We start from the raw sequence: 137656 nt of genomic DNA, 5'->3' as shown, positions 1-137656 counted from the left end.
CCCCTCCCTAGGTTCAAGTCATTTTGGACTACATTTCCCAAGCAGTGCGCCGAGTACAAACGAGCTTCACGGAGCGAATCCCGGACAAACGCATTTGGGTGAGGGTGTCGTTAGGAGTTGTAGTTTTTTTGTTCAAAGCAGCACCCACCGACACGGGCGGGGCCGGACCAGAGACTACAAGTCCCAGGGGGCACTCGCGGGGCGTTCGCTAGGCGGCCGGTACGAAAGAGGAACCCGCCTGATGTGTGGTGAGGGCCCCGCGTTGACGGAGGTGGCTTCTGCAGCTAAGCTGTAAGGCTCCAAGTAGACTCCAGGACCGGCCTAATGCCTAGCGGGGCATTGCCCGCCTTGTCTGGCTGTCATTTTGTCAGCGATGTGGCGGTACGGGTGGAGCCGGGAGCGGAGCATGGTGGTTGCGCGAATGGACAGATGGAGGGAGGGGAGTTTGAAAGGGAAAAATGGACTGCCAGCTGAGGTGCGTTGGAGCAGAGCAGGACGTGGGAGCTGCTGGACTTCCGTTGGTCTGTTGGTATCATGAAGTGGTCGAGGTTCGGCCACAGCATATGGTCTTGAGGTCTTTGCTGTGCGAACCGTTTTATCAGCGTGTAACATTTCCTACCGTATTTCGGCTTTTGGCCTTTGCAGTTTCTTCCCACAACTCTGTTCTTACTGAATTCTCTTCTCAGTCGGCCTATTAAATTTAAAGGTATCGAAGTTGGCGTAGTGGTTTGTTTTTGTTGTTTTGAGACAGGGTGTGGCCTTGTAGCCCTGCCAGCTTCAAACTTGCTAACATCCTGATTCTATTGGCTTATAATTTTGTTGGGTTTTCTTAGTATTTTTATAGTGTACAGAGGAGGCAGAACTGAAGTCTTTTTATCTCTGTGTGTTTTTTGTTTGGTTGTTTTTTGTTTTTGCTTTTGTTTTACATTTTTATTTATTTGTTGTTGGTGTGTGTGGGGTCGGAGTGAGGGGGATCAGAGTCGGGGGGAGGGGTTGAATCTGGACCATCTCATATTTTGGGCTCTGGCTGTGCAGCCCCTGCTTCTCCTTTACCATTAATCCTGCAAGAAGGCCATGCCAGCTCACATAGTTTGATGATAGGTGCACTTGATAATTATGTTAAGAGCTACACAATAATATGAGTCCTTTTTAAGTTGAGAAGCTTGTAGAAGAAACTACAGATCTGGATTGTGTAGATAGTTCCCCCTTCCTCCCCTTTCTGTCTCTCTCTCTTTCCTTCCTTCCTTCCTTCCTCTTCCTTTCCTTTTCCCTCCCTTTCCCCTCTTCTCTCCCCACTCCCCTCCAGTTTTTTGAGACAGGGTTTCTCTGTAGTCCTGGCTGGTCTGGAATTCACTCTTTAGACTAGGCTAGGATCAAAAGCACCCCCCCCCCCATAGTTTCTTTTCATTTGTTCTCCATGTTAATTTGGATCTATAAGGTCATTAAGGTCTATAACTCATTTAAAAAACATTACTACCAAGTACTGATGACACACACTTTTAATCCCAGCACTGCGGAAGCAGAAGCTGGCAGATCTCTATGAGTCTCAGAGCCCAGGACAGCAGGGCAACACAGAAAACATTGTCTTGGAAAAAAACAAAAATAATAAATAATAATGAATGAACATTTCCTAGAGGCTGGAGAAATGGCTTAGTGGTTAAGAGCAAGTAAGCATTCAACAAAACCTGAGTTCCAGTCCCAGTACCCACGTCTAGGCACTCACAACCACCTGTAACTCCAACTTCAGGTTCGAACTCCCTCTTCTGGCCTCCACTGGCATTTATAAATATACACACATAGAATTACCTAATTAAAAATCTTAGAAAAGCAGCTGTATGGTAGAGAGATGACTCAGCAATTAAGAGCACTTGCTGCTCTTGAGTTTAAGTTCTGTAGGTGCTTACAACCATCTGGAACTCGAATTCCAGGGGATCTGGCACCTAGGCTGGTCTCAAACCCAAGAATCCACCTACCTCCATCTCTGGAGTGGGATTAAAGACCTGGATCACCTCTTGGTGCTTTTTTATTTTTTATTGTAACCCATTGAGTTCTATTAATGCTGTGTGTTGGAATGTTAACTGTTCTTGTTTGCTTGATCTTGCACAATAGCTATGGCTTCAGTGAGTTCATGTGTGCCCAGCAGTACACATTAGTCTCCATCCTCTGGCTTTGTTTGTTTGTTTTTGTTTTTCCAGACAAGGTTTCTCTATGTAGCCTTGGATGACCTGGACTATGTAGACCAGGCTGGCCATGAACTCACAGTGATCTGCCTGCCTCTGTCTCCCTGATTACAGGAGTGCTGGGATTACAGGATTACACTGCACTGGGCCTTTAAATTCTTTCTTTCCCCTTTTCCACAATCTTCCCTGAGCCTTGGGGACGATAGGGTTGAAATAGATGTCCTGTTTAGGACTGAGCACACATTTTTAGTTCTTCAACCACCAGATAAATTACTTTATTTACTTTTTTATCTATTTATTTGTTGAGGCAGGATCTCACTATGTAACCAGACTGGCCTTGAATTCACAGAGATCATCCTGCCTCTGCCTCCAGAGTGCTGGGATTAAAGGTGTATGCTACTATCCCTGGCCTATATTATGTCTTAAGGGAGAATACTGTAGTATGTAACACTTTATTCTTTGGCACATGTCAGTATGTTATATCATTACCCAAGACCAGATGTATTCCATTCTTTTGACCTGGATTCCTGAAAGGGGACAGTTAGGATATTTTCCAGTTTAGTGTTACCAGAGAAATGGGAGGCCCAACCAACCGTGAGGGAGAGATCTGTTTTCAGTGACCTCCAAGGCTACTAGTCCTTTTTAAACTACCTAATGATGAGAATCTATCTCAAAAGAAAATGCATTTGAAAGTCATCATCTGCTACATAAAGAGTTTGAGGCCAGCCTAAAATAGATAAGACCACACACATATATACACACAGTTCTAAGTGTGATCTGTAAGCACATGCTTGTAATTCTAGCACTTGGGAGACAGAGGCAGGAGTTGATGTTGAAGGACAGCCTGGTCTACATAGTGACATAGTGCGTTCCAGGCAAGCTTGAACTTCATAATAAGATCCTAATTCAAAAAATAAAAAGGTTCTGGGGAGATAGTTCAGTTAAAAGTGCCTGCAGAGGGTCTGGAGAGATGGCTCAGAGGTTAAGGACACTTGCTGTTCTTTCTAAAGGTTCTGAGTTTGATTCCCAGTAACCAAATGGTGGCTTATAACCATCTATAGTGAGATCTGGTGTGCAGGCAGAATGCTATGTAAATAATAAATAAATTTTTTTAAGTGCCTTCAGAGCAAGCAGGAAGATCTGTACCCACATAAATACGAGGAATGGAGGCAGGTGAATGTTTGAGCTCATTGAATAGTCAGCTTAGCTGAGTCAGTGAACTCCAGGTTCAATCAAAGAACCTGTCTCAAAAAAATAACAATGGATGGGGACTGGGTAGATGATTTAGAGGGTAAAATGCATGTGTAAGCTTGAGAACTTGAGTTCAGATTCCCAGCCCCTATGTAAAAACCAGGTGTTGGGAGGTACATCTTTATATCCCAGTTTGAGTAGATAGAGGGGGAAACTGGCAGATTCCTGGGGCATGTTGGCTATCCAGCAAAAGTGATGAGGTCCAGGTTCAGTGAAAATTCCTGTCTCAAACAATACCATGGAAAGCTGAGCATGGTGATGCGCCTTTAATTCAAGCATCTGAGAAATAGGAAGAAGGATCTCTGTGAGTTTAAGGCCAGCTGATCTACATAGCTAGCTCCAGGACAGCCAGTGCATACAAAGAGAGACCCTGTCTACAAAACAAATGGTGGAGAGTGATAGAGGAGGACACCTACCATCTGTCTCTGAGCACCACATGTATCTATGAGAGAGTGAAACTATATATACAGGTACCACACAAAACACCAAAATAAGGTGGAAAGTGATTAAAGACAATGTTGACTTCTGGCCTACACACACTTCTAAATATGTGGGAATGCCACATACAACAGAAAAGAATATATAGGCTATCAGTGAGATGGTTCAGCAGCTTAAGGCACAAAACTGAGTTTAGGGGCTGGAGAGATGGCTCAGAGGTTAAGAGCACTGGCTGTTCTTCCAGAGGTCCTGAGTTCAATTCCCAGCAACCACATGGTGGCTCATAACCATCTATAATGAGATCTGGTGTGCAGGCAGAATGCCATATAAATAATAAATAAATCTTTAAAAAAAAAAAAAAGCTGAGTTTAGTTCCCAGGACCCACATAGTGAAAGAAAAGAACCGAATCACATATTCTCTTCTGACCTCATGTATGCCATAGCAGGTATGCACATATACACATAAACAAATAATCAGATTTTTAAAAATTATACACAGAACTGTTGAACCCATGAAATGGCTTAGTGGAAAAGGGTTTTACAGCCAAGTCTGACAACCTGAGTTTGATCTCTGAACACACATGGTGAAAGAACTATTCTCTGACCTCCACATATATGCTGTAGCATGTGTTTCATGGCATGTGTGTGCATACTTATGTGCACATAAACAGACACGAATAAGTACATGTTAACTGCTATGTCTAACTAGTTGGGAGACAATCCAATTAAAACACTTAAAAGATGTGAAAAGGCACTTCAATAAGACATACATATGATCCAGGTATGGTGATGCACTCTTATGGTCCCAGCACAGGAGTGGGCAGGCAGATCTCCATGGGTTCAAGGCCAGCCTGGTTTACAAAGCAAGTCCAGGACAGCCAAGGATACACAGAGAAAACTTGTCTTGAAAAAGCTAACAACAAAACAAAACAGACATACATGTGACTAATGACACGAAAAGATGCCAACCATTACTAGTCAGGGAAATGCTGATGACAAGATACCACTATGCACCCACCAGATATTGGTGAGGTTGCAAAGCCTTTGAACCCTTCTACTCTGCTGGTGGGAAAGTGAAAAGGTACACTATATGAAAAAAATGTTTGACAAGTTAAACATTCCTCTCTGATTCAGTACAAATTTACCAATGAGAAATAGAAATACAAGTTCACATAGTGTGTGCTCAAGGACCTATGATTTCCAAAATAGTAGAATCAATTCAGGAAACTGTCAGCAGGTGATAGGTAAAGGAAATGAGGTACAGCCACATAACAATGACATAATAATGAACAAAATACACAACACCACATCTAAAGATTCTTGGTGCTGAATGACAGGAACCATTTATGTTATATTTTCTAATTATATGAAAATAGATTGCTTTGCAGTAGGCAAGGTCAGCTTGGTTTCCTGGGGCTGTAGGTTGAGGAAGGGACCCATAGAAGGCTCCAATACTGCTATCTTTTTTTTGGTGCAGTAGTGGTGGCCTCAAAGGTATGCAGTTTTCCAGAACTCCCTGACTTAACGTATTTTGAGTGGATATGGTTTATTGTGTGGAAATTATGCTTCAGTAAATTTGGCAAGTAACATAAGACAGTGTTGATTGAAATGTTGGACTTTTTTAACTTGACCTAGGCCTAAGGATTGCTCTTCTTAGAGTGAGCAGAAGGGTCTGTTTAACATCTGGGAGTTTTCTTACAGGGTAGAGAATTATGTTCTTTGGTGAGCAGAAAATTCACAGAAAAGTTGAAATTTGATTACATTCTATAGTTGAGGAATGACCACACTATGATATGACTATATTTCTAAGAAGATTTCACACCTTAGATAGAAGAGTTAAATCAAGGACAGAATGTGTTTTGAAATTCTGCATGCGTTACTGAAACAAAGAAAAAAAAGCATGTATTAACGAGTGCTAGAAAGGCTGTGGATAAGGCTTTCCAGGTAACTCCTGCAGGCCTGTGCACCACCTCTTTCCCTTGCAGTGTGGTTATTTTCCTGACATCCCGGCTTAAACCAGTATAAAGTGAATTACAGTAGATTCCTGTTTCCCCTGCTGATAGAACTGGAGCTATGTCATCCTGAACCCCCATGGATCATGTGGAGCCACATATCCTTCCCCTTGGTCCTCAACTGGGGCTTCCCACTGCTCTAAGTCAGAGAGTATATAGTTCCTTATTTTTAGCCTCAAACTGAAACTTCTCTGTGTTCTCTCAGAGTTCTTCTACCAAAGCTCAGACTACTATTGTTCCAGAACTGGAGATGCCCAGCTTCTCTGCTACTTCAATGCTGCAATGGCCTCTGCTAAGTAAAAAATCTTAATAGAGGTAACATATTATTATTGTTGTTTTAACATGTTTATTATCATTATTATTATTATTATTATTATTATTATTTGCGACAGGATCTCATGGTGTCTCGGGTTGGTCTTGAATTTACTATGTAGCCATACTACTTTTGATCCTCTTGCCTTCAGTTCCCAAGTGTTTGGATTACAGGATTACAGGTGTGCACCACCACACCAAGTTTTATTATAATGGAGATAAAACTTGGGCCTTTGTTCATGCTGCACAAGTACTTTATCAACTGAGCTACATCCTTAGTCTCTTAAGAGGTAACTTTATTTGTGTGTTTGGGTCTTTTGCCTTCCTGTATGTCTGTGTACCACATTTATGCAGTGCCCTCAGAGGCCTTACCCCCATGGAATTGGAGTTATAGACAGCTGTTATGTCAGTGATAAGAATTGAACTCAGATCCCCTGGAAATGCAGCCAGTGTTTTTAACCACTCAGCCATCCCTCCAGGCCTGGTTTTGTTCTTTAAGATAGGGTTTCACTATGGCTTGGAACTCACTAGGTAGACCAAACTGTCTTTAAATTCACAGAGATCTCCCCACCAAATTAATTCTTTATTGTTGTTTGTTTTTCAAGACGTGGTTTCTGTGTAGCCTTGGCTGTCCTGGAGCTTGCTCTGTAGACCAGGATGGCCTCAAACTCACAGAGATCTGCCTGTCTCTGTCTCCCCAGTGCTGGGATTAAAGGTGTGTGCCACCACTTCCGGCCAACTTTTTTGTGTTTTAAGAGATAACCTTTATGGTAAAAAATATTCCTCAAATCTTATCTTGGACTGATTGATTTATAAGTACCATCTTGTGAGTTAACGTAAGTTTGTTGTAAAAGGGAGAGAGAGACTATAGAGATGACTTAGTGGTTAAGAACACTTATTTTTGCAAAGGACCCAAGCTGGGTCTCTAGCAACCACATGCCAGCTCATAATTATCTACAACTCCAATTCCATGGATCTGATGCCCTCTTCTAGCCTCTGTAGGCACCAAGCAAGCACACGTGTGATAAAGTTAAAACATTCATGTAAAATAAAATAATCTTTGAAAAAAATTAAAAGGGATGTGGACATAGTTCATTTGTTTACCTAGGATGCACAAAGCCTTGGGTTCGGTCCCTAGCCATGCATAAATCACAACATGAGCGAGATGGAGAGATGGCTCAGCAGTTAAGAGCATTGGCTGCTCTTTGAGAGGACCATGTTCTATTCACATGGCAGCTTGCTTCTGTAATTGTTACAGTCTATAACTCTAGTTCCAGTAGATCTGATCCTTTTCTGGTCTCTGCAGGTGCCAGGCATGCTCATGGTACACAGACATATATGAGGACAAACACCATGTATGTTAAAAAATATTTTTCTTTGTTTTGTTTTCAAGACAAGGTTTTTCTGTGTAGCTCTAGATGGCTTAGAACTAACTCACTCTGTAGACTAGACTGAGTCTGCCCTGGAACCCAGAGATTCAACTGCCTCTTTCTCCTAAATGCTTGGATTAAAGGTGTGTGCCACCGTGATTGTTACTATACGTTTATAAGCTTGGATATTACTGTGGACCATGGTTTTACATGCTCTTGTTTTCCCAAGTTCATAAACACTGTATCACTGAGAATTCCCAGTGAACCCATGTCCACCCCTACCTTCTAGCTACCCACAAGGAAACCAAATCTTTTTTTTTTTTTTTAAGATTTATTTATTATTTATACAACATTCTGCCTGCACACCAGATCTTACTATAGATGGTTATGAGCCACCATGTAGTTGCTGGGAATTGAACTCAGTACCTTTGAAAGAACAGCTAGTGTTCTTAACCACTGAGCCATCTCTCCAGCCCCTGTCAAATCTTGTTAGTGCTTAAGATGTGATTAGGGGCCTTACTAGGACAAGTGTGTGTGTGCATCCTGGAAAATTAGAGGTACAGTGGTCTTGCTTTCAGAATCCTGACAACATGATGTTTTTGGCAGGAGCACAAGGTCATCCCTCTCAATCAAGGCTTTGCCCACTTGTCTTGATTCCTGAGTTTTGAGCCCTAAAACTAAGGTGTGTAGTGGTCAGGTCTCTGAGGTCCCCACAGTCCTGTCTCTTCTGACAACTGATCCCCTGGTGAGGAGCCTATATCTGTAGCTCTCATCCTGGAGGGATAGGTAAGGGTGCTTTGACTACATCGTTGCTTCCCTGAAACATTGCCCCACCCTTTCCATTAAAGCCCTACCCTCCCTCCCTTGGTCCTGCCCTCCCAGTTATGCCTCTCTCAGCCCCACCACCCTTACCAGTACCTTCTCCTTGCACATTTTTCTGTCTTGCAGATCTCCCTGTCAGCTCCCCAGCATGGCAATGCAGTATCTCATGCTTTTGGCTGGCCTTCTGATGGGAGGTCTGAGCAAGTCCACAGAAAGCAAGGTGGGTAATCCTGTGCCCCCTCAAAGACAATGGATCTTTACCCCATAAAAATCTCAGTCTTTGAACTTAAGGTCCACTGATGTTAGCCTAACCCTGATAGAATCCCGTTGGGGTCTACTGCTAGGATTGGAGGTGCCTGAACTGTACCTATCACCTGCTTTGTTCTGCTTTCTCGAAGTTTCTTTGCCAGACCTACTTTTTGCTATAGCTGACCTAGAATCCCTGCAGAACCACTCTCCAGTGCTGCCTGCTCAGTTGTTGCTTACTTTGGAGAGCTAATGACTGGTAGGCACACATGGTCAAGCATACTAGTTCCCACCAGAAGTTCCCATACTAGTTGAACATAGCCCATGACACTCCAGTAGGCTGAGCTTTGGTATATCAAATGGAAGTGCCATTACTCTGCTCTCCAAGCCAGGCAGGATGGGGCCTCACTATTTGGGGGTAATGGTATAGAGAATCCCTTACTGACTTGGCCAAGGGTAATGAGAAGGATGGCTTGTGCGTGGGGCCTTGATTCTTCCCATGGTGCTGTGAATACTTCCCTGTGTCCCTGTAACCCTTTAGACACTCCTTACTATTAACCAAGCTTAGATCATAAAAAAACAGAATTACCAGGCATGGTCACAAACATGTAGCCTTTTCCCTGGGGAGGCTGAGACAGTAGGACTGAGTTATACAATGGATCCTTGTCTTTTTTTTTTTTTTTTTTTTTTTTTTGAGATAGGGTTTTTCTGTCTGACCTGGAGTGGAGGTTGCTCTATAGATCAGGCTAGCCTCAAACTATAATAAACCAGGTTAGCCTCAAACTCAGAGTTTCAGAGTACTGGGATTTAAAGGTATGTACAACCACCTGGCTGGAGCCATGTTTTTGTTTTTTGTTTGTTTTTCGTTTTTTATATTAATCACAGGTTATTTACTTTGTATCCCAGCCGTAGAGCCATGTCTTAAAAACAAAAATAAACAGGGTCAACAAGATAGCTCAGCAGGTGAAGAACACATACTGCCAAGCTTGATGGCCCCGTGTTTGGTCCCTGGAACCCACAGTTGAAGGACTCCCAAAAGTTGTCCTCTGAAGCTGGACGTGGTGGCGAAAGCCTGTAATTCCAGCATTCAGGGAGGCAGAGGCAGGCAGATGTCTGTGAGTTTGAGGCCAGCCTGGTCTACAAAGTGAGTCCAAGACAGCCAAGGCTACACAGAGAAACCTGTCTCGGAAAAAAAAAAAGTTGTTCTCTGACTTCTATGTACATACCCATACTCATAAACACACAATAATAATAAATAAAAAAATCTGAGTATCATGGCACATGCCTTTGATCCTAGGACTTGGTAGGCAGAGACAGGTGGCAGCCTACACAGTGAGTTTCAGGCCAGCCAAAGCTACATAATGAAACTATGCCTCACAATAAAACAAAATAATAATAATAAATAAAATTTAGAAATTAAGAATAGGGAAAAGACAAACTTAATATAAGTTTTACATTTCTTGAGAGCTTCTATAAAGAAATAGGGACACATGTATATTTATGTTGGGTTTAGGGAAAAGGGGTGTTTCTAAAAAAGTGTGATTGGACAGAGGGTATAATCTGATGGTCATTAATTAGAGACCTAATCAGGCTGCTGTTCAGATTCTTGTCCCTGTAACTTCAGAGACAAAGACTTGCCCTTTCAATCACTGCTCCATGAGGGCCTTAGCCTGTCCCTGTCCTCGCAGGTAACAGGCAAGAGATAGTCAAAGACTCCTTTTGGGCTCTCCCCAGAGTCTAAGTATTCAATTTTAGGGCAGTTTGTTCTGTGCCACACCATGCCATACTGTCCAAGGCCCAGGCCCCAGGCCAGTTCATGTAAGTTCATTAGTTCTTACCCTTCCTGGCATTTGAGGGACTAGGTAGCTAGTGTTGAACACACCTGGTCAGATTCTAGCCTTGTAACTTGGTGGCTTATTCAGTCATCAAATGTTTACTGGCCACAGACTTTGTAGCTTAGACCCGGAACCAGTGGGGGAAGGACCTGTTGGGTAGTGATTCAGGTGATGTGACAGGAATATAATCCAGATGGATAGGTAGATAGCTCTACCTGTTTGTATCAGTAACTCCCAGTTTTGATCTCTCTGTCTAGGACTAGAGTTTTCCCAGTGCTCTGCCAACATGGGCTGCAGTAGGAGTGGAGTGGGAATACTCACTTGTTGAAGGGATATCACTTGACCTTAGAGAATTTGAAAGTTGTGGGTGATGAGAAAGATAAGGCCCTATTATGACCAATGCTGTGCTTCATGAGCTAGGCACTTCCCACCTATCTCACTGATGTCTCTCCTCTAGGCCCAGCAACTTGAGTGTTGTATGGATGTGGTAGACTTCAATACTACCTGCCCAAGCACAGGTCTGTGTGGCCCAGGTAAGCGTCACTGTTAGAAGTACATAGCAGACCAGTCACCCCACCAGCCTCCCTAGATGTCTTTTACTCCTCAGTGGCAAGATAGTTGAGAGAATGGTGGAACTTGGGATAGCACAGACTGTGCCATTGTGCAAAGGAGGCCTACCTGGGCTTCCTTTCTAAGCAGCCTATCCATACCCTTGTCTAGTTCATGCATGGACGCTTTGGAGGACATATTCTGTAAAGAGCTGAGGCACAGGAAGGAGAAGGTTCAGAGGAGGAGGGGGCATGGGGCTCAGAAGGAGACTAAGCCAGGATAGTACTTCCAGGAACTCAGCAGCTTTTGAAAGTATCTTTTAAAAGATTTATTTTTATTTTATGTGTGAGTGTTTGCCTGTATATATATATATATGGTGCATATATGTATGTGTGTATGTATGTATGTGTACCACATGCATACCTGGTACCCTCAGAATGCAGAAGAGGGTACAAGATTCTCTAGAATTAGAGTTATGGATGACTGTGAGCCTACATGTGGGTGCTGGGAACCAAACCCAGGTCTTCCTTAAGAATAGTAAATGTGGAGGCTGGAGAGATGGTTTGGTGGTTAAGAGGACTGCCTGTTCTTCTGAAGGACCTGGTTCAATTCCCAGCACCCACATGGCAGCTCACAACTGTCTGTAATGCCAATTCCAAGGAATCTGACACCTTCACACTAATACATTAAAAAAACAAACAGACAAAAAAACAAACAAACAAAAAAAAAGAATAGCAGGTGTGCTTAACTATTGAGTCATCTCTTCAGAACCTCTTGCGGTATCTTGACCTTGGAATATCCAGCAATGTCTGGAAGCATTTTTGGTCATCACAACTGGTGCTAAATTATTTGAGAAGGTCTAGCTAGCATCTGGAGGTGGAGGCCAGGGTGCTGTTGACTAACCTCAATACACTAGATGACTCTACCACAGAGGACAATCCAGCCTCAGTGTCGGCATACCAAAGGTGAGGTCCCTGATCCACAAAAGGTTCTAGGAGGCTATGAAGATAGGACTTTCTGAAAGCAGCTGACAGAGGTCAGGGCTGGTGAGAAGTCCAGCTGGTGAGGGGCATCCAGGAGAGGAAGACCAAAGTGAAATATCAGGACCATCCACTATTTTGGCCTGTCCTGAGGCAAGAAGTCTTTGTGGGAAAGAGATGACACGAACCCAGAGGGATTGTTAAGAGAAGCAAGTGGCCCAAAACATCGGTCAGGTGCTATGGAAAGAGGACATGGACAAGATGTTGAGGCTGGAAGTGGGGCAGGGGTCAAGGTTGAGTGTGGTGACAAAGGGAAAAGGACATTTTTCTTTGGTGAGCAGAGAAAATCTGATGATGCCAGAGGGCTGTCATCTAATCTAAAGTTCTGGCAGCTGACCTTTCCTAGGTTTCTTCATATTAATGGAAATACCTGGGACCTTGCATCCCTTGGGTCTACAAACTGCCTTTGTCTCCCAAGGGCTGGATGAAGGCAAGCACTACCTGTTCAGAATCTAACTCTTTGTGTTAGGTTTTGTACTGAGGACTCCATGTTCCTTGGTCTTGCTTTTCGTAGACCTCCAATGAGATCTACTCATGCCTTGAACTGATAAAAGGGGAGAAATTGGGCCACTGTAGGAGTCATTTCTCATTTTATGATTCCTATTTGAGCAGTATTCTTCCACCGAAGTATAACTGCGAAGTTGGACTTCGTTCCTGTGTGGTCGTTTGCCCACAGCATTGGCAGAGCTAGAATGCTGGCCCTCTTAGACCATTTATCCATTGCTGTTGGTACTATCTCTGCCACCACAGAAAAGCTTCCGTCTTACTCAACCCACCTGTTCAAATCAGACGTTAAAAACCATTGATTATTAAGGTTCAGTGACCCATGGTTTAGCTCTACATACTGCCCAATATTTGGCGTCTAGTACCCAGTCAACATATATATAACATGTCTACTTTTCTTCTGTGTTGGGGATGTTAGAAGTACAGGTATGCCCTGACCAGAGGGGAAACTATTCACTGACAGTACAGGCTGGGTTACCCCAAGTATGTAGGTATGGCTTTGGTCAGTACCAATCTGGGATAGAAATTTGCCTTGATCCTGCAATAGAAACCCTAGGAAATGGCACAGGGACAACAAACAAACCTATGAGTACCTGCCCCCATGTAGAGGCCCAAGTGAGAGTACACTGCTATACTTATGACCTTGTATCCTAGAGGAAGTGATTCTGGTACATAGTCTAGACCTTCACATAGTACCTATTAATTTTAGGTTTGAATAGTCTCCTGAGGCATCCAGTAAAATGACTGCCTTAGTGACAGGCATCCACGGGAACTTGGTTGAGAGTGCTATGCTTCCTGTTGAGTTTACTTCTTTTTCTGGAATTGGAGCCTATGCCCTACAGACTTCCACAGGATGTTAGGGTTCTTGAGTTGAAAATTACCAATTCACAATACAGAAAAGCTTGCAGAAGATAGAGCACCTTGACTTACTTTGGCTGAAAAACCCTGTCTTCTGGTACAGGTTGCTACAGGCACTGGAATGCAGATGGGAGTGCTAGCTGTGTCCGATGCTGGAATGGGACCCTCCCGACATACAATGGCTCTGAGTGCAGAATTCGTATGTTTTTTCAAGTTCTCTTCCCCAGTTCCCTTATACTTCACAGGGGTCCTTATGTCCAATTTGGGGAGAAATCAAGGGAACCACTGTACTTGTCCACTCCAACGGCAAGGACAGCACTCACCTTGCCCAGCTGTATTGTCTGTCAGTGAGCAGTCCCTTGGATTCCTCTCTGCGTGTCTGTTCACTGAGGACAGCTGTGGGTGAGAACTGCTCCTTGCTTTCTCATCTCTAACTAAGCTGTCCCTTTAGGACATATGTGGAGGCCTCAGTAGGGTCTCAGGCATGGCCCAGGTCTACCCTCAGTTCTGCTCTCCCACAGTCACTGGCCGGGGCATGCAGTTTCCCATGAACAGAAGCACAGGGACACCTGGACAGCCACATTTTGGTAAGTCTCTTAGCTCGTAAGGCCAGAACTGTGCCTGTGCCTGAGACCTGGGGCTGGGGCACATCATTAGAGTTGGTACTGGTACCAGTGTCTGTCCTGAAGTTAAATATTTTCTTCTAGGAACTCTGGTTAAGGAAAAGGTTTGTAGAGAGTCCAGCATCCCCTGTGGCTGGGGTCATTTGGCTTGGGTATGGGCATGTGTGGGGATGGCATGTGAGTAAGATACTTCATGGTCTCCAAAGAGCCTTAGTTAATAACAGCCCTCATGGCTACCTATGTATGCTTAGCCTTTGCCTCACTCCATGTCCACTCTGGCCCTCATTGCCCCATCCCAACTGGCTGTTATAAGATATAGGCCTCTGATGAGACTGCACACACACAGGCCATATGTCCTGATCTGTTTTCAAGGAAGGGACAGGCCCTATCATCTGATGTTTGTATCTCCAGAACCTTTAAGCCCACCTTAAATGAAGGCCTGGGGAGTAAAGGGTGGAGGAATATGTCTGTGGTAGCAGTGTGGCAGGCAAACAGGAGAGGGGACTGGGCCTGGTGCTACCAGAGCGAGTATGTCCAAGGCAGAGGAACCCCATAGGTCATGGAGCTGGGCTGAGCTCCAGTACAGACTGCCTTTTCTAAGGTAACTGAGTCACTTTGGGGACACAATGTCCTGAGATGAACACAACCTTCAACAGTGAAGGAGTCTGGTTTTTTGTTTTTGTTTTGTTTTGTTTTGTTTTTCTTCTTTCTGTTTTTTCAAAACAGGGTTTCTCTGTGTAGCTTTGGCTGACCTGGAACAAGTTCTGTAGACCAGGCTGGCCTGGAACTTAAAGATCTGCCTCTGCCTCCCAAGTACTGGGATTAAAGGAATGCACTGCCACAACCCAGCTTAGAGGCCTATTCTGAAAGGGTTCAGTCCTTTCCCGGAGTCGTAGAACCCATTCCTCCTTTCAACCAGAAATTGCACTCCAAAAAGGTTCTGTTCTCAACAGTGGAAGCCAGTTGTACAGAACAATGTTGTTTAGGGTGGGTTAGTATAGATAGGACCGTAGCCACACCTTTTGCACAGTATCAGTGAGATAGATCAAAGTCCACAGCATCTCAGTAAGAAAAATAGCTCCTATAGCTGGCAGTTAGACTGATACGCCAACCACCAGCTCCCTAGTATGTGTTGATCCCAAACAAATGAGATGAGCAGGAGGTGACTTCATGTATCAGAAGTGAGATGCAGCAAAAGTACCTGCTGCCAAGGCTGGAGGCCTTGACTTTCACTCCAGGTGGCTGAGCCAGTCTAATGGAGAGAACCTAGGACCTGAAACTTCTAGAGCCTGAAATTAGCCTGGGTCAGGAAACAGTGGCTAATGTGTCCCTTGTCTTGTGGCTAGATGTGTTGGGCTTGTGGAGGAGCCTAAGGGCACAGCCTTGCTCTGACCTATGGCTAGCACCTAGCAAAGGCTCAGGTATGTTTGGGAAGTGGTGGGCACCAGGCTCTCCTGGCAGCTTTTGGTTTGTCTGCAGGGGGTCCTCATGTGGCAGCTTCCCTCTTCCTGGGGACACTCTTCATCAGCACAGGCCTCATCCTCTGTGTGGCTGGGTTCTTCTACCTCAAGCGCTCCAGTAAGCTTCCTGAGGTTTTCTACAGGAGAAACAGAGGTACTTTCTCCTGTGGCTGAATTTCCACCTGCCTAGCTTCAGGGCTGCTATCCAAAGTCTATCCCTATGCAGGGCCTTGGTGGTCCCCAGCAGGTACAGGGACTCGGCTGTGCCCATACCCACCAACACAGGGTGCCTTTGGGTGCTGTTATAGCTGAAAATATGAGATTGGGCCCTGCTGCTTAGAATTCCCCAGGTAAGAAATGTGGCTGTGCAGCTGTCCAGGCTCAGGGTGCTCAGGGCAGCACTCAGAGCTGAGGCAGCTGCTGAGCAGCAGAGTGACATGGCCTTTTCTTCCCCAGCCCCTGTCTTGCAGACTGGTGAAACAGTAAGTAACCTGCCCAACTAGGCTGAATTGGGTTGAGGGTTGTGTGTACCTGTGCCACGCCAGCCAAATCTCACTCTGCCCTTTTCTTTTCAAGGCTTCAGTGGTCCCCCTGCCACAGTCTTCAGGTACAAACTGCAGCATGTTATGGGAATTGGGTGGAAGGGTTTTACTGTGGGCCATCTTCAAAGCCTATTCTGTGGTTTATCCCCAGATATAAAGGTCCCTCTCTGGGACCTGACCTGCCTTCACACATTCTAAATAGACTGTCCCATGAGGCAGGGACAAGGACAGGTGCTCAGCAGGCTCTACTCTTCTTTCTCATCAACCCACATGGTTTCCATGCGGTCTCCCTTCCTTGGCATAGGGCTAGACTCCCTGCTTCTCCTGTAGCCATGTCTGGCTCTGCTTGAAAGCTGCAAGGAACAGGACAGTTTGTTCTTAAGCTTTTTTCTGCCAGGCCTATCTGAGCAGTTGTAACCTACTGTATAGAAGAGACCATGAGCAGAAAGGTTGACTGGCCCATGGTTACATAGCTACAAGTCCCAGAGAGGATATGCTTAACCTCTTTCCCCATCTCTTTGTTTTCACTGTGCAAAGGTCTAGAATAGAGAACCAGTGACAATGTTTCTCTTTTTGAAGATAAAGTAGTTCCTTGATGAAATTAGACATACCTTGTTCCAATTAATACCTGTCTCAAGTTCTCCAAAGCAGCCTTGTCCCCGAGGACCTTACAGGTGTTGTCAGTGACTTGTACCATACAGCAAAATACACACACTGGCTTCTTGAAGAAAACTGTCCCTTGATAGTTCTTGGAGCCAGAAGTTAGAAATTATGATGTGGAGGTGAGAGACATTCATTCCAAGTCCTGGTGGATGGGGAATCCCTCATGTCTCTTCCAGCTCTTAGTAGCTCATACCTCCTGTGGCTTGTGGCCACATCAGCCATGTCTCTCTTTTTCTGTAAAGAGGATACTAGTCATTGGTTTTAAAGTTCACCTGATTAATCTAGGATGATCTCACACCCTATCCTAATAGAATCACATCTGCACAGAGCTTTTTTCAAATGAAAAAAGGTTATGTTCATGGGCTTCAAAGCTCAGGGTGTGGCCCTGTCTTTAGAGAGTGCCATCCACTCCCTGTAGTGCATAATGCAGATACTGTTTATGCTTTTTTCTTAAGGAATAGCTGGACTTTGATCCAGGCCCAGGGCCTGAGGTGTGAGGTCTGGGGGTCTAATAGGAAATAGGTGAGCTCATGGGAGCCTCCATCAGAAGAAACTGCCTTTGTACAAGTGGAGCATCACTTTCTTGTTAGAATAAACACCATATTTGTGTCCTGTGGCTATTCACTATGCTCCTGAGAGCCAACAGCGCAGGCTGAACTTACCTATCTCTGACTCAGCTTGTCTCTGACCCCGTTTCAGTGAGGAAGCCAAGATACATCAGGCGTGAGCAGCACCCAGACAAGAATAGGAATCCTTCTGCCTTTTCCACAGTGGAGGCCCACATCAGCAACGTCTGACCTAGAGGTCAACTGAGACTTCACAGTACTGCAGTGGAGACCCAAGGCTCCCCACCAGTGAGCTCAATACACAAAGGGCCTGAGGCTTAAGATAGGCCAGAATTGGCTCTCAGTGACAGACACATACAAATGCTAGGGGGCTAACCTCCATGCCATGAGATTGTGGTAACAGGAGTAATCATCTATTTGTGAGACCTGAGGACTCAAAAGCAAGTCATGTGGGGTCTGGGCCCCTTAGGAGTCACAGCAAGGTTCCAGCATCTGTAACAGTTACAACACAGGCCTGATCCCAATGGTCAAAACTTCTGGAGGCCACCAACTGGAACCCATAGTAGACAGAACTCTCTCCATCACTACCAAGCTAAGAAGAGTGAAACCAAGCCCCTGAAGGTGGAGAAATCAACCTGGAAACTGGTACCAGAAATGGGTTGCTCCAGCATCTACCTGCTAATTTAGCTCAAGACACACATTTCTGAGAGTTGCAAAATTGAGTGTGCTGGTTCCAGAGGCAAGCAGAACCTTGTCTCCCAGGGACAGACTCCCATCCAGCTACTTTTCAGCCTGGGCACACAAAAGTAATAGGTTTACCCATGGTGCCTCCATCTCTGAACGCTTCACCTTACTGTCTCATTGGCCGTGTAAAGATGCTGGTCAGTGGCTCCGTCTTTGCCATTTCAAGCCCTCAGAAGCTATGCCTGTGAACTACTAGCGTGGCTGGTGGCATTGGCCATGTGCCTTCTGTAGAAGAGGGTGCCCAGGATCCTAACAAATGCCAGCCTCCATGTATGGGCCAAGGGTGTCTAGCATCTTCAGCATCAGGCACACATCTGATATTACTAACAGTGGTATAAGCTTGCTTTCCTGCACTTGAACCAGTGGCTCGGGTAACAGCAGTGATTTAAAGTTGGACCAGTTAAACTAGTCTAGATCTTCTTTCCTCTAGCCTTATTGTCCCAAGAGTCATCTATTCAGTGTGTGGGAGCCATCTACCCCATTGCCATGTTCAGGGGACAGAGAGTCAGGTAGGTAAAGAGGAGCCCCTCAGCAGGATCCAGTACCATCTGTTGTCCAGTGGGACTGGCAGTGTAGCACAACCCATCCCCTTGTGCCCTTGGCCAGGACCTGTATCACATATAACCCTTCCCATTTCAGGGCACTGTCTTGCATGGGACAACAACCCCAGCTCCTTAGTACCTGAGGTAGAAGGTGCCAATCAAGCACGGCATGGTCCTTCAGATAAGACTACAGATACATCACTAAGCTTTGTGGGGCCCTGACAATTTATGGATCTCAGTCACCCTTGAGAAAAGCAGAGCCCTCTACCCTGGCTAGCTGAGTCCAGCTTAGTGGTCACACTCAAAGCCTGTGTGGAGATGTTTGTCTGCTGATTAGTGGTGGAACTGGTTAAGGAGTGCAGAGAGCACAGGGATTCTGGAAGTCCCTGGTGGTTTGAATGAGAATGCCTCCCATAGGCTTATATACTTGAATGCCAATCAGGGAATGGCACTACTTGAGAGGGATTTGAAGGTGTGGCCTTGTTGGAGGTTTGTCACTGGGAGTGGGCTTTGGGGTCTCAAAAGTTTAAGCCAAGCCTAGTGGCTTTCTCTTCCTGCTACCTACAGATCTGGATGTAGAACTCTAAGCTCCTCTTCCAGCATCATGTCTGCCTGTGTGCTACCATGCTGATAATGGACTAAACCTCTAAAACAGTAAGCAAGGACAAATTAAATGCTTTCTTTTTTATAAGATTTACTGAGGTCATAATGTCTCTTCTCAGCAATAGAACACTTGCTTTGTAACTTCCGTAGGTCTCTCTATGTACTGGCTAGAGGGCTGTGGCCCAAGACATCTGTGGAAATCTAAAATGAGTTTCTTGCCTGAGGCATCCGAAGGGCATGTGTCTGCCCTAGGCTATATTTTAGAAAAATGCTGGGGAATAAGATCCTGTCAGGTTAAGATGTAGGTTTCCAGGCCCAGATTCTTTATTCTGAGACCAAAGACCTTGCCCTAGAGACAGGATGTGGAGTAGCATAAGCAGCTTGACACTTAAGTCCTATAGTAGGGTTGGGTGCCCTAGCCAACATGAAACATCTTAAGGTTTAGGGTTCCCTAGTATGCTGTCTAATGAAAAGTAGAAAGAGATGTTGACAGCTATAAGGGAAGGCAACATGAAAAAGTGGCTACCAGTCTGGCTCCCTGGGGTCTCAGATGGTTCCTTTGTGAACTCATTCTGAGTAGCCAGTGCTCAGGCACTCCAAGGTAGAAATTCTGTGTCACCCATTCCCCCATCTCTCCACTTTCTGTTCCTTGTACCCTTATTCCTTTGTGTACTCAGTATTTTTTATTCGGTAGCACTGAAAGTGTTCCAAAGCCACCCCAGTAAGGATGGGTGAGACAAGAAAGGACCAACACCAGTATTAGGTGGGTGAGGCCAGGGACCACAAGAGTGATAGGACAAGGGGTTGGGGCCTTGGTCACAAACACTGGAAGAACTGACACAAGAAAAACCCATAAACAAGTCCTAAATAAGAGACTTTCATACAGGTTTTTGGGGACCTTGTCCTTACTGCTAGGTACAGAAGGGTACCAGTGTTCGGGCCATCTTATATCCAGACAGTATAAGACCATGTTTACATCCAGGCCCAAAAGATGGGGCAAAATACTGAATATGGTGGCTCGCATGCCTTTAATCCCAGCACTGTGAGTTTGAGGTCAGCCTGGTCTACAAAATCAATTCCAGGACAACCAGAGCTATTACAAATAGAAACTATCTGAAAAAAAAACAAAGGGAGGGGCAAGGAGTCCAAAATGCCAAACCCGGTGGCACCTCCTACTCCATCCCAGCACCCATTGTGGGAAAGCCAGTTTATTTAGCAGCTGAGGCCTTAGGAAGAATTCTGGCCACAGGGCAACTGGTACCAAATTAGAATGTGCATCTAGCCTTTTATATCCATTGTTTGGGGGACAGCTCAATGGCCAGTAGAGGTGACCAGCACCAGGCACAGATAAGGGATTGGCCTAAGACTAAGAACCTAAGAAAAGTCCTGGTCCTAAAAGACCTCGTGTACTAGCCATGTCTTGTCTCAGCAGCACTTCATCAGAGATCTACAGCCAGGTCCATAGCCTTGGTAGTGAGGGCTGTAATCATGGTAGGTTTTATGGTACTACTGAGAGAGTGTGACTAGTTTGGTACAAGGATGGGGTCAGTTAGGGCCTCACCCATAGATATGGAGCTGGTAGAGCTGTGGAGCCCAGAGTGAGAACATAGGAATAAGGCTGCCCTTGTGGGCACATACTAACACAGCATACGTGTGCACAATGGTAGTCGCATGTTGATGTGCACACCCACACATTCACTTGCTTGACAGTTTCTGTCACTTTCCTGCTGTGCAGGTGCCCTTGTATTTGTGGCATAGATATTCAGGGTTGTGATGTCCTCCCAGGGGATTTTTTCTTTAATGAGAATGAAGTGTCCCTCCCTATCTTTTTGATTAATTTTGATTGAAAGTCTTTGTTATTAGATATTAGGATGGCTACTCCAGCTTGCGTCTTGGGCTCCTTTGCTTGAAAAACCTTTTTCTCTTGAAAAGACCCTTTACTCTGAGGTAGGGTCTATATTTGTTACAGAGGTATATTTCTTGAATGCAGCAGAATGTTGGATCCTGTTTCCACAATCATTCTGTTAGTCTGTATCTTTATTGGAGCATTGAGTCCAATGATGTTTATAGATAGGGTCAAGATGGACCCCACTTACTGTCCTAGACAGTGTAGTCCAAGTTCTTCCTATACTAGTTGGGGCTCCTCCAAGTCCTGGTCCCTCTGCCAGCTGGGAGTTGACTTCCCCTGAGGTCAGGACTGGAAGAAGGCCAGGACTGTGTGAGGCCTGATAGATTCCTCAGTCCTCACAGCACATTTGCCTCTGGACATTGACTGTTCACTGGGTAGCCTTGGTGACATCAGCGCTTGGATATTTCCAGGAGCCCTCTGAAGATTGTCCCTCAGAACTCTGGGACTCTAGCTTCCTAGAGGTAGCATGTGACACAGAGTCATACTCTATACAGATCACCAGGGCTGGGCCCTCAGCAGCACTTCCTCCTTAGCACCCTCATGTCTTCCCTAATTCTAGACCCATCAATATCCCTTCTTATACCTTTAGTTACCCATCTCCTCTCTAGGTCTTCATTTTTCCTCAAGCCCCTATTTTGCTGGGCCCCATTTTTGGTTCCTAGTACTCATGGAATTAGGCTCCTAGTACTCACAGAATTAGGCAGGGGACTCTATCCTTCCAGAGCTCAGGCCCCTTCCTCTGATAGGACATTGTCCCCAGGTTCCCACAATCCCCCATATGTTACTGCCTTGAAAGTTGGCATTGAGCATAAGGATATCTAGGAGCAAAATTGTGGCAGCTTCTGGGGATCTGAACCATTGGATAGTTGAGTCTCTAAGGCCATTCCTCCCACCAAAATGAGGCTCCTCCTAGCAGCATACCTTCCCCACAGGCCTGTGTGTGAGCTTCTATCTCAGAACCCTACAATTCAGTGTGCCAGAAGACAGCCACTCCTGAAAGATAGGAAAGAACCTAGCCTGACCAAAGTGGGTGGGGAAGAGAGATATCCTCTAGGGTTATTGAGTCTAGTCAGCAAGGATATCTCAGATCAGTGGGCCTGGGGAAGACCAGGGGCTGCCTATGCATAATCCCAGTCCAACCCATTCCAGTGTGGCACTCCCTGCCCAATGTTAGATGCTCCTTGACCACCAACCCTTTTGACCAATGCTGTTACCCGGTCAAAGCTTTTGAGACCCCCCCCCCCATCTTTCCAAGCACACCTGAAGGTAGGGGCATCCTTCCTGAAGTATGGAACAAATGGTACCCAAGCAGATACTCAATGTATTATGGCCAGCCTGGGTCCCTAATATTCTTAACTGACCCAATATCTAGGCTGTACCCCAGGCCTGCCTAGCCCTGACCTTGCACCCCTTCTTCCTGGACTCCAGGGCAAGGAATTTCTCAAAAGCTATAGAGTGCTGAAGCAGCAGCAGATGAGGGTTTTGCATTAAGCAATTGTGAGAATGCAGGTTCGATGAAAGGGACAGGACATTGATGGGCACAGATAGAGATAGGGAGAAGGGGGCAAACTGGTTTGTGTCTGAGAGTGTGCAAGGCTAAGTGAAGGATCCCTGCTGAGCATACTTGGGACCAGGTGAGCACACTTCCTTTCCAAAGGGAGGTTTTTGAGTACGTGAGCATCTGTTCTCAGTCTGGAGTCCCAAGACCAGAGACCTGTGTTGATACTAGATCCATCCTGACTCTAACCCTTCCTGTGGATCCCCACCCTTTCTGAGCCTACCAAAGAAGAGACCAGCCAATCTCTGATGTTCAGGGCATTCAGGGCCACACCCCCAGCCATCATGACCTGGAGGGTATAAATAAACCTGTTTCAAAGCTCATGGCCTGAGAATTCACACGTGTCTCAGTCAGCCAGCTCCTGGATGAAGAACACAGGTATCATACCTCCCATTCCCACATACGCACAGAAGAGGTGTGCCAGCCAGACCGGTACCACAAGAAGGCTGTTGGCTGCTAGCCTGTGGAGGAACACCTGCCAGGTGGAGCAGAGGCTAGGCCGGACCTGGAGGAGGGGGAACAAGCTCTTACTGAGCTGATCAGCCTAGACACACAGAGCTTTGCTGTGGCCAGTGGAGAGGATCATGTCCAGGAACTGCTGACCCCCAGCTACCAGGTAAGGCCAGCTCAGTCTGTTGTCACCTTTCACCTATGCTGTCTTGGGGTGAGGCCCTTTCATGAAATGTGAGGCTTAGTACCAAGGAACCAGTCCTATGAGCAGCACAGGTCAGGGGAGGGTAGACCCAAGGTCCTATCAGACCTTGCCAAGACCACTGCTGCTTCCAGGAAGTGGTGGCATTGAATGTTGGGGCCCTCATGATGTCACGGTGATGATTCAGCAGTCTTTCAGCCATTCAGCTCACTCACTTGGAGCTGACCAGTGAGAAGGGTACTCTCTGCTGTACTGCTGGCCTCCATGGGTTATAAGGCTAAGACTTTCATGGTTAATATTCTTCTCTGCTCTGAATGCTTGTGGCTCCTGAGATATAGTCCTGGCCGAGGGGAGGTTAGCAAACAGTACTTAGTGGTCAGTGTGTTTCTAGGATTCCTCTCAGGGAAGTAGGATGAGCTATCAAAAAAGAAGGCTTGGATCTTCTACATTCCATCTTCTCCTTGACAGGCAGCTGTGTGACTAATATGGTAGAACAGGGTAGGGGTGTTCTCTGTACAGTGGCTAAGGAGCATTTTTAATCCTTGGCCTCAGGCACTTGTCCTTATCCCTAACAAACAAGCTGGCCCCAGATTCCAGGTGGCAAATGTTCAAAAACTTATTCGGCCTCAACTAAAGCCCTCACTTTCTCAGAGCTTTATGGGCCCAGCTGCTCTCCCAGAGACCCCAGATTTTTTACACAGCTGCTGTCAACTGAGATGTATGCCATACAAATCAGAGACACACTGGGACCAAGTTCAAACCCCTTCCACACAGCTCAAAGCCACCAGTAGCTCATGGGCCTATTAGGGCCCAGCTTCCAATTGGCTCTGGTCCAGAAGACCCTAGTTAAGTCACTCTAGCTTAGAGCTGCCTTCTCCATATGGAGAAGCTGTTATGATTATTCTGTGGCATGGGTTCAGCCTTACAGAGCACAGACATAAATAGTAGCTGCAGTAGGCCATTCTCATTATCAGCACATTGAAGGATGGACAATAGGTGTCCAGCTATCAGTGTTGACAACTCCTAGCACATAGGCTTTATTCTTGAAGTCTGTCTGTACTGTCCATGCCTGGAGTATGGGACTTTTGACCTTGTAATAAATGTGATAGGTTACAGTTTGGACATGGGTGGAATTTTGTAGCTACTTGTGGATAGTGTTCTTCATTGGAATCTTTGGGTCTGATGCTGGGTAAGAAAAGAGGGGGTGTGACAGGCTGACTTTTTAGAAAAAGGGTATCTCATAGTGTCCTGTCTCTATTCCACAGCTCAGAATCATGTCAACAGGCCGGCGGATATGGCATACACCCATGCCACCCCACCAGAGCAGCTCCACAACCACAGTGCCCAGGTCCCCTGGCTCAGTTGGCAGTCCCAGGTCCCCTAGTACTCCTGGCTCAGAGAAGGTAGCTTCTCCACTGGAGTGTTCCATCTGCTTCTCAGGCTATGACAATATCTTCAAGACACCCAAGGAACTTTCCTGTTCTCATGTCTTCTGCCTTGAGTGTTTGGCTAGACTGGCAGCTGCCCAGCCTGCAGGCCATCCTGGCAGAGAAGCTGTGCCTTGTCCATTCTGCCGGCAGCCCACAACTGTGCCTGCTGCTGGGGCTCCTGCACTACGCACTAGTCGTCAGCTACAGGCCAAGATGCCAGTGCACCTACAGAAGGAGGAGCCTGTATGGCTTGAGGGCACCAAATTGTGTTGCTGCCCCTTGCCCACCACTTCTGGCCAAGAGGCCAGTGGCTTTGTGTGTGTGGATGTAGGCCTGAACAAACCAGCTGAGCCCAGCTTACCGCCACCTATCCAGGACCCTGCACCCAACCGAGGCTGTCTGGCCCGCTGTTGGGCACGCTTTGGGGATTGGCGTCGTGTAGCTCTGGTTTCTGTGCTGTTGCTGGTGCTGTTTTGTGTGGTACTCTGGCCCGTGCAGTGTGCACTCAAAACTGGAAATCTGCGCTGCATTAACCGGCCACCTGTCACCACTGCCACTTTCACTGCCACCACCGATGCCCTCTCCCTTGGGCCCTTAGCCAACAACTAGGGTCACCAAGTTGGCCAGGCTATTCCACCAGATCCATGGATGGGTCTCTGACCCCCTGAGGTTAAGAACACAGCAGCTTTGGAAGTTAGTTGGTCCCCTAGAACCCAATATAGGACACATATGTGTCCCCCACTCTCCAGGACTAGGTGCCACTGGGGACTAAAGTACTCAAAGCCTCTAAGAACTACAGGCTTCTAAAGGTCTTAGAAACTGTCCGGGGACCCTGTCATGAGGAAAGAAACCCAGGAATGGCTGGCCAGACCCCTGGCCTCCCTGAATTGTCAAAACAGCAGAAGTTTGCCATCCTTGCTTTCTTAAGACATTTTATCAGGGTCCTCCCCAGTTCCTTTCTCTAGGAAGGGCTAGACCCTTCCACTTGGTGGGAATGCTAAGCAGCTAGTTCTCTAATTAAGAGTGAAAGTAAAAAGGCAGGACACCTGCTCATGCCACATCAAGAACTTGCTAGCTCTCCCTGGCTGGTACCTTTTAAAATAAATTATTTTCTATAAATATTGTTTCTTTGTGTAACCCTTCTCCATCCCCCACCATTCAATTTGACCTGTTAGAAAGTCTCCCATCTCCCATTTCCACAATCTAGCCTTTACTCAGGTAACCTGACTGTACCACAGTGAGAGGGGGAGAGGGCAGGAACCACTCATCCTTCCTGGCTTCACAAGGGCAGTGACAACTCTTCACTTGGCTGTTTACCAACACCATGAAGCTGGGAACAGTAGGTAGCCTGAAAACCTACAGCCCATAGGACCATTCCAACATCCCCAGTACTCTCTGGACCACCCTGGATACTGAAACAGCAATGTTTAGTGTCATGAGGGCCAAGCAGAGCCCTGCCACCTCATAGTCACCCAGGTTCTGCCGCTAGCCCTAGGAATCCTGTACTACCAGGTGAGTATGGCCTGGAGAGCCCAGGCCAGTTCCAGCTTGGGCAGGTTTCAGCCTCCTCACCTCTGACTGCAAAGTCCAGGTACTTCCTGTTCTAACCAACCGTGCCTTTGGCCAGGGCAAGGGAGTTGGTGTAGGGAGGTGCTAGATCCAGCTTTGGGGGACCCTCCCACACTGCTGGCCTCAGTGCCAGTAGACATAGAACTAAGAACTTTACTGAAGGTACCACAAAGCCACAGACCACCTGTGATGGAGAAAGGATTCCTCTATGTCCCATAAGCTAGTGACATTGCACCCTGTCACACATAGTGATGAATACATGTGGAGCCACACCCATGTCACTGACAGGGCCAGGCATGTGAGAATGCCTACATGGTCACATGAACATGTCACATATGCCTTCATTCCATTCCATAAGCCTTATCCATGGTGACCAAGACGATGCCGAATCATCACAAGGACCAGATTCCAGATACCGCTGAAGTGGGTAGGGTTAAATTGACAGGACACAGGGAGCTGGGCTAAAGTACAGGTCAAGTCAGGCTCAGACTATCCTTATTCTTTTGGTCATGGTGTTTGATCACAGAAATAGAAGCCAAAATAAGATAACAGTGTTCTCAACTTCAGACCCAGATCTCTGCTCCATGGCTCCAAAGCAGCTTCAGCTGTACTTCTACCCCTGCCCTTCCTGTCCCAAAATAGCTTTGTTATCCTTTTTCTATACAGATGAGAAAAGGAACCCAGGAATGTCTGGCCAGGCCCCTGGCCTCCCTGAATTGCCAGAACAGCAGAAGTTTGCCATCCTCCCTTTCTTAAGACATTTTATCAGGGTCCTCCCCAGTTCCTTATCCTCCCCTATCCTAGACAGGGTTGCTAAGGTCATACACAGAATCATACAGTGTCTGGGTTTGTGGCATGTACAGGTTCACATGTAGTCACTTGTCACAATCCAACAACCACATTTCAGCTGGATGCCAGGAACCAGGCCAGGACACTGGGGTCTCCAAATGCCCCTTCCATTGCTGGAACCCAGGTGAATCTAGACTGAGGAGCAGACCCCTGGACGACTTCCACAACTCCAGTCATGGTCAGTAAGAGGCCCTTCAAGGAAACAAAGGGAGAGGCTCTTCTGCACCCTGGGTTCCACTATCTGGAGAGCCAGATTCTTCTGGTATCTGGTTGAGAATTCCCAGGCCCCCAAGATGTCATTGGCTGTAGGCACTGCTCAGGTCAGGAGCTGTGTCTGGTCCCGGAAGGGACCTGGTGCTTGTACACCTTTGCACACTGGTACTGCCTTTTCCCACCCACTCGAGCAGTCGAAGCTTCTGGATAACTGCTTCTGCGTTAGGATGCATTCCTTCCTATACTGGCCTCAATCTGAACAGGTGGCCAGCTCCTACAGTACTGTGGTGGTGGTGATGGCAGCTCGACACCAACTGAATCATTATTCTGGAAGTTGATATCTCAGTCCAACCTTAGAGAATAAAGCGCTGAGGGACAAGGGCAGGCTAGGTGATTGTGATCTAACTGGTGAGGCATCAGTGGGACCAGAAGGGAGCCTGGGGTGGACTAGTTGCTGGGGTGGGATTGGGGAGGAGGCAGAACCCAGAGAGAAAGCTAGCATTGGGGGAAAAGGATGAGCGGGCAAAGGTGAGTCTGGAAGTGGATTCGTAGAGTGGAAGAGGGGACCAGCCTCTGATTAGTGGGGCTCACACGTCTATGGATGCAGTCAACCAGAACATTGATCTCGATAATGATATTGGTACGTCTGATAACCTGCCCTAAGAGGGCCACTAGTGGCTTTTTGTTCCTATATGGTTCCCGGTGGCCCCATCCCCTCTGGCCACACCTGAGATACACTACATCTGCCTCTGGCTAACCACTCTGAACCAGGTTCACCTCATCCAAGAAACTTAAGGATGTCAGCGGGCTCTAGCTGGACTTCTCCAGCCATAGTAGAGCCTGCTAAAGTACTACTGTCAGTGCTTCAAGGTACCAAGGCAGTGATCTGGAGGCCCCTACTTGGTTGTGGAGTTCACAGGTGAGAAACACACACATTTCTGGGAACCTTGTGTGTAGAAACAAAGATGAGCCAGAAGTGACCACGTGGCAAGACGGGGGATGGAGCAGAGCCAAATAGGAGGAGAGGCAAGAACATACTTGGGGTGGGACAGAGACCCCAAATGTCTTAGGTGCCCAAAGGAGAAAAGGAAGGGCAAGATTGGTAACATTGAGTTCTATTTGGGAAAAGCCACCTTTAGGGACTTCTAAGGAACTAGTTTCCCCTGCTTCCACTCACAGCTGCAGGCAGATAGAATCTGTGTCTGGGAAAGAAATAGGTATCACTGAATGAAAAAAAGATATCAAAGCTGTTTTGTTTCAGGAAGGGCATGAGTGGGAGGACAGCTGAAGCTGCTCTGGAGCCATGGAATAGAGACCTGGGTCTGAGGTTGAGAACATTGGTGTCTTATTTTGGCTTCTATTTCTGTGATCAAACGCCATGGCCAAAAGCAACTTGGAGAGGAAAGGGTTTATTTCAGTTTACAGCTTATGGTGCATTATGAAGGGAAATCAAGGCAGAAACTCAAGGCAGGAACAGAAGCACAGACTGTGGAGGAATGCTGCTTACTGGCTTGCTCCTAATGGCTTGCTCCGCCTGCTTTCTCATGTCACTGTTGAGAAGAAGCACCACGCAGTGACCTGGGCTCTTCCACATCAACTATTAATCAGGAAAATGAATCTGACTGGGAGCTATAAGGTAAAGGGGCTCCCTACTGTCGGGATACTTTTCCCCTCAGAGCTGTGACACTTACAAATGCTTCCTATATGACTGTAGCTTGAGGCAATTTGACAAAAAAAATAATATTAAATTAAATTAAATTAAAAGTAGCCAACACAGATGGCTTCTGTGAACTGAGCCTGGAACTACACTGTGCTAAATATGTTAAAGGAAATGGGAGCCACCAAATTCAGTGGCATTGGACTAGGGACTCTTAGCTTAGGGTTTTCTTGTTCTCAACGTAGACTTGGGGACTCTGACCATGCCAACTGTAACTGTTACCCACCAGGATCACCTGGTTGTTGCTATACTTCAGTTCTTTCTGAGCCCTGGGTCTGGTGCTCAGCCATGTTGCCTTCAACTGCAAGTTGCAGTTCTGGTCATTATTAGAAGCACTTATTCTAGGGAACAAACTTTACATCAGCTTGTCCATATGTTCTACAGAGCTTACACACATACACGTGTAGTCACTCATTTCTCAGGGCCCTCCTTTATCCCAGTGTTCCACAGCTGTCTACAGCTGCTTCTAGAGGCAAGGAGTAAGGAAAGCTGGCATTCTTTCTACCATAGTGTCTGAACAGATACAAACTTCAGCATGGCTCCGTTCATACCTCACCTCCTCCTATCCAACATTCTTGGGCCCCTGTTCCAACCTCAGAGGATAAGAGGCCAAGGTGGACACTGTGTGACCATCTCCAATTTTCTTCTGAAGCCTCATGTGGCCTTCCCATTAAGGTCCTTAGGCTGACTGAGCTCCTTCATACTTCATGGCTTTAAGAGGCTAGCAGAAGAAGATTGTACAAGCTAGGAAAAGCTTTGACAGCACCCTTCCCAGGGATGAGAAAAATACAAATTATTAATTCCTGAGGTGAACCCAGAGTCTTGTGTCCCTGCCTACTCTTACCCTCTTTCCCGGCTCCTGTGCTGCTCACTGCTGCAATGGCCAAGACAAGTAGCACCTGTAAATGAGAACTCCTGGAAAGAAGCTGTGTCTACAGAGACTGAGTGACTGATTAGAACTGCAGTATTAGGAAGAAATTGGAATGTTGTAGGTCCAGAAATGTTTTATCTAGTTCTCTGGAACAGCCATTCTCTGTCCACTTCTGTTTGGGAACTAACATCTTGTAACTAATAGATGAAAACCTTTTAGCAGACTCTAGCTTCCATCAACTCAAAAGCTCAGTTATTATCTTAGGCCTATAGAAAAGCTTCTCCCACTACACTCGCTTTAACTGCTTCTCTGTTGTACCAGTGTTGCAGTCTCCTAGGATGGGGCTGTGGACAACCCTAGGAAAAAGAAGCAGTCCTTCTTAAAGGTACCAGACCTTGTTTTCTACATTGGCCAAGTTGACCTGACCTTTCGTCACTGGAAACTATGTTGACAGGAGGTATTCATACGTGCACACACGCACAGACTTGAAATGGGTTAATACTTGAGAACATGAAGAATTCAGAAAGTGGTTGGTAACATTATGTCTTTACTTTAAAAAATGATATTTTTATTTTATGTGCATTGGTGTTTTATCTGCATGTATGTCTGTGTAGGGTGTAGAATCCCTTGGACCCAAGTTACAAACAGTGTGAGATTCATGTGGATTTTGGAAATTAAACCTGTGTCCTTTGGAAGAACAGTCAGTGTTCTTAACCACTGAGCCATCTCTCCAGCCTCCCCCCCCCCCCCCATATTTCTTTACTTAATCATAAGCTTTTGTTTCTGTTTTGAGACAGGGTGTCTCTAAGTAGTCCTGGCTGTCCTAGAGCTCCCTATTTAGGATGAATTAGGATGTGCTGCCTCTGCCTCCCAAATGCTGGGACTAAAGTTGTGTGCCATCACACCCAGCTTCTTAATCACATGTTGAAGTTAAGAGGAGTTAAAATAAATAAATATTATTTAGATCAATATATAGACACTATTACTGAGTAAAATCACATTTCCAGAAGAGTGAACATTAGATGCTGAGAACTGTCAGAGAATAGAAAATTCTAAAATGAAATATAGGTGTTAATTCTTAACTATTTTATTTACCTTTCTTATATCACTATCTCCCTTCTCCACCGCAATCCCTTCCAAAACCTGAAGTTAAATGCAATTCCTTTCTCAGGCACAATTCCTTTCCCTGACCTACATGTGGCCACATGATTTTGGAAAACTGCATGAGATAAGGCCTAGAAGGAATGTCCTTCAGGGTAAAACAAGAGCATAATGTCAGGGAACTGTGGAAAAAAAAACACAGAGTCAAAGAAACTGTTCAAGCTCTGCTTGTAAGGCTATCTCTAGTAACTAGCTAAAAAATATATATAAAAAGCAATGAGAATAATAAAAATAGTTCACTTTAAAGTTCTCAAATAAGTGGCTTTATATTATCACAGAATTTATAAAACAGTAACATAAATCCACCTTTAAAAATAACATATAAGCCAGAGTGGTGGCACATGCCTTTAATTCCAACGCCAAGCTGGTGGATCTCTGAGTTCTAGGCCAGCCTTGTCTACAGAGTGAGTTCCAGAATGGCCAGGGCTATATATATGTTTGTCTGGAAAACAAAACAAACATTTAAAGCTATATAGCAGGATAGCACAGAATAGTTCAGAGAGGTTCAGGAGTCACCTTTAATAATTAAAATGGAAATGGTGAAAAAAAAAAGGATGGAATAAAATTCCCAACTTTTCTACTTAAGATGTCATGTAGCAGCTGGGCATGGTGGTGCAGGCCTTTAATCCCAGCACTCGGAGGCAGAGGCAGGCTGATTGCTGTGAGTTTGAGGCCAACCTGATCTACAAAGTGAGTCCAGGACAGTCAAGGTTACACAGATAAACTCTATCTCAAAACAAAACAAAACAAAACAAAACAAGACAAAAACAAAAACAAAACAGAAATCGTGTAGCTAGGTAACAGTTATTAAAGGCACGTTTGTGCCTGCCTTTAATCTCAGCACGTGGAATGCAGAAGCAAGATAGCCTTATCTACATAGAGAGTACTAGGGTAACCAACTACACAGTGAGACCCTGTCTTGAAAAAAAATGTCATGTAATAATATTTTACAATGTCCTATGAGTTGATGCGTATATGCATGTAGGTCTACATATATGATACATTCTCTTTCCTATACATATACATACACAGATAATTATTTTCACATCGTTAGGACAGTTCTAATGTGCTACTCCATAAAGTTGTTTGAATTACATTTGAACCTGCTTTCTTTACAAAATAGGGGAGAGCAGGGACTAAAAAGGTTGGTTTGGTGTGGCTGAAACTCCCTTTGTTTTCTGTTTTTTGAGAAAGGGTTTCTCTGGTTATCTCTGACTGTCCTGAAACTTACTCTGTAGACCAGGCTGGCCTCACACTCAGAAATCCACTTGCCTCTGCCTCCCAAGTGCTGGAACTAAAGTCATGCCATCATACCTTTTTAACTGTCCACTGATGAGCAGTTTTCTTCTGTAATAGTGCTGTGAAGGACTGATTCACAGAATTTTCTTTTTCTTTTTTGTTTTTAAGATTTATTTTTTATTGTGTATACAGTGTTCTGTCTGCATGTACACCTACATGCCAGAAGAGGTCACTGTATTATAGATGGCTGTGAGCCACCATGTGGGTGCTGGGAATTGAACTCAGGACCTTTGGAAGAACAGCCAGTGCTCTTAACTGCTGAGCCATCTCTCCAGCCCTCACAGTAGTTTTCATGAGGAGACTTGGTAATATGTCACATATCCATGGTTATGCTGGGGCAAAACAATTTTTTTTAAAGACAGGATTTTTCTGTGTAGCCTTTGCTGGCCTGGACTCACTTTGTAGACCAGGCTGGCCTTGAATACACTGGATGGGGGAATAATTCTTACTCTGAAAAGGATTTAAGAAATCCCCCTTCTCCCATTCCCTGTTCCTGTCCCCGTCCCCAGATGGTGGCACACATCTTTAATGCCAGAGATCTCTGGGAGTGTCTGGAAAACAACAACAACAAACAACAACAACAAAAACAACAAAAAACCCTTCTGAAAAACAAAAATCGTGGCAGTGGAAAAGGAGTCTTCAGAGCCCACAGGCAGGTCTTATGGGAAGTTGCTTTTTTAAAATGGACTAAATTGGAAGATGGCCCAAAATAAGCACTACAGTGGAGAATGATGAAACTATACGCTTCCCCACTGCATCTCAGCCCCCAGGTTGCAAGCACAAAGGTTGTGCCTGCTGAGCCACTGGGTGGCTGGCACCCATGACAAGAAGTGCATTAGCCTGGAGCTTCTGCAGAAACATTTCATTACTGAATGGGGCTGGTCCTAGGCCCACTGGCTGAACTCCAGCATGGAGCTGCTGCTGTTGCTGTCCACACTGCTTGTCCTGCTGGGAGACTGAAAGCATATAGAGCAGTATATGTGTCAGGCTGCAGACACAGAGATCATGCCTAGTGAGATGTTCAGCAGCCTGAAGCTCACATGGAACCGGCCTCTGATGCCCTGCCTAACTCACTCTGACTCTGGGCAACAGCAGGATATCCAAGACAAGTCTTGGCGAAGGTCCAGGATTCATGGTGCTTCAGAAATCTTGAACCAGACCAACAACTCCTTGCAATGAATATTTACATGTAAAGATGTTTGGGTCAAAAAATATACTGTGTGACACACTGCAGTTTTCAGTGCCACTAAGAACAACTATGTAGTGGAGAAGTGAAGATGAAAGGACAGAGCTGTGTATGTGGTGGAAAGGGGTGGAATTAGAGATGTGACATGAGAGAAGGTTGTGGTGGCTAGGGGAGCAAGTTGTTGCCAAGTAGGTCCAGCAGGGCAGTGAGTAGCAGCCTAGAGCTTTCGCAGGCTCAGACATGCTGCCCAGGCACACTATTGATCACCCTAGCTCTGAACAGCAAAAGGATGTCCCAGTTGAAAAACGGTTCATTTTCTGGATTGGACTTCCTCAGGGTTAGACCTTGATGGTCCATGCTGCCCCCTGGAGGCCGTATTGGTACTTGTGGTCTGTGCTGTTGCCTCATGCTAAGTTGAATGATGGGAAAAGTTCATGTAGATGTTGATGGCCTGGAGTGCTACCATCTAAAGCCATGTCAACGTCTGTGGCTGGTGCTGCCACTGAGGACCAGAGTCCATGCTATAGCTGAGGGCCATGTTAATATTTGTGGCCTGTGCTACCACTTGAATCCTTGTAGACATCTGTGGCCTGTGCTTGTCACAGGTGGTCATGTTTGTGTTCATGGTCCGTGTTGCCACCAGAGGCCATGTTGATGTCTGTAGCCTGTGCTGCCACTGAGAACCATGAAGGTGTCTGTGGTCTGTACTGCAGCCTGAAGCCATGTTGATGTCCATGGGTTGGGCTGCTGACAGGACCCACACTGGTGTCCATGACCTGTGTTGTCCTGGATGCCATGTTGATGTCGATGGCCCATGCTGCTGCTGAGGGCTATGATGGTGTTTTCGGCCATACTATCACAGAGGGCTGTGCTGATGTCCTGTCCGTGGTGTGTACTGCTATAGAAGACCATGCTGAGGTCTGTGGCACATGCTGACACTGGAGGCCATGCAGAAGTCCCCATCTGTGTTCCCACTGACTATAAAGGGCAAGGAAACTTCTTTTGCAGTAGTATTCACTGCAGACTCAGAGTTGAGAAAAAGAGATATAGGTTTCTGTGTAACCCCCCCCCCAAAAAAAAAGCAACAGCCTAGACAGGAAGCAATTGAAGAGAATACTGGAAAATTGTGATATGGATGTTGAGGTGTACAACTGATGGCTTCTGGCAGGGGTGGGGAGGGACTCAGTTTTTTCTAAGGGGCTGACCCCTGAGAATTTGACATGGGCAACACAAATTGGACCTGTTATTGGGGGGGGGGGCGGTCACATGGTTGGGGGGCCTACCTGAGAGGACTGGGAAGTGTGATAGGAGTGCATTATGTGAAACTCCCAAATAATTAATAAAAATATTGTTGGGGAAAAAAAGACATTTTCCCTCATTTCAATATTGCCCGTTGGTTACTCAGTATCATATTATTTGGAGGATTCTTGGAAATACTGTCCATGTCTCCTGACTTTTAAGAGCCACTCATATGATGGGACTCCATGCTTTCTAATCCACCCATGAGACCATCGCACCCAAAAGGAAAATTAGATGTTAGGCCCAGAAGGTACTGCATTCATTAAAGTATATGTTATCTCTGGAGTTAGTTGATTCCTCTGTGCTAAGCATGATGGGTGTTCCTTGTGGCCCTGTACACCATGGAAGACCTACTTAATTCCCAGGAGACACTGAGGAGTATGGTATTAAATTGTCATTTGTTGAGTTTGGCCAAGATTTACCACCAGCTAGGCCCATGTTCATTCCATGCATTCCAAGGTCACCTAAAGTATTCAGCACAGGTCTCATATCTCCATAGTTCTGTAGCCTTAGAGGCACCATTCCTCTTGCAGGAGTCATCTTCTGCCTTTGCCCACACATGTTTGAATGTCCTTGTAGTTATGTGGGTCCATTCTGCTGGGGAGCAATAGCTGAAGTCCTGGGACACCTCCAAGCACCTAATTAGTTACCCTCAAAGGGGACCCTAGACCTCCAGGGTACGTAGGTGACATAAAAGGCTGAAAGAACCCTGCTGTGGATGGCAGGCCTGAGAGGTAGAGTCCCTCCTCATGAAGTCGTTTTCCCGGCAGTCTAGCCTAGATGTACTACCCGACTTGCCCAATACTCCTGTCTAAACAGCAGGGCACTGACTCATGTTGTTCTTGGCAGAGGGACCTCGGGCCTATTGTATTCTGGTAGGGGCTGAGCCAAACTTCAGTTCTCTAACTTGCAAAAGATTAAGACAGTCAAGTGCCCTGATCTATACTGCAACCTGATGCTCTTAGCACTTGCTATAGTAGTGGCCTTTCTGCCCATTCTGAGGTAATACACATGGAGGTGTATTACTGGTATGCCATCTCCTAGAGGCAAGTTTCCTTGCATGGGGCTGGGAGCTTCTGCAGCACTATAATCGTAGAAAGCTTTTGCTTTGTTTGGGTGTTCTTAGCAGTCTCTAGAGCTGCATAATAGAGATCGCAGGATACACACCACCAAGCTTGTAAGAATCCTGGGGGTTTCCCCAATGTGATTTTTTTTTCCTCATCTTATTTCTGATTAAAATGTATGGACCTATTTCGGAGCTCCTGATAGAGCAGAAATTAGCACAGTAGTGTGCTAACTTCTCCCAGGCCTGATTGTTGGATGGTACAACAGTGATGTTACTCTTGCCTTTGCTGTGCATGCTTCGGCAAAGAGCATCTCCCACTGTCACTTACCTGTCAAACCACCACAGCTTCCCTTGTTCATTCTTGGTGTGAACCTAGGGTCTACCATTGCCTTTTCAGGTCCCTATGGTGCCCACAGATGTGTTGGCTGCAATACTGGTGTTTATCATAGTAATAGAAACTGGTACCGGAATTGTGGTATACTGCTGTAATAGACCTGATCTCATGTTTTTGAGAGGATTGTGGAAGAACTTCTAGAATAGCCGTTGTGTTTTCAGAACTCAATGAGCTGTTGTGGAAACTTAGAGATAATGCTGAGAGTAGTGCAGATGATGGAGGCCTGTCAAGTCATATTTTGAATTAAGAATTTGTTGGTCTGGTCAGTTGGGACTAAAGAATTGGGCGTGATTAACTAGAGACCAGCACCACTGGAGTAAAACCTTTGCTTTTCTGAGCTAATAAATGCTGGTCAGCTGGGACTGGAGAATCAGCTATGATTAACAACAGACCAACACCACTGAGGCAGAATCTTCTGGAAAATGTATCTCAGGATCAGCACATGGAGGCTATGGTCCAGAGACAGCCAATGCTATATCTTATGCTGGTAATGAGGAAGAGTCTCCAAGGGGGTATTGGTTTTGAAGGCATGAGGAAAGGGGTCAGGGAGAACAGTAAAGGCTTGGCACTGTGTGGGAGGGCTGGAGTCCTTGAAGAGAGCTCATGAGAGGCTATTAGTAAAAGAACAGCCCAGTTGCAGCAGAAAACTCTGGCATTTTTGAGATGCCAGTACCCTGGGATGCCCACCAAAGATAACAGGCTGGAGTGAAGCTGGTGTGCTGTGGATGGCAGGCCTGAGAGGTAGAGCTAGCTGCTCAGGCCCTCTGGAGCCCATGAGTGGCCCTGAAGTCAGGCACTGAACTCAACACTCTTCAAGTTTGGTTTTGCTTTAATTCGATTGTGGCTGTACTCTGGTTCTTCTTGAAGTAAGAAAATATTAAACTTATTTTATAGAAGTCCACAGTTGAGACACTTGGAGTTTTTAAGAATTTTTTAAGTTTTACAGGGATTTTGGAGTTTTAGCGACTTTGGATATTTAGAGATTGAACTTTTAAAGACTGTGAGACTTTTCTAAGTTTGAATGTTTTATATTCAAACTTACAAACTTAGAGGCCAGAAGAGAACATCCAGTCATCTGGAGCTGTAGTAACAGGTGGCTGTAAGCCCTCTGATATGGGTGCTGGACACAACTCCAGTCCTCCGGAAGAACAGCAAATACTCATAACCACTGAGCCATCTTTCCACCTACCCCTATTTGTTTGTTTGTTTTAAACAGGGTCTCATTATGTAGCTCTGGATGTCCTGGAACTTACTTTGCAGACCAGGCTAGCCTTGAACTCTCAGAACTCTGCCTGCCCTTGTCTCCTAAAGGCTGGGGTTGTTTGAGTGTTTCTGTTCCCTGAGCACATGTACACCACATGCAGGCCTGCATGGCAGAAGAGTGCAGTCGATCATCTGAACCCGGAGTTACGGAAGACTGTGAGCCACCGTCTGGGTGCTGGGAACCGAACCCTGGTCCTGTGCAAGAGCAGCAAATGCTCTTAACTTCCTCACCCTCAACCCCTTTTTGGGGGACATGTTTTTATTATATAGCCCTGAATGGCCTGAAACAATATATTACAGACCAGGCTGGCCTTGAACCAGCAAAGATCTGCCTACCTCTGGCTCTGTGAGGTGTTTGGAATCAGAGGTATACGGCTCCAACTTTTGAATAAAGAGAGGTATACAATACAGGTTCCCAGTCTTAAGAGAGTGAAGACACTAGTGGACTTTACATCTGGAATGACCCTTAACCTGCTGACCACCTCCCTTGCACAATAAGCATAATGAACATAGATTCTCCCCACCCCTCATACTTGAGGCTCCTCCTGTAATTGTTAACCTCTCATAGTCCTGCTACCAGCTTCAGATCTTACATCCCCACAGTCATGGAGAGTAAATTCCTTGCTGTTATATCTTTCTCTCTTAGAAATCACTTAGGGCCTGGGGAAGCAAGAGCTGGAGAGATGACTCAGCAGTTAATGCTGGATGCTTCCAGAAAACCCAGGTTCAATCCAGCACCCACATGGCAGCTTACAATTATCTGTAACTCCTGTTCCAGGGATTCTGACACCCTCACACAGGCATACATGAAGGCAAAGCACCAATGCACATTAAAAAAAAAAAAAAAAAAAAAAAGGCCAGGCATGGTAGTACACGCCTTTAATCCCATCACTCAGAGAGAGAAGCATCTTTGTGAGTTTGAGGCCAACCTGGCCTACAAAACCAGTTCCAGGACAGCCAACTCTATTACACAGAGACACCTTGTCTCGAAAAAACAAAACAAAACCAAAAATGGAAGAAAAAAAAAAATCACCTGGAGTCATGTCACACTCAAAGAAACCTGCAAATTCACCAACCATAGTGAGATTTCTTAGAGAACATCTCCTTTCTTAGCCTTCTAGACTAGCTTTTCCTTCTAGTCTCCTTTACTTCCCAGCACACTATGAATACGTATGTACTCTCCAACCCTTGCCTCCAACCTGCTCACTACCTTCTGAAGCCTGTACCCCACCTTGCCATACCTCAGGGTCCCTCCTCATGAAGTCGTTTTCCCGGCAGTCTAGCCTAGATGTACTACCCGACTTGCCCAATACTCCTGTCTAAACAGCAGGGCACTGACTCATGTTGTTCTTGGCAGAGGGACCTCGGGCCTATTGTATTCTGGTAGGGGCTGAGCCAAACTTCAGTTCTCTAACTTGCAAAAGATTAAGACAGTCAAGTGCCCTGATCTATACTGCAACCTGATGCTCTTAGCACTTGCTATAGTAGTGGCCTTTCTGCCCATTCTGAGTTTCTGACACTGGCTGCAATGCCGAGGACACTTGATGAGGGAACAGGACTGTGATTATTCACAGACTCATGGATTTATAGGCTCCTGAGTGAGCGTACAACTATTTTTTGTTTGTTGTTATATGTTTTGAGATAAGTTCTCATTGTTCAGCCATAGCTGGCCTGGAATTTGCTATTTAGTTCAGGCTGGCCTCAAATTCAAAGATCTGCCTGTCTTTATCTCCTGAGATTAAAAATGTATGTCACCATGTCTAGCTATATAGGTTTGTTTCAGTTATTATTATTATTAGTATTTTGTGTGTGTGTGTGTGTGTGTATACACCTTTGCCCCATGTGATAAAAGAACAACTTTATGGAGTTGTTTCTGTCCACTTCAGGCTGTCAGGATTGCATGACAAGCACTTTTACCCGTTGAGTCATTTCACTGGCCTCCAGTTTTTTGTTTGTTTTTTTGTGATAGTGGTTTGAATAAGAATGAAGAACAACCAGCCAGCCAGTGGAGGTGGTGCATGCCTGTAATTTCAGCACTCAGGAAGGCAGAGGCAGGCAGATCTTTGTGAGTCCAAGCCAGCCTGGTCTACAAAGTGATTCCAGGACAGCTAAGGCTACACAGAGAAACACTCTCGAAAAACCAAAAAAAAAAAAAAAAAAAGAAAAGAAAAGAAAAGAAAAGAAAAGCCAGAGAATGAAGAATGACCACCACAGGCACATAAATTTGAATGTTTAGTTGTCAGGGACAGGAACTGTCTGAGAAGAATTGGAAGGTGTGGCCTTGTTGGAAGAAGTGTATCATATCACTGGAAATGGAATTTGAGGGTTCATAAGCCTAAGGCAAGCCCAGTGCCTCTCTCTTCCTAATGTCTGAGTCCAGATGTAAAACTCTCAGCTACCTCTCCAGCACGTCTGCCTACATGCCACCATACTCCCCACCATGATGATGGACTAAACTTCTGAAACCGTAAGCCAGCCCCAATTAATTGCTTTTTCTTGTAAAAGTTGCTCTGGCTGGGTGCTGGTATGGCACACGTTTAATCCCAGCACCCGGAGGCAGATCTCTGAATTCCAGGCAAGCCTGGTCTGCAGAGCAAATAGGCCCGTAGAGAGTGGCACTATTAGGACGTATGGTCTTGCTGGAGTTGGAGGTATGTCACTAGGGCAGGTTTTGAGGTCTCAGAGGTTTAAGCCCAGGCCTAGTGTGACTGCCTCTTCCTACTTCCTGTGTATTAAGATATAGAACTCTTAGCTCTTTCTCCAATACCCTGTTTGTCTGCATGCCACCATGCTTCCTGCCATGATGATAATGGACTCTGAAACTGTAAGTCAGTCCCGATTAAATGTTTTTCTTTATAAGAGTTGCTGTGGTCATGGTGTTTCTTCATAGCAATAGAAACCCTAACTAAGACATCTCTTATAGCAATAGAAACCCTAAGACACTGTGGTCATAGTGTCTTTTCACAGCAACAGAACACTGACTAAGGCAGATTTTACTAACACAAATTCAGAATAGCATACTTTTAAATATAAGTCACAAGGAACCACTGAGCCAACTGTACAACCTTTTTTTCTTACTGTTCTTAGGGGGAGCCTCAATATCTTTCAGAGTTTCTACTAATACATTTTTGGAGATGCCAGTGATTGTTTATAATTTCCTTCTCAGGGCTTCCTAGTGTCTCCCACCGTACACATCTGAGCCAGATAAAGGGGCTGCCTGCCTACTATTTTGGCTCATCTATTTCCACCAAGCCAGTCTCATCCCATTCACCTGGTTTTATCCCCAGTGCAACCACTATCTTTCTTCCTTAGAGTCAGATTCGTGTGTGAAACAGAGATACACTGCAGCTTTGTCATCCAAGGACAGTTCTTTTTGAGTTAGCTTTCGCTCCCCTGCCCTGTTTCCAGCAGTGTGCATGTTCAACACAGAAGGCATCTCAGCCAAAATGAGCCAATTCCTAGTTCAGATTCTACTTTCTCCACCCAGAAACAGGAGAGCTTAAAGTTTGTGTCTCATGAATCTGAGCAAGAAACCACCAGGCCGGTAAGTACAAACATGGTCTCTGTTTTAAGGTTTTCAGACTTTATTTCATGGTATTTGACATGGACACATACTGGAGTTAGTAACAAGACACCATGCAGCTCCCTCCAGCCTTGGACCACCAAAGCAGGAAGAAGGTCAGGCTCTTCCCACCCCAGATTTGTCTAGTCTGTCTCCCCAGATGATTGTGCTGGATATTAACAACAGGGAGCGGAGAAACAGATGGTTGCTGCAGTTTAAGGCATTTTTGACTCTATAGACATCTCTGCCACTCCTTTGGCTGGATACTGGACAGAAACTGTCACTCAGACAAGGATGACCACTATTACAATGGACCAACTGAGTGTTGTCCTCACATTAGACCAATTAAGGGTTGCTGTGAGTTAAAACAGGAATGACCACACTTCCACATCAGAAATCCAGTAAAGTCAATGCTTAAAGAATATGGTTAGGAGTCTGGCTTAGATATCCTGTGAGAGACAAACGCAGCTGGCTGCTCAGGCAGATAAGCAGCAGAGGTCAACCACATTCCATAGTGACCCACTTCCTCTTAGGGGCTCCTGAATGGTCTGGTGTTTGGAGAAAGGCTGACTGTGTCCAGGGTGGCTGGGTAGGTGGATAAGGCCAGCTGAGGGTCAGTCAGGATAACTTAGATGGTGCCTGGCTTTTGTTTCTAGCCCCTTGGGACAGGCAGACACATTTGGGGAAATAAAATGATGCCCCAATATTTTCAATTTTTCTAAATCACAGTATTGGCACAGGGAGCACTAGGGGTCCAGGCTAGCCTGGGTGAGGCTGGTCCTCAGCACTTGTAGGAGAGCAGCTCAAGTGGGAACCTCCAAAGGACCCAATGGTACTTGCTGCAATGAAGGGCCCCTTCAACTCCAACAGCCCCCTCCTACTCAGGGACACAGTTCTCATCCAATAACAAATTAATAACACGTGAACAGGGCTTGCCAATGGGCCAGGAGACCCAAAGGACTAATACAAATGGACAGGTAGGGAGGGACATACAGTGCAAGGGGCTGAGGCATGACACCTTAGGTAGAGGAGTGTGTCCTAAGGCTGCCTTCAAAACCCAGGGCTCTAGGGTGCCATGGTCTACATAAGAGTCCCTCAGCACCACTTTGTCTTTGCAGCACAGCTGCCTGGACGGAAGGGGGGCCAGGCCAGCAGTCCTTCTGGCCATCGTGCAGGCAAGAAAATCATATAAAAATGCAACAAGTTTACAAAAATAGAAAATAATTACAGTAGGAGGGTGGTAGCTCTGGTGGCAGCTCAGGGAGTGGGGCAGGGCCTTAGCTCTGGTTTGGTAACAGCGTCCTCCAGCAGGTGCAGCTGCCGATGGCCCACTACCACGTCACGCAGACAGCCCACAAAACCTGTGCCATAGGCCTTGGGTAGAGCCTGGCCCACAGGAAGCTTCTGCAGACCTCCTACAGAACAGACAGCAGATCAGCAGGCAGTGACACCAACATATGGGGCCCACCAGCACCTGAATACCAGCGGGTGTGCTACACATGTGCACATATTCCTGTGGCCTAAGATCTTGAGGGCTAAGGAAGAAGAGGGTGCTGTCCTGCCCTGCCCATCTGCTATCCAGATGGGGCAGCTTCAGGTGTCAGCTCTAGGATAGTCTATCCATCAGATAGTTTGAGACCCTTCCTCTGGCCAGCTCCAAACACTCACCAAGCCACAGGGCTCCATCTGTGTCCAGTTGTGTGGAACCCAACGGAGAAGAGCCAGTCACAGGGGCTTCATTGCCCACCTGAAGGGAACCTTCCCTCTGCTCCCTAGGGGATAGGTAGAACAAAGCTGTCAAGAACTTCCTCCCTACCTCTTCTAGGACCTAGGCCCCACAATTCCTCATGTGCCTTGTAGGTACTACACCCTGGGAATACTATATGTTATCCTGGGGGCCAGTGATGATTGTTTCTCTTGTGTCTTCTTGCTGCTTCCTCTTCCCTTTTTCACTAACAGACCTTGACTCAGGCTGCTAGTGACCATGAGTGACTGGGTATGACCCAGGTAATAAGCTCTGCTGCTACCTACTACTGTTCTCAATGGGCTCCACTGACCTGTGAGCCCTGACTTGAAGCCAGCGGTTGGTGTTGACCTTCACAGTGGAGCGCAGCACAACTGGCTGGGAACCTAGGTCATAGCTCAGCTGCAGGTGTCCATCCACAATGGCCAGAGCCATGTAGTCTGCACGTTCTGTGGCCTTGCCGATCCACAGCACTAGCCCCTGAGTGGCCTCAGTGCGTAAGCTCAGTTCAAAGTGGTTGCTCTGTAGTGCCTTCTCACTGGAAAATGAAAGGATGGTTCAAGGGTCTCCAGGTTGGTAGGTAATGGAGTTGGGTAGGGGTGGGTGTTGTTACAGCACGAAAGCTTGAGCAGCTACCATAGAGACCAGAAGCTGGTGATCAGACCCAAGCATCTGGGTGGGCAGGGGCAACACCAACAGTGGAACAAAGGAGAGATGGTCAATAGATAGAGCTGATCAAAGAAGTGGCAGACAAGAGGCAGGCACATGGCAAGGTAATGTGCAGATTTCTCGGGTACTGCCATGTGCTTACCTGAAAAGCGCCCGGGAATCCAGACTTTCAGGGCTTAGAAGCAGGAAGAGAGGGAAGCAGTAAGCAGGAGACAAGACAGGCTGAATGCAGGCCAAAATCCCCTTTGTCAGAATGTGCAGATGAGAGGAAGAGCAAGCATAACTCCAGAGTATCAATGCCCTTCCCACAAAGGGCTTTTGGCAGTGAACCCTATAACACATATGTTGGGGATCTGCCCTGGTGGGTAGTTCAAGGAGGCACTGGTGATATGGAATGGCTCTTCTGATGGCAGCAACCCTGGAGATGCCCTAGCACATACATGACCTTGTCAGTATACACACACACACCTGCATACGTGTACACACATCTACACAAATTGCATGTTGCATGCACATATGGGCATATGTAGATATAACACATACACATATACCCACAAATCAGATACACACCTAAGTACATACCTACACACAGAAACACGTATACATAAGCACAAATCACACTTGCAATGGAACCTCAGTGGTGTGGGTGATGGCCCTTGGCAGGTGTATCCTGGGTAGAGGACTGACCACTTCCAAGGTAGGAAGCTGAGCCTGACAGTATATAAACAGGCCCCAACCCCATCCTGCATCCAGGGTAGAGATTCCTTCTTTAGTAGGGCTCAAGACTGTAATGCTAGGAGCAAAGCATGGACATGAGTGAGTGCTAAGGTATGAGCAGAGCCGAGGGCCTACTTACGCTGGGATCTCATTGGTCAGCTCGCTTGCAAACAAAAAGACAGAGATAGTGAGAATGAAGGGGGGAGGGCAGATTCCAGGCCTTCCCTCCTGGCCAGAGAGGGATAAGGAAAATCTACACCCATACTCTGCATGGCATGCACGGACAGGACCAGACAAGACAGCCGAGGGGAGAGGGAGTGTCTGGCTCCTGACTGCATGTTACCTCTCAATCACGGCATTGAGGTATTCGATGTAGGTCCGCCCATCAAAGGCCAGGGTTTCTAGGTCCCCCACTGACTTCTCAACTAGCCCTGGGAGACAGATGGGATGAAATGGGCCTCAGGTGAGATCTCCAGGTCACGTCAAGTCTCAGCCCTGGGCTGACAGTGCTCACCCTTCTCGCAGTGCAGCCCCAAGAAGCCCCCGGGACACTGGCATTCATAAGTGGCTTCCCTCGGGACACAGGAGCCCCCATTAAGGCAGGGGTTGCCCGAGGCCTGGGCACAAGGGTGGTCTGCAAAGGGTGAGACATCCACTGCTCGCAACACATGCTCCTGAGTCAGCAGCTGGTGGCCTCTCAGAGAAACCTGAGGAGAGACGAGACAGCAGCTTAGTCACACTGCTATCCTCTCTGAAGAGACACCCTCACCTGGGACAGAGTACCCACATATAATGGCCCTTCTCCACCCTGCTTGGTGTCTGACCCCATACCAGCTGAATGGCACCGTTGAAGCCAGAGGACACTGCAGCCCCTCGGGCCAGCTTGCTGAAGTCAGGAGCTCCTCCAACATAGAGGGGCTCCTTGAGGTTGAGCATGGTGTGTGGCACCTATGGGAGGCACGGAGGAAAAGGTCACCTATGATAGCACTGAGCCAGGCCAATACGCCCAGTTGTTTAATGACCCATATCCACCCCTCACTATCTAGGAGGCAGCATTAATCACATAGAAATGGCAGACATGGGCCTTAGTGGGAAAGGGCTACTCTAGGAATGGGTACAAGAGATGATAAGTTGAATTGGGTAAGAAGCCAACAACAATACCTTGCGGGATTTCTGACATCCGGAGAGCAGGTGGGGGGTTTGCAGAGCAAGAGCCAGAGAGCAGTGGGGGCAAAAAGGAGACAGACCGAAGCACGGGGCAGAGAAAACAGTTCTGTGAGAGGTGGCTATCAGGGTCTATGAAGCCCCCAGGGAAGAGGAAGGGAAGTGGTGGGAATAGGGTAGGGGAGGTCTTCCTGGAACTTCCTCATGCCCTGGACACTCACCGGAGACTCCCCTAGCACACGGGGCCCATCACCCACTCGAAGGGCACCCTTTCGGCCATTTCGTTCCAGGAATACCCTGATCCAGGTACCCAGGGCTATGGGCTCCTTGCTCCTGCAAAAAGGTATAAGTAGGCTCTGGGCTCTGCTCACCCCAAATGACACTGTCATATACCCCTGGCATATACACTGTCATCCCAAACTCAGGGTAGTCTTTCAGGTCCTTATTTTCTGTGCAAAATGTCTAGAGCCCTGGTTAATCCCCAGTCTAGCTCCCATATGCCCACCTGATGATTGCAGCCCCCTTGCCAAGGTCATAGCGGAACTCCAAGTGCTGGTTATGCAGGGCCAGGGATACAAAGTCCCCCTTGCCATCTGTCTTTTGCCCATTGTAGAGGAGTAAGCCACTTGGCCCACGAGCCAAGAACACCATCTCCAGTGCCATCTTCTCCCTGGGATCATGTGGGGTTGTGGGAATATGTCATTGTCTCCCCATCAGGCTGGCTCCCTTCCCTTAATCCTCCTGTTCTACTAACCCTAGGTCTCTCTCGAAGGTGTGCAAGCCTTTTAGTTCCAGGTAGGAGAAGCCATTAAAGTCAGCCAGGAAGGGCCGGGAGCCAGCAGTGTCCAGGACTATGAAGGGCCAAACAAATGTCAAACAGAATTGCAGGCCCTGGTTCTCTACTACTATCTCTAAAGAGAAAATACAACCCTAACTAGATACACACCAGACAACCCAGAGGTTCTTTGGCCCTACCTGTCTGGCAGAAGGTACCACTGCGTCCCAGAGGGCACTCACACTTGGCCCCGCCCCTAGAAAGCACACGGCAGGGGGCTGCCCCATGGCAGGGGTTCGGCTGGCAGGGACTTTTTTCATCTGCACAAGTCGGGCCTGAGGGGAGATCAGGTAGGGGTTCCAGGAAACATGAGACTCTTCCCACAATACCTAGATTCCTTCCCAGTCACCAGGCTAGTTCTCACCAAAGCGGCCAGGTGGGCACTGACAGAGGAACATGCCAGCCTCCAGTGCCTGGCACAGGGCCCCACCATGGCAGGGGCTAGGCAAGCAGGGATGGTCTCCACATTCTCCCACACCAGAGCTCTGGACCACAGCCCCCTGCCAGTTGCTAAGCTCCAGCTGCTGGTTGTTGATGTCCAGCATGCGAATGCATCCTTTCAGGCCGATACCCACAGAGGTCCGATCAAGCACCCTGATACCAGGAGGGGTCAGAGTCAGAGGCATCCTCTCACAATCAGTTGAATTACTAACATGGCCCATAAACTAGGGCTAGGGATCAAGGGTGCCCCTGTTGTGTTCACAGGGTGGCCAGTTCAATAACAAGACAGAATCAAATGATGGGGATGAGGTTCAAGGTCCTGGGTTGAAGGTCAGGGATAGCCATCTTCAGAGGTTCCACCAAAGTCATGCTACCACAGATAGCACAGCAAAAAGGGTCAGAGGCTGGGTTGAGGTCAAAGTTACAGCTGCCACCCACACCCATTCCTCTATTACCCATCATTTGTTACCCAGCGTCAGAGACCAGGGCCCAGCTAGTCCCAGCCTATTCTTGCTTACATGGCAACCTGTTCTTCTGGGACACCACCCACATAGAGGTTCATGTCCAAGTTGAGTCCATCCGTGCCGCTGGGACTTTCACCCACAACAGGAGTCTCGCCATCCACAGAAAGTGTGCCCTGCCGCCAATGCCGTGACAGTTCTAGGCGATGCCACCGTCCTGGTTGCACTGGCACTAAGCTGGTTAGCACTGCAGGCCCTGAGCCTGTGTCGAACCTAGACATGGTAGCAGGTGCTTAGGAGGTTGGTCCAGGCCTACCACAAACCAGGCCTACCTCACCTCACCCATGGCCCATCACAGTCTTTACCCCTTAGCTTCAGAAGGTCTGGTTGCTCTCTGCCACCATACAGTCCATCTGACCTACACAAGCCATGCCCATGTACTACCCCATCCCCAATGCCCACCTGAACTGTACATGTCCATCCAGCAGAGCCAGAGCCAGGAAGTCCTTGCCACGCGTATTGCCATTATAGAGCAGCAATCCCTCGGTCCCCAGTGTTCGGAATTCTAGTGCCAGACGCAGCGTGTGATAGGCCCGGAGGGTGGGGAAGACCAAGAAGGAGTGGCCCTCAAAAGCCGGCACAGCAGGGAGTCGTACTGCAGGAAACCAAACAGACAGATCTGAGGTAGAGAAGTGCCTGAGACCCTGCTACAACCTCTGGCTAAATCCCCAAACCCTCCAGCATTGAGTCACCTTACCTTCCTCACAGACAGTGCCACCCCTGCCTGCAGTGCAGCTGCAGGTGAAGCCCTTGCCCGAATCCTGGTCCTGGCAGGTACCTCCATGGAGGCAAGGTTGGGAATCACAGGGCTTTGGGGTCTGAGGACGGTCAATGCTGGGGGCAGTGGTGGGTGGCCGGCGTGTAGTTGGTGGTGCTGTAGTTCTGCCAACAGGCCGGCTGGTGTGACTGGGGTAGGCTCGTAGGGTGACAGAAGAGGCGGGCAGTCGGCTCACAGTGGTGGCTCTGGCTGTGGCCACAGAAGCTGTAGCTCCTGTTGCAGCTCCCGTAAAGAAAGTGGGAAACCAGTCTGCAGGGAAGGGTAACCATTAGGTATGCAAGGCACAGGGTATACAAAATATTCTTGAGGTATGGAGGCTAGGGAACGGAGGACAGGCAAGATGAGGCCTAACCTGGCACTCACCAAAGTCCAAGAATCGCACATGCTCCTGCAGAGGCCTCCTCACAGCCAGGGCCCATGGCCTAGATACCTGGATCTGTCGGAGCAGAGCCCGGCTCACATCCAGGGCCTGGAAGGCTGTGACTGGAGAGGAGGGTCCTAAGTCTGACCTGGCCCCACGTAGGCCAGACCCATCATCTCCCATGAGGGGCACAGGGGCTTACTAGGGTCGAAGTGAACATCCACAATGGCACGGACTGACTTGCCAGGCCCCAGTTCCCGTAGATGGACACTCCAGAAGTCCTTCTTAACATCTGAATTCCGGAATAGGTCGTCCAGCTGTGGGCAGGTAAGGAAGGGGTTAGGGCACAAGGTACTGTCTAAACTCAGTTAAGATTGATTCGCTTGAGTCAGTCTTTTGGGTCTATCCTAAACGGACACTCCACAAAACCTCATACCGTGCTTTCAATGCTCCTTGCAGTCTCCCCAAACAACTCGGACTTGGGGTCAGCCATCTCAGGTGTGTAGAACAGTTCCTGTCCCTCGACTCCCTCAAGCTCCAGCACGCCCTGGAATGCCTTGGTAGCTGTGGGGGAGGGGCAGTGAGGCCCTGCCAATGCCATCTAGCCTCCTAGGCAGCCACAGAAGCAAGACCCACAGCAAGCCATGTGGGGTGCAGGGCAGGGGATGTTAGTCAGATGATCATGGAGTTAGTAAGTGGGAACCCCAGGGTAGGGCTGGCGTCAGTTACCAGGCAATTCCTAGGAGCAGGTGCCCCAAGCTGGCTTGCAAGGAGAAAGATGGGTTAGGTATAGGGTCCTCGGCACACATGCAATTCAATGGCTGAGACCAGAGTGCATGTGTGTGCCAAATCTCTAAACCCCTACACACTTAAGTGCGAGAGCCAGAGTACCATAACTTTATACCAACCTGCTGCCACAGAGTGAAGACAGTATTCCTGACATGTCTACGCTGTTCCTCAAGTTTATCCCTTTCCCTGCTGTCTACTTACCAGGACAGTTGGAGCCTTCTGAGTCCAGTGAAGGTGTCTTGCCATCTGAGCAGCAGCCCAAAGGTGAGTTGTAGCAGGAAGCCCTCTCGATGGGTGGCCCATGGGTCACCACAATGCTGCCCACAGGGGGCTCAAGTCCTGGGGAAATGTAGTCTAAGCATAGCCCTGGGTAGGAGCCACTCTTGGGCTCTGCCCCCACATCACCCTCAGACCTGCCCACATGTCCCTGAGGCCCTGCTCACCCCCAGACCCGCCCCCACTGGCCTCCTCATCTCCACTCAGCTCCTCATCGCCACTCCCATCGCTGCTGCCCGATTCGCTGAAGATTGATGCGGCAAGACTGGTTACATCAGAGGGTGCTGTTGGAGGGACAGTCAGCACAGGCCATGCCGTGCTCCTGGGGGTGCTGACTGTGGTCTGAGGTGATGTGGGTAGTGGAGTGGGCCAATCATGAGCGGTACTGCTAGGAGCCAGAGGAAAGCTGTTGTGGGGGAACGGAGGAGCCTTGCTCAGGACATGCCTTGGAGTGGTCATGGATGCAGATGTTGGAGAAGCCCCAGGAACAACAATCTCTGTAAAAAGGATGTTAGAGGCTCGAGTCAGGACAGGATCAGGGTTCTTCTGCTTTGTTCTAGGTGGTTGATCCAGGTCCTTACCTTGGCATGGGCCAACACTCTGAGTGGAGATGTCCAGACCCTGGCGGCAGGCAATGGTCTTCAGCTGGCATTCATTGCCATATGTGATACCATCTGAGCCACAGACCTGGGATACAGGGAAAGAATGCTTGGGAAAAGGCCTCCTTACCCCTATCACTCTCTACTTACTTCACTCCTTACCTTGGTAGAGTTAGCCTCTGGACATGTGAGAGTTGGGCAGACACAGTGGGCAAAACCAGCCTCCTCTATGCAGGAGGCACCAAATTCACAGTGTAGCTCCGCACAAGTCATAGGTGTCATGGAATCTGGGGTGGGCATAAAAATCCCGACCAACTCAGTTACTCCCAGCCTCAGCACATGGAGTCCAAATGTCAGCAGCAGCCCTTGCCCTCACCTGCTTCACAGCCAGCATGGCCCAGGGCTTGACCATCTGGACACCGCCCACACTTGGGACCAGCCACACCAGGCCTACAGGAACACAGTCCAGTCATCTGCTCACAGTCATCTCTCACGGCACCCCGAGGGTCACAGCTACAGGCTGGGGGAGTGGGAGAAAAGAATCTATGGTTTGTACCTGCATAGGTTTGCCTACCTGCCCCAGAGCCCTACCAGGTATTGCTCAGACCAAGACATGAGTAGTGATGGGGTGGCCAGGCAGGAGTGCTTGGAGCCCCATTACTCACGAGTACAACCACTATGTCCATCAGTGACGATGCCACGGAAGTTCCAAAAGCCAGGCTCACAGCGATCACACCTGAGGCCTCCCACACCTGGTCGGCAGGAGCACTGGCCTGTGGCTGGGTCACAAGTGCCACTGTAGGAACCATGTGGGTTGCAAAGGCAAGTGCCTACAGAGGAGAAAGTGCCAGTCATGGGAGCTGCACAGCTCTACTAGACCATGGTCAGGGCTGGGTTCAGGTACTCACTGGGACAGCCAGCCAAGCCCACACCCTGAGCAGCAGTGACATTGTCCTGGCAGCATCCATATGGAGTTTGAGCACAGTGTGGGAGGGCCATAGGCAGAAGTGGAGCCAAAGTAGGGCCTGAGGAGAGGTGCACAGAAACTCATATTTGACATAGTGCTAGTTGTTTATTCTAAGCCCAATATATCACATATAAAGATATATAGTAAATGCAGAACCCAAAACCCACAAAACATACAATGCCACATACACAGGGACAAACATCCACATAGTACTGGAGCCACAGACGACATACCCACAGATTAAATGTACACAAACATATGATGACACTCTTACATGCATTCACTCACATTCCTACAAAACATTACTTATTCCTCTACAGGGACATCTGTGTACATGCACAAACAGATATAACAGCACAATTTCTTTTCTTTCTTTCTTTCTTTCTTTTTTCCAAGACAGCTTCTCTGTGTAGCCCTGGAACTGGCTCTGTAGGCTGGCCTTAAACTCAAAGATCCACCTGCCTCTGAGATTAAAGGCATGTACCACCACACCCAGCCTATCATAAAAAAAAAAAAAAAAAAAAAATCACTTCTACAAGAGTGAAAGTACCTAGTGGCTGGCCCTCATGTTCCTTGTTGCCTCTAAATGCAAACATGATCTGGCTCATAGAAAGTGAGCGTTTGGGCACACCTTTAATTCTAGCACTCAAGAGGCAGAAGCAGGAGGATCTATGAGTTCGAGACCAGACTGGTCTACTCCACATAGCTAGTTTCAGAAAACCTTGCCTCAAAAGAAATAAAAGAACAACAACAACAACAAAAAAGCAAAATAAATAAATAAATAAATAAAATATAAAAAAAGACAAAGCTACCGTCATCATCATCAACAATAAGAAGAAGAACAAATACACAGAACATGCCACCACATGCTGGATGAGCTCTGTACAGCCACTCACCACGGCAGGCTCCCTGAGCAGCAACATATAGTTCTTGCTGTGATTCACACCTAGCCTTCTTCAGCTCACACTCAGTGCCATAGGTGATCCCATCTGAGCCACACACCTGGAGTAGTAGAGGTCAATGTGGGCATCTTGATCCCCTCCTCAGTACATCCACCCTGGAGCCATGGAAAAGTTGGGGTACTTACTGGGCTTCTAAGGACACTCTGGCAGCTAAAGTCACAGACACATGGTCCATCTTCTGAGTCCTCATCCCAGACACCACCATGCTGCCGACATAGCTCCTGTTCACATGCATTGTCTTCCCCAGAACCAGAGCCCCCTGAGCCACACTCAGCTGCAGGAAAAGAGAGCAGTCACCATGAGGTCTCCCTCAGAGACTGGGATTTAGGGGCTCACACCAGTTACTGAGCTTACCCTGCTCACATGGCCCTGCATGGGCCTCCTCAATTTGTACCTGCTGTTGACAGGCAGCTTCTCGTAGCTCACAGGCACTGAGGTAGGTAACACCATCACTGCCACACACAGGGCCAAGTGGAGGGTGCTCACAACGAGGACATACACACTGTCCAGCTGAGCACACAGCCCCAAAGGTGCAAACTGTGTCTCCACAGGTCTCTACAGGAGATGGTAAGAAGCGGGAATCAGCATAATTTCCTAACTGAGGGAATCATGGGAGCCTATCCCTTCTGGTCCCACTCACGGCAGTGTCCAGCTGAGGCCACATGTAGGCTGATCTGGTGTGTACAGGCATGGACATGGAGCTCGCATTCACTAGCATACGTGTGCCCATCAGAACCACATACAGGCTGGGCTGAGGCCACACATTCAGAGGGGCACACACAGCGTCCAGTTTCCACCTCGCACAGGGATCCAAAACGGCACTGCCCACATTGGTCTGGGGAGGAAGCTCCATTACCATGTTGACCAGAAACCTCCTCCCAACCCAACCCACTTGCCCACCACTGACCACAGGGTCCTCTGCGGGCCACTCGGATTTCCCGCCCAAGGGCACAGGCCATGGATTCCAGCTCGCACACACTGCCATAAGTGACACCATCATTGCCGCACACAGGATCATAGATTCCTGAGCACACCCGCTGGCACTCGCACACAGCTTTTCCATTCTTCACTGTGCATGTTGCTCCAAATGAACACTGCACTCCATGGCACGGGGATGGGGTCTGGTCTGGGGAGGATGTGGTACTCAGTCCATATTCTCCTCCAGCTGTGGACAAAGCCCACTCCCATGCAATAGCCCCTCTCCAGGGTGGGAATGGTGGAGAAAAAGCTGGATGCACAGGACACAGCAGAGAAAGGGACAGACACACAACAGTGGTGGGTGGGGACACACGAGTATCTGACTGCCCGTAGCAGGTCCCTGACCCTGGACCACCAGCAGCCCTGGGATATCATGCACACGGGGGTTGAAACTTTCCCCTTGTGGATAGGAAAACTCTATACCCCACAATCACAGACTACACAAGGAATAAGGTGTCTGTCAACTTGCTCAGAGGACCAGAAGGCCAGGCAGTAGCAAGCCACTCCCCCCAGCCGCGCCGGGGGCAGACCTCGGGCTGTGGGCTCCTGGCGGGCAGGCGCAGCACCTCATCCTGCCAGCAGGTCAGGCTGGAAGACACAAGAGTCGGAGCCGAGAGGGAAGGAAGGACCAAGAAGTAACAGACAGATGCAGAAAGAAAGATGGATAGCAGACTGACCAAGACAGACAGCAGAGGCAGGCAGGGCCATAGAGGCCCACAGCCCCAAAGGGCACCTGCTGGCCACTGCCCCATTTCCTCCACCCTCTCACCTGGTCCCTAAAATCCCAAGTTACAATCTACCTCTATGAGGCTTGGGACTACACTGTGTTCCTAGGGCAAGGAAACTCCAGCATCACATCCATTCCTGCCCACCCAAAGTAGTGTGTGCCCCCTGCAGTACAGAGACTGATGACAATGAACCAGAGGACCTGCTGGGGTAGCAAGGCCAAGTGCAAACTGCCTTTGTTTCATTTTCCAGGCTACCCAGTTCCCCTTCTCACAGCTTCCACATACCAGCACCCACCCCAAGTGACCCCGGCCCAGGACCCCAGGAGATATATGACAAGAAATGGAGATGGTATGTGATAGGGACAAGGAATGATGCAAGACCAGCTATTACTCTCAGCTGAATCCCAGGCTGCTCACCACACGGGCCCTGGTGCTTTGGAGGAATGGCCTGCTGTTGTCGACACTCAGCCTGCTGGCGCCAACAGTCATTGTCATATGTGCGCCCATCCTGGGCACACACAGGCCTGTAAGCCCCATCACAGGTGACACGATCACAGGAGCAGCGAGGACGGCCACGGCGGGACAGGCATACAGAGTTGAACTGGCAGGTCTCCAGGCACTGGTCTGGGAGCAGGCAAGGAGATCAGACAGGCAGGGTATCACACCAATGTCTACCATGTACAGGGTACTCGTGGGCACCTGGAATAGTGAGTGGGGATACAAGGTATGCAGGAATGGGGTCCAATGAGCCATGATGGCAGGGCTGGATCCATCCTCTAGGAGCACCAACCTCGAGTTTGGCATTGGCCAGAGCGCACTTTCTGGAGAAGCAGGCCACGGGTTGCACCAATTCGGCTCATGGCACAGTCATTTTCGTAGGTGACCCCATCATCTCCACAGACTGGTGTGTGCTGGGCAGGGCAGTTCTCTGGTCGCAGAAGCATTTCTGGGTGCCGTGTACGTGGATTCACACGGCAGATGTGATTTAGGTCTAATGTGCTGCCCTGGCAGGGGTCTAGGGTTGGAGAATAGAAATCAGGGGCTGTTGTCAGTGCACATTAAAGAGCCACGTACGAGAGAAGCCACAGAGAATACTTGCTTACCACAAGGACCATTGAACTTCTTGAAGATGTGCTCCTGGCGAGCACAGGCATGACGCAGCAGCTGGCATTCATTAGGGTAGTCAATACCATCACTGCCACACACAGTGCCCTCAGGGGCCCCAAAGCAGGTGGTTGGACACAGGCATGAGGCAGTCTGTCCATCAGCAGAGGGTGCACAGGTGCTACCGAAACTGCACGTCACATTGGCACAGGGGTCCCGGGACCCTATGGGTGGTGCAAGTGGGGTCATGCTAATTGTCCACTGGGCCCCCCACCCACCCACACTCACTTACCACATGGCCCTTGGCGAAGTAAGCGAATGCGCCGTTGCTGGCTGCACTGTGCACGCTGTAGCTCGCACTCATTGCTATAGGTAGAAGCATCCGAGCCACACACAGGAGCCACCATGGCAGGGCAGACATTCTTCTTGCACACACAGGAGGCCCGGCCTGGATCCTCAACACTGGGTTCACACACAGCACCAAAGCCACATAACATTCCCCTGCATACTGAGTTTAGACCAGAGAAAGGGTATTCAGATACAGGCTACCAGGAATCTGTTTCTAGGTCCACACACACATAAGCCCTTGCATAACATTCTGTTTGTGCCTGAATTTCATGGGGAGATCCATGAAATTATATGACTAAGCTCAAACCTAAACACATAAGCACCTACATCCTACAACTGACACAATGCATATGTGTTGCAAACAGCAATATCCAGAGGAAGAGCCAGGTATTGTTCACTAAGTCCACAAGTAGACATTGCTATATTTAAATTTTAGATACCCAATGGGGAAGCTTTCCTAAGCATAGCATTGGGGCTGACACCCTCTGAGATAAACCTTGAGTTGGGTGGGCCCCTAAGGATATACAGTTACTTAGATCTACTAAATGTTTAATTGGGTGTAATTATCATCACCTCATTTCTGGCTAATAAATAAGCCAGAAGAAGTCTTGGACATTTCCTAGGAGGGCAGGGAGCACTAGGGGCTAGAGCTATCCACTGCCATAGCAATGGTCTACCCAGCCTCCTAACCTTGTTTGTTTGTCTGGGTAGCCTTGCCACTGAAGAAGTCCAAAATTATAAAAACATCTACCTGCCTTACATATAACCTGTTTGTGTTTACTCTCCTCAGCTCCTAGAACCAGGTGCTCCCACACTGCCTTAAGGTACCCTTCCCTTTCTATAAATGGAGACACTAAATACCTACTCCCAGAACTATGGGTTCACTACTAGACTGGGCAGAGCATAAAATAGTAGGATTGTTAGCACCAACACCTTCCCTGTCGTGGCTCAAAACAAATATATTGTGTCCACCAGTGGTCTTTCTTCCTGCCTGGTCAACACCCCTCTCCCATTCAGCATTCTCTCTCCCAGTCATATAACCCTCACATTTGGCCTTCTCTTACCCAACCCTCTGAAGGTCTCGTACCAAATTCAACAAGCACTTTCTGAGGCCAAGCTGATGCTTGCTGGCTACACTCTTTGGCTGTTGACCAAAGTGTCCCCTAGGTCAAATTTTTGGGTCTGCACCCTAGTACCCAGTTCTTTGGCTGACTAATGGTGTCTATGCTTCTTGGGTCCCTCAATTTGATTACCTGGCCTAGCCAACCTCCCCCAGGTCTCAAACCCACAACCAAAGAAGCTATTCATTCCTTCACCTATTAATACCCACACATCTAAGCCAGTATAGCTCTACAAGTCTAAGATTCTGTCTCAACAAAACAACAACAAAAGACCTGTACTGAAGTTCTGTGGCAAATTCAAGGTTTAGAAAACCTGGACCCATCCTGGCTCTGTCCCTGGTTTGGCAATCAAGTTACTTATTAAGAGTTAACTTGTGCCTGGCAAGGTGGCTGTATGGGTAAAGGCACTCACTATCAAGCCTAACCACCTGAGTTTGATTCTCAAGACCCACACAGTAGGAGAGAACTGATTCCAACATGTTGCCTCTGATCTCCACATGTTGTATCATGGTATGTGTGAACATGCACACATACACACACACAAATAAATGCTTGGAAAAGAAAGAGAAAGAGAGAAACTTGGGAACTATTTATCACCTCTAGTAAACTCTTGCCTTACACACTCACATCATTAAACTGATGAAGAATGATCCTTTAAACCATGGTGATCCCTGTTTTAACAAAGTTTACATATATCCCTTCCCCACAGACCCATGAGATCACAAAAGCTCAAGGCAAAAATCTTTCTTTCTTTGTTTTTTGAGACACAGTTTCTCTGTATAGTCTTGGCTGTCCTGGAATTCACTCTGTAGAACACTCTGAGATCTGCCTGCCTCTGCCTCCCAAGTGCTGAGATTAAATATGTTCACCACCACTGCCATACTATCTATGTAACCAAGGGCTGCTTCCTAGAAAGAGAACAGGGTCTGTTCTCAAAATGACACCCACAACCTTAATCCTAGGATTTCCTGATATCTCCACAACCCATATCCTGGTCAAAACAGAAACCATGGCTGGGCAATGTGGAATGCAACTTAAATCCCAGCACTTGGGAGGGATAGGCAGAACAACCTCTGTGAGTTTGAGGCCAGCCTGGTCTACATAGTGAGTTCTAGGACAGCCAAAGGCTATATAGAGACTATTTCAACCCCTAGTTCCCAAACAAAAAAAAAATCCCAGAACCCATGACTTTGTCCCACATGAGATAACTCTAAACATGAATTTTATTAAACTAGTCAGGTGCCCAGGCAACAGAATTGATAGGGTAGTAGGTTCCAAGAACAGAGCTGGGAACTACCCCACTTGCTGTGAGGAGCCAGGCTGGGTTAGCAGAGATACAGTCTATGCCCAGTCTTTGCTTTTTTTTTTTTTTTGTAACACCGTCAGTTCCTCTTCTCTTTATCATTAACTTAGTTACAGAAGCCTACACACTAGCAGGCCTTCTGGGAGTGTTGGCCCAGCCCACAACGCCATGAAAAAGGTTAACCTGTCCTTTTCATCATTTGCTTCCTCCCTGACCTCAGGGGCAGACCTAGGCCCTCCAGCCCTCAGACAGCTGTCACTAGCTTTACTAGGCCCTCCCCCCAACTACCCAGCCCACTTTCCCTTTGGTGTTTCTGTCGTTTCCAGCCCCACCCTTTCCTGAACAGGGAAAAAGACAAAGAAAAGGAATCCCTCTACAAACAGACTGACTTCAGTGCTCCAGCCAAACGTAATCTCCCAGATTGTAGGTTCTAAGACTGGTCTTGCCCAGGAGTATTGGCCAGCACCTAAAGACCCCTGTGAACTCCCTGGAAGGGATCCAAACTCCCTTGTCCAGCCTCCTAATCCAAATACACCTGGTGTACACACTACAAAACAGCCCCAATCCTGGATAACCCTGACCATTTTCACCCTATTATCAGTGTACCAACCACCTGCCCCAACCACCACACTCACCATCAGGAGGCATAGGAGGCGCTGCTGTGAAGTGGATTCCAGGTTTGTCTAGAGGGGAAAAAAAGTTAGGCCCCTTTGAGCAGGTACTTTGCCACTTATATCCATTCCTCAAGAGGCCAGTTACAATCAGCAAGGCTAGAGGCAGGACAGACAGAGAAGGCCCTGGCCTTTTCTCTGCCCCTCCAACTTCATAGCCTGTTTTCTTCTCCAACTGTTTTCTCGGTTAAGTCCAAAACTGTCCCTGCTCCCAATCCCAGCACTGATTCACCCTTGCCAATTCTCACAGTTTTCTGGAGCTCAGAATGAAGGTGTGCACCATTAGGAACCAAAGAATAGGTCATAACAGGCCCAGGAATCTAATGTGACCTATCCAATACCCAGAAGGAAAAGGTGCCCCATTCCACAACAACCCCTGGATTGATATGACTCTGCCTGCCCTGAAATCCTTGGTAACTGAGATGAGAAACTCAATGAGCAGAACAGAGGTACACCCAGCAGCCACGTACAGTTGCTGAGGAAAAGCAGCACTGCCAAGCCCAACGTGGAAGTAGCCAACAGGATCAAGCAGATGTTGCAGGGGATCATGAAGTACCGAACCAGCATGGAGGCACCAGGCTGCTGCCTGAGTCTGTGTTCCAGTGGCAGAGGAGGCATGATACAGCTTCAGCCCACTTCCTGGGTGTGGGGGTTCTCATGGAGTGCCCTTAGGCCTCTTCGGAGCTACTCCCCCCATGCTGGGTGCCCTGGAGCAGCAGATGGCAGCTGTGATCTCAAAGTTTAGCCAGTTATGGCTGGGGAAGCACCAGGCCCTCCCCAGACCTCCAGGCTCATGGTAGAAGATAAGCAGAATTCTCTCCAAGTAGAAATCCCAAATGTGAGCTCAGAAGCAGGCAAAGGATGATGGAGAGCCAAGGCAACTCCTGTTGACTACAATTCTTCTGCCCACTAGCCAGTGCTGTCCTCAGTAGCCCCTGGAGTCTGCACTGCAGGAAAGGCCCTAGAGACCAGGGGCGCCGATGCAGGGCCTGTCTGCTCCTGCCTAGCAGAGGCGGGAGCACGATGGCAGCAGCGGGAGGAGCAACGGCTTTGGAGAGAGAATAAAGAAAGAACCGCGGAGGCGCCTGCCCACCTCCAGTAGCAGTGTAGCAGGGGCGGCGGCGGCGGCGGCGGCGGCGGCGGCGGCAGCGGCAGCGGCAGCGCCGGCGGCGACTGCGACAAGCAGTATAGCTCTTCTTGTCCTCGATGGGCTGGGGCAGTGAGTGAGGGGTGAGGGAAGCCGAGAGAGGGCGGGGTGGTGTTGGTGGTGGCGGTGGCGCCGGAGAGCAGAGACAAAGGAAGATGTCTCTGGGGACTCAAGCGTCCAGGGGCAGTCGCAGTTGGGAGCAAAGAGGCTGGGGTGGATTAAGACCAGGACGCAAGGTGTACAAAAGGGGCAGAGCAGCTCTGGGTAGAGGTAGGGTGTGGGGAGGGTGCTGTTAGAGGGCAGGGACCAAGGGAGGGGCAAGTGATGGCAGGACAATGGGGCTGGAAATTGGAGGACAAGGGAGAAGTAGGAGTGGGCTAAGTGCTGTCATAGGGAAACAGAGGTTGGGCCTGGAGAGGAGGCTCAGCCCCCACCCTTCGGAGACTGTGGAGAAAGATGGGGCAGGAGGCAGCTAAGTGGGAGGGTCAGTAGAGGCTGCTATGAGGGTAGAGGCAATCTTTCCTTATCACTCTTAATGCCTGGCTGGGCTGAAAGGTTCCTGAGGTACCACCACAGGGGACTTGGACCTGCAGGAAGGACTAAATTCTGGGATTTGGTCTGCTTATGCTTATGCATGCCATTGTGCCAGTGCCTGTATTGTTTCTGCTCCTGCAGGCTCTGCCTTGGTGTGGAGGGGGAGCCCCAGCTGGCATGTAAGGTGCTCAAGTAGGTACAAGCGGAATAGTACGGTGATGGGCTCAGAAACCACCCACCTACCTTTCCCGTTGTAACTGAAAAATAACACCTTAAGCTACCCATTCAACTTAACTCCCCAGCAATGAGAAAACGTGCAAATAAGCCTATGCAAATAGCTGTGCCACTCCAGCTATCCTGAGCCTGAGCCTGGAGCACACTTCTGCCCCCATGCAACTTTGCAAACTCTGGCAGAGCCATGCGGCAAAGGGTTTGGGATGGAGGCACAGGTCCAGTGAAGGGGCTTCTTTCCTGGCTTCTGCTGGGAAAGACTGCTCAACTCCCACCCTCCCTGTCCCACACCTGTCCACAAGCCTGGAGAGTATGCAGGTTCTATACCACCCCACGTGATATAGCCACCCTCCTACTAAGTCTTCATCTCAGCTGCGATCACACAAGCAGCCCCCATACCACACACTTGGGTGATACTAACAGGTACACAGTGCTCACAACTCAAGACTCCAGTCAGGCTTCTGTATCTGCTGTCAGCAAGTCCAACTTGCCAGCCACTTATGGTTACTCTCAAACTTCATCTTAGTCTATCTTGAGAAGGCCATATCTCTCTCTAACAGAAGCCCTTGGCTTGTCTGTGAGGCTCCTCTATTCCGTCCTTCAACCAGCCCTTTCTGGGGCCCTGAGACCCTACACTCACTACACGTTGACAGGAAATGGCTCCACTTCCATTATTACTCACAGTTGAACCTCTCCAAGGCCTCCCTGGCCAGACACTTGGTGCCCTTACTGTGCCAACTCCCCTTTGATCTGTCAGACAGGTTTCTCTACCCCAGTTGATAATTATTTATCTTCTCTGTATCCAGGCCTTTCCATCCCCTGGCCAGGCACAAAGTGCCACCCTCCACTAGGTCATTCATTCACCACCCATGATAAGAGGTCTTCCATCTTTTGTGGCCCCAAATTCACTCTTCTAATGAAATCTTGCAGGAAACTCCAAAATAAATCAGGGTTTCTGAGCTTTAAGCCTGCAGTCTAGGATAGCATCACATGTACCTACTGGAAAACTCCACTCACAGATGGCCTCGCCCTCTCCTCAGGAGAGCTCTGGCCCTAAATGCTTCCTACTCAACCTTGGCACTGCCTGTGGCACAGAAGTAATCTCCCCCATTACCACGAATGAAGTCTAAGTTCTTAGCTCCCAGGGAAAGGTTTGGCCTAGAAGGCCAAGAGAACTTAGAATTGGGGAGCCCAACACAGGACATACACATCTTCTGTTTGCCTCACTGCCCCAACAGACAGTACCAGAGAATAAGTACCCTAGGCATTACCCAGCAGACCACATGATACTGTCAGATACGTTGTTTCAGCCCTGGAATGTCCCAGAAAGCACAAGAACCAGGGTCTCAAAAGACTGAGCCACACTGATGGTGGGAACCCTGGGCAAGAGCCAACAGAAGAAGCCTCCAGGGATCTTGGGAAATTTGCTGTGGCCTTTGCTTACCACCTTTCACCAAGCAAAAACCCTGAAATCTGCCACTGCAGCGGTCTCAATAGACTTATTTTTTTCAGTGCTTATATGGAGCTCTAGTCAGCGCTGGGCAACACTGGACTGGGGCTTGAGGTCTATTGGGCCTTGCCATGGGAAAGAGAACTAGGCAGGCAGCCTGGCCCCACCAAACCCCAGTCAGTGTCTGAGCCCCCTGCAGGGGCAGGATGCCTTCAAAAAACAAAGAGCCTTTGAGGCTCCAGGCCAGTTGGGGGAGGGGAGCACAGGCTACTGAAGTTATTTTGGGATCTTTAGACAAAATTATTCAGCCCAGACTGCCCCAGCAGGCTCATGCCCAGGAATGAAAGGGATGCTGATCCAGGCTTACCCCTCTGAGCTCACACCCTACCAACATGCAACCATATATGAGCCATGACATCAAGTACTCCTGCTTTCCAGCAGTCTCAAGTTTGCAGGCATTATATCTCCCACCTTACAACATACACTAGACATTCTTTGTGTAGCACAAGCTTGTCTCTCACTCCCAGGCCTAATGGGTGTGGCCCTATGCTCTGGTTCTTCTCAGGACCAGAGGAGGTTGGGGGCTGAGGCCTGGAGAAGGTACAGAGCGCAGCTACTGTTAGCTCCCTGGTCCCATTCTCATGCAGATGACACTTCTCCCATTCTAGATAGCCTTCAGCTCCCTTAGAAAAGAAGGTAAAGAGTTAAGGGTTAGATGACAGAGAGGAGCCCATGGAAAAAGCAGCCTTTCCGGACCCTCAGCACACACTAAATTCCCCGATAGGACTCACTCCACCCTCTGACTTCTAGTCAAGCCAGGGTAATGCCCACTTGTTCTCTTTGGTTGTGGGGATTTCTAGGCTCAGGTTAATAAAGGTGCCTGATGGACTCAGTTCGGGCTGCCCTGGTCAGGACAGGACAGTATTATCCTGGACCTCAGATGTCTGGTCTCAAACTGCGCCTTGCCTTTTTTCAGCTTTAGACATAAGCACTTCACAGCTGGACAGAAGTACTCAGCCCTCCTGATCAACTGCCAGCTTGAAGGGATCTCCAGAATTCCTCTTGCCAGCTTCAGGCCAAAGTAAGATCTGAGTACACTCACCTGCCCACTTGGATAGTTATCCTGATCTGAAGGATGGCTGGATTAAATTAAAATATGGGATACAGGGCTGGAGATATGGCTTAGTGGTTAAGAGCACTGGCTGCTCTTCCAGATCCCAGCACCCACATGGCAGCTCACAACTGTCTGTAATTCTAGTTGCAGGGAATTCAACACCCCCACACAGACAGACATGCAGGCAAAACATCAATACATGTAAAATAATAATAATAATAATAATAATAATAATAATAATAATAATAATAACTGGGATACAAATTGGGAAGGAGGCAGAGGCAAGTGAATCTCTGAGTTCCAGCCTGGTCTACAGAGTGCATTTCAAGACAGCCAGGGCTACACAGAGAAACCCATCTCAAAAAACAAACAAGACAAAACAAAACAACAACAAAAAATTGTGATACAAAAGGACTATCTGTTAGGAAATAGGCGAAATGTGAGGGTTACAGAGAGGGAGATAGAGAGAGAGAGAGGGAGAGAGAGAGCCAAAGAGAGGGACAGAGCCAGAGAGAGGAAGCGGAAGGAAGAGAGAGAGAAAGGGGAGGGCCCCAGTTCTCTTATAGGGTGACCCAGGGACATGTGCAGGTATTCTAGGTATCTTCACAACTGCCTGATAACTGGTCTATCAAGTCCCTTGGGGCTGGCCATAGAAGTGCCTGCTTACTGATCCCAACACTATCTTTTAGGGCCGCCCATAGCTGCCAGATTATCTCTTCTCACTTCCTTGGCTGGCTAGGCTTCTCAATTTAGGGCTATTCCCACAAACTAATCAACTAGTCTGAGAAGCTATAGTATGTCTGTTTGGCCTTCAGAAGACATATGACAGTTTCAGATAAAGTCAGATGGGTGGAGTGAAATTTGTAGATCAACCAAGTGATAAGTAGGGCCAGAGCTGTCAGAGGGTCTGTCTTTACTGCAGATTCTCAATCTTTTGAATTTGGGGAGTTCCACCATAGACCTGGGCATTTTCCAGGACATTTTCCAGAATGTCCAAGAGCTACCAGATGAACAGGTACAAGTGAAAAGGCAGTGAGGGCAGCGACATTCATGCTGCCACTTCTGCCCCTTAGGTGAACCCAAACCCAGCTTTGCCTATCTCCAGGAGGAAACAAGCTTATTTCCAGAGGGCTTCACGGAAGTGGTCCAGTAGCCACATATTAGGATGAGAAGGACAGGCTGGAAAGAGGACAGAGGACCAGAGATGGCAGGAAGCAGAGACAGACCCAGAGAGGAAAGTGGCTAGGATAAGCAAGGAGGAACTTTCCTACTAGAGGAGTTCTTGGGATCAGAAAATAGGTAGGAAGACCAGCCCAGAAAGGGATTAGATTGCTTTCTCAGCCAGGAGTACAGGCTACTGGAGAAAGGTTTCTAGTACTTTCCTTGCCTCATACTCAAAGCATCTTATCTACCCTTTCTCAGGGAGCAACAACCACCTACTGTTCCTTTCATTCCCCTTTATCTCCTTGAGAAGCCACCAAAACACCAGCAGGATTCTATTGAGGTGGCAGCAACAGTATATTTCCCATGAACTCTATATGGAAAGGCCTTAGAGTGGTGGTGATTGGACATATTCGAGAAGGAACTGATAGAATTAATGATGGATGACACCACAAGCCACTCCTTATACCTGATGGCTTCCTTCCTGGAGCAGGGGACAAATCCTTCTACCAATACAGTATTTGTGCTCTGTTCTTCCATATGTGCTGGAACCTCACTTGTAGCTATAGGGGCCTGCACGGGCATAATGCTAGCCTACATCTTCTGGGACCTAGGATATGATGGGAGCTCTCTAACTTATCTCAGGCTAGCAACAGATAGGGGGCAGAGAGGAGGAAGGGGGTTTTGTCATCCTCAGGGTCTGGCAGTTTTGTAAAGGTCAGTGACCCAGTTCCCTGGTCTTCTGTCTTCACAGCAGCTCACAAAACACATCCCTGATTTTAAATGTTTACAATTCACCTCACTCATTCCTAAAGGCAGAGCTCACGAATGGTACCCCTGCCTTTCTAGCAGATAATGAACCCAACTGGACCCAACAGAACCAACAGCAAACAAATGCTAGGACCTGACCATTTAAATAAAAACCCAGAAAAATCAAGATAGTGAAAACTACCATGCCCCCAACTACAGGTATAGGCATACATATCTATGTAAAGTTCATACAGCTGGAAACAACCCTAGCCTGTGAGGACGGAGCCTCCAGACTTCCCTGACTCCTGGGAAGAGGCCATCTCTAGTCCCTGGGGGACCTTCCTCAAAGGAAATTCTCAGGATTGGTGCTGAGGAGGGGAGGGGTGAGATACCCTTACCCCCCATCCTCCACCACAGATCTTAACAACAACTCTCCCAGCTTCCAAAATAGTCACACATGGGCCTACTCCTGAGCCCCAGAAGGTACAGGGTCACAGAGCCCTCTTCTTGATGGTAAATATCCCATATGAGCAGGATTGCTATGACAACTATTGTGGTAGCTCCTAGTCCAACCAAGAGGCTCAGTGGCTTGGGGCTCGATCTCCTCCCTGAGATAAACAGCTGACCTGAGTCTCACAAAAGGAAGAAAAGACAGCTTTTTTCCACCCTCTTGTAACTTCTGCCTCTTGTGCATAGCAACCAGGCATAGGAAGCAATAGAGGGTGCTTACCAATCAGGGATACAGGATCCTCCTGAACCTGTGGTCCTGAGTGTGTCCTCCACCTCTTCTCTAAATATTTCCATCCTATTCTCTCCTACTTTAGCTTGTAGGAACTTGTGAGTAGCCACAGACCTGGACTGGGTTGTGGGTTGCCTCAGACCTAGGTCGGTGTTCTGATCACCCAATTCCTCAGGTCTCTGATAGGGGTCCCATGCCCACAGGACTACTATGAGAGCTCAAGCATGTGGAAGCAGAATTTGCTTTGTCCAGATAGATCCACGTAGACAAAAGTGGTTTCAAAACACCCTTCTTCATTTCTGACAGACAGTGGAGAGCATTTTCTCTGGAATGGAAGAGTAGGATCGGTATAGAAAAGGCCAAAAGTAACTTCCACCTGCTCAGTCTTGCCTATTGCCTGCCTAAAGGGAGACCACTCCCATAGAACCATTAGTATCCTGCCTGTCACTCACCTATAAGCGAGTACTCTTTGATTCCAGCAAGCAAAGCCCACCCTCTAAGGCTGCTTCAGTGAGCCCAAAGATGAGACAAGTCCATTCCTGCAGCCAACTTCCTACCAAAACTCCCTGGCATGGAAGAGAGGCCCTTCCCTACCTGGGCAGGCTCTTCTCTGGGAAAAAAGCAGTGGGGGATACCAAGCAGCCTCCAGCCTGAACCTGTGTGTGGGGAGGGCCCCTCAAAGGACTCTGGGTGAGGCGGTAGAGTGGTAGAGAACCTGGAGTCCAAAAGGGAGAGCCACCTCCCCCTTCAGCAGAAGGAATGTGGGGGAGGTGTGAGGAAAGGACAAGGCAATGGGAGTCGAAGTCTAGCCTAGGGGGCAGTTCTCCCAACAGTCTAGGGACCTTCAAAACATCCTAGGCAACCCCAGTGCCAGAAGCCATCCTTAGGGGGTCAGGCTGCTACCATCCACTGCCTTGAGACCTAGAGCTCCTCTGTTCTGAAATCCCTGCATAGCTGACCTAGCAAAGAGGACCTATCTGGTCACCTTAGGCCTGGAAGTATAGTCACCAAGACCCCAGTTCACAGTTGGGAGGGGCTGGGGTGGTCAGGTGCCAGGCTCACTCAACCCTGGCCCCCTGCCCTGTCCTTGTGCCAGGTGCTGGCAGGAACAGACAACAGTTCCTTTCTCTGCTCCTAGCTCTTACTAGGGAAGTGTAGGTCACCAAGCCAGGCTTGCGTCTCTCCTGGAGGTTTCAGGGAGGGGCCAATTCAATCTTCCCTAGAGATGGGATGAGGACAGCAGTGGGCCTATGCACAGTACCCTTCAGTGAAGAGGATTCTCCCCTTCCTTGACAAAACTGTCAGAGTGAAGGGTCCCTTTCCACAAGGAGCAACAGTCACTCTGCCCAAAGGTGATGCAAAGGGAAGGGCACATACCTGGCCCAGTTATGCCAGGAATGTGGCTCCCCAGGCAGAGGACCGGAGGAGCTTTTTTTTTTTGGTGGGTGGGGGAGGGGCTAGCTGGCTGGAGGTGCTCTTAGACTGAACAAGAGGTCAGGAGTGGCCCAGATTTCACCCAGTTTCCAGTGTGGGTGGGGCAGAGTAGGGGACCTAGAGGCAGAATGGGAAGTCACACTGGAGGGATGGCTTTGTTTCAAGGGTGAGGACCTAGGATGAAGTTCAAAAGCCTCATCACCTACAGTTAAGGAAATGGACCCAGCTTCAGGGCAGTGGGCAAGAAGATGTCTCAAGAGGATATTTCATTTCCATCCTAGACCCTAAGCCCTGATGGCTCCTTGGGTGTTCTGACTTTGTCTTAGCTCACAACTTACCCTGTTGCACCCTAGTCTGCTTTCAAAACAGATCTAATCATTTGAAGCTTCCTACAGTGGTGTTGAGGCTCCTTGCCCTGCCCCACCCCACCTTTTACACACCTTAAGGCATCTCCTCAGCCTTCCTGGCTCTCCCACCTAGAGTCTTCAGTCTCATATCTGTCTGTCCACTGTCGTTATGCTCCCCCTGCCCCTCCAGCTACTCCTGGGCTCTCTGCTGGTAAAATGCTGGTCTGTGAATCTTGGGAGCTAAGTACCCCTAAGTGTTAGCCATATATAAGTGCAGAGCAAGGGAGGCCTTCTTTCCATGATTCTTCTTCCTAGCTGTACTGCTCCAAACTGGGCTCTACCAGCACCAAAGCCAGGGTGTAACATGGGCATAGATGGCTTTGGTGAGATGCTAAACCTTGTTTTGTCCAGAGTAAACTCCCTACCATGACCTCTGATCTCAAGGGAAGTCCTCAGTTACTGAGTCATGGACCCTAGATCCACCTGGCTATTAATGATTCACTCTTGATCTTGTGGGGACAAGAGACTGTGGCTACTCTTCAGCCCCCTTCTCAACCCAAAGTTGGCATATCCTCCCTGCCTTTCCTGCTCCAATTTCTCAAAGGACAAATTTCCATAGCAGTGCTAGAATCTCTGGTTCGATAGCTGGCTGAGAGGCCACAGGGCTTTCCATTCTGGCTCTGCTCCTCCTACACTGGTTCCCCAAGGCCAGCATTGGTTCCAGAGACACCACCCAAGAGCCAAGCAAGCATCAAAGCAGAAAGACAGACAGGAAGGAGATAAGTCTTCTGGGCTGGCAAACATATCACATCAGAGGACCAGAAGTCATGACCCTTGCCACTACCCTGAGAAGAAAATTTCTGTTCCCAGCCCTACAACCCTTTGCAGCCAGCCAACATGGAACAGACAGGATATACTAGTGATGTGAGAAAAAAAACAAAACAAAACAAAAAAACATTCGTATCATATTTACACCTAAGGGTTTCCGTCACCAACTGAGGCTGTCTTGAGGAGGAGAGAGGGGAGATCTGGATGGTCATGTGATTTTGGTCACCTTCTAGAGGATGGCAGCTTAAGCCCACAGAACTGTTCTACAAAATGTGGGCCTCTGGAACACATATGAAAGTTCCTCACCTTCCAATCCCCTATGCCTAACCACAGGGGTTTATTCAAATATATGGGTCCAATCCAGGCATATGTTTAGACTGCTGTAGGGATAAGACAAGTGGTGTTTATTCACCTGGTCCCAACTTCTGCAGAAAAGGGTTTTTCAAGGGGGACTGTGGAGTGCTGAGGAAAAAGGGAGAAAAAGCAGAGACACTTGTTTCTTTGCAGGGCAGCAGTTTGTTTATGGCTCCAAGACCAAACAAAGACAGCTACTATCAGAGCTTGGGGTGTCTAATCTGTGTGGATGAAGATGAAGCCAAGAGCAGTGACGCCGAATCACAGGTAGACAACAGACAACAGGATGGTTCACTCTCCTGCTTGTGGCAAGCTGTCCTCTGTACCCCACCCTCAGATCCCATAAAATTTCTGTCATTATAAGCAAGCCACTGGCCCTTTAAGGAACACCCTCACCACGCACCTTCCACACAGAACTCCACCTCTTCCAGGTTCCGCAAAGTGATCCGCATAAGGCTGGAGTTGAGCATCAGCTCATTCTTGTGGGCTGGCCATAGGTAGGGTGGCGCTGGGTTCACAAAAAAGATTCTAGTGTCCCCAGTGGACACCTGGTTGTCGCAGATGAGGGGGTCTCCAAAGCCACCAATTACCACCTTGTTGCCACCATCCAGCAGACTCTCCTGGGCCACCACATCTTTGCCTTTCAAGTACCGCCACACTCGAACCTGAGTGGACACGGAGGTAAAAGTAAAAAGGGATAGGGTTCCAGACTAGACACATGGGCCCTGTCCCCACTCTGGTCTCACTAGCTCAAGCCAGTGTTCACAGTGGACTCCAGCCGAGGGCAGAGATGTTCAAAGTTCTGTGAGTCTGCCCCTCAGCAAAGGCTGCAGTGAAGTAGACATCTGCTGGGTATGAGATGACACACCAAAAGGTATACCACCTAGCTGTGCTCCCACCCCAGTCTAACCAGCCCAAGTCCCACCATAAGGGTCCATCTCAGCTAGGACTTACCACTCAGGACCAGACAGCTTAGGTGAAGGGACTTAAGAGTAATATCCTAGCTGGGATCTTCACAACCCTGTGTGTGGGCTAACGCCTCTGCCAGGAAGTAAAGACCCACTTCTTTTCTCCATAGTCTGCCTGAGTCTGTGCAGCTAAGGCAGTTCTGAACAACAAAGTCAAGTTTGGGCAATGCAAGTCGGCCCCACCCTCCACCTTTTCCTTTGGGGCCCCGAGGGCACCCACTCTGACAGACATGGATGGAGGCCGTAACCTGCAGTGCCCACAGGACAAGTCCAGGAGCCCAGACACTTTTTGGAAAGGAGTTCAAGGAAGGGGCCCCTTTCCCCTTCTTCAGGTGCTCTGGGGGTTTGGACTCTTGGAATGGAAGGAGCAAAAAAGACAATGGGCAGCTTGTCTACCTGCCTAGCTCCTGCAGTACCTAAAGGACTTGGAGAACCTCATCTACTTTGCCCCCCCCAACTATTGTGGGAGATAACCCAAACGGGGGACGCACACAGTTTTCACACCTCCCCCACCCCAGCCACACCCAGGAGCAGCAGGGAGGAAGTCGGGAAAATCCTGCAGGGACTTGGCAAAGTGCCTTGGCAGGGAGAGGAGGGGGCCCAGCGGGGGGATCCCATGAACACACACTACTCTGAAAGAAGTCACCATCTTTCTCATGCCCAAGAGCAAGAAAAATCCTATTTCTAGTGAAGTGATTTGAGGGGCTAGGAGAACCAGCAATGGGGCTGAAGGTACCCGCCATACCTATTCCAAGGTGTTCTCAAATTCAGCTTTAGTTGAAGCAGAGCTGACTTTCCTACTGTATGGTAGGGAAACAGTTCTTCCAGGACTAGTACGGAACACCTGCCCCTGTCCTCATGCACGGTAGACTCAGTCATAGTCCTCTGCTCCCGCTCCCCGACGCCCAGTCCCTGCAGCACCTTACGTAGGCTCCTCAGACTTGCGGATTAGACTACACACCCCTTCCTCTCTGCAGACTACCCCTTCTTGTCCTGGTAAAGGCCTCACCACCGTCCGAGTCCATTCCCACCTCACACCTCCCGAAACCCTATTCCTTTTCTTTGGCGAGGATGTACACTTGTTTCCAACAAGACACAGGTTTTGGACGAGGCGGAGGGCGGCGGGAGGGGGGGGCAGCCACTACTGCAACTGGGGCCTGGGCACAGTGAGAGGAACCACAGCGGCACCGCAGTAACTTTCGCCCTGAGCTTCAGAGTTTTCCGGGACCTGGTGCCCCACCCGGAGGCTTGTCGGTCGCCAAGGGAGCTCGAACTCGGGCTACAGAAAGCGTTTCGGGCTCGTTCCCACGGCTTGGGGCCAGGGTCCCAGCAGGGTGGCCAGCACCCGAAGGGCGGGCCTCAGACATGGGAACCACGGGGAAAAGGGCCCCGGGCTGGGATTCCAGAGGGCTGAGGTCTCGTGGGGTCCTGTCGGGGCCCACCTTGCATGAGTACGTGTGCTGCACTGGGTCCACGTTGAGGATCTCCTCCACTGTGCCGGTGAGCACCACATTCGCCTCCTCCTCGCGCCGTTCCAGGGCGCGCTCCGGGCACGTCCCGCTGGCGCCGGGCAGGGTGCGCGCGGCTACCACCAAGAGCAGCAGCAGTGGTAGCAGCGGGGTCGGGAAACACCGCCGCAGGCTGGCCATGGCGGAAGGCGGCCAGGAGAGTGCGCCGGCCAGACTGTACAGGGGGCAGGACAGAACTGGACCGCAGCTAGGCGGAGAAGGTGGGAGGGCGGACGGCGTGGGGGCGGGCCAGGGGCGGGAATTAGGCAGCACCGCCCCTCCCCCGGGAGCTCAGCCCGCCCCCGCTCCCTGCGACCCGCGCGGGCGGCGAACAAAGCCCGGAGACTGCGTCGCCGAACTGGGGCGGGAGCCTCGGCCCGGTGGGTGGCGGGCCGCCTTGGGGGAGGGGAAGGCGTGGCGCCGGGCGCCCCTCCCCCGTCCGCCTAAACTGTCCTCCCACCAGGAAATGCAGCTGAAAAAAGGTTAATGTATAATCTAGGGGCGACGTGCTGGGACTTCCAAGGGGCTCTCCAGGGAGCCGAGAGCTGCAGAGCTCTGTGGACAGGCGAAGCTAACGAAGCTGGACCTCTCATTCCTCCGCCCTTTAGGTCCGCCTCGTGCTAGGACTACTCACAGAGCTCCCTGCAGCAGTACCCGGCCCGCCATAGGCGCTAAGGCGACCCAGCAGGGCCACGCCCCCTGCAGGTGACCGATCTGTGGTGACTAGTCTGAATTGCGCTCAGACCCGCCTACCAGCTACCCCATAGCTCTGTAGTACATCGGATGCCCCTAAGTTGATCGTTGCCTGCCTTCTCAGTTGTGCTGTGAAACCTACTACGTCCCCGACTCATCTCTCTCTCTATTTGTGGACCAACCCAACTTGGCCTGGCTAGGTGCAGGGTATAAACTGAGACCCAGGGGAGACAAGCTAGCGCTGGATCTACAAAAGGTTGAAGGAAAGAGAAGACTGAGGTTGCTGTGTATGGGCCACAGGCTTTTCAACCAGAAGCCAGAGTGAATTGTGAAAGGCAGAAGCTCTTCCTCCTGAGAAAGACTCCACCACCAGGACTCCGGCAGGCTTCAGGAAAGGGAGTGGTCAATGAAGATTTGAGGTCACATCCACACAGTGGGCACCAACATTACTAGATCTGGGGCCACCTGATACAGGTAAGTACAAACACACCAACCAGAGGGTGTCTCCACTGAAATTCTCTTAAAGGTGCCTTAGGCCACTCAAAGCCTGAGCAAGTTGATGGAAAAGACGAGAAAGAACCATCAGGCAGGAAGGGGGTGAAACTTTTCCAAATTTGATGCCTCATATCTGAGATATGATTTCCTTTGTAGACAGGTGAGACCCCCTACCTGCCACTAGTGGCCTCTCTATAGCCCTGATGAGGTATACTTGCTAACCACCACCTCCTAAACAGCAGCTGACTGATGTTAGTGGTGAGACCCTGTCCCACCCTCTGTGGACTAGTACAAGTGGGACTAGGAACACCCACAAAAGAATGCATCACCCTCCTTCACAGCCTACTCAGGCAGATCCAAGAACTTTCCTTCACTGTTTCAAAGAATCTGGAGAGCAACTGGTCTCATTAGGAGCCTCATCCTGTTACTGTAAGGACCTGCCCTGCCCTGTCCCTGAGCCATAAGTAGAGATGGGAAACAGTTGTTGTGGGGCTGGCTGAGGCTCAGGACTGGGTCCCAGCAAAAGTGTCTTTCTCTAGAAGTGAATTAATTATCCAAAGAGTTTGGAGGGGAATTTCCTCACTAGGCTTTAACTATGAAGTCCTTGTCTCTTAACTTAGCAACCCAGGACCTTGCCACCATGGATGGATAGGCATTTCTGAAGGAGTACAAACAAATAGGAGGCAGAACTTTTTATCCCAGTCTCTTTTATTACCAACATTGCTCTGGATAGGGGCCTTAGACATACTTGTCCCCCCCGCCCCTCAGGCGCAAATGCATGATCACTGTGCACTGGGGCTTTAGGCCATATTCTCCCAGTGGCTGTTTGTCCTCCATGGGTCTTCCCTCAAAGCTCAGCCAGAACTGGTCTTCTTGTACTTGCTCCTTCTGGGACACAAGCCTCTTAAGCACTTCTACAGTCTGTGTCAGGCAGACATCATAGATACTGCTGCGACCCTTTTCATTCCTCACCAGGATGCTCAGAGGGTTGCTGCAGTTCTGTACCATTAGCACAACTGTGCTGCCAGGACCCAGTCCCTGGCTAATAAGGGTGACGCTGTCTTGCAGCATCTCACCAGAAGCCATGTGGGCCAGGCGCTGCTGGAAAGCTGGCACACCAGTTTTCTGGGCAATCTGCTTCTTCAGTTCTGACACCATCATGGAGTTAGTCAGGGATACCAGGAACTCATCACCCCCCAGCATCTTCACCTTTAGGTCCCAGGCCTGCAAGCATCACAGGGGTTTAGCATTGGTTCTCATTCTTCCTAATGCTTCAGACTCTAATATAATGCTGCAACCCTTTAATACAGTTCCTTGAGTTGAAGTGAGCATAACCATAAAATAATAATAATAATTATTATTATTTGTTATTTTATTTTTTTGAGGTAGTGTTTTTCTATGTAGCTTTTGTTGTCCTGAACTCACTTTGTAGACCAGGCTGACCTCAAACTCGGAGATCTGCCTGCCTCTGCTTCTCAGTGCTGGGATTGCAGCTGTGTGCCACCACGCCCAGTTCATAAATTATTTTCATTGCTACTTCATAATTGCAATTTTGCTACAGTTATGAATCATAATGTAAATATCTGACATGTAGTATATCTGATATGTGACCCCTGTGAAAGGATTACTTGACCTCCAAAGGATTTGTGACCCACAGCTTGAGAACCACTGGTTTAGAGATTTCTTTGGCTACTTGCAAAACACTGGTCATAGGGTCTGGCTCCCATGTCCCACCCACATCCTCTCCTCCCTCAGAGGAAACCATCCAGGTATGTGGATGATACAAAGGAGTCAGTTCTAAAGGATCAGCCTCCCACAACCATCACATTGTTTCAGTTCACTCACCAAGATATCCTTCTGGGTCCAGCCCTAAGGGAATCAAGGACTCGCATAGCTAAGCAGACTAGGAACCTAGTCCCTCCATAGAAGTGAGCTTTGAGCAACTATACTCTGTTCCCACACTGTGACTATTCTGCCTCTGGAAGACCCTATCAAGGAACAGAGGAAAGTCAGTTAGAGGGAACCCACCTGCCTCAGCCTCAAATTGTACTCACCATGGCTGTAGGCTTTAGCACTAGGTCCCTTGCAGGAAATGAGGAGTTTGCAGGTCTCAGCTTCTGGCTCTCAGAGCCAGAGACTGGGTCAGCTCTTTTAAGTGTGAGCTGTGACTGTCAAGAGGCGGAGTCTACAGAAACCGGAGTTGCCTTCTGTTTCGGTTTCCTTTTCCCTTTTTCAATGAATGGGAAAAACAAAACTGAATGAAAAGAAACCGTGTCTGGGAAGGAAAGGGACTGGCTGTCAAGGGTCAAGCCCACACAACTTGGCCTGTGAGCTCTGAAACTCCCTAAACATCTAGCACTTCAAGTCCTTTACTAGTCATGTGGAAGTCAGAACAGAACCTAATTAAAAAAAAAAAAAAATTAGTTTTCATTTGAAAACTTGGAAACTAGTTATCTTGAAAAACATCACAATAATTAATTCAGAGACTGTATAGTGATAATCAGAATTGCCCAAAGACAACTACTATTGGTTATTAGTTTAGGACAATAGTTATCAGATTTCGGGTAGAGGGAAGCATTCCTATTCTAGAACAGTCTACTAAGATCTTATTATAGCTGGGCATGTGGTGCACACCTTTAGCCCTAGCATTGGGGAGACACAGGCAGGTAGATCTCTGAATTCAATGTTAACCTGGTCTACTGAGGGAGTTCCAAGATAGCCAGGGCTACACACACACACACACACACACACACACTCCTGTCTTGAAAAGAAAAAAAAAGTGGGCGTAGTGGCACAGGCCTGTGATCTTGTTCTGCCCAGTTCGCAAACCCCAAAAGACCAGGAATAACTAGACTGCGCTGTAAATACATGAGGTTCTTTTTATTATAAATCATTACAAGCTGCAGCTTGGGCTCACAACCCCCACCTCTGAGTGAGAGCCCAGAGCCCTGTACTCAGGTTAGTTGGGTGATTTAAAGATTCTGGTCCCTCCCAGCATGCTCAAGGCAGGGGTGATTCCTGCCTGGCAAGCATCTATTGGTCAAAATGCTACATTTTTTTAATTGACTGGCTATAGGAAGGTCCCCAGACCATTAATGATCTGGTGTCCCTCCCTAGGGGGATGGGCCAGTTTCCTAGCAACTATATCTCTAGTGGGTGGGGAAAGAATGCAGTAAGGCAGTTCTTCCCCTCACGGCATTCCTGGATTTCTCCACCCAGCTAGTTCAGGCCTTACATATTAATAATAGCTGCTAATTTTTAATCTTTTGGTCTCTCAATCTCAGCACTCAGGAGGCAGAGGCAGGTGGATTTCTGTGAGTTCGAGGCCAGCCTAGTCTACAAAGTGAGTCTAGGACAATCAAGGCTACCAGGCTATACAGAGAAACCCTGTCTTAAAAAAACAAAACCCAAACCAAACTGTTGGTATAATGTTCTTGTGGAGTGTATACAATTTACCCTTGTTCATTCAAATGCTGATTTCTCTACCCCACTATCTGGTTTCAAGCCATGTTGCTGTATTAAAATCAACTCTACACCTAGGTATGGTTCTTTTCAAGGATTCTGGAACAGTGGTCAGAGACTACCTTCCAGCCATCAATCTCATACACTAGATGGATGAAGACCTCTTTCCAGCACAAGCTGGCTTATTCTGTTGTCCAGAAAAGCTCTTCAAGACTCCCCTACCCATTCTGGGGCAAGAAGCCTCTGTGTTGCAGTCCCTGGCTTCTTCACTGTACCTCCTTTCTAGAATACTCTGCAAGTGCCATTCCCTCCACCCGACCTCTTGAAAGCTTCCTCTCTTTGAAGAACCAGTTGTGAAGGCCTTAGAACCACTCAACAGAAGAGGCATTTTCAAGTTGGGCGGTGGTGGCCCAACTTTAATCCCAGCACTTGGGAAGCAGAGGCAGATGGATCTCTGTGAGTCTAAGGCCAATCTGGTCAACAAAGAGAGTTTCAGGACTGCCAGGGCTACACAGGGAAACCCTGTCTCAAATAAATAATAGATACCAAAACAAACAAACAAACAAAAAACTGAATGAAATGTGGCATTTTCAAACCAGGCAGTGGTGGTGTATGCCATTAATCCCAGGATTCAGGAGGTGGATCTCAGTGAGTTCAAGGTCAGCCTGGTCTACAGAGTGAGTTCCAATTGCAACCATGAAAATAATAATGGACCTGTTTTTCTTATACTCCTCTGGGGGAAAAAAAAAAGATTTTGAATTTCTCAAATTTTTTGAAGGGGTTTGTGTTTTGAGATAGGGCCTGCAACTCACTGTGTAGACCAGGCTGGCTTTGAACACACAGAGATCTTCCTGCCTCTGCTTTCCAATTGCTGCATTAAAGGCATGTGAAACTATGCCTCCCTTGTCCTCATTTTTTTGAGTTCTTCTTTGCTGGACTTAGTTAGCAGTGGGATAATCCATAATATATCATTATATCTCCATGACATCATCTGGTTTCTGTCATCACTGATATCTTTACCTTACATGAAGTTGTCCTTCCATTGCTTTGTGGTATCAGCTGATATCACCTGTCAGATAGCTGACAGGGACCAGTTGACCTCCCTCTAGCCTTGGTGACAGGTTTAGTTCACCTTTCTACCAAAGCTTGTTCCAAAGCCTTTGTGTTACAGGCTCCTAGCTGGAAACTATACTGCACATGAGCAAATAATAATTCAGCTGAACAGACAAGGAGGTGACTTGAAATTACTAGAGCCTTGGGTGAGACCATGAGGAGATCAATGGGTCTGAGCTTCTCATCCTGAGAATTTGTCTTCCAGCCTTTGGAGAAATTTCCTTCTGGATTTCTTACAAGGTGACCATGAACTGCATCCTTTATCTACCAGTGTTTCCTTGCAGAGTGGACGTGAGCCAGGAGCCTCTGCCCGGCCCACTTACTAACCAGAGTGCTCTTCTCTTGGTGCACTGCCCTCTCTGTAATGGACTTTGGCATTGGGTTCACCTTTGTCATCAGTCAGTATTGGCTGCACAAAAGAGCTAGAAAGGGCGGGCGGTAGGCCGGCCTCCCATTGGCTGGGAAGAATGTGGGAACTGAAGCCAAGAAGAGTTCATAGGCCCCGACGCTCTACTGCCTTATTTAAGCCCTCAATGAACTGGGTTGAGGTTCAAGCTTGTAGGAGTTCACCAACTCTGTGCTCACTAGGGCCCCAGGTAGACTGTGGACATCCCAGGGAAGGCGAGAGTCTCACCACTAATGAAGCACCAGCCTTAGCCGCTGCTCCACCTAATAGTCCTCCAAGCTGATTGTGGAGAAGGGGCGGTGAGCACATATAATTGCAAGAATGGTTTTGCTCCAGACTATCAACAAGAACGCGCATAGGAAGGATGGGGGTGAGGGAGGTGGGATGAAGCACTCGAAGAGTCAAGTTCTCAGGGCTTACTGTGGCTCTCAGAGCCTAAAATCCAAGAAGGTAAGGTACCTCTCTGGCTTGCCACCCATTCTGCGTTCCTGCCTCCAGTGCTCCCGGCACACAAACTAGAGACAGCTGACATCCTGGAGATGACCGTGAGATATTTGCAAAACCTACAGGGCCCAGTGACAGGTGGTGTGTGAGTGACACTGCACGGAGGTTGAGAAGTGTATAGGACCACCACTGCAGGAACCAACTCTGGCTCTTGCTGCTCTAGCAGTGGCACTGCACCGACCCGAAGATCCTGGGCAAGTACTGGGCACTTTTCAAAGAGTACCTTGCCTAGGTGATCTGTGAGCTCACTTGGCTGGCTGTGAGAGTGTTCTAGCCGGCTTGTGCTTCCACTTACTTGGCTGCCCAGCTTTGCTGTTCCCAGCCTCAGAGGCCGAGGAGCCCAAGGTACTCATGTGGCCCACTGCTGCTGTCACTCCACGGCTCTGCTCGCTGTTGAGCTTTCGCTGGTGTGCTTTAACTACTGCTGACTCCAGTAACCTGCTCCAGGAGCAGAGCTGATCCTGGAGGTTATGGTGGGGGATGAAGTGTGACATGTCCTAGGGCTGCAGCCTTGATGTCCATACTGTACTAGAGAATACTTATTTACAGAGTTGTGTCGTGTTTTTTTTTTTTTGTTTTGTTTTGTCTTGTGAAAGGTGTAGTTCAGTAGTACCACTTCCTAGCTCAGGCAGCCCTGAACAAGTTCATTTCGCAAGTCCTTCATCTAGCCCAGGTATAGATATTCATACTTCCTCAAATTATAGGGTTGGCTTTGCTTTGGTTAGAAGTGATATCCGAGTCCATCCTCGGATATGATAGGCGCAACAAGAGAGGCAGCCAGGAAGGTGACAGTCACCAAGTTTTGTCTCAATGTGGGAAGGTGACTGGGAAGAAGTACTGGGGGGAGGATTTTTTTTTCCTGATTAAAAAAAAAGTGGGGGGGGTAGAGAGACAGCTCAGCGGTTAAGAGCACAGGCTGCTCTTTCAGAGGACCTGGGTTCAATTCTCAGCACCCACTTGGCAGCTTACAACTGTCTGTAACTCCTGTTCCAGGGGATCTGTAGTTCTGCTTCTGTCTAACTGAGGTGTGTGGAACCAGGATGTGGGTTTTGTGCTTAAAAGCTCAATCTGATAAAGTCTTGGAAGCGCAATGGGGTCTTGAACACCCAGTGGCCAGTCAATGGCCAGCTAATAAAGACTTTATATTAGCTTGAACCCATTTCTTAGCAGTCTTCTCCGGTGGTTTCCTCACAGCAACAAAAGGGTGACCCAATGATTTGATCCCAGAACTTCTTTCTACAGAAAGCAGAACAGACCAGAGCCCTCATGTCAATATCAATGACAATGAGCCTAAACTGAAGCCATACCAGGTCTTCCTGTCTTAAAAGACTGAGTAACAAAGGTCAGCTCAGCCACTCCTTGATAGTTCCCCTCAGGAACTGTGAGATAAGTGTTTTCCATTTCCAGTGACTTAGTTTTTGTTCTATAGCAATGAAGATAATTTTGTTTGTTTGTTTAGGTTTTGTTTTTTGTTTAGTTTTGCTTTGTTTGATTTGGTTTGGCTTTTTGAGACAAGGTTTCTCTGTGTAACAGAGCCCTGGTTGTCCTGGACTTGCTTTGTAGACCAAACTAGCCTTGACTCAGAGATCCACCTGCCTCTCCCTCCAAGTGCTGGGATTAAAGGTGTGTGCCACCATACCCAGCAATGAAGATAATTTCTATATAATTCTTTGGGAAAATATAAGGAACAGAAGCTGTAAACACCAATATAATCCCTGAAGGTTGTATTATAGGTCCAAGATCACCCAGAGGTCATGGGGTATGACAGAAGTCAGAGGAGTTGAGTCTGGGAATAGCTCCTCTATCTATGATAACTAGAGAATAAAGATGAAGGGACTACTCAATGATGGGAGGATGAGCGCTTTCTGTGTGGTTACCACAGAGATGTCTGTGGCATCCAGACTGACTTTAACACTCAGCTAGCAGTTCAGCTGCACTTTCTGGGCTGCTATTAGCAGAGAGCCTGATGTGTGAGTATGGAGGTAGGAGGATGACAGTTGGATGCTTGAAGTCCTATACTTGACCCTCATCACACTTTGCTAAGCACTCACGGAATGAAGTGCACACCTGAGTCAACAGGAAGCTTCTCATCTACCATCTGTAGAATAGGAAAATGGACATACTGATTTCATTAAAAGAAGGCATTTCTACTGTGTTTGGTGGTACACACCTTTGATCCCAGCCGTTAGGCAGAAACAGTTAGATCTCTGTAAGTTTGAGGCCAGCCTGGTCTAAATAGTGAGCTCCAGGACAGTCAGGACTACATGGGACTACATTTTGTACATGTGTCTTAAAAAAACAAAAAAAAAAAAAAAAAAGAAAATAGGAGCTTTAGCTGTGTATGTTGACACTATAATTTCAGCCCTTGGGTGGGGGAGGCAAATGGATCTCTTTAAGTCAATTTATTGAGTTCCAGGCAGGCTGAGCTATATAGTGAGACTGTCATAAAAGAAAGAAAGAAAGAAAGAAAGAAAGAAAGAAAGAAAGAAGAGAGAGAGAGAGAGAGAGAGAGAGAGAAAGAAAGAAAGAAAGAAAGAAAGAAAGAAAGAAAGAAAGAAAGAAAGAAAAAGAGAACTAAGAGCTTCAGCTATGGGTAGTGGCACACATTTGATGTCTTTCTTTTTTTTCTTTCTTTCTCTCTCTTTTTCTCTATCTCCCTCCTTCCTCCCTCCCTCCCTCTCTCTCTCATTCTTTCTCTCTTTCTCTCTCTCTCCCTCCTTCCTCTCTCTTTCTTTCTTTCTTTCTTTCTTTCTTTCTTTCTTTCTTTCTTTCTTTCTTTCTTTCTTTCTTTTTCTTTCTTTCTTTCTTTCTTTTTTTGAGACAGGGTCTCACTAAGTAGCTCTGGCTGTCCTGGAACTCACTATGTAGACCAGGCTGGATTTGAACTCACAGAGGTCTCCCTACCTCTACCTCTCAAGTGCTGATATTAAAGGTATACACAACAACACCTGGGCTTGATGGTACACATTTGAAATTCTAGTACTTAGGAGGTTGAATCAGGAGGCACTCAGTTTTGAGGCCAGCTTTGATTACATAGCAGACTTTGACTATAAAATAAATAAATAAATAAATAAATAAATAAATAATGTTACTTTCTAAAAGATACTTTTAAAAATAAAAAAAGATAAACTACAGACTAGGACAAAAATGCAAACTACATGTATGTTGCTATAGTGTGGCTATGAAATGTACGCTGAAGTCTCTTTTTGCTGTATGGAGGGCTTTATCCCTCTGACTATTGCATTATGTGAAGATAGTGAAACCTTTAAAAGTGGATCAGTGTTGTGTAACATTTTCCTCCTAGATTGAAATTTTCCATTGTGCAGGGAAGCTCTTTAAACAGGAAAGTAAACAACTCAAAATAGCTTCAGGAAGTCCCTGAAACTAAACAGATAGATCCCTCCCTATAGAGTAAGCAATCAAAATTGAGAGTCCCTCTTGACTAGCAGAGACAAACTACAAATAAGACACTCAGACAAGCTGAGCTGCAGAAGTCTCTAAGACAAGACCAGTTGCCAAGACCCAGACCAGGCAAACTACAAAGACTCTAAGAAGAAGCAGAAACCAATGGAGCTGCTTGGAGGAGGTTTATATCATCTGGGGCACTTGTTAAGCTGCCGGCAGGCTGTGTAGTGTGCGCCAGGTTCCTAGCTTTGTGAGCTGTCATCCATACTAGGGTTAGCTTTGGTAATGCAGCCAGCTATCTTTGAGTGCTGTAGGTAACTGTCTGCTCCTGTAAGTAACCCTCACCCATATTTCTGTAAGTAGCCCTCACCCATATTTCTGTAAGTAACCCTCACCCATATTTCTGTAAGTAACCCTCACCCATATTTCTGTAAGTAGCCCTCACCCATATTTCTGTAAGTAACCCTCACCCATATTTCTGTAAGTAGCCCTCACCCATATTTCTGGAAGTAGCCCTCACCCATATTCCTGTAACTAACCCCAGTAAAGCTCATTGGTCACCAAGTTGTACTTTGGTGGTATCTGCACTTCGGTCTGTCATGAGTGTCCCTATCTGGGGTGAGTAGATGTGTGTATTGTGTTTCCCCAGGAAAAGTTTTGTCATAAAACAGCCAGTGAGCTAGCTCAGTAGGTAAGGGTGATTGCTTCCAAGCCTGATGAGTTTCATCCCTGGCACGAAAATGGTAGGTGAGAATCAACTCCATGATTTGTCCTTCTCATATCACCACCATATGCAAGTCCACATATACATATAAAATAAGCCTAAAAAGTCTTGGGCATGGAAAGGGTTTCTATTGCTGTGACAAAATACCATGACCAAAAGCAAGTTGAGGAAAAAGGGTTTATTCAGCTTACACTTTAACACACTTTAATCCCTGAAGGAAGTCAGGACAGGAACTCAAACAGGGCAAGATCCTGGAGGCAAGGGCAGATGCCGAAACCATGGAGGGTGCTTGCTTCTTGTTGTCTTACTTCCCATGGCTTGCTCAGCCTGCTTTTTTTTTTTTCTTTAGATTTATTTATTATATTCGCGTTTATGTGTGTGTGCCCCATGCATGCTTATCCCCTGAAACTGGAGTTACAGATGGTTGTGAGCCACCATGTGGGTGCTGGGAATTGAACTCTGGTCCTTTGGAAGTGCTCTTAACTGCTGAGCTGTGTCTCTAGCTTTTTTTTTTTTTTTAAAGACAGGATTTTTTTGTATACCCTTGGCTGTCCTGGACTCACTCTGTAGACCAGGCTGGCCTCGAACTCACAGAAATCCACCTGCCTCTGCCTCCCAGAGTTCTGGGATTACAGGCATACACCACTATGCCTAGCTCAGTGTGCTTTCTTACTAGCACCCAGAACCACTAGCCCAGGGATAGAACCACTCAAAACTGGCTGGGCCCTCTGTTATCAATAACTAATTAGGACAATGCCTTACAGCAGCTCTTAGGAAGGCATTTTCTCAATTAGATTTCCCTTCTTTTGGATAACTCTAGTTTGTATGTCAAATTAAGATAAGACCAGCAAAACAATGGTAGTATATACTTTTAATCTCAGCATCCAGAAGGCAGAGGCAGGCAGATCTCTGTATTCGCCAGCCTGGTCCACATATCGAGTTGCATACGAACCAGGGTTACACAGTAAGACCCTGCTTTAGAAACTATAGAATTTGGAGCTGAAGAGATGGCTCAGTGGGAAAAAGCACTGGTTGATTTTCCTTTACTTGTCTGTAACTTCCAAGGCTTCTGACACACCCACACAGACATACATGGAAACAAAACACCAATGAACCTAAAATAAAAACAATTTAAAAAAGAAACTATAGACATTTTTTTTCTCTCTCTCTCTTGAGACAGAGGGTTATCATATAGCCGTTTGATGTAGATCGGGCAGGCCTCAAATTCACAGAGATCTGCTTGCATCTGCAGATATTAAAGGTATGTATCACTACCTGGACCTGGACAAGGTGGCATAAGCCTGTAATCCAGCACTCAGGGAGGTAGAGGCAGGTGGATCTCTGTGAGTTCAAGGCCAGCTTATCTACAAAGTCCAGGACAGCCAAGGCTACACACAGAAACCCTTCCTCAAAACACCAAAAAACAAACACCACAAAAGGTATGTATTACCATACCTGGCCCCCAATTTTTTTTTAAAGATTTATTTATTTATTATGTATACAATGTTGTCTGCATACAAACCTGCATGCCAGAAGAAGGCACCGGATCTCATTATAAATGGTTTGAGCCACCATGTGGTTGCTGGGAATTGAACTCATTACATCGGGAAGAGTAGCCAGTGCTCTTAACCTCTGAGCCATCTCTCCAGCTCCCTGGCCCCCAATTTTTAAACATGATAAATTTAAGCCAGCTATGGTAAATCACATTTGTAATCTCAGAACTCCAGAGTCTGAGACAGCAAGTTCCCTTGAATTTGAGATCATGGTGGTCTACAATGTGAGACCCTGTCTCAAAAAACAAATTTGATGAATGCAACAGAGTGGATAAACCTAAAAAACAAACAAACAACCACAACTATAATCTTTCAGACAGTGCAAGCCAATATCTACTGTATATGAAGTAGAATAAGATGGAGAATACCAGTTATTAGACACTGATTTATTTAGTGATTTACGTAGAGCACTGGTTGTGCTGCCCATTTGCCAAGGATGACTTCACTTGCTACTTGGAAAAGAATGACTTGGAGAAATAACGGAAACAATAGATTGTTGCCCTTAACAACCTGCTGACAGTATGCTTCTGTAAAAGTCTGCTTGCTTATTTGCCCTATCTTGTGGGTTTAAAGTATAAAACAAGAATGCAAAGTGAGGGCTGGAGAGATGGCTCAGAGGGTAAGATCACTGGCTGTTCTTCCAAAGGTCCTGAGTTCAATTCCCAGCAACTATGTGATGGCTCACAACCAACTATAATGAGATCTATGGCCTTCTTCTGGCAAACAGGTATACTTGCAGACAGAACGCTGATTACACAATAAATAAATAAATCTTAAAACAACAACAACAAAAAAAAAAACCGGGGCTGGAGAGATGGCTCAGAGGTTAAGAGCACTGGTTGCTCTTCCAGAGGTCCTGAGTTCAATTCCCGGCAACCACATGGTGACTCACAACCATCTACAATGAGATTTGGTACCCTCTTCTGGCTTGCACACATACATTCAGGCAGAATACTGTATACATAATAAAAATAAATAAATCTTTAAAAAAAAAAAAAAGAATGCAAAGTGGACCTGATATGAGGCCTTCTAGGAGCTATCATGGATTTGCTCCACTGGTGAATTAATGTCTCTTCTACTCTCATTGATGTTGGAGTGCTCATTTCAGAAAGATTGCTGCAACATATGATTCATTTACATAAAATTCTGGACAAGGTGACCCACTTTATAGTAACAGAAAACTGACAATGGTTTCCTCCCCTTGAGGGGAGAGGAAGAAAGAATCACCAGGGCAAAAAATAGCCCTGGGTGACAGGCTCTTTGGAGACTAACATCCTAACTGAATACCTATGTCAAAATCTAGCGCTGTATACTTTAAACATTTGCAGTTTATCCTGTGTTAATACTATTTTAAAATAAATCTTTTATAAAACCAAAACTACCTTTATTTACTTATTTATTTGCGTGTGTGTGTGTGTGTGTGTGTGTGCAGGCAAAAAGACAACTTGCTGAAAGTTGGCTTTTTCCTTTGACAGTAGAATTTTGGTGCCCTCTCGTGGCATTTCAGGCAAAACTTTGTCCATTTCTGCTTGGTCTTACTGCAGACTTATTGTTTCTCCCTGGTCAAAGAACATGAAAGCCATCCTTCCTTTTGCCAGCTCATCTGTTGTGCCTACTGACCAGGCTGCTGTCACTATTGATGTAACTGTGTCTTCTACAAGATAGCTGTGCTATGAACATATCATCTTCCTGCTTAGGCTGAGAATAGTTACAGATCCTTTCCCTTAGACAAACATCTGCTCCTAACCTCTCACAAAGAAGGTTCATAGTTGAGGTATAAATGGAAGAAAGGGCTTTTCTCTGAAGGCTGAGCCAACTATTGTGAAGCTTGTTTCTGCAAAGCTTTTTCTCCTGGCTTCAAAATAAGACCCTTTTCTATCCTAGTCCTACTATCTCCACTTCCCTTTTGTTGACCCTGTACTCTTACGTGGGAAAGCCAAAGCATCTGTTAAAAAGCCTGTGTCAGATTATATCATCCCTCACTCCAACCCAGACTTCCAGAGCTGTTTTATCTCAAAAGTCCATTTCCCTAGACACAGACCCACATGTGTGCATCTCCTAAGTTATGATAAAGTAACAATGCTGTCTTTGTAGGATACAATGCTGAGTTTCGTAGACCCTTTTGAGAACAAAGCAGTGTGCTGAGACACCAATACCAACTGGCTTGGGAAAATAAAGCAAGAATATTTTCATGGGTTTTGAAGCAGTCAAAGACATCTTTCATTTTTTTCTGTTTTTAAAGAGAGGATCTTATATAGCCCAAGTTGGCCTTAAAGTTGGTATATAGTTGAGGATGCCCTTTAACTCCTCATCTTTCTGTTTTTATCTCCTAAGTGGAATTACTGGCATGCACAACCATGCCTAAGGCTATAATTGTGTGCTTGTGTGTGTATGTGTGTGAGACAGAGAGAGAGAAAGGGAGGGAGGGAAGGAGAGGAAGAGGGAGAAGGAAGGAGAGGAGGAGGGGACAGGGAGAGAGGGAGAGGGGCAGGGAGGAGAGAAAGGGAGAGGGACAGGGAGAGGGACAGGGAGAGGGAAGAGAGAAAGGGAGAGAGATTGAGAGATTCTCTATGTAGTTCTGACTGTTCTGGAGCTTGCAATATAGACCAGACTGGCCTGGAACTCACAGAGATCCAGCTGCTTCTGCCTTCCTAGTGCTAAGATTAAAGGTGTGCATCACCATGCCCGGCTTAGAGCAATAATTCTTTAAGAGGATAGGCAGTGTTGAGATGCACATGCTTATTATCCTAGAGCTTTGGAGGCTGACATAAAAGAATTGCAAGTTTGATGCCAGCCTTGCTCTAAAGCAAGTTTGAGGTCAGCCTGGGCAGTGTTAACAAACAAGCAGAGTTTAAGGACCCTGTTCTGTTATGTGTTGATTGTGTAGAAATTCCCTCTTTGTGTCTCATTCCCTTCAGAAAGAAGGGCCTCCTAGTACCCATCTTGGGATGGATGAGTTTACAGAAACGTGCCTAGAAGCCTAGCAAGGAGCTCAGCACAGATGCTGGATGCTCTTCCCAGGTCTTCTTGAAGTACAGTGGCCACCCTGTTTTAGGACTATTCCACTAATACACTTTTCCCCCCACTGACTACAGTTAGTCCCCTTGATCTTGCCCATTTCCTTTGTTTTGTTTTGAGGTCCATCTGGGGAGTCCTACACAAGAGCAATGAATGCACCATTCTTCTAGTCCCATTGGCAGGTTTAGCAAGGTCCAGGAGGCTCCCATGAGCCCTGGATGTCAGATCTAGGTCAGCATGTTGTCTGCAAGGTTGAACATAAGACATGTAGGTGGTAGGTGGGGTGGGACTAAAGTTTCACAATGAGCTGGAAGCATAGGTCTCCTTTTTCTTGGGAAGGGAAACCTGCATAGTGCTGATCATAGGGCAGTCTTCTCTAGTTGGAATCTGATGTGACCTTAGCTGATGCCAGCCCCCAGTGCTGGCCCCATACCAGGAAAATGTCCTTCATATTGTTGGAGGGCCCTCAAATGCCATCTATTTGTGGCTTGGCTCTGAGACTGGCACGAGTCATAAATGATCCCAGGGACAGGATATTTTTGGACGTAGGGGAGGAGCTTGCATTAAGAAGCCTAGCACCATGTTGCTTGGGGACAGGCCTCTAGATGTGTAGCTCCACTGCCCCAGCTGGCTGCTGAGAAGCAGGTAAGATACCTTAGCCTATTGCTTCTGCCTAGGGGTCCTGATGGCAGAAAAGCTTTATCATGGCCTCTCCAGGAGCTAGGGAGGAGATAAAGGGTGGTGAGTAGGAAGCCCTCAGTGGCTTTTCTCACTTAGAACTGTTCCAGTCATAGTGACCTCCTACTATCCTCATTCTAAACATAGCTGGCCAAGGCCCCAAGAGTGGTCCCTTTAGGGGATAGAGGCTGAGGCCTTGTCTAGTTCTGGTCATCTTAGTTCACAGAGATGGGGCAAAATGGGGCCTTGTACAGCAGGGAAGGAGTAGATGGGAGTACAGACCCCAAGGACACTCAGAGAGGGTTGCTGGGCCTCAAGGGGGCTCATTTAAGTTCTGTGACCTCTAGCTCAGGCTCCTCTTACTTTTGAGCAGGCTCTGGCCAGTACCAACATGACCTTGATAAGCTCAGAAAATGTGTTCCAGCCAGGTGGAAGGTCATCATCCAGAAGACTAGTCACCTGCTGGGTACTATATATCCTCTTCTTTGGTTAGATGCCAGTGGTGATAGCTTGAGAGGCTAGAGAGAACTGTCAAAGGGTGGTCTTTGATGCAGAACACTGTACCGAGGTGAAGAAGGGAAGGCAATCCCATGGAAAGATCTCAGAGATGTGAGAGAACACCATCCAAACATGACTAACACTGGTCTTTAGTTTACTTCACTAATATGAAATCATATTTCATTTTAGGACAGTGACAATCTGTCACAGTGACACTATTTGGAGTTGAATTGAAAATAGGAGAAACTTAAGTAGATTTCTAACTCAGAAGAATGAAGTAGAAGAATCTGGAAGAAGCAAGAAGCAGAGTCTGTCTTGTGGTTCCTTCAGATGGAAATGGACTGCCAGGGAGAGGGCAGGTGCTACAAGGTCAGGCAGGGTGCTGGTAGTGTGTGCTACTTAGTGCATGGAGCCTGGATTTGTGAAGACACTGCCTGGCCCAAAGTCTTGCTGTCACTCCAGCACCTTTGTTGATGTGCAATGGACAACTTCCAGTACAGTGTCCAGCTCAGTGATCGAGAGTGGGCCGAGTTCTCAGCCACTGCTGATGAGTGTGGCCTCTTGCAGGCTGGCCTGGCTTCTGGTGACGAGCTCTTGTCCAGTGACATTGACCAAGGGGACAGCAGTGGAAGCAGCCCTCCTAGGCCCCCACCCCTCTTCACTGGGCAGCTGGCTCCCCAAGGGAGGGAACAACAGGGCTGTGAGTTGGAGGACGTGGCTGCTCAGCAGCTGATCAGCAGGTCTCAGTGTGAGCCTGTCCTGGCTCTGGAGGCCAGTCATCAGGCACCTAGCACGTCCACACAGTCAGAAGCTCTACTGTTTCCCAGCTCAGACAGTGTCTGTTCTGGCCAGGCCTTGTCCTTCCCTGGGTCATCAACTTTCAGAGACAAGATGCAAAGGCTTTTGCAGGGCCCTGCCCCTGGCTCTCCTGGTAAGCCCCCTCATGGTACTGAGTCCTCTGACCACAGTGCCATTCCTCAGAGTCCCCCTGACAGCCTAGAAGCTCCATTGCGAAATCCTGGTCGTAAGAAGAGGCGCGCTGTGGGTGCCAAGGGGACCAAGTGCTCTGGATCTCTGGGCTCTGCTACTGTCCACATGAGCTCCCCACAGCTTACAGAGACAAGGCCCAAGGAGGTTCTTATGTCTGAGACACTAAGGGCAAAAACCCAGCAGGATAAGCCACAGTCAGACTCTACAGTTACTCCTGAACATGGCTCTAGTATCCCTGAACAGATGGCCAGACAAGAATCAGGCTTGGATCCTTCCATACCTGTTCTAAAAACTGAACAAGATACAGACCAGATCAGAAAGACACCCAGAGCTGTGCTACACATGGTATCAAAACCTGTCGAGGAAGCTCATCCAGGTATCTCCATGGCCACAGCAAATGTGTCTAACCCTGTCTCCAAGCCTCAATCTGACATGGCTTTGTCTACATATGCCTCCGAGCCTAACACAACTTTGTCCACACTTGCCTTCAAATGTCAACCCAATTCAAATCAGTCTACACCTGCCTCTGAGCCTGACATGGCTTTGTCTACATCTGCCTCTGTGTCTCATCTGGACAAGGCTGAGTTTGCATCTGCTTGCATACCTGGACTGCATGCTGACCGATCTGCAGCAGGCTCAGAGATCAAGCCAGAAGTTTATCCCTCTATACCTGCCTCAGGAGTTGTACTTTGTACAGATCTGCCTCATTCTGTTTCAAAGATTGAGTCTGAAGTGTCTATACCTGTTATGCCTTCTTTATCCTCTATTTCCCAGGCTGAAGCTGCCATGGTGGATACAGATGTAACTGTGCTTCCAGGGGGATACTTTGAGAAGCCAGTAGGGCAGCTCTTACAAGGGGCCTCAGGATATTCCTCAAGTGAGCCCTGCCCAGGTCCTGTCCAAGTCCCCAAGAAGAAGAAAGTACGATTTTCCATGGCTGTACCCAGTCATGAAGAATCAGGGTCAGGCAAGCCTATAGGCCCACCCTTCCTAACTCCAGAGTGGCCTCCAGCTGCCAGGACAGCGGCAGGGAGCCGCGGAGGATCTGCTGCTTGGGATGCTGTGGCAGTCGGGCCCCGACTTCCCCAACCTCGGATTCTCAAGCACCTGCCTCCTCCTATATCCTCTGTCTCAGCAGAGCCTGAGCCTGGAAGCTGCTTTGCAGTGACTCTCCCTGAGGCGTATGAGTTCTTCTTTTGTGATACCATTAAGGAGGAAGACGAAGATATAGAGGATGAGGAGGCAGCCTTCCAAGACCTGGATGAAGTCCAATGGCCTGACACATGCGAGTTTTTTTTTCGGGACAGTAGAGCCCAAAGGTCAAATTGTCAGAGGGGATACACCCCAGTCCCATCCCCAAGAGCAGAGGCTGTGGCACCTGTTCCCCCTGGAGATATAGTGCCTATCTCCATCCCTGAGGTCTATGAACACTTCTTTACTGAGGAAGGATTTGGGAACAAACCACCACCAGCCACTCATATTCAGCTGCAGACCTCAGAGCTTTCCAGGGAAGTAGGACCTGAGGCATCCTCCAAGCTTGTTCCAGTTACAGCAGAACATCTTAGCTTGACAGTCAGGGAGGCAGGTAAGTGTTGATCAGGTCCCATTCAGGTCCTGGGAACACACTGTCCAAGGAGCTAGGGAAAGTGGATATGGGAGAGGGGCGGGGAATAACCCTAATCATCTGCCTGTATATGTGCTTATGTGTGTGCTCTTGTAAGCTCTGACATCTACATGAGGAAAGGGTAAGTTCCTAAGCTACCCCAGGACACCACTGAGATAGGGCAGCTCAGGCCAGATACTTCAGAGTTTCTGGCTTTGTCACTAACCACTGTCCTAAGTTCAGTCCTAGATACCATCAGACATTTTCCTTTAGCTTCTAGGAGGCAGATACTAGGAGCTCATTCCAACTCAGGCCATGCTGCTTGAGGCAAGGTGGAAAAAATATCTCCTTTCCCCTCTGGAAACCATTCCACAGACCAGACAACAGAAGACCCAAAAGGGAAATCACCCAAATTGTTTTGATTTAAGTATGACACATGCTATCCACTGTCTTAAGGAAGAGAAGTCATGGGGAAGATCTGACTCAAAAGATTTGCCTAGGACAGATGGTTTTCTATGGCAGGCATGTCTCAGAAAGGAGCATTTAATGTACTTTTCTTTCCCTAGGGGAACTACAGAGTCCTCTTCCTTCATTTACATTCAGCCAGAATGACATGTGCCTGGTGTTTGTTGCCTTTGCCACTTGGGCTGTGAGAACCTCAGACCTACATGCTCCAGATGCTTGGAAAACAGGTTTGGAGGTCCTGGGATAGAGGTGCTATTCCTAGAAGACCTAGGGGTTATAGTTATTTACCTCTTCTGCTGTGCCAGCAGGGATGAAAGGTACATGGAAGGTTCAGGCTCTCTTTGACCGTACTTTTGTCATTGTTAACCTACCTCTAACATACTTTGAAGGCTGGGTTATGTAAGCAGAAGGCAGTGAAAAAGCCAGAGATAGCACTAAAGATTCTGCTTCTCTTACAGTCTTGCTGGCCAACATTGGCACCATCTCTGCTATCCGTTACTTCCGCCGTCAGGTTGGGAGAGGGCATAACGGCAGACCAAGACCCAACTCCAACTCCAACCCCAGCTGCTAGGAGCCAGGCTGGCCTGGTAAAGCATGGAGCATGTGGATGATTCCAGGACAAAGACAAGATGTTGCTCTTCTCTTTACCCTTTGATACCTGTCTTCTAAGGCATCTAGGAAGGAGCCAGTGTCCTTGGTGCTGACTTACTTGGACTCAACCTAAAGGTCCAGCCAGTGGCTGAGGTCAAGGCCATTTTCCATACCTGAGTGGGTAGAGATTCAGGATTGTTAATGAGTGGGCACTGAGCAAGGAGCTGGGCAATAGGACATCAGATTTGCAAATAAAAACCACAGGGCACCTAGCTAAATTTGAATTTACATGAAAATTTTTGAGATATACTTGTATGAAGAAATTATTTGTTGTTATCTGAAATCCAAATTAATTGGGTCCTCTGCTTTTTGTCCGGTCATAAATTAAAAATTGAGCAGCAAAACATCTTAGCTGTTTTGCTAAGATGGCAAAAGAGGACTCTATAATAAGTGTCAAACCAACAAGGTCCCTCTGGGTATGTCTAGGCCAAGATGAGGATACTGAGTGCTTTCAAAGCTAGAGGGAGGCAGTCCAAGAACTTTGCCCTATTGAAAGGCAGGCTTGGCTGGCAAGGTCCTCCAAAGCCCTGATCCCCAAGGCACCACAGCCAAAGCTTGCCTAGGCCTGGCCTAAATCAGTGAATAGGTTCTAGGGTAGTGGTTCTCAACCTTCCTAATGTTGCAACTCTCTAATACAGTTTTTTATGTTGTGGTAACCCCCAACCATAAAATTACTTTTTCTTTTCTTTTTGCTCTTTTCCTTCCTTCCTTCCTTCCTTCCTTCCTTCCTTCCTTCCTTCCTTCCTTCCTTCCTTCCTTCTTTCCTTCCTTTTCTTTCTTTTTCCTTTTTCATTGAGACTTCATAACTGTAATTTTGCTACTGACGGTTATGAATCGTAACAGAAATATTTTTGAAGCTAAAGATTTGCCAAGGGGGTCACAACCCACAGGTTGAGAACCACTGTTCTAGGGTATACCTTTGGGGTGGCCTTGGAGGCCCCTGCGTTGTGGAATCTGTGGGGCAAGGTTGGATTTTCTCCACGATCCCTGGACAGGGTATACATAGAATTTGGTAGCGTCCTATGGAAGGACTGTCTCTGGATACTACAGGGAACTTGAATGAAGCCAAGGCTGAGATAAATTGTAGAAAGGGAAGGTAGATGATGGGACTGAGGTGGCACAGTGATAGCCAGTGTAGGGTGAGTTCCACCCAAGATAGCACATGAAGGTCCTTAGGATAGTAAGGTACCCTGGCTGTTCAGAGGGGAACACAGGGACACAGTACCAATAAAATCTCTTTCTCATTTATGGTGTTTATGGTGTTTCTGACCAGCTTTACCCTATGCACCCAACAGTAATGCGTCTTTCTATACAGCTTTGCTTCTTGTAATAGCTCTCACCGTACTGACCTCTGACTCTTATGTCCTCTGACTTCACATGCTGAGTTTGACAACCTGACTTTTTCAGCACTCTGTACTTCACACTCATGCTTTCTCCACTTCTAAGTAAAGAGCTGCTCTAGCATGCTCATCCTTTCTTCCCCAGAGGTACAGCCCCTTGGGTTATCCAGGATCACACTGACATCCCTCCCTGGTTTGTTCCCAGGAGAAGTTGTTCTAGCTGCTAAGGCAGAGGAGCTTGAGCCTGCTGAAAGGTGCTTCTTTTTCTCCTTAGAGACACCCTTAACCTGCTGGGTTTAAGACCTGGAGTGTTTAGTGTAGGTCAAAGGACTGCATACTCTTATCCAGGTTGTTGCTGGCTGGTTGTATTACTGAGAAGCAGTCCACCTGGGGCCATCAGATCCACTGGATGAAACCCCCCTCTACTGCAGGCTTCCTGATATGTGGCCACTTCTGGTGGGAGGGAGAGGAAGTCTTGTTCCAGATAGGAGCCTCTTCATCTAGTAGGGATATCAGAGAAAAGTTATCAGTCTTTAGGAAGTTAGACCCTTTCCCTGAAGGAGAGAAGACCCTCACTCACCTGGAGGTGGCGACAGGGAATTGGGTGCATCTTCTCTGGCAGCAGTGACCTGGAAGCCCCAAAACACAAATCTTAAAGCAAGCACAGATCAGCTCACCTGATCTGCCAGGCCCGTGCTACATTCTCCTTACCTTCCAGCTTCCCGTCCTGATACACTGTCTCTGCCCTTGGTTTCTCTCTGCCCCATATTCTCCTGCTTTTCTCTTTGGAGTCCTAGAATCCCCTACCTAACATCCCCTGATCCAAAGGCCTCCACACCAGAGTAGAGGATGTGACTTACAAGCTGAGGGCAATCCGAGGGCTGTGGTCCCCTGCTCTTGATGGAACCCCGGTGTCTCTGGGAAGATCTAGACTGCAGGGCACCCTTCTTGGAGAGCATGTGGGAGCTCAGAGGCCCAGGGGAGCTGGAGATTCCAGAGCTGGAGTCAGAGATAGGCACAGACACGGAGACTGAGGGGAACGGGCTTGATAGCTCAGGTCCAGGTGATGTCTGCATCGCACAGAGGAACTGCTAGGAAAATGTGAGTTACCTGAAGCCCTGGTCTGTGACCACTGTGAAGTCTAGGTATTCCTTGCCCAGAAATACCCTCCTTTCATAGTCTTCAGGCTTCTGACATCTTCTGATCTCACTGTAGCATATCCAGTCCCGCCACCTAGTAGGGCACTTACCTCATCTAGGCCTTGGATATCTGTAATCTTGTGGTGAGATGTAGCTGGTGGTGTGTAGGGATCAGCATAGAGTGGGGAGTGTGGAATGTCCAAAGAGTGATCCTGAGCCTCTGGGCCACAATCTAGGTCTAGCATACTCATCTTCAAGAAAAAGGGAATAAATGGGTTCCTCAGGACATGAGGTCTGTGGGTTCTAGGACCACCTAGGCAAGCAAGGAAGTAGAACCAGGAGGGAAAATGGCCTGGGGTTAGGGTATTTGGTGGGCTTACCTTGGTCAGGTCGAGGTGCAGGGGCAGTGGGACAGCTGAGCCAGATACTTCCCTTCGAGTTTTGCCCCTGGGAGACTGGCTACTGGCACTGCGCCTCAGCTCTATTTTCTTTCGGCCAGTGCTGACACAGTTAGAGTTGGTCTGGTTCTGTGGAAAACAAGAACCACTCAGATCTCCAGGGCTTCTTTCCCACAGACTTTCTTTGAGGCTGTATGGAGGTTCCTTCAGTTCATGTGCCCTCCATAACTAACTATGATCCAGTAACTAGCACTAAGGGACAGTGAGACCTAGGCTCTGCAGAAGACAGAATCCCATGTTTTCTTATCCTCGTCCCATCCCATGCCATTCCTTTAGGCAGTTACAGGTACAGGCTGGACAGGGAAGCCTATAGTGATTGGCACTGAGGACTCAGGGAGGGATTGGCTGGTGGGAAACACTGGACATTCTAATTTCTAGCTGGTTTGTCCATTGTAATAGTGAACCTCTGCCTTTACCCACAAACTAAGCAGCAGAAGTAAGGTGAATAGCTGAATTTGTCTCCTTATCTATTCCTGCTTGGACCTACTCTACTGCTCTCTAGTTTGTACCACTGCCCACAACCTGAATTATAGGAACCTCACTGATTCCTTACCTGTGTGGGTCTATGTAATCCTGGGAAACTCTCTGGGCCAGGCAGTGTGTGGGGCCCCTCCCTGTGAGAGACACTCCGGAGGCACAACAGCCATTGACTGTAATCCTCATAACTGGCACATATCACACGGATGGTGTTGATGAGGTGGCCTAGGCACAAAGATATGTAAGCTAAATTCTGACAGGATAGGTACATTCCTTATCCCACAGAGCAAAAGGGCATCCACAAAATTCATACCCCTCCCAGCCCAGTCAACCAGTGGGTGTTTTCTAGGCAGGGCCCTACCTTCGATAAGAAAGGAACGGATCTCCTTTTCCTTCTCTTCTAGGTTGATGTGGATGGCACTTAGTGGAAGCTCCCCCTGTAGAGTGAGGACAAGGTATTTATCTAAGTCATCTCAGCCTCCTTCTGGCACTATCCTTCCATCCTGCCCTCCAGAACTGGGCTGGAAACCCAGACCACCTAGCACTGAGGAAGACACTCTGAGAAAGGTTAGGCGGCTTTGTTTGTTCTGAGACATCCCCACTCTACCTCCTGTTGGATCTTCACCAGATGATGCCAGTTGAAACAGATGCTTATAGGGACCAGCCCCTGTCAGGAAAGCCCCCTTGGTGTGTTTTTCAGTGATTATGAGTACACACCATGTCATGCTTTAGTCCTAGACACACACACAGACACACACATAGACACACAGACACACACACACACACACACACAGGATGCATTGTAGGTTCTCAGAGACAAGGGGGAACATGCACCAGGGATTCCAAGAAGTAGACTGTCCCATTCCACCCATTCCAGGGTTACGGGTGTCCCTCTAGGAGATTTAGAGGTGGAGACTCCTCCTCTGTGCCAGAACAGAGACCCGACTGACCAGGGCAGTGGGACCAGATGGGTGGAGTCCTGTGCTCTGTCCCAACAGGCCCTGAAATACAGGTTTCTGAGTCTCCACCCCCACCTCACAAAGGCCACCTTCCTGGATAGGTATATGTGGAGAGGGCCAACCTTAAAGCTAAGCCTTTCTGGCTCCTCAGAGAAGATGGCCAGGGATGCTGGGTATAGTACCAGAAGCCGGTCCCACTGCTCCTGTAAGGGATCAAAGGATAAAGTCGAGTTGGGCATCTAGGGTCCAGCCTTACCTGGTTCCTGTATACTTTCCTATCACTGCACTTCAGGTCTTTCCCTACCCACCTGGGAAGGCAGATGCTGCAGCTTGACCCTTGAGGCACAGATTGCACTGCCCATGGATTCACACCCAGATGCTCTCCATAGCTGGGTGCAGGGGAGTTCATCACCCAGAGGACCCTGGGGCGAAGGAAGGAAGGAGCAAGTCAGGCCAGAGAATCTGGATGGGGGAAGGGCTTACAGGCCCCTGCTACTGACCTGTGGGGGTGCTGAGTGGCAGCGTCGCAGACCCCCCAACAGAGCCATTTGCTTCTCCAGATGGTAGAGCCAGTGGCTGAGCTCAGCCTCACTGTGGCAGAGAACAAGGAGCGGGGCAGGCAGTGGGCCTAGAGACAGAAGAGTCAAGTGGGCTAGGGGCTAATTTTAGAGCTCACAGAAGCCCACAAGAAAGTCTACTCTTCAAGGGATCCAAGTAAACCATTAAGGCCTGGTCCCGAAGGCCTCACTCTCCACACACCTGTAATCTGGAAGGCATGCTCTCTGGACCCATCAATCAGGCAGATGCTCAGTTCCGTCAGTGGTAGCAGCCCCTGCCACAGGATAGTATAGGAGAGGCTGCAGGGACTCCTAGGGAACAGAGCCACTCCCTCCCTGTCTGTAACACTCACCTGGAATGTAAGTCCTTCAGAACCATGAGCCTGGAAGTACAGGTGAGAGGGAAACAGCTCTAGATAGCAGTCACTGATGTCCTAGGGAAGAGCAGGTCCACTAGTCTCAGAGGCTGAAGGATAGTCCCAGGATGGCATGATGTTGGTTCCCAAGCATTTCTCAACCTGGTGTTGCTCCTACCTGGCTGTGCTGGAACCGCAGCTGAACCTTGGAATAGTGCACAACCTTGCCTAGGTTCCTCACAGGTGTCCTCCGCCAGCCTTTTTTGAATACACTCAGGAATGGCTGTTCCAGGTTTTCTGGATGATTTTCCAGGCCCGGGATGTCCTGGGGGATCAGGGCTCAAGAGAGGGACCAGATGGGGCCAAATCCCCAGGCAATATACATACAGCTGCTACATATAGTTGTGTCCATGCATGGCCACAGAATATATTCATCAAGTATACATACATGCATACCCTCCCCACACCTAAGCCTTTTCACATGAAAAGCGGCCCATGTACACACACACACACACACACACAATTCTCCCTAAAGTTATCTGCTCTGTGGTACAGACTGAAGTTGGTACATAGTGGGTTTAATCCCTAACTTCATTACCTCCTACATTATGCATCTTGACTTCGGTCATTCAACACTCCAAGATTTGTCAAAGAGTTCCAAGTATATTATGAGGATGAGATAATGCTCAAAGCCTTCTCAAGTTTTCAGTGGCAGCTGGCAATGTTTTGTTTTGTTTTGTAAAAAACCAGGGTCCTGGCTTATAATATTTGCTAATTTCCTTGGTGTAAATATTCCCATCGTTGCCCAAGTTATCAGTATGATGTCTATGAACTTGAAACTGGAGAGATACTAGTCAGCTTTTGTGAGTCTATGCTGGTGGCCTCAGCTTACCATATATACTTTACTTATCTTACAGTTGAAGGTAAAGCATTGGCAATGGCCTGAGGAATTCTCAATGGCCTGAGGACTGAACTTGGGGCCCAGTCTTTTCTTTCCTTTTTCCATTACATAAGGCATAAATGTGTCTCGCCTTTGAGTGTACAATTCTCTGCTGAGACTACTCAGCCCTAACTCTCCATTTTACCCCTTTCTAGGCTTTGTTCAGGTTTTATCTTCTTTCTGAATGTCCTAAAATTCCAGGCTTTGCTTTTCACTTAGTACTGATTTAGTCTGGCTTATTCTATCTTCTCTTATTTGTCTCAACTGTCTTTGACATAGAAGAGGAAGAAGGTGATAACAGGAATCTTGCTCTAATTTGCTCACTGCTGACTCCACATAGCCTAGGACATGACCTGGGATGTTCTGGGAGGTAGGGAGAGAGGTAGGCTCAACATCTACACAACTCTTAGCTAGTCCTGGAAGAGTCCTCTGTATCATATTAGAGATCAGGTAGGAATGGATAATGATAGCCTGAAGTAAGCTGTGAGCCACATGCTTAGAACAGTGTCTATGTTGCCTTTGGGAGCTGCACAGGACCACCTGCATGGGCTGCTATGCACTGGCCACATTGAACTACCTCTAGTGCAGGCCTAGGAATGTTAACAGACAAAAACAACTCCCATCCCTACTGGCTTTGGGTGAGGCCTCCTGTACCTACACCTAGTGTTGAAACTGATGCTGGGTGGCACTGAAAAATAGACTATGAATAGGAAGGGCTATGAAGCTAGTCCTGGTGTTCACGGCAGCCTTAGAGCTCTGTGCCCCGAGGACTCAGCTTGGAGCTGCGGCAGGGCCAGTTCTAGCTCAGGTGCAGAATCTACCTAGAGTTTATAGCTTATATACAGTGCTCAGGAGGACTGGTTCCATGCCTGGCTTGGATCCCTCCCCCAACCCCACTTCCTAAGGGTTTTGCCTTTTCCAGTTATTGTGTTCTGGTTAGAGTCAACCACCCTGGAACTTGGAAGTTCCCCCCTCAGAATTATGTCCTGGGCCTGACTAAAGGCAGTAAGGGTCTGAGATGTGCCCATAGGGGGAGAGATGCTACTCTAGGCCTCATTTTCCTCTCTAATTCTTTGTGGCAGCAAGGTTTTGGAGGTGGCACCTGCCTGCAGAGTCCTGGGACCTCAGAGACCAGGATAAGTTGTGGTACAATCTTCCTAGCTTCCTGGGAGCCTGTGAGAAAGGTATACTTTGGGAATTTACATCAGCTGCAGCACTGAAGAATACAGGATAGGAGCCTTTGCCTCAACCCTGGTAGAAGCTGCACATACAACAGAGCTTGGCCCACTGGGTGTGGTTCTCCAAGAACAGCACAGTAGGTGTTCGGGTCAGACCTGCAGCCTAGGCTCCTCCCAAGTATTGTCAGAGAGTTGGGAAAAGATGTCTTTCTCCTCAGCTAGCCCTTAGACCCACAAAATGGTTAACCCTCTGATCTCATGACAGGAGGTCTAAAGGTACTCTAGAACTGGCTCCTTGCTGTATGGGATAGGTGCCTGTCTAGATGGCAACATGGTAGCTGTGGGTCGCACATAACCAGAAACAGCTGGGGGTGGGTAACACTTGGTGAAGCCTGCAGTATGCTGTTTACCAGAACCCCCCCCCCCCCACAGTTCCTGGGCAAGACCCACGTTGGGGCAGTGGAGGTTTAGGGTGGCCACTGTACCCTTGGATGTGCAATAGACAGGGCAGGTTCTGCCGGCTCACCACTGACTCAATGCTGGTCTTGGTTTCACTCTCAGCCTAGACTTTTGGATGAGCTCCCCAGGGAGGGGCAGTGTCAACTTCCTCATCTTGTTTTGAGGAAACAAGCTGGCCAGGGATGACCCTGAGTTTTTGGAAGATGTGATGCCCACATTATCACTCACACTGTGGTGCACATACAATCATTCAGGGGAAGCACAAAGTTGTACTCAGACTCCAGGCCCAGTGCCATACCATTCCAGCCAGACACGCCCCTCCGCTCACCGTCCCGGGTATGTAGTGGAAGATCTTGTTAGCCGCGGTGTCCCCATCAGGCCTAGCCTCGGTGCCAAACAGGCCAGCCAGCTTCCTGGCGCTGTCCTCTCTGGGAACAAGGGAAACCGTAGGCTCAAAGCCTGGCTCAGGCAGCAGGTCCAGGGAGATCCTGTTCCCTTGTAGTCAGGCCACACCCCTCACCTGTTTCCCTTGAGCGAGGGCTTTCTGGAAAAGGAGGCCCGTAGCCTCCTGGGGGTTTGAGGGATGCAGTGGCTGTTCCCCATGGATGGCAGCTGCTAGCTTGGGCTGGGTAGGTCGACTGGTCTGGGTACTTGGTTCTGTCTGCCAAAAGCTCCCGCCAGTGGGCGTGGCTATAGGACGCCCTGCCCCTACCCTGGGGCTGGAGGAGGCTTCTCTCTGGATTGGCTCCTTTCTGAGAAAACCTTCCAGTGAGGGCCCAGGCTTTCTAAGCCTAGGAAGGCAGTCTTGAGGTAGGTAGACATTTCCTGATTGGGCCGGGGGCCCTCACCAGTCTGTATAGGCCTGGCCAGGAGGGCTTGGTCTGCTTATAGCCCTGTCCACCTGTGTTCAGGCTTGAGGAGCCTCAATGTTGGAGTTCTAATGACAAAGGGATCCTTCCACCCAGTTGCCCCTCCTCTGCCAGGGCTCACACATCCTGTTTCCACAAGAATCCCAGCTGCCTGAGTCACTGGTGACTGTAGGGGGCGTGTGCTTACTCTAGTTGCTCAAGAAGTGCAACACCTTATAAAGGGAGGTCAGAACCCTCCCCCAGCTTCTCTCCTTCCTTGGACAACCCTCACCCAGACCAAAGCCAGGGTTCCAAAGGCTTAAACAAATGCAAGAAAGAGAACACATGCCTCCCAGGTTCCTAAGACAGTAAAGATAAAGTAGGAGCCTCTTTCTCATGCACTCCATAGCCCCAGAGCATAGGCGCTTCAGGACTAGGATGACAGCCAGTCTCTCCCAGTCAACCAATATAAACCAATCTTGGCTCCATTTGGACACTAAAGTGCCATTTTGCAGCCCTAGACATTAATGTAGCACCTGAGTCTGGCTGCACACTTGACCGTAGACCTTCACCTTGTTGTCCAGACAGGAGCCAAAGATGTGCTGAAGGCCCACAAAGCAGAGGGTACAAAGGGGGCCAGAGATGGACATTCAGCCTCAGGCCCACAGAGCCTAAGAAATATGTTTATTGTTCAAGTTGGCTCATATTGCTGTGTAGGATCTAAGTGCATGTTGTGTGCCAGCTCCACAGAAGACCCAGAAAAGACATCACACTGTATACACAAGACATAGGAAAGCTTTGTGCCCTTCAGGGACAGTGCCTGGCAGAGACAGATAAGTGCTGTGTGCAAAGCGCTAGGGGTTTACATTTTCTTAGAAAGCCCTTGCCTCTGCTCCTGTAGCTCTGCCCCCACTACTGTTTGCAAGGCCCAGCTGTGTTGCTTATCCTCCTTCAGGGAGTGTCCACCCCCAGCATTCCCTGCTGCTCCACAAAGGGAGACAGGAAAGAGAACACTCTGCAGGGTTCTTTGGTCCCCTACATGCAGGAGAGCTGACAATTTAGAGTAAATGTGTGATTTGGTAGCTGCAGCACTTCTCATCCATCAATAAATAGTGAATCAATAAATAAACGAGTAAACAAAAACACACAAATAAATGAACAAGGACAAATGAACACAGAGATCAAGACAAAAGGAACAGGAGCTCTCGGGGGGGGGGGGGGGGATATGTGATCTGACCTAACACTTGGTGGAGGAGACAGAGGTGGTAGGGCCACCCGTAGGGTTTAAGGCATGTGGGAGGCTACAGGGCCTTTGTGCAGTCTGACATGTGTCAGAGGCTGGTAGAGGACACAGACAGCGTGGGTGAGGAAGGTGGTGGGAAGTTGAGCAGCTCCAGCACTGCCACACCCACACTGCTGCGTCTCGTGAACATGCAGGATGCTGCCACCCACTTGTTGGTCCTCGGGTTGTATTTCTCTATGGAGTTGAGACTGGAGCTGCCATCATTGCCCCCCACAGCGTAGAGCCAGCCGTCCATGGCCACCAGGTCATGTGTACTCCTGGGGGTTGGATAGGCAAGAGTAAGCCCAAGAGGCAAGCCATGAGAGAAGCCAAATATGTGGGACATGGAGGGAGGAGCCATAGGGACAGGGCTAGGAAAGGAGCCCCAGGTGCCCTGAAGGACCTGCTGCACTGTTGAGGCATTGTGTACACAACCCCTGGAGCTAGGCTCCTGGAGTCAACCAGATGTAGCAGCAGAACCACTCACCACCCACCCCTGGCCTTATACACCTGCGGATATTCATGGGTGCCACACTCTCCCAGGCACCAGCCTTGGTGCTGTATCTCTCCACTGAGTTGAGGCAGCTTGTGCCATCGTTGCCTCCTGCCACATACAGGGCACCCTCCAGCACTGCTACTCCTGCTGAGCTGCGCCGGCTCAGCATGGATGCCACAGGTGTCCATGAATTCACCTGTAGAGACAAGGGGACAGGCTGGAGGCAGACTCACCAAGGGCCACACAGAGACCCTAATCTTAGCAGGATATCCGAGGGTCAGGGGTAGAAAGCAGACCCTTGGATGGCACAGGTGGCCAGAGATGGGATTATGCTCCATCCTACCCAGCACTTGAGAGGAAGAAACTGTGAGAGGAGCGTGTTATGCACCTGGGGCTCGTACTTCTCCACGGTGGCCAGGTGTGATGAGCTGTCATAACCACCTACGGCGTACAGGCTCCCATCTGTGGGAAGGCAATATACCCACGAAGCTCCTGCAGGTTGTAGGGGTTTGGGGGGATAGGTGGGAAGGGGACAGGCAGGAAAGCAGGTACCATGGGAAGCAGGTCCTGTCACCCACCAAGTGTGGCTACACGCACATATCGCCTCCGGGTGCTCATGGCAGCAATGGATGTCCATGTTCCTGTCAGTGGGTCATACCGTTCAGCACTGTGGGCACCAGAATGATGCTGATGTTCAACTACAACAGTCACGTGACCCTTTCCCAGGACCTGTGCCCTCATCCCCACAATGCTGTGGCTAAAATCCTTGTCACTAGACTCTATGAAAGATAGGAAGGTGTGTTAGATGGGCACAGGCTATTAGCTGCTTGAACTGGTGGGAGGGCCCCAGAGAGAAAAGGGGACAGAATAGTGCCAAGGCCCTATTGATGCTGGGCCCTATGGTGAAGAGGCCTTGGGGATTTGGTAGCCTTGATTAAGCAGGACATCATTCTCTTACTGCTGAGCCAACCCTGTAAGGCCACTGGGGCCCTAACCCAAACTACTACCTGTTGAGGCAGGAAGCCCCATCATAGCCACCAGCTGCATACAGAAGCCCATGCAAGGCAGCTACACCCAGGCAGCTTCGTCTTGTGCCCATAGACACCTCAGGCTGCCACGTGTTTGTCACAGGATCATAGGACTCCACTGTAGCCAGGTCTGAGGTTCCATCGTAGCTAGGAGAAGAGTCCGCAACTGATCACAGATGGCCTGGCAAGCATGTGACAAACCCTTGAGCCATTCCCAGCTTCTATCTTACCCGCCCACGGCATACAGTCGGTTCCCAACAGCAGCGACCCCTACTCTGGCTCGACGTGTGGACATGGAAGCCACCACATGCCAGCGATCAGTTCGAGTGTCATATGCTTCACAGTCTCCGTGGATGGCAAACAGGCTCCCACCACCTGGAAGATGAGAACAACGTAAGTAAAGAGGTCGAAGAAGGCAAGTCAGGGGACTCTAGTGTAACCTAAATACAAATATATGAAGGCTCCAGGAGTGGGAACAGATGGGGACTGGGTCACAATGGTGGGCCCCATCCCACAGGGTCTTTAAGATATACAGGTCCTAAGTGTAATAGATTAGGTCTGTATTTTGAATTGGGGTAGATAGCCTAGGACAAGAATGGGAAGGAGAAGGGGTTCAGCATACCAACAGCAAAGAGCACAGGACCAGCACCCTCACAGCGACGGGGTCTTGTGCGGCTAGTACCCAGAACACCTCTCTGCTCAGGCAGCAAGTGGAACTTAAGGGCCTCAATGAGCAGATCCTTGCAGTCAGGATGATGCCTCACAAGGCTTTCGGCATCCACGTGTCCCAATAGGAAGTCTCTGCTCAGCAGAGGCAGCCGTACACATTTCATCAGCTAGGGCAGGAGGTGCCAGGTAAGGCAAGACCCTAGGGCACACTTGTCCCAGGGCTAATACCCACTCAGGTGCCTATAGCATTTCTACAATTGGTTCTTGAGACAAGTGCCTGTATCACCCCAAAGGAGTCCCTGAATGGAAGATGCTAAGTACTCCAAGAAGTATGCTTACAGCTTAGCCACCTGCATTCCCTCCTAGACACCCTGGGAGCTTCAGGACTTGGCCTCACCCTTGGTACATGCTGCCTCCGAGTGTCTACATCATGTTTGACCCAGCTCAGGACTGCACGATAGACATCTTCCTCTGAGGGCACATTCAGGCTATCACTAGAGACCAATTCCAGCACCTGGGGTGAGGGGAAGGGGAGAGGTCCTCAGACCTGGCATCTGGGTAGGGGAGGGCCCAGAAAACCTGAAGGTGTCTGAACGTATCAGACAGAAGGCATGTACATGTACACGCGCAAATACACACACTTAGTGTTTTAGAGTGAAGGACCAAGCAGAGTGAAGATTCACGGATTTTGGTTCTAGCAGTGCTGGTGATTGGGCAGAAGGGTGAGGGGTGACCTAGGCCCTGAGTAGTCTTAGGTACAAAGAATCAGAGACTGGGGAATCATGGTCCTAGAATGTGGTAAAGACAGGAATCTAAAGCAAATGATTGGGTGGAATGAGAAGATGGAGATGGGGGAAGATGGTCAAGGAATGGATCATAGGGTGACTTGCGAATGAGGATTGCAGAACACTGGCTACTAGGGGCTGGGCTGGGGAAATGTGTGGTGTGGGCTGGGCCCAAACTGGCATGTTACCTGCTTCAGTGGTTACCTGCTTCAGTGGCAACAGCATGAACTCCTCAGTCTTGGCCACATCCACGAAGTGCTGCAGCACGTACCTGTGTGCCGCCTTGAGCAGGTCACCGCATGAGTGAGTGTCTGCAAATCCTCGAATGCCCAGGCAGTTGGAAGGGTCAAGCTGGCTCAGGAGGAACTTGCAGCAGGCATCTCGGACACCATTCAACTGCAGAAGGCTGGCAGCTGGGAGTAGAGTCTGGGGCATGAAGATGGGTGAGGCAGGAGGGGGCTAGAGGAGCACAGAGTAACTGGATACTGAGGAGAGGCATGGGGAGGCCAGGCTACACATATCTGGGACTGGACACCCCAAAGGGGTATGGGTGTGGGAACAGCATGCCTCACCTGAACGTTGCCCTCGCCAACCACGATCTCAGCCGTGTATGCAAACTGCACCAGCTGGTCTAAGGCCTGCGGGTCAATGTCATGCAGTGTCACGTGTGTCTGGCGGCTCTCACTCATTTCATCTGTGAGGATAGTGGGTCAGGCAGTCTACCCTGGGAGATCTGCAGAGAGCCCCCTAGGGCTGCCCAGACTGTAGTATGTGGTACTTGCTTGTGAACATGGCGTGGAAGTAGGGGCTGCAGGAGGCCAACACCACCTTATGAGCACGGATCTCCTTGGCTGCCACATGCAGGACGATGTCACACAGGAGGCCACGCTGCCGCATGCGGCTCATAGCCACAAAGGCATCATGGTAGTGCCGTTTGGAGTTGTGTGCCACACTGTGACCCTCTCGGCTCAACAGCTGCATCGCACCTTCCATGGGGGCTGCAGGCCGGGCCTGCCTGGGCCGAGCTCGCTCTGCCTCCGGGCTGCAGGCAGCAGGGCTAGGTCAGTGTTTATACACCAAAGAGAGACACTCACCCACCCTTAAGATCTCTGGACACAGGAAAGGCAGCTGCAATCTATCCCCAGTAGTCCATCCTGTCATCACCCACTGCTCCTTTCCAGGGCTCAAGTTCTCTCTCTTGTCAAGGAGCCTCCCTGGAGCCAGAGCAGATTCTTTCCTAAACCTCAGCCTGCTCTCACCTGGCACCTGTCCCTTTTTCTCTGCTCACTACCTCTCCTCTCCTAAGGCTCCAAGCTCCCCTTCTAGTGCTTCGGGGAGAAGCAGGCATTTCCCAGGGATCAGTGCTCTCAGTACTGTGAGCACAGTAGGCGCTGGAGAGAAGTTGGCCAACGCTGTTCCTCTGAAGTGAATCCCTGGATCCCACTCACCAGATTGATCTCACCCGGCCCTGGGAGCAGCCCCTTCTGCCCCATTCTGCAGATCTGTTCCATTGTGGCCGAAGAACCAAAGGGCTGAGACCCTGTACCACCTCTTGCAGGGAGCCATCCCTCCCTCAAACCCTCCACTCCACTCACGCCGGCGGCTGGGGCGGCGGTGGCGCCTCAGGCCCGGGCCCCGGGCTACCGTGCTCTGGACTCTGCGTCCTGCCAGCAGGCCGCTCGCCACGGGGCTGCATAATTTCAGCCGCCAAACCTGCGGCGGACCGCAAAATGCAGTATGACTGATTCGGACCGCAGGAAGACTGCCTGTGCTGCGTCCACACAGCGCTCGCCGGTCTCCGCAGGCCCTGTTTCTCGGCGCCGCCCGCCCGGCCTCACACAAGATTGCAGGACCTGCTCTCCCCCTCCCCCCAAAGCCTTGCGCTATCAATCTCCCTCTGCTACGGAGCTCCACTCCCATCACCGCACTCTTCCAAGGAGCACCTAACCTGCTTTTGGCACCTTGGTTAGCTTCAAGTTCGGGTACCCCAGCATTCACCTGCTAGGTATTGCTGTGACTGACAAAACTCCATAGCACTGGGGGAGCGCTGGATGCTAGCCCTCTCGTATTATCCTCAAGCCTTCGTTTCACAAGCGTGTGGAAAGGCAACCTCCCTCATGGTTCAGCGCTCCTTACAAGTTTGTGTATGTTTGTATGCACTAAGGGCTGCGGGGCTGTCAGGGTCTGTCAGGGTGTGACATTCTTGTCACATTCAGGCTCACCAAGGAATTAGGCAACCTTTGACTTAAAAAAAATATGTATATTTTTTCATTTAATGTGTATGGGTGTTTTGCCCGTTTGTGTATTATATAAACTACGTGCTTGCAGTGCCTATAGAGACCTAAGTCTAGAGCATCAGATCTCCTGGGATTCAGTTATGAACCACCCTGTGGATGCTGGGAATTGGATCCCAATCCTCTGGAAGAGTGGCTAGTGTTCTTAAGCCCAAGCCATCTCTATCCAGCCCCTGGATAGAGTTAGTCTGTCTGCCTGCCTACAAGAGTCTCTCTGTGTAGCCCTGGCTGTCCTGGAACTCGATCTGTAGACTGGCTTCGAACTCAAGAGATTCTCCTTCCTCTGCCTCCCGAGTGCTGGGTTTAAGGCCAGCTCTAGTTTAATTTTTTTTTTCTCTCTTTTCTTTTCTGGTTGTAGTGGGCAGGGTTGTTCGGATTTGCAGCCTTGTGTTTCTCGGATAGGAACCGTTACTGCATTTTATAGAAGGTGTTGAGTTGTGATAGCTGATCGGCCTGCAGTGGTTAATAAGTGCACACCTGCTTCACCAATAGGGCAAAGGCACCCTCCCGCCTAGGGTCTGCCGGATTTACAGCATGAGAACCCTAAAGCTCCCAACATGGTAGGACGGGCGGGGCTTGGGAGAGGAAGTCTGGCGGCGCATAGCATTCTGGGCCCGGAAGTGGGGCGTAAGCCGTTTTAAGCAGCATGGCTGTGTCTGGCTCTCCCAGGAGGTGAGTAGAGCTAGTGGGTGGCCGGATCCCTGACCACGCTCGCTCCAGGGTTCTCTACATTTCTAAGAGTGGCTGGCGGGCTGGCAGAGGTCTTGACCTGATATAACCCGCAGGCGACTGGCAGAGTTGACAGTAGACGAGTTCTTGGCCTCGGGCTTTGAGTCGGAGTCGGAGTCGGAGCTGGAGGACATCAAGGAAGCTGCACCACCGGAGAAAAAAGGACGAAGAATCATCTCTAGGGAGCAGCGGAACACCCGCACCTCACCCAGGTGAGACCCCGCCCCTCCCCCCACCTCCGTCCCGCCACACTCTGCACTCTGATCTACTTTCCAGTAGTTCTTTGGTCCGGCGATGCTGCAAAGAATCATGGGTCAGCGGTCTTTGCGCCGATATGCGTTGGAAGATAGTGGTAGAAGGCTTTTATTCCCCTTTGGTTTTTCGAGACAGGATTTCTCTGTGTAGCCTTGGCTATCCTCTGGACTCGCTTTGTAGACGAGGCTGGCCTCGCATTCAGATCCTTCTGCCTCTTCCTCCCTGAGTGCTAGCTAGGATCACAGGAGTGCGCCATCGCCCCCGGCTAGGCTCCTTCCTACCCCGCCCTGTCTCCTCTCCCCCAAGACAGGGTTTCTCTGTGTAGTCTTGGCCATCCTAGAATTCATGCTGTAGACCAGGCTGGCCTTGAACTTATGCCTGCCTCTGCATCCCAAGTGGAGGCAAACAAAAAAAAAAAAAAAAAACCAAAAAAACAAAAAAAAAACAAGAAAAGCACTTGGTCCTGGATAAACCAGTGGTCCGTGTTGGAGAAAAATTAATTATGTGTGCTAGGGAAAAACGGAGGCTGGAGGGCATGTTTGCCAGAACAGATAAGGTTTCTGGGCGGGATGCAGAGATGGGATCAGGACTTGATATTAAATGTTGACAACCTGAGTGGGAACTGTGAAAAAGCAGCCAGCCAGCCTGGTGCAGTGGCATACACCTGTTATCCCAGCACTCAGGGAGGCAGGAAAAAAAAAAAAAGGAAAAAAAAAGTGGACAGCAGCCTTTGAGGAATTAAAGTAAAGCGTGGCTGTGGTGGAACAGACAGAAAGCGGTAAGCAGTGAGGCCAGAGTGACAATGAGGGACATGATTCTGTAAGACCTTTTGGTAAAATGGGAAGCTGTCTCAGGGCTGAGTAATGAAATTACATAGGTAACATAGAAAAGGGGACCTCTAGGACTGTTGTGACTGTCCCTCTAGAACTGTGTGGGTTGTAAGGTTGGAAATGGAGAGTTTTGAGGTAAGCACACACATAGTTTGGAGGTATTACTCTGTAGGAGAGCTAATGACAGTTTGTAACAATGGGGTGGGCATGGTGGGTGCATAGCTGGTCTGGGAATGCCCTCATCATATGCTGAATTTGAAATGATTGTGTTGAAACAGTGTCAGAGGTACTTTGTGTGTGTGAGTATGAAAGAGCAATGAGCCTGATGATTTATCCCCAGAAAATCATCCTGCTTCGTCATTGGTACCTACTGTGAAGGGAACATACTAATATCACGGCCTCATGTGGCAATAAGCAAATTGGCTATGTGGAAGGACAAAAAAACTCCTTCCCCTGTTGGCTTTTCACTGGCTTTACTGACATCTGTTTTATCAGCCTGCATAAGGGATGTGCTTCTGAGCACAAAAACCAGCTCTCTCGGCTGAAGGACAGAGACCCTGAGTTCTACAAGTTCCTGCAGGAGAATGACCAGAGCCTACTGGACTTCAGTGACTCAGACAGCTCTGAGGAGGAAGAGCAATACCACTCCCTGCCAGACACTCTGGAGGTGAAACCTGGCAGACATGGGCAGTGGGGCACCAATAACTTCTACACCCTGCCCCAGCTTCATCTTTTTGTATCTGATAAAGGAAGCAAGTGAGACTGAGGAGGATGGAGGAGAGGACAGTGACACATTGTCCAGAGGATTGCAGAAGAAGAAGAATGAGCCTGTACCTGTGACCCTGGCCATGATGGAGAGGTGGAAGCAGGGGGCCATGGTGAGAGGCAGTATAAACTGGGTGGCTGGATCTCCATAGGCAGGATTTGCTGACCTTGCCACATTTGAGGTATCTGAGACTATGTAGGTAAAAAGAGTATGTTTCTGAGAAGTACACAATGGGGGTCTTTCTGAGTGCCAAGGTCCTCCAGCTGTGTTTCTTAGTGTATAGTTCTGCCTACTTTATTCTCAATCTCAGGATCATGGCCATTGTGGGGTGGGTATAGAGTTTGTTTCATTTCTTTTTCTGTTGCTGTAACAGGATATGCTGTTTTTATTTATGTGTATGTTTATTTTAGTTGCATATATGTTGGTGTACCACATTCATAGATAACAGATGGTTGTGAGCCACCATGTGGGTGCTGGGAATTTAACTTGGGTCATCTGAAAGACCAGTTAATACTGCCAAGCTGTCTCTCCAGCCCCAGACTGGGTAATTTGTAAAGAAGCTTAATTGTCTCATATTGCTGAAGGCTGACAGGTCTAAGAGTATGGTGAATGCTTTGTTTTGTGACATATGTTCAGATCTCTTTCTTTTAGGTTGTTAGATACCAAACCCAGGAATTTGTACATTCTCGACAATTGTGTTGTCCTGAGCCCTGTATCTGTCTTTTGTTGTTTTGTTTTTTTGAGACAGGATCTTGTCACATAGTTCTGGCTGTTCTAGAGCTTGCTATGTAGAACTGTTTTCTCTCTTGAGTGCTGGGATTAAAATTGTGAATCACCATACTTGTTCCCTTAGAAGTCTTAGAAGACTTGTGTTAGAAGTCTGCTAATGCCATCATGGGGTTCTGAACCTCATCATCTCATGTAATCTTGGTTACTTTTCAAAGACTTTACTTCCAAATACCACCATATAAATTTGGATATTAAATTTCTACCACATAAGTTTTGGGGGACATAATCAGACTTTTAGTATTATTTGTTCACTGGGAAGTAGGAAATGAAGTCATTGTCCTTTCAGTAAGTTTATATTTAATTTAGAGCTTTTGGGATTTTTTTACAACAGGAGATCACCCTAGTGGCTGACTTTGAACTGTTTTGAGCAGTTTGTCCTCAAAACTTGCTGCAGTTTTGCCTTTACTTTCCTAGTGCTGGTATTATAGACATCAGCAACCATGTGTAGATGTCGCATTGGTTTCTCTAGGGAGGGGAGTAAAAAGGGAGAATTCCAGCTGGGCGTGGTGGCACAATGTAATCCCATCACTGGGAAGGTAGAGGCAGGTGTATCTCTGTGAGTTTAAGACCAGCCTGGTCCACAAAATGAATCCAGGACAGCCAAGGCTACACAGAGAAACTCTGTCTCGGAAAAAAAAAAAAAAAGGAAGGAAGGAAAGGGTTCTATATACTTTCTCGAACAGTTTTTAATACAGGTTGCTCACCCCTTCCTCATGGGAATCCTGAGACAGGCTCTACCTATCCAAGTGGGTTCATAGGCTCAATACCTTTTTGTTGTTGGCTCATGGTTCAGTGATCTTAGCCCCACTATTGCTCTGGGCCTAAGATTATGGGTTAGGAACACCTTTTCAACTTGGATACCAGGTTCCTGGAACCAGGTATTGTGTACTGCTCTCCTAGTAATCTTGATCTCTTGTCCCTTCAGCACCACCTTACTCCCAAGCTGTTCCATGACGTTGTGCAGGCATTCCGAGCAGCTGTAGCCACCACGCAAGGAGACCAGGAAGCTGCTGAGACTTGCAGGTTCCAGGTCACAGATAGTGCTGGTGAGCTGGGGGCAAGGGACCTAGGCCAGGCTTCATTGTGACACCTGTGTTCCTTATACGGCTGAATGGCACTTTTGTTCCCTACAGTGTTCAATGCTCTGGTTACTTTCTGCATTAGAGACCTCTTTGGTTGCCTTCAGAAGCTACTGTTTGGAAAGACACTAAAGGATAGCAGCAGGTGAGGGGATGGGTAGGGGTTTTGCCACTGATTGGGTAGAGGAGGTCACAGAAGGTCTTAAGGAAGCACAGAAAACAGCTAATAAATAGAGAGGGGTCATGGTGGGGCTGAGAGTGGACATACCCATGTGTCTTAAGGTAGAAGGTGTAGAAGAGCAAAACCTGGAGCGATGGTGCCACTTGGTTGGTGGATTGACAGGATGTGTCTATGTGGAGGCAGAACAGAAAGAAGCTGCAGGGAGACCAACAGATGGAAAGAGTAGAGAATAAGCCAGATGACTGGACAGAAGCCCAAGTGGTTGTTAGTAGCTACTGCATCCAGACTTTGGGGAGCTGTTAACATGAATGGAAAAGTGACATTTTAGAAACAGGGTTACCTCCTAAATTAGATAAGATGCTTGGGGTATCCCATAGGTGGGATGATGTTGGTTTAGATACAAGGAAGGTTAGACAGTGGGGTGTCTTCAGTGGGCCCTGTTTTTTTTTTCCTTGGTACAGTTCAGTATTTTGGTAAATATCTACTGTGTGTTAAGTACTTGGACACTGAGGAATAAGTTGTAAAACTCACAAGGAATTAGTTGTTGTGCCAGCTGTTCAGTTACTTAGCACTTAAGGTTCTGGAATTTTAGGTGAAATTAAGTATATAAGCATATTCTTTTTAAAATTTCATGTGTGTGTGTGTGTATATATATATATATATTTTTTCCCCCCCCTGAGACAGGGTTTCTCTGTGTAGCACTGCTATTCTAGACTCTATTTGTAGACCAGGCTAGCCTCGAACTCACAGAGATCTGCATGCCTCTGCTTCACGAGTGCTGGGATTAAAGTTGTGTGCCTCCCCCCCAGCCATTCTTTATGGTGTGTGTCATGTGTAGGTCTAAGACATACAGTCTGCAGCAGCAAAGTGTAACTGGTTAGGTCCCATAGGTCTTGAATGCTGACTATGAGTTTGGATGCTTGTGGTGGTAGCTATAGGGCTACAGGGACTCAGAAGAGGAATGTATCTGAGAGGGTCCTGGAGAAGATAGTTTAGGATTTTACAGGGCAGTTCTGAATTCTGGCCAAGTTGATGGCCTATGCAAGGTTTGGGTGTTGCGTTCTTGTGGCTGTCAATCTGGCCATGCTTAAGAAAGTCCTGGTAAGTCTCCATCTACCAGCTATAAGGAGCCCCTTAGCTTTTATATATGGGATACAAGCCTGGGTAGACTTGTGTCTTGATTGCAGGAATGGGGTGGATATATTCCCTACAGGATACTGCTGCCATCCAGTAGCCCACTGTGGGGGAAGCTCCGTGCGGATGTCAAGACATACCTAAGTGCAGTTGTTCAGGTACTGTTCTGGTGGGTAAAGAATCCCAAGAGAATGGTCACGTCTGGTGTCTGGTTCTCTCTTATACCAGAATGAGCTTAGGCCTCATTGTTCTCTTTTGCTTCTTCAGCTGGTTGCCTCTCTAGCTGAAGCCACAGTGTCTGCAGCTGTCCTGCAACATGTCAGTAGTTTGGTTCCTTACTACCTGACTTTCCCTAAGCAGTGCCGAATGTTGCTCAAGGTATGTTAGCTCATCCTGCTGTGTTTCTGTAGCTAGAGATGCATATGGCTATCTTTCTTGTCCTTCTAGCTAGGGCAGAGGTAGCATTTGTGCCTGTAGTTGCTCCTCTCCTGCTGTGTCCTCCATCCCACCAAGGGTCCCAGTCTCAGGTAGCCCCCAGTCCTTTCTGGGCAGCATAGCTTAATAATGTGAGTATAGGTTCCACTGAGGTATGCCAGCTAGCCATGGAGGGTCCTATGCCAGGAAAGGCAGTAATGTATCTCTTTTTAGAGGATGGTGGTTCTGTGGAGTACAGGTGAAGAATCTCTGCGTGTCCTGGCCTTCCTGGTACTCATTAGAGTCTGCCGTCACAAGAAGGAATCTTTCCTAGGTCCCATTCTAAAGGTATTATGGGTCTTCTATCTTGCTCATTAAAGTCTGTGCTGGAAATCATCCTGAGCGCCTGGCAGATTTTGTGGCTGATGGTCCTTACTGGGACTGGACACCAAACTCTGGTCACAGTTTCCTTACCAAGAAAATAGGGTGGTGATGGGAACGGGAATCCGTAGTCTTCTGGGTATTGGGGGAGGGGACCCTCTTCTCCCCTAAGGATCAGACCCTGTTGTCCAGCTCCAAGCCTTGGGTGGCTCTCCTGCACATGAGCATCCCCTGGAGTCCCACTGTACAGACTCAGCATGAAGCAGAGCATCTCCTCTACTTCCTTTCTAGGACTTTAGTCCTGTTCTTGCCTATTTTTCAGCTTACCCTCTCTTATTATACATTTTTCTCTCTTCTAAATGTCTTATATGCCTGAGTCTGGTGGGTGCAAGTGTGTAGGCTGGGAAACATCAGAGTCCTGGAGTGCTGGCAACCATACAGGAAATGAGTCTGCAGCTGAGTTTGGGACAGCAGTTCTGGTGGAAGGTCCTAAGTGTTGGCAAGTGGCTTGGAACTGAGCAGTGGTTGCTTAAATGGTTCTTAACTTTGGTTTGTCTCTCAGCAAATGTACATCATGTATGTGAGAAACTGCAAGTTCACCTCTCCTAGTACCCTCCCCCTCATAAGCTTCATGCAACGGACACTGACGGAACTACTTGCCTTGGACCCCAGTGTCTCCTATCAACATGCTTTCCTCTACATCCGCCAGCTTGCAGTCCACCTGCGTAATGCCATGACCACAGGCAAAAAGGTACATAATCTGACCCTTCCAAGGTAGTAGCCCCACCCAGGGTCTTAGGGCATGCTGCAAGCCACTTTCTATGGGGGAGAGTGCTTAGCACTCTGAGGAGAGGTTTTGGGTGATTCTGGCTGGGAAGAATTGACCCTTAGACGTGGACTCCACTCTCACCAGGAAACATACCAGTCTGTTTACAATTGGCAGTATGTGCACTGCCTCTACTTATGGTGCCGAGTCCTGAGTACCCTTGGTTCCAGCGAGGTCCTGCAGCCTCTACTCTACCCTCTTTCACAGATCATCATTGGCTGCATCAAGTGAGTTCAAGGCTGTTAAATTATCCTGTGGGTTTGGGCCAGCAAATTCCTCAAGATAGGGCAGAGGTTTCTAGTCTGCTAGCTTCTCTGAGCTATATTATGCAAAGAACTTTCTTAGTGCCGGGCACCATGGTGCACACCTGTAATGCCAGCACTCAGGGAGGCAGAGGCAGGCAGATTTCTGTGAGTGTGAGGCCAGCCTGGTCTACAAGCAAGTCCAGAACAGCCAAGGCTACACAGAGAAACCCTCTTTTGGAAAACCAACCTCTAACCCTATTCCTGAGAATTTTCTTGTGTGGCCATACCTTAGATATAAGAGCTTTTGTGTCTGGGTTTTAGTGGTTTCTGAGGAAGGGCCTGAGAAGATGAACTGGTTGTAGATTTTAGCTAGCTGGGCTTTGGAAGCAGCCTTTACTGAGGTAAGTAGGTTAGCTGCCTACAGTTTAACACCCATTTGTTATGAGGCTTGCTTGGGCCCTTATACAGGTGAAGGGCATTCAGATATAGTTCTTAGTGCTTTTGGTATGCTGTGAATGTGCTGTACACTTCTCTGGCCAGGAGGGGGCCTCTGTGTCTTCTTGAGTTTTCTTAAACTAAAGACTAGGCTAGGAAGGGAAAGGGGCAAGTGGTAAGAAAAGAAAGCAGAGTGAAGAAGAAAGGAGCAGGAGTAAAGGAAACTAAGTTAAAGCCAGATGAGTGTCTTTCAGTCCCTCAGTTGAGCAGCAGGGCAGTACCTAAGTCCATGCATTTTGTTGTGCCTTGTTGAATTTGATGACTATTAAATTATTATTCCCCATGGTTGCTATGAGTATTCACCCTGTAGGACCTACCTGTAGTTAGAGCATGTGAATGGGGAGGAGTCAGAGGCAGTGGACAGCTGATGCTTACATTTGGGGATGCTAATTAGGTTCTGCTCCTTTCTTACCCAGGTTGTTGCCCACCGCCAGATTTTATCCATTGCGCATGCATTGTGTGCGTGCCCTGACACTCCTGTCCCAGACCGCCGGCACCTTCATTCCTGTTCTGCCCTTCATTCTTGAGGTGACTGTGCTAAGCACAACTTGGGGTAGACTTACAAATGTCTTTTGGAAACCACATCTCCTTTTCTGTGTCTGCCAGTGGTGATTTTTGACTGTAACATTGTGGTCTTTGCGGTCATTGCAGATCTTCTACACATAGTCTTTCCATGTCTTACACTTATTATGACACTTTGCCTGTTTTCCTGGGTAACCCGCATTCTTTTTGTTTTGTTTTCTTTTGTTTTTCAAGACAGGGTTTTTCTGTGTAACTTTGGCTGTCCTGGACTCACTTTGTAGACCAGGCTGGCCTCAAACTCAACAGAGATCTGCTTGCCTCTGTCTATCTGAGTGCTGAGATTATAGGTCTGTGCCACCACTCCCAACATAGCCCTCATTCTGACCTCCATCTTGGTTCACTGTACCTGACCTTAGGCTCTTCATATCAGGTGCAGGTTTCCTGAGAAAGTGAACCACAAAGATTGAAACCAAGCTCTGCCGACAGGGTGTCACTGCCCTTTCTTTAATTTATGGGTAGTAATTAGAAGTAAATTATTGAGATCAGCTCTATATACTAGTTAGCATCCTTTGCTCAGATAGAGAAAGAACATTCTCCACTCCCAATTTTTCATTAGTTGTTATAGCTGCTTCAGCTGCCAGCAACATGCTATGCTACTACATGAGCTCTCTTGTCAGGGGCTTTCTCTATACTTGGGGAGGCATCCTTGTACCAAGAGGCTCGGCTAGGCTCATATTCCCATCTTTTCTTGGGAAGGCCAAAGTGCATAGCCTGCAAAAGTTTTGGGGAACACAATCCCCTGAGACCTGTCTCTTTTCTGTATTTCTTTGTTGCTGGTTATACCCACAGTGCCTGGGATGCAGTTGTTTGAGGCCCAGGCCTATATAACCGTTATCCCCAAAGGTGGTTAAGTGTATACAGGAGTCCTCACGGTTGCCTGTCTAGGCTCTGGAAGGTGAACAGGGTCTGGAGACATATGTGGGCTTTGTTTAGCCTGGTCTTGAGGGATCTCATTGGGTTGGGCTGACACTCTTGACACTCTTGTGTGTAGATTTTCCAGCAGGTGGACTTCAATAGGCGGCCAGGCCGCATGAGCTCCAGGCCTATCAACTTCTCTGTCATCTTGAAACTGTCCAGCACCAACCTGCAGGAGAAGGCCTACCGGGTGAGGCTGGCCTCAAGGCCTTCTGGAAAAGGCCTGGGCCTGTTTTAGTTGGCTTACAAGGACTTCAGAGACTGTTGAGATACAAGGGAGGGATTACCATTGTACAACATTTGTGGTTTCTTTTGTGACAGGATCTCTGTATTATGTAGCCCTGGCTATCCTGGAACTTGCTATGTAGATCAGGCTGGCCTTGAACTCTCAGAGATCCACTTCTCAAGTACTGAGATTGAGGTTTCTGTAGTCATAGACCAATAGCTCCTTAATCTCAGGCCTTGTGAAGCTGGGTGTGGCTTGGGGGAGGCTGTGGGTACTGTTTTATAGCCTGAGTTTGAACAAAGTCAGGGTGAAATATGAGATCATGGGCTCCTGGGTTTCATCATCTGATAAAGTTGGGCCTGCCCCCTCAGGATGGTCTGCTGGAGCAGCTGTATGACCTTCTCCTGGAATACCTGCACAGCCAGGCCCATAGCATTGCTTTTCCAGAATTGGTGCTGCCCACTGTCCTACAGGTATGTGTGCTCAACACTTGGCCAGACCTTCGCATCCTCTTTGTGGCTAACTTGGACAATATTTTAGTAGGTTTGTCTTCCTCTTGTAGAGGGGCCTATTGCTATCCCTGTCTGGTACTGGTAGGGGATTAGCTCCATTACTCACAGGCTTGTGGGGTAGGGGGTGCTGCTCATACCTGAGCTATACCTGGGTCAGGCTCATATAGAGACAGGTATATGTGTGAAGGCAGAAGTTGCATGCACAGCTGTGCACATGTGCTCCATCACTGTTTGTTGTATAATGTGGCATTGCCCTCCCCCGACGTCCTCTTGGCTGATGATGTCAAGTAGTTCAGACACATTTAGTTTTGGGCTCAAGGTCCTAGGTATATGGATGTGTGAATCTAGAGTAGGAGTTAGCAGGTATGTTTCAGTTAAGATTAAAAAAAAGTTTAATGTTTTGTGGCTTGCAAGTCTTCATCTGCTTACCTCTCAAGGCTGTTGCACTCAGAGAGGCACAGGAGTAAAGGAGCAAGACCTTATGCCTATGAGACCTAATTAAGAAGTTGATAGCAGGCCTTTGTATCTCCCGTGTTTGCCATTTGGCTTTTTATTGCCTGGATCCCCTGTGGAATGGGGAATAGTCCTGTTGCTGGGCTGAACTGAGTTTTCCTTTCTGCAGCTGAAATCTTTTCTCCGGGAGTGCAAAGTGGCTAACTACTGCCGGCAAATGCGCCAGCTGCTAGAGAAGGTGCAAGAGAACGCAGAATATATCCGAAACCTTCGCCAGAAAGTGACCTTCAGTGTGTCTGACCAGCTGGCAGTGGTGGGTTGGGATTTGGCATCTGGGCTGGACTGATGCTGCCTGACGCCACCAGTTAGGGTGTGGTAGTTATTTAAGAGTTTTCCAGGGTGAGCAGTGAGCATGGTCCTGAATTTACCCAATCCTTAGGATGCTTGGGAGAAGCAGGCCCGTGAAGAGGGGACCCCTCTTACCAGGTACTACAGCCACTGGAAGAAGCTGAGGGACCGTGAGATCCAGCTGGAGATCAGTGGCAAAGAGCGGGTATGTCTGAGGTCTGGGAAGGTGGCCTAGTAAAAATGGCCAAGCAGGTTACTTGTGAAAAGGGACTGGGCTGTGGGAGTGAAATTGGAAAAGGAAACAAAAGCAGGAGGGGAAAAAAAGAATGGGACAGTGAGTTTGAGTGAAGCCTGTAAATTGCTGTTTGTCTGCAGGGCATCTTGTCCCATGTATGGCTATAGGTAGTACCTAAAGTGAGGCTGGGCTAAGCTCTATTCAGTTCTCTTGGCCTCTCCCTCTATCTGTTTTTCTCTTTCTGGTCTTTGAAGCTAGAAGACCTGAACTTCCCAGAGATCAAAAGGAGGAAAGTGGAAGACAGGAAGGATGAAGACAGGAAGGAATTAAAAGACCTGTTTGAATTGGACAGTTCTGAGGGAGAGGACAGCACAGACTTCTTTGAGAGAGGTGAGGCCTGAGGTGTGGGAATGGTTATAAGCTGTATGTGTGTTTCATGTCTTTGGGCAGACCTTGTTAGTTCTTGTTTTTAACTTTTATATGTGTTTTGCTTACATGTATGTTTATACCACATGTGTGCCTAAATGCCCCACAGAGGTCAGAAGAGAGTCTTGGATCCCTTGAGACCTGTGGGTACTGGAAGTCAAACCCAGGTCCTTAAACCACTGAACCATCTCTCTGGCCTCTAGCTCTTTCTTTTACCACTCATTGGCTCGCTCCTTCAGTTTGAGCTGGGGACTCACTATTGGTAATTGTCACCATGTTGAGGCCTCCATATACATGGCAGAAAGGGCTACCCTTGCCACTGCTGAGACCTGTGGCCATGGTGGGTGTCCACACAGGGTTACAGGGCTAGCCAAACCTCCTGTATAACTGTTCATATTGCCTTGCTGTTGGACATGGGAAATGTGTGTGTCTGTGTGGTACACATGGTTCTTCATCTGTAGGAGTACCTGGGCTCCTGGGTGCTCATCAAGGAATGAAAGAGGAAGACCAGGAGGAAGAGGAGGAAGAAGAGGCCACCAGCAATTCAGAGGGTAAATGGTTTCTGTTGTGAAATAGACTGACCCTGGAGATGAGGCCATGGGAAGACATCTCTAAGCCAGGCCCAAGTCCCTCCCTGGGGTACCAGACCAGCTGCTCTGTGCTCTCAGGCAGCCAGCTAGCACACTGATAAGTTTAATTAATGCTGTGATTAATTAGTGATGAGTAAATAACCTCTAAGACTGGCTTCTTTATGATATAGCAGAATGTATGTGGCCTTTTCTTTCTCTGTAGATGGAGACCTGGACACAGGGGTGGACCCAAGTGAACTGTGGCAGCTGACTCAGGGACCACAAGATGAGCTGGAGGATCTTCAGCTCTCAGAAGAGGACTGAGGGCCTCCTGCCAGGTCCTGGAGGCCTTAAGGCCAACAACTGTGCAGCAAGAGGGCAGTAGACAGTAGATAGGGCTTTATTGTTACAGCACAACAGAACAAGTGTACTGAGAGTTGTTTTGACCCTGAAAGGTCAACTGGCTCTGCAGAGCCTTCTGCTGCCCAAGTAGGAGGCTGACCCTGACCTGCAGAGTAGTCCCAGTTCAGAGTGGGGAGGGTGGCTTCATGGCCTGTCCACTTTGTCTGTCTTTGGTTTGTTTGCAGACCTCTGCAGTTACACCTAGAAGGTAAATACATTACTTTCCTCTTAAGCCACATTAAAAAAAAATATTCTTGGTGTTTTTGCATCTAAAATCAAAAGGAAAAATACCCTGGGGGTAGTCAGTTTCATGGGTATCAGAGAGTATGATGGTTAGAGAAGCTGGGAAGTATCTGGGGCCCCTGGGAGCAAAGCTATGGTCCCTGACCCATTCTCCTGTTTGGGTGAGGCTCGGCCTGTGGATAAGTGGGCCCCCTCATATGGGGAGGTGGTGGTTGCTGGGGACAGGGGTTGCTGTCCTGGGCTGAGCTCAGGTGCTTGAAGGCTTGGCGGCTGTAGAGGCAGGGCCACAGGGAAGCTGGCCATGTAGAAGACACGGCCCAGGCGCTTGGCCACCTACAAAAAGATGAAGCTGGGTGAATACCTGCTGGGTAGAGGGACCTGGGAGACCATTTCCAGTCACAGAGAGTCCTTATGCCCTCTTTAGATTAATGAAGGCACTGGCCATACTTACTTGTGCTCTGATCTTGAGAGCAGGCCCTAGCTTCAATCCCATGGTGTTTAGAAGGTGTTCTTCTGTCAGGAGAGGCAAAGTTTCTCCATCTATTCCTTGTTCTCTAAATACCTGGGGACAAGGTAGGTCCATAGAGTAGAATTTAGGTCTTGCATAGAAAAATAGCAAACGGAAAGTCCCTTTTTGTTGGGCGTGGAGACTGGGACATTGCCCAGAACTGGGCCTCCTGGCCTAGCCCCAGAGACCTGCCACTCCCCTCACCCTGGCATACTCGCCACAGCCAGAAAGGCCCCCCACGAAGTTGCAGACATCATCTACAGTCCACTTGTTGACGTCGTCAGGGGCTATGGTCCCCTCATCAGTGAAGAGTCCCCCCATGGTGCCTGGAGATAGAAAGGATGTCACTAGGGCTTAGGCTTTTCCATTCCTATGCCTCCTTCCCTATGGGCTGACCTTTCTCAATTGGTTAAAGCCCTTGGCTCAGTGACAAAGGATTTTTCTCCTCATGGAACCCCCTATCTATCAATGGGTAGCTAGGGTTACCCACCTGTGTGGAAGTAGGGGCTGGCTGCCCCACAGGGGAATCCCAGGGGCAGTGGAGAGGTCAGTGTGGACCCTGAGAGAAGCCCCTTTCCTTCTGCTCTGTTTCCTCCTGATGGGACTTGGCTGGGAGTAGAGGCCCCGACCCTGGCAGCTGCTATCTCAGGGTCGTCTCCATCTGAGTCCTTGGATGGTTCCTCAGAGACATCTTGAGCCCAGAGGCCAGTCTCATTAGGTTCATTGGACTGGGCTGAGGCAGCACCAAGACTCCCCTTTTGGGATCGGCTTCGGGCAGACTCCTTGGATGGGGTAGGGGGTCCTGGGCTTGGGGGTCCCTTGGATGGCAGGGCCAGTAGTGGTGCTGAGCTATGTTTCAAAACCAGCATGGAGCCACGTCGCTGAAGCTCATCAGGACTCTCAGGAATATGCAGGGCTACCTCTGGCGCCAGTAGCTGTGGGCGGTGAGCACTGCCCAGTTCTTTTTGCCTAAGCAACTCGGACATCTCCAACCTGGACCAAAAGGACAGATGGAGTCAGTCTGGGCATGCTTAAAACTACTCTCACTGGTCTTCCAGGTACTTACCGAGCCAAGTTCTGCTTCCGTAGAAGCTCCTGCTGCCGGGCTAACATCTCAGCTTGGGCAGGAGCTAGGAAGCTGTAACCTAGAACAGAACAGGCCATTCATGTTGGACCTTATGCACCTAAAGAGGGCTCTACAGGGATACAAAGGGTTTACATACCCAACTGTTTCTTACCTGGGGTCTGACAGAGAGCTGTGGGTACCCCCAAAAAAGGAGGCCGGAGATGGGCGCCCAGGGCGATATGGGGAGCATTCTGGGGTGACAGCAAAGGGGGTGGCTGTGACAGTTCCCTGTGAACAGAATAGTGAGCAAGTACCTGGTTCTCTCTGTATACCAACCCCCTTTTCTGGCCTCTGGGTGCACCCCCTGCTGCCACTAATTGCTGACCCCAAAGGCAGTCATTGAGTCACTAGTTATGGCTTCTGTTTGTGTACTACCCCTATCCAAGCTGGCAGCACCAATTAATCTCCCTGTCAGCACAGAGGTGCTGACCCTGTAGGCAGAGGCAGCTGCAGTGGTAATTACTGGGGGAGGGGGGCCTCTCATCCTGAGCAGCATGGGGAGGGGCACACAACAGGGTAATTAGCCACAATCTGGAGATGGCAGGCAGCTGCAGTTGCTGCAATCTGTGGCTGGTTAGGATGGGATGGGGTGTGTCTAGGAAACCTGGGGCCCCTGACCAGCGCTTTCCCTGGCTTCACTAGTCGCCTGTGGAGACAGTCTGCACTGTGAACAGCTCTGATATCTCTGGAATTGAGGGGGAGGTGGGGGAAGTCCACTGTGCCTTCAACTCCAAATGTTCTGGCTGACCTATTTTTGGGTGGAAATTACAGATGGTAAGTAGCTTAGTTTTGCCTTTCTCAACACACCACCACTACCTTTGAGGGAAGGGCCTCTGCTATCTCAAGGCACATTTACTAGTCTGAGGTAGTAGAGCTGTGCAACAAGAAAACTGGAGTGGCCCTTGGCATGTCTGCGTATTCTGTCCCAGAAGTGTTTTCTTGGGTCTTTCCTCAGCACAGGTTGTTTTAGGAGCCTCCTGTAGTAGACCTTGAATATGGTGAATTCATGTTCCCACACATGTAATGGGATTCAAGGGATAGTCCAGGATATGGACTTGACCTCAGGTAACAAGCACAGAGAATATGGGGCCTTGCTGAAACACTGTCTTTAGTACCTTTCAGAGAAGGATGGGGTAGCAGCTGGAACTGTTCCCTCCCGGTGCTGAACGAGGCCTTGCTTCCGTCGGTGGCCTGCTGTAGATGAGGGCAGGTGTACTTCCAAGCTATTGGGATTCCTCAAAGTGGCTGTTGCCACTTCCTGCCGTACCCTTAGCATATCTGGGAAGGGAGGCAACAGCAGTGACCCAGATGCTAAGCTCCCCTAGGATTTTCCCTTTCTATCTTGGTGAGCAGGGCATTGACCTAGTGAACAGAATGGGAGGAGACTTTCACATGTCTTGAGCCCTGTTTTGTGTCACTGGGGCTGGAGGAGCAGCAGGGAAGGCAGTTTGAAATAGGACCTAAAGGGTGCAGCTAGGCAGTAGGTCAGTTAACTAATATGGGCTGGGAGAGAAGGGCTCCAAGGTAGAGAACATGGTGTTTTGAGTATTTGTGCCGATATAATGGTGACCAAAGGATTGGCTGTGCAGAAAGGTCAGCATGTAAGGGCATAGGGCTGTTCCAGTAGGTTAGTGGGACAAGACTCCATGGGGTTAGGAGGGGATCTCAAACAGAGGGCTGCCCAGGTTACTCCTTTCTAGACAGGAGGGAAGAATATCTGGGGAGAATGTGTCACTCTTATAAAGCAATACATAGCACACATGGTTGCAATAACAGACACCATTAAATGGCAGTAATGCATGGTCACATGGCTGTGATATGTGCCCCATTGCACCCCTTTAGTCCCCCTAGCTCAAGCTCCACTTCTCTACCACTCCACTGCTGCCTCATTACAAATTAATTACCTGAAACGGAGAGGTGTGTCTAGCCAGGGCTTGAAGTCAGCCCCAGAGCCCAATAAGCCTAGCTTACCCTACCCCAGTCATGCTCTGTGCAATGGTGATTGACAACCAGCTTGCCTGTACAGCCTCTCCTGCACAGGCTAGCAGAGCTAGGAAAGCAATTAAAAAGATTTTTAAATTATTAACATTTAGTGAATTATTCAGGCTCTTGGTGCTGAGCTGCCCTGGGGAACACTGCCTTCTGCAAGAATCTGAAATCCTACTCCCTTCTCTAAGCCCCCAGCCACTTCCAGAAAAGACCAGATTCCCCTGTACTGCAGCTGCACAGGGTATCTTATTATTCTTAAATAGCAAGGCCTGGCTTCTCTCAAGCAATCAGGGCCATAGTGGCCACATTCCACCTGTGAAACAGCTTCCTCTTTCTGAGCTACCTGCCTGCCATGACCCCCTCCCCAGACAACAACAACAAAAACAGCTTGTAAAGGTCTGACACAATATCGACACAACCGCAGATTCATAGCATTACACTGACTGCTCTGATAGTGAGGGGAACCTAGCATAGGCCACAAAACCTACATCTCAACAGCAGGTGAACAAACTCTTATGTCCCAGTCTCACCTAGGCTCTCAAGGATGAACCTTAGTGGGGCAACTAGGCTATATATCGGGATGCCTTCCGATGTATTCAGTACTGGTCTTGGTGTTGACCTCCAAATATTTAGATCCTTTTCTTGGGGTAAGCTTAGTACCCAGGATGGAAAGGTAACAGGGTTGGCACATTTGAGGTTGGAGTAGTGGGGGAGGGGCGGTGGTACATACCATGACTGGGGATACCCAGGTGGTAGAGACGTTGAGTTTCCTCAAAGGGGCCAGCCTCACACAGGGCTGACATGAGCCGATGGTAGTGGTCCTCAGGTGCCATTGTAGATTCCAGCTCTGGAAGCAGCAGAGTCTCTGTTGGAAGCAGCACATGGGGAGGGCTTCTTCAGATAGTGCCAGGGAGAAAAATCAAGGCCTCCTCTCATGTTTTCCACCCAAGGTCTGGGAAACCCTTCAGGATGCAGGAGTTCATTGCTCCCTCCCCTTTCCTGTGACCTGCCTCCCTTTCCTGGGTCAGGCTTTCACCTTGGGGGGACTTGCTTCGGGCCTTTTTCTCTGAAGAACAGTTGTTGGTAATATAGGAGGAGCAGCCCAGCCTCTTGCCCAACAGGTCACCTGTAGAGGAGAGAGTAAGCCCCATCCAGTGCCTCATAGCTTGGAGGGAAGGCCACCTCTGCCTTAGCTCAGCTTGGAAACCCAACCATCACCATATTCTCCCCGGAAGTTAAGACCTTTGCCCAACCTGGCATCCCAGGCCAGAAAACACTGACAGGTGGATGTGTAGTACAGCAAGGACACAAAGCCATCCTAATGCTGGCCCTGGACATGTAAATAGAAGTAATGAGAAGTTCATGCCAGTTTTCATCAGGCAGTCTCCTGTAAGGGACTGTGCTTTCTCAGCCCCTCCTTGGGGGAACTGAGTGGCCTGCCTTGGCCACCTAGGATAGGGTTGGCTATTGTGCAGGTATGGGGGAGGCAAGTCCAGAAAGCATACTTCAGATCCCAGCCTACTTCATTCTCTGTCTTCTCAGCCCTGCTGCCAGTTCTTCCCCAAGTTCTTCCGCCTGCATATCCAGGCTACGGGCTCTTGAGGAACTCCTGAGCAACTCATCCCACAGTGCAAAGCTTGTATGTGCTATGCCTGTATGAGGCCAGACCCAGCCTTTGTTTCCTGTATGACATATTCCTGTAGGACACAGAGATCATACCTCAAAATGCCAAACCTTAGGCATTAGTTGACCCAATTCCAGACCAGCCTAAACACTGCTGCCCAGCTTCCTCCTGAGCTCCTGGTCTGATACTAGGGTTTTTGTTGAACAGCCCATACCATCAAGTCTGGGTTAAAATTGCCGTCTCTGCCTTCCTTATCCTTACCAGTTATTGGAGTATGGAGGAACAATTCCTTGGGCAGTCCAAAATCTCCATGATGCCCAGCAAGCTCTGCTTCCGTATGCGTGCCCAACCTTCTGCAGAGCTCTACCACCAGCACCAGAGCTGAATTCCATTTTTAAAAAATTTCCTTACTCTGTCATTTTTATCAGACTGGGGAAGTGTGACAGCCAAAATGTGATCAATTTCCACATTATGGCTGACAGAATGGTGCTAATAACTTATTGATCTGAACTACCTCACTGCTGTTGGTCTAGCTGGCTATCTCAGCCTCTGCCCCAAAGAGAGAGAGCATCCACTCTCTGGACAAGAATTCTACCCATAATATCTCAAGGCAGATGGAACCAGTGAACAGATGAAGAGTATCTGACTGCACTTGGGGCTACCAGTAGCATATTAGAGACCAGTGGGCAGGAGGGGCAGCTGCTGATCTAGGCAGGGAGTAGAGTCCCTTAGGTCTGTGTGGCCTGGCCTCACTCACCTCTGTACCTGATCTTGTCCCAACCCACATATCCCCTTAAGGATTAGGCAAGGGCTCTTTTCACAGCAGTCTGTTCCTACTTTAACAAACTCAGACAGACAGAATCTTTCGATTCCTGGAGTTGAGGTAACAGCCTGGTGGAGTAGAGGCACCTCAAGCGAGACCCAGCCCTGTGGCTGACTTAATGAAGCCACATTCGCTCCTAGCACACTGGGGTGCCACTAACAGCAAATGAACTGCCTGAGGTGTAATAGGAAGATGCACAAAGTCGTAGCGCCTGCTGCAAGGTTCGTAGTCCTCTCCAGTCCAGGGAGCAGTAGCACAGTGGAGAAGTGAACCCCTACAAGGACTGAAAGAAAACCCTGAGGAAGTAGGGACAAGACCTTAAGAGAATGTACACATGAACCTGGGCACAAATCACACTCCCAAAGTTATGCACAGTATGAACCCCTGCATACAGTAAAAAGGGAGGACAGTGAAAAGGGAGGAGTAGCCAGACAGAAGACTAAACAGCACAGAGATATGTGTATGTGTAGTACACAAACATGACAAGCATCATGATGGCCTTGACTGGAAGTTTGCAAGTGCATGCTCGCACACAACACACACACACACACACACACACACACACAGAGAGAGAGAGAGAGAGAGAGAGAGACATGTGTACCCAAGGAAGTCTCTCTCCATGTCCAGGAGCAGGGAGAGGGGCCCGTAACCTCAGAATATCTTAACCATTACAGACTCCCTTGGCTCTATCCAATCAATGGAGCAATTAGATTTTATCAGCTGCTTGCTCAGCAGTTCCCATCAAGCTGGGCCTCTATCAAGTCCCCAACTGTTCCAAAAGCAGTCTCCTATCAGCCCTCAAAGCCTTTCAAGCACATGGGGCTTTGAGAAGGATGTCCACTCTGATGGACCACACCCACCCAGTCTTGTAGCCTAAGCATTGTAGCCACTATCAGAAACATTCTCATCTAGGAGCCCAGAACAGAAAGGTCCCTCAAGGCCTCTGAAACTCAGGTATGGCCTCACTGAAGTCTAATGGCCTGCTTTTCTGAAGAGTGCCATTATCTCTCTAGGATGCTTCTTTCTCTGAACTCCTGTTGCTTCCAGAGGACCCCAGGGAGGCAGAACTAGAGTTGCACATAGTCTGTGAGAAGGAGAAGTGAGCATGTTTTTGCCATTCTGCGGTGGGCAGTTCTTGAGTTTAGGAGAGGCTTACATAATATCTGCCCCTTTGAGAAAGGGGTGGTGGGTCTCAGTCACTCTAAACTCGCTTCAGCAAAAAGGCATAATGGAGCAGCCTCTGCTGCAGCCCTGTCTGCCCAGCTGGCTGAGATTAACACAATTACTGTCACATGTAGCCCCAGGGGAAAGCCAGCCTCACCGCTCCCCCCCACCTCACCACTCCCCCCACCCCCGCCTCTGCTGGCCTCTGGCTGCCAGCCAAAGTGCTCAGGTCCCAGAGCTGCTGATCAGAGACAGTTGGCTGTCTTTAGTCAGGATAGCAGTTGCCCCAGGGCCCACTCTACCCTTGATATCTCTTAGATTCCTCACCTCCAGGTCCAAGGCCAATCTCCAAGTTGCCTCTCTGGAAGTCACAGTGGCTTGGATGCTCAGGCATAACGTGGTGACGGCTTCTTCGATGTACACTGGATATAAGGGTGGGGAGGTCGTTGTCCTGGCTGCAGCAGAGCAAGACAGGCCAGGCCATGAGCTGTCTCTTGGGTTGGGAGTCTGGCACATTGTCAGCATGAGGGGGCATGACTCATGGTCAGTTTGCATCAAATATGCAAAGCCAGGTACACACCTCTGTGTGAGAAGAGTGACAGCATACATGTGCATTGCCCACTAAACAGACCAAAGGGAAGCCAGGACCTGGCACTTAGACCCAATTGCAGTTCTAAGGCAGCCCCTCCAGCTATTCTTCTTTGTAGAGAAAAGTATGCCCTGTCCTACCTCTGAGAGCAGCTGGCAGAGAGGGCAAGCTGTCATACCTACTGTCAGCTCTGACAGCAAGCACATGGCAAATACTCCCTAGTTCCTAGTTTTTTTAAATAAGGAAACTGAAGTTCTGACTAGAGCTCTATAGCTGACAAGACTCATGTTCCCTGACAGAGCACCAGCAGGTATGGGTGACACACCATCCATGGCTGGGCTCAGGACTTCTAGTCAGGCCCTTTTGGCTTGGTGTAACAGCATTTAACTGTTTTCTGTGTTTCTCCTTCCTGCTGAGCCAGCTGAATCCTCATCCACAGAGCCCCATAGAGGAGAAGATGTGTAAGTGGGGATACCTTACCCTGCAGTTCTGTAAGCACCCCCACATCAGTAGAGAAGGGAGAAACAGGAAGCCAAAGCCAGGGCAGGAACAGTGGTGCCCAACATTCAGCATAAGCCCTCCATGGCCCACCTGTGACAGAGCAGCCTTGGATTCTGACACAGTGTCTGTGAAGTGACCTGGGAAGCAACTCTAAACCTCATTAAATAGCTCCCAGCCCCTGGCTAGGGTGACTGGAGCTGGGCTAATCCAGGGCTAGCACCTAAGCAGATAAGTTTCATCAGCAGACACCCTAGAGGGCCCCAGCCTAGGGGCCCAGATGTGGTGTTATCCCCACTCTAGCATGACATGCCCAGAGGGCAGGTGGGGGTGTAAGTACTTTATAGGATTAAGTGGCATGAGGCTCATCCCCTGCATCCTCATCAGTGTGGGGGTTTCAGAGAGAATTGCTATCTCAGCATGAATGAGTTGTGGGCTGACTAGGCACAGCCTACAGAGTGGCTCCCATGGTGATCTCCTTTTGGTTAGGAGGTAAACCAGTTTCTAGAGACTCCAGGTAGTAGGTAGAAAGACTGTTCTCTGTGAACACAGTCTGGCCCACAGAAGGAAAGTAAGATCTGGACCTGTATCTGGAAAAGCCTGGTAACATCAGAGTCACTAGGTACTGGACAGCATGATTTCATGGAGTGATACCTGATCAGAATAGGACTTGAATTTGGAGCATTCACCTTCCATTTTGCCTTGGTAGTTTGTTCTATGAGCCCAATGTTGACCCAGTTCTGAAAACTTATTCCTATAGCTTGGTCATTCACTGAAAAAATGATGCTGATTTTATACATATTTGAAAAAATCCCACACATATGTGGCTGAAATGCATTAAATATGTTCTTAGCATTGTGGTGTGGGGTTCTTGAAGCCACAATACATCCTACTGCACCCTACCACATGTTATGGACCAAGTCCTGGGGTATCTCAGGACCAGACTGTCCTCAAACTCACAGAAATCCACCTGCCTCTGTCTCCAGAGTATGCTACCACTGTCTCTTCTTCTCTCATTCTAACTTGGCAGATACTCTTTGCTGTAGCATTCATTTTTTTAAACTCTGCTTTATTTGGGATGTTTAGGCCTCTATCTCCCTTCCACCAACCCCCTCAATGCTAAGTAGAAGAGAGATTAGTGGGGGGATGGGCCACAGACCCCTTTACTTCTTCTGGCTGTTGAGCATCATGGGGTTCTTTTAGGGCTCTATACCAATCTCCATCAACAGCAAATGCAGCCAACAGTCTCCTCCAGGCTGCACCCTGAAGCATTTCTCTCCATCTATCTGCTCCAAACTGCCACACACCAACACCACATGCCATACCATTCTTTCTGTGCTCTCAAATTCATATTTTCTGAGCCTAGACCAAAACCCTCTCCATGCAGTACAAGGTAGGCCTTATCAGCTGGCAAAAGCCACACCCCGTATGAGACAATTAACAGCTGTGGACAAACTAAAGTTCAAACTAAAATCCCACACTTGGGATTAAAACAAAAACATATTTACATAACATAACTGAGTTTTCAAAGAAACTAAAACTTCTATTACACTTTGCTCCAGTGAATTCTCATATATCCTTCAAGACACTACTCATACATAACTATTCTCAACTCCAGGTTCATATCTGGGAGAGTAATCAGAGAATATTACAGCTTCAGTCTTTGAGCAGATGAATACAAATGGACAGGACCATCAGGGACAGTATATACTCAGGCTCCAGCGGTGCCCTGCTCAGAACCCCTGCCTGTGCTACTTGGCATGTTTGACTAAGGTGGGATCCTGCCACCTACCTTCCAAGTTGCGTAAAAAGACATAGAAAAGCTGGCAGATACTCAGGTCACATTGATTCATATTGGCTAGGATAATGAATAAGATAGGGGTCCATAGGCAAAGGGGGGAGAAAAGGCAGACAGCATAGAACTTATAAGCAGGCCCAAGGGGAAGCAAAGCAATAAAATTCCCTGCTGCCTGTTATGTGTGTATAGTCTCACAAGCTTAAACTCCTACCTGCAGGATGTTTCTCTGAAGGAAATATTCACATCCCAGTGGGTGTGAACTCTGAAACGGGGAAAACAGAGAGTCAGTATGGCTCTAGGAATATACCTGGACAGAAGATTGTACATGAATCTGTTTCTAGCATCCTGCTGGACTATTAGTTAAGGCAATGTCTAAGAGGCAGTGCCCCATGCCAAGCTAAGTGTGCTTCATCTCCCACTGGCCAGGCTAGAATTAGCTTCTGGATTTACCAGAAATGAATGAGGACAACAGTCCTGACTTTGCTTCACTTTGGGCACCCAAAGTAGCCTTGTTGCAGGCTTCCTTTGCCTTGTGCTTATTGTATTGAACCTAGTTGCTGGAGCTGCTTCAGTCAGGAGAAACCTCACAGCAGCCATCTGAAGAAGACTTGGAACATCAGCCCAGGTTGCTGCAGGCCTCTAGTTTCCATGGCTACCAACCCATTCCCTAAAAGTGACCCCTGCACAGAAGTGCCTGGATGAGATTTCAAGAAAGGTTTCTGCTTGTATCTGCCCCTCACAGTGCTTACAGATTCTTGACTTCGATGTACCAACCCCACAGTAACCTCTTGCCCTGGCTATGGAACAAGTACCTTTTCTTCATGATTTGGACGTGTGGATCATCCTCCTGCTTCAGGACTGGTTGTTGCTCACAGGCTGGGCCAATTCCATCACTATCACCATCACTGGCTGAGAAACTGGAGGTTCTTTCTTTCTTTAGGGCATGTGTAGGGGGCAAAGTGACTGTTCTCTTGTCAGCTAGCCGTCCCCGGTTCTGAGAAAGTAGGAAGAAGAGGGTTAGGTTAGGCCAGGCCCTCAGCCTCCAAGACCTAGGCCAAGGTGCAGAAGTTACATTGCTGTAGACCAGCTCACAAGGATGGTAGTATGGGGCCCACATGCTCCAGTCCAATTCTTCTCTGAGGCTCAAGCTGAGTGATGGCTTACCATATATGGTAAACCCCACCTTTTACATTCTAGAGGATGCCTCTCAACCCCAGTTCCCTCCATGGGTTCTAGAATCTGCTGGGATCTGTATGAAACCTGGGGCAGGGTTCTAGTTCCATTCTCTCTATCCATTGTCAATACTGACAAACAGAAACATCATGAGCAGTCATTTTTCTCCTCCCACCCCTTTTCCTGAGATATTGGTCATGCTAGGCAAGTACTCTGCCTTCCAGCTACAACCCACATTCCTTTTTTCCATCTTGTTAGTGCTATTCAGAGCCCAATTTAGGGACAATCCCAAGCCTATGCCTGGAGCTTAGAGGACTTGGTTGCTTCCTAAATTTCTGGTCCCTTACCAACTGCAGGCCTAGTGTTTATGAGACACCTGAAGAAGAGACCAGACCCTTTGTCCCATTTATCCCGATTGGTACAGATTTTTATAAGACCCTTTTTCTTTCTCTCCCTTGTATCCATGGTATAAGTATGTAGAGCTGTGGGTTCTTATGCTGTACATATCTCATTTACATGCTCTATACATAGCATGTATTCAGCTCAGGTACATGTGCCAGTGAACACATGCTGAACACTGCAGAGCCGCATAACTGAATGTTCTAGCTTCAGGTCTAGGCCCTTCTCTATGCTTCCTGTGTCTTAAGGTCTTTCTGTTTTCAGGGGAAAGAAAGAAATCACTGATTATTATTATTATTATTATTATTATTATTATTATTTTAGTTGTGAGAAGAGGCTTTTTCTTATCTAATAGCAGGTCACTGGCTCTGAGTGGTGCAAACCTTAAGATTCTGTCAGGTGGTAGTGGTGCATGCCTTTATAATCCCAGCAGTTGGGAGGCAGAGGCAGGTGGATCTCTTTGAGTTCTAGGCCAGCTTTATCCACAGAGTGAGTTCCAGGACAGCCAGAGCTACACAGAAAAACCCTGTCTCAAAAAACAAACAAACAAAAAAAAAGGGATTGAATTCCATCTCCTTTTCCAGTATCTAAGTCTACAAGATCTCTTCTGACATCTCTACCCCTTGTCATTGCCAGAAGGAGAGTTTCTCACCACGCTCATGTGTTCAAGGCATTTTTACCTTCCTTTTGCAGAAAGAGACAGTCCTGTCTCTAAGTCATCCAGTACCTATTTATGCTGCTACCCATAGTCATGTCCTCCAATACAGAGGTGCTTTTTCAGACACAGAATGATTATCACTTCCAGACACATGGCTTGGTCTAAACAGTGTCCCAGTCTGGGCCCTGGGAGCCACAGTCTCTGCTGCATCTGCCCCCAGGAGTCTTCTAGAGCCTACATTGAAGCACTTGCCCAAGTAGGTGATATAGACCCTGTAGTACCAAGTTAGTGGTGTGAATCACTATGGCCTGAGGGCTGGCCTCAGGACAAGAGCGTTATTTCTATGGCTTCTTTAAAAACTACCTGTTGGGCTGGAGAGATGGCTCAGAGGTTAAGAGCACTGGTTGCTCTTCCATAGGTCCTGAGTTCAATTCCCAGCAACCACGTGGTGGCTCACAACCATCTATAAGGAAATCTGGTGCCCTCTTCTGGTGTGCAGGTGTACATGCAAAACACAACATTGTATACATAATAAATAAATAAATAAATCTTAAAAAAAACAAACAAAAAACAACTACCTGTCTTTTGTCCTTCACTATTCTAAGAAAAGCAGATTGAAGGTAAAATGGCTTTTGAAATAGGAAAGCCATTCCATAATGCCTGGGATTTATCCTACAGACACTATATTTACCAGGCTTGTGAACCAGACATCTGTCATCCCACAGGCTTGGAGAATAATTTCTATGAGCTCTTGTTAGTCTCTCTATAAGAGAAAGAAACATATTTCTGCTTCCCCTACAATGGGAAGAAAGGGACTCAAGGGCTATGAGACTGCTACTTGGAAAGGAGCCAGAGCCAGCTGGCTATTTCCAGCCTCAGCCCCATGACATACACAGCTGGGCACAGGGACCTATATGACCCTTCTATACCTACCCATACCTACCCTACCCTTCTGAGAATATGAGGTTGGATCTTGAGTGGTGCCTTGGAGGATGACCTATGAGAAATGATACCAAGGATCCTGATGGCCATCCTGATCATATGCAAGGACTGAGAATATAGCTTCCCTTATATCCTGGAAATGTTAGCCAGTCCTACTGCTTAACAGATCTGAAAACTTGACTCCTAGCCAAGAGCTGGCCCTCTTCATACAGTGGGCCAGCACACAGAATCAGAGATTCTGATTTGTGTGCACACTGTATTCAACTACTGGAATATCTGTGATACTGATACATACTTGTGGGATAAGGGAAACAGCCACAGTGTGGGAAAAGTAGGAAAGTTTCTCTAAGAAAGGACCAGGCTTTGGCAAGTTGGCCTCTGGTCTGAGTTGTCTCCCATGCATTGTAGGGATTGGGTGCTCCAGAGAAGCAGTAGTCCCATTCCTCTCAGAGCTGCAGATTTCCCATTTGAAGTGAGGGAGGCACCTGGCTACTTGTCCCCCAGTCTTCTGGGGGGTGCTCAACAGGCATTGGTTTGTAAGTAGCATGGCTCCTCCCACCCAAACAGAAAACCAAGCCCTAAAAGCCTAGTGAGGTGCTGCAGAGAAGAGATTTTGGCCTGTGGTCCCAGCAGCTAATGATGTCTGTATTCACCTACATGTTTTGTAAACCTAGTATGTGTGTTAGCTTGAGGCTGTTGGCCTGTATTAGATCTGGTGGGGTAGGCATGTGGCTCCCTTTCTCCTGCTCCACATGCATGAACATGCCCCTCAGGACCTATAAGGAACCCATAAAGATACCCCACCACTAGCCCAAATGAAACAAACTTAAGGTGGTAAATTGGGTCCTATCAGGGCATCTCTGCCTCATTCTGTTCCTGCAGAGTGGATGCTGTGTGAAGCCAGGTACAGCCCAAGTTCAGCACCAAGACCCTTATTGCCCTCCCCCAGGTGCTCTTAGTATCTCTCTTGAGGCAATATCTTTTAAAATGAATCCCTCAAACCTTTCTCGCATAAGGGCATGCATGCTTGATCTCTAATCTCCCTTGTTCTTCATGTATTCAATACATTGTCTACCTTTGGTGGGAATCTCTAACCAGTTCCCAATTTTAGCTCACTGTATACCTATATAGCAAAGATTCTGCTCTGACCAGGTTATTCTCTAAAGATACTCAGAAATTTAGGCCCATGCTGGCCAGGATTCCAACTTAGTATCCCAGAGACACAATTTGCTCATACTCAAGCCTGGGGCCATTCCAGATCACAGTCAAAGCAAGTCGTATCTCAGAATGCGCATAACCCCACAATCAGCATCATTCCCAGGTATGTCAGGTGATTTGGTGACCTCCAGATCTGGGCCAAGATAGTCCCAAAGCCCAAGCTGAATGACATGATCCAGGAACAAGGCTATGATCTGAGTAGAAATGGTTCCAAGGGTGGAGGCAGAAGAACCGGAGAGAGGAGACTCCGGGTTTAAGAACACTTGCTGCTCTTGCAGAGGACCAGGGTTTGTTTCTAAGAATCCAAATGGCACCTTAATACCTAATACTTAATTCTAATTTCAGGGTCTCTGACGCCCTCTTCTGGCTTCATAGGAACTAGGCACTGGCTTCATAGGCACCACATGCTTGCCAAACAGACATACACATAAAATAGAAATGTCAGAATAAATAAACGAACAACAACAGAAAACCACCCAACTCACCCTGTATCAACCTGGGAGGGGCTTCTGCACCTGGGATCCCCTCTCTTTCCAAGGAACAGTCTGGGAGAGTGCAAGGTAAGCCACTGGCCTCTTTACTTTTCCCAGGTTCCTCCAGAACATCAGCAGGGCTGAGGCTAGAATTCTCAGTCCCAGACAACATAGTCACCAGTTTTGAAGCAGAAACCCAGCCCTTCCACCCAACAAACTCCAGCTTAACTCATATCTCACCACAGGCGAGGATATTCTACAGCCTGGACAATCGCAGATTGGGGGATGCACTTGCAGGATCCCCTTAGACATAAGTGTCTTCAGGCTTTTCCCTGCAAGAGACCAAGCAGAACACGTGAGAAAGAGGCCAGGTGCAGGTAGCATTAGCATGTTTTTAAGGGGCATAGTCTGCCCTACCGCAAGGCCAGACCCCCACTTCTACCCACAAGGTATACGAAATTTACAATGATCTCTCACATCTGCAGTTGTTCAAGAATTCTGTCCCACCCTTGCCGTAGCTGCTTGGAAAAAGTAGGGACTTTGAAACTCAAATTCCACCCCCCACCCCCGGAGCCCTCTTTCAGCGCTCCAACCTCTTCACTCTTCAAGCTGGTACCAAAGGAACCCAGCTTGGCAGGGGCTAGGTAGGTTGAGGCCAGGATGAGGTAAGAGGTGAGGAGAGGATCTGGCCTGCTTCTACATTCGCTTCCTTGCAGGAAGAGGATGGCCTCATGGGGGCGGGGCGTGACCCCCTAAACCTAACTTTTTAACTCCAGGCGCTGCTCCAGCTCTTATTGAACCCGGCCCAGAAGCCTCCACACCGAACCTTTGGACCCACAGTCCAAACAGGCTGTGGTTGGCGGTATCGCTAATGTCGTTAGGTACCGCTGCCTCCATCTGCCTACATAACCTCCACTAGCGAGCGCTCCACTAGCATACCCTTGCCGGATGTGCACCCCACCAATCAAGCCAGGAGCCGCTAGCTCGGCTCTTGTGCAGAAGAGGTATCCCTCTCATTTGGCCTCTCTCGTAAACTTCCCCTGCCTTCAGGCCTCTCCGACCTTTCCGAGCTAGGTATCTGTCGGTTCGTGGATAGTCCGGAACCCCAGCGCCTGCGCTGAAGGGATCGGAGAGGCTGAGAGACCTCGGCTGTGTGTCCACTAAGTCGCCTGTGCGTGGGTGGGTGGACAGGTGTGGCTGGGAGGAGAGGGGTATTCCCCACGCTAGCCCTGGAGTTGCAGCGCCCCCTCTAGACTAACACTAGGTGTCCCAGGTGGCAGAAGGAGGAACCTGGGGAATCGAAGGAGAGGGACAGCGGCGGCTCGAGCCCCAACCGCGGCCGCACCTTTGTGGCGGATGCTGCGCTTCCAGTCCTTGGCCGTCTCGCGGCCGCTGACAAACTGGAACTCGTTGGGTGTGAGCCACTCGCCTCGGTGGCGGATGGACGGGCCCTTGCTGCCCTGGCAGAGTTTGCGAACGTAGAGCAGTGCACGATTAGCACCGCACTCCACCTCGATACAAGGCTCACCATTGTCTATCAGCGGCTGGAAATCCGGTGCCGCGGATGCTGTCGCTGAGAAGCACTGGAAGGCCAGCGGGTCACCGGGCAAGTAGAGATGAGGCGCGGCCTCGTGCAGGTTAAGGTAAGCGCGCGGGGGGCAGAGTGATGGAGCTAGCAATGTCTCATAGCTGGAGGCTGAGGCGGGCAGCGAGGCAGCCGAAGGCAGGGCTGCTGCAGCGGGCAGTGGCGCCAAGTAGGCGGGCAGTGGTGGCAGCGGCAGTGAGGTCAGGGTCGGGTGGAAGGTAGCCAGAGCCAGGGCCAGGTCCTTGCGGCCCAGGAGCTCTTTTTTCACAGCTGGCATGGCACTCAGATGGAGGCTTTCTGTTGCCTGCTCAATTTATTTTGGTTGGAGTTGGGTCTCAGGGTCAGGAAGCATTGGATAGAGCCTGACTAAACACTCACTCGAGCCGGCTACTGTGCCTCAGTGCTCTCAGATGATGCAGCCGCCTTGCTGGCCGCCGGGCCTCCCTGGACAGTTGTCTGGCTGGTTATCTTGGCCTCGACCGCCTGAAGCATGGTGCTCCTGGAACTGCCTAAGATCTTGGTCCTCTGCTCCCGGGTCCTAGGTCTCTGCTCTTTGCAGAGCGTCTGAAGTCCAACTGCACTCGAGCCCAGGGCCAGTCCTTGGCTCAGAGCTGGGCTGAGCCGGGCAGTGAGAAGTTGCGGACTCGTCAGTCCTGCTCCTAGTCCAGCGAGCGTTCTAAGCCCCAGCCCCGCTTTTCCCCGCCCCACAGCTGCTCCGGCACACACTCGTTCACTGCAGGACTTGGAAGACTCGCCGCCGCCGCCGCCGCCGCCGCCGCCGCCGCCGCCGCCCCCCCCCCTCCCCGCCCCTGCCCCCGCCGCCGCCGCCGCCGCCGCCGCCGTCGCCACCGCCGCCGCCGCCTCTGCTGCCGCCACAACTTGGCCCATTTAAACCGCCCTGGCGCGGCAGGCGGGCGCGGGCTCTGGTGGGGGGTGCGTGAAGGCCGACTGGACTCAGGTGGCATGAAGATTGCGGGACAGGGCTGCAGCCCCTGGTTTCCCCCTAGTGAGTAGAATAAAATAAGTCCCTGGGGTGTAGGTGCTGAGTGCAAGACCCCAACTGTGAGCCTAAAGGAAAGTGGGATAGTGTGCAAGATAGGTGAGTGGGCTTCTGCCGAAATGGAGCTGGGATGTTCCCATTTACCCTTGAGTATGAGCCTGCTCCCCTCAGAGTGCCTTTATGCTTTTCTGGGGGCAGGGGGCTGGGTTGTGGATTGTGAAGGATTTTCATTCTGTCTATAAGTAAGAACAGCAGTTCTCTGTAAGTTTTCACTCACTACCCACTTCTCACCAAGTTGGTACACTTGATCACATATTGCAGATTTTTTATTTTCATTTTGCAGATGAGAACCTAAGATAAGTTAAGCAGTCTTCGGATGACACACAGCTGTTTAGACTATGATGCCTACCTCCAGGGCACAGCCATGGAATGGAACAAGGAGGCCTTTATAGAATCAGGGTGGGAATAGGGGATTTGGCAGCTGACTCAACAAATGTCCACACCAACACATTTTTATTCCCAAGATCCCCAAATCTATGTTCACCTTGATAACTTGGAGGGTGCAGATAAGCTGTGTGACTAGTCCCTGATCTCCTCTTCTGCATGTTTGTATGCACTCAAGATGAGCAGGGTTATTAGCTTGTGAGAGGCATATCTGTTGGTGTGTCGTGTTGGGCCCCTGTTTTCCTTGGCTTCTGAAATGTACCTGTCATACTCTGACTTTGTCCAGGG

At 48.5% G+C, this 137656-nt stretch overlaps 9 protein-coding genes, 1 long non-coding RNA gene and 1 pseudogene across 33 annotated transcripts; 5 read left to right on the top strand and 6 right to left on the bottom strand.

The window, feature by feature from the left end:
• The first annotated feature begins 201 nt into the window (after positions 1–201).
• Positions 202–23112, top strand: C3H1orf159 (chromosome 3 C1orf159 homolog). 8 transcript variants are annotated; one of them, XM_060378875.1, is made up of 13 exons: positions 203–381; positions 6087–6196; positions 7500–7548; positions 8512–8605; positions 10924–10999; positions 13521–13616; positions 13939–14004; positions 15520–15654; positions 15957–15982; positions 16077–16107; positions 18446–18524; positions 19125–19211; positions 22978–23110. In XM_060378875.1, the coding sequence occupies exons 3-12, from the start codon at positions 7532–7534 to the stop codon at positions 19186–19188; spliced, it is 684 nt and encodes a 227-aa protein (XP_060234858.1). In that variant the 5' UTR covers positions 203–381; positions 6087–6196; positions 7500–7531; the 3' UTR covers positions 19189–19211; positions 22978–23110. The 8 variants fall into 8 exon arrangements, 4 of the variants coding, with proteins under 4 accessions (XP_060234861.1, XP_060234858.1, XP_060234860.1 ...); XR_009590392.1 differs by lacking the exon at positions 22978–23110 and having other exon boundaries at positions 204–381; positions 17405–18524; positions 19125–19192; XM_060378877.1 differs by lacking the exons at positions 19125–19211; positions 22978–23110 and having other exon boundaries at positions 204–381; positions 17405–18587.
• On the top strand, positions 23021–25828 carry Rnf223 (ring finger protein 223). The gene is made up of 2 exons (XM_021656105.2): positions 23021–23243; positions 24545–25828. Exon 2 carries the CDS (start codon positions 24554–24556, stop codon positions 25316–25318), a length of 765 nt encoding a protein of 254 aa, XP_021511780.1. The 5' UTR covers positions 23021–23243; positions 24545–24553; the 3' UTR covers positions 25319–25828.
• A 6850-nt stretch (positions 25829–32678) lies between these two features.
• Positions 32679–36233, bottom strand: LOC110560566 (single-stranded DNA-binding protein 2-like; annotated as a pseudogene).
• A 4929-nt stretch (positions 36234–41162) lies between these two features.
• Positions 41163–71009, bottom strand: Agrn (agrin). 7 transcript variants are annotated; one of them, XM_021656167.2, is made up of 39 exons: positions 70734–71009; positions 68727–68988; positions 58199–58246; positions 55084–55299; positions 54791–55015; positions 54478–54702; positions 54105–54311; positions 52889–53107; positions 52622–52816; positions 52336–52536; positions 52107–52255; positions 51916–52021; positions 50961–51077; positions 50718–50882; positions 50429–50572; positions 50215–50339; positions 50035–50140; positions 49621–49950; positions 49379–49516; positions 48825–48952; positions 48591–48705; positions 48391–48510; positions 47947–48276; positions 47652–47844; positions 47247–47462; positions 46652–46881; positions 46428–46562; positions 46207–46303; positions 45958–46122; positions 45674–45785; positions 45450–45461; positions 45120–45236; positions 44803–44995; positions 44632–44719; positions 44428–44451; positions 43714–43746; positions 43216–43440; positions 42827–42930; positions 41163–42573 (listed from the first exon to the last, which is right to left on the bottom strand). In XM_021656167.2, exons 1-39 carry the CDS (start codon positions 70938–70940, stop codon positions 42416–42418), a joined length of 6180 nt encoding a protein of 2059 aa, XP_021511842.1. In that variant the 5' UTR covers positions 70941–71009; the 3' UTR covers positions 41163–42415. The 7 variants fall into 7 exon arrangements, with proteins under 7 accessions (XP_021511842.1, XP_060234853.1, XP_021511852.1 ...); XM_060378870.1 differs by lacking the exon at positions 43714–43746 and having other exon boundaries at positions 70734–71008; XM_021656177.2 differs by lacking the exon at positions 45450–45461 and having other exon boundaries at positions 70734–71008.
• On the top strand, positions 59344–68686 carry LOC132652920 (uncharacterized). Its single transcript, XR_009590388.1, has 3 exons — positions 59344–59453; positions 62573–62677; positions 68477–68686. It is a non-coding gene; the product is annotated as an uncharacterized LOC132652920 (long non-coding RNA).
• Positions 71010–71134: 125 nt separating the features above from the next.
• On the top strand, positions 71135–92305 carry Perm1 (PPARGC1 and ESRR induced regulator, muscle 1). 2 transcript variants are annotated; one of them, XR_009590387.1, is made up of 4 exons: positions 71135–71966; positions 87538–89923; positions 90508–90723; positions 90865–90980. XR_009590387.1 is itself a non-coding variant. In XM_021656220.2 (4 exons), the coding sequence occupies exons 2-4, from the start codon at positions 87829–87831 to the stop codon at positions 90975–90977; spliced, it is 2334 nt and encodes a 777-aa protein (XP_021511895.1). In that variant the 5' UTR covers positions 71135–71966; positions 87538–87828; the 3' UTR covers positions 90978–92305. The 2 variants fall into 2 exon arrangements, 1 of the variants encoding a protein (XP_021511895.1); XM_021656220.2 differs by having other exon boundaries at positions 90508–90633; positions 90865–92305.
• Positions 72678–74176, bottom strand: Isg15 (ISG15 ubiquitin like modifier). Its single transcript, XM_021656234.2, has 2 exons — positions 74042–74176; positions 72678–73211 (listed from the first exon to the last, which is right to left on the bottom strand). The coding sequence occupies exons 1-2, from the start codon at positions 74042–74044 to the stop codon at positions 72726–72728; spliced, it is 489 nt and encodes a 162-aa protein (XP_021511909.1). The 5' UTR covers positions 74045–74176; the 3' UTR covers positions 72678–72725.
• Plekhn1 (pleckstrin homology domain containing N1) lies at positions 92291–100278 on the bottom strand. Of its 3 annotated transcripts, none has more exons than XM_021656280.2 (15): positions 99441–100278; positions 99219–99348; positions 96522–96668; positions 96341–96421; positions 96190–96262; positions 95931–96058; positions 95739–95852; positions 95553–95633; positions 94833–94908; positions 94548–94696; positions 93917–94063; positions 93647–93787; positions 93258–93488; positions 92978–93026; positions 92291–92897 (listed from the first exon to the last, which is right to left on the bottom strand). In XM_021656280.2, exons 1-15 carry the CDS (start codon positions 99521–99523, stop codon positions 92794–92796), a joined length of 1734 nt encoding a protein of 577 aa, XP_021511955.1. In that variant the 5' UTR covers positions 99524–100278; the 3' UTR covers positions 92291–92793. The 3 variants fall into 3 exon arrangements, with proteins under 3 accessions (XP_021511955.1, XP_021511972.1, XP_021511984.1); XM_021656297.2 differs by having other exon boundaries at positions 99249–99348; XM_021656309.2 differs by having other exon boundaries at positions 93258–93485; positions 99249–99348.
• A 139-nt stretch (positions 100279–100417) lies between these two features.
• Positions 100418–105858, bottom strand: Klhl17 (kelch like family member 17). 2 transcript variants are annotated; one of them, XM_060378874.1, is made up of 12 exons: positions 105624–105858; positions 104811–105070; positions 104601–104722; positions 104233–104487; positions 103641–103757; positions 103197–103410; positions 102805–102949; positions 102551–102721; positions 102125–102213; positions 101935–102008; positions 101561–101742; positions 100418–101328 (listed from the first exon to the last, which is right to left on the bottom strand). In XM_060378874.1, the coding sequence occupies exons 1-12, from the start codon at positions 105722–105724 to the stop codon at positions 101100–101102; spliced, it is 1959 nt and encodes a 652-aa protein (XP_060234857.1). In that variant the 5' UTR covers positions 105725–105858; the 3' UTR covers positions 100418–101099. The 2 variants fall into 2 exon arrangements, with proteins under 2 accessions (XP_060234857.1, XP_021511936.1); XM_021656261.2 differs by having other exon boundaries at positions 102554–102721; positions 104233–104454; positions 105624–105855.
• Positions 105859–106841: 983 nt separating this feature from the next.
• Positions 106842–119374, top strand: Noc2l (NOC2 like nucleolar associated transcriptional repressor). Its single transcript, XM_021656359.2, has 19 exons — positions 106842–106994; positions 107108–107263; positions 108632–108803; positions 108886–109014; positions 110617–110737; positions 110825–110915; positions 112165–112243; positions 112353–112463; positions 112734–112847; positions 113443–113631; positions 113794–113933; positions 114863–114974; positions 116020–116133; positions 116541–116642; positions 117304–117447; positions 117574–117687; positions 117972–118107; positions 118605–118694; positions 118936–119374. The coding sequence occupies exons 1-19, from the start codon at positions 106969–106971 to the stop codon at positions 119034–119036; spliced, it is 2241 nt and encodes a 746-aa protein (XP_021512034.1). The 5' UTR covers positions 106842–106968; the 3' UTR covers positions 119037–119374.
• On the bottom strand, positions 119097–136605 carry Samd11 (sterile alpha motif domain containing 11). 7 transcript variants are annotated; one of them, XM_021656342.2, is made up of 14 exons: positions 135685–136602; positions 134580–134671; positions 130289–130470; positions 129688–129738; positions 126919–127046; positions 124017–124106; positions 123711–123845; positions 122107–122185; positions 121104–121219; positions 120932–121010; positions 120356–120858; positions 120070–120191; positions 119809–119919; positions 119097–119690 (listed from the first exon to the last, which is right to left on the bottom strand). In XM_021656342.2, exons 1-14 carry the CDS (start codon positions 136199–136201, stop codon positions 119448–119450), a joined length of 2448 nt encoding a protein of 815 aa, XP_021512017.1. In that variant the 5' UTR covers positions 136202–136602; the 3' UTR covers positions 119097–119447. The 7 variants fall into 7 exon arrangements, 5 of the variants coding, with proteins under 5 accessions (XP_021512017.1, XP_021512008.1, XP_021511998.1 ...); XM_021656333.2 differs by having other exon boundaries at positions 122107–122269; positions 126919–127013; positions 135685–136601; XM_021656323.2 differs by having other exon boundaries at positions 122107–122269; positions 135685–136600.
• Positions 136606–137656: the final 1051 nt, after the last annotated feature.

This window comes from Meriones unguiculatus, chromosome 3, assembly GCF_030254825.1.
Source record: "Meriones unguiculatus strain TT.TT164.6M chromosome 3, Bangor_MerUng_6.1, whole genome shotgun sequence".
Lineage (NCBI taxonomy): Eukaryota > Metazoa > Chordata > Mammalia > Rodentia > Muridae > Meriones > Meriones unguiculatus.
This window is presented reverse-complemented; position numbering and strand designations above follow the sequence as displayed.

Bases quoted from the DNA above. Each gene is read 5' to 3' on its own strand.
- Plekhn1 (XM_021656280.2), bottom strand. From the start codon at position 99,523: ATGGGGAACAGCCACTGCATCCCTCAAACCCCCAGGAGGCTACGGGCC. The intron at 99,349-99,440 runs GTGAGGGGTGTG...CCTTGTTCCCAG, and splicing joins CCCTCGCTCAAGGGAAACAG to AGAGGACAGCGCCAGGAAGC. The intron at 94,909-95,552 runs GTTGGCCCTCTC...CTCACTCTACAG, and splicing joins CAGAAAGGCTTAGCTTTAAG to GGGGAGCTTCCACTAAGTGC.
- C3H1orf159 (XM_060378875.1), top strand. The intron at 15,983-16,076 runs GTAAGTAACCTG...TTTCTTTTCAAG, and splicing joins TCTTGCAGACTGGTGAAACA to GCTTCAGTGGTCCCCCTGCC. The intron at 16,108-18,445 runs GTACAAACTGCA...TCTTTCCTCTAG, and splicing joins CCCCCTGCCACAGTCTTCAG to CCTTATTGTCCCAAGAGTCA.
- Rnf223 (XM_021656105.2), top strand. From the start codon at position 24,554: ATGTCAACAGGCCGGCGGATATGGCATACACCCATGCCACCCCACCAG.
- Samd11 (XM_021656323.2), bottom strand. From the start codon at position 136,201: ATGCCAGCTGTGAAAAAAGAGCTCCTGGGCCGCAAGGACCTGGCCCTG. The intron at 122,270-123,710 runs GTATGTACCACC...CTCCCTTCCCAG, and splicing joins CCTGGGTATCCCCAGTCATG to ATATGCTAAGGGTACGGCAG. The intron at 121,220-122,106 runs GTACTAAAGACA...TTCTGTTCACAG, and splicing joins ACCCCATCCTTCTCTGAAAG to GGAACTGTCACAGCCACCCC.
- Perm1 (XM_021656220.2), top strand. From the start codon at position 87,829: ATGGACAACTTCCAGTACAGTGTCCAGCTCAGTGATCGAGAGTGGGCC. The intron at 89,924-90,507 runs GTAAGTGTTGAT...TTCTTTCCCTAG, and splicing joins CTTGACAGTCAGGGAGGCAG to GGGAACTACAGAGTCCTCTT. The intron at 90,634-90,864 runs GTTTGGAGGTCC...CTTCTCTTACAG, and splicing joins TCCAGATGCTTGGAAAACAG to TCTTGCTGGCCAACATTGGC.
- Noc2l (XM_021656359.2), top strand. From the start codon at position 106,969: ATGGCTGTGTCTGGCTCTCCCAGGAG. The intron at 116,134-116,540 runs GTGAGGCTGGCC...CTGCCCCCTCAG, and splicing joins TGCAGGAGAAGGCCTACCGG to GATGGTCTGCTGGAGCAGCT. The intron at 116,643-117,303 runs GTATGTGTGCTC...TCCTTTCTGCAG, and splicing joins TGCTGCCCACTGTCCTACAG to CTGAAATCTTTTCTCCGGGA.
- Agrn (XM_021656167.2), bottom strand. From the start codon at position 70,940: ATGGCCAGCCTGCGGCGGTGTTTCCCGACCCCGCTGCTACCACTGCTG. The intron at 58,247-68,726 runs GTGCGTGGTGAG...TTTCCCCTCTAG, and splicing joins GGTGGAGTTCTGTGTGGAAG to ACAAACCTGGAATCCACTTC. The intron at 46,563-46,651 runs GTGAGAACTAGC...ATCTCCCCTCAG, and splicing joins GTGCCCACCTGGCCGCTTTG to GCCCGACTTGTGCAGATGAA.
- Klhl17 (XM_060378874.1), bottom strand. From the start codon at position 105,724: ATGCAGCCCCGTGGCGAGCGGCCTGCTGGCAGGACGCAGAGTCCAGAG. The intron at 103,411-103,640 runs GTGAGGCCAAGT...CTCCTGCCCTAG, and splicing joins GGAGGCAGCATGTACCAAGG to CTGATGAAATGTGTACGGCT. The intron at 102,950-103,196 runs GTATGCTGAACC...CTCATCTTCCAG, and splicing joins TCCTGTGCTCTTTGCTGTTG to GTGGTGGGAGCCTGTTTGCC.